This window comes from Balaenoptera borealis (genome assembly GCF_965194805.1).
Source record: "Balaenoptera borealis genome assembly, chromosome: 11".
NCBI classification, from domain to species: Eukaryota; Metazoa; Chordata; class Mammalia; order Artiodactyla; family Balaenopteridae; genus Balaenoptera; species Balaenoptera borealis.
Genome location: NC_138868.1, coordinates 86843855 through 86986977, shown reverse-complemented (window position 1 = coordinate 86986977; position 143123 = coordinate 86843855). Strand labels below are relative to the sequence as shown.

Here is a 143123-nt window from a genome sequence, read left to right as displayed (position 1 = left end):
GGAGTTCCTGCCCTGGGAGAATGGTGAGTCCATCCGGGTGAAGAAGATGCTGTAGCACAGACTTCCCCAGTGGTCACAGAGCTCCCTGGGCCCTCTCTGACTCCTGGGATTAAAAAGCACACAGGGGAATCCTTTGCTTTCTTCTCTCTGAAGCCAGGGGCCTGGGAAGTGATCCCCTTGCCTCTTCCCGGAAGTAGAAAGCCTGTCTCATCTTCCTCGTGCAGGAATTGCTTCTTTCTGGATTTGAAGTAATTTGATAATTTGAGTTTCCAGCTCCGTGTGTTCTGCGGATCCTATTCATTTCTTTCACATCTTATTTTTTTTTCTTGGGTCTGTCTCTTGTCTTTTCTTTTCGTCTGTGTTCCATCCATGGGATATGCAGATAGCCCTCTTCCACGTAAGTGCCTCTTCATACCTCATTACCTGTTTCTATAGTGTTAACATCTGCTAGTTCTAGTTTTTAATTTAGTTCTGGTCCCTTTTGTCCCCTAGAGGCTGAAGTAGATGATATCGTCTGGGCCCTAACCACACTGACCTTAGTCTAGTTGTGCCCTTGTTAATGTCCGTAGGTTACTCCAAGAGGCTAACACTCGTCCTGTTTTAGAGCATGCAATTTTTGTGTCTTTTGAAATTGTGTTTATTTATTAATTTCTGTGTGTGACAATTACCCTGTGGCAACATTTTGCTGAGCCAAGCATGGCGGAGGTGTGCAGAGGGTCTCTGAATAACAGGCTATAGCACCGTCTCACCTTTAGCTGGGTTGCCAGAAAAGTGTGGCTGGGTTGCCACAGCCTCGCCAGGCCTCTGTTCAAAATCCCTTCATGGGCACAAGAACCCGGAAGGATTTTCACATTTGCTTTTAGGAGGTGAAAGAACTGAGCTCACTGCGTCTCCCTTTTCTGTCTGGCAGGATGGTAGCTGGAAGGTTCTAAGGAGAATGGGTAGGGGAACCTCATGCAGCAGTAGCTACAGTTGTAAAGAACAGCATGAACTTGGGTTCAAATCACAGGTACATCCTGCAGGGGAGTCAAACCCCCAGTTCTGGTCAACTCTGTTCTCTAGCACTAGGTTACTTGCAACGTGGATTTCCATGTTTGGGAAAACTGACCAGCTACTTAGTAGCTCTACTGCCAAGAATGCAGAGAGAGGGTGATTCTCCCCAGGAAGGACACTTTAATCGTGTAAGCTGTAAATAGTGGAGCTGGGAGCAGGGGTAACAGGAAGCACACCTGCTGTTCCAGGAACAGAACTGTGCTCTGGTCTCAGCCTGCATAGATGCCCCCCAAACTTTGTGTCCACTGAGGCTCAGCTTCTTCCCAGGCTGAGCTCAGAATGGTGGAGGGAAGTCTTAAGCTGCACACTCTTTTCATAAAAAGCTCCTAGCTCCTGAAAGGCACTCAGGGAAGCTTATCTTTTTGAAATTTATTCAGAAATACTGCAGCAACAGCAGAAACTAAGTAGCTCAGTGTAGGCATTCTGAGATTTCGAGCAAGTGCTCAATCTACTCTCTCAGCAGAGTTGGTTCGTGAATGAACCAGTTCTGGAAGGATTCAGAATCGTGTGTGGGGTGGAGCTGACAGCTAGGACTGACAGCTGTGTGCTCTGGGCTGGCAGCTCAGCTCTGCCCTGAGTGCATTCAGAAGGCACGAGGGCACCTTCCTCCTGGATCTTTAACCTGGTCTTCGGGTGTCCTCTCCTCTGGATTTAGCAGTGAACGAAGGCCGGCTTAGTTATATGACAGAGAGGAAGGCTAGGGTCAGGCCTCCTTCTGAGTGTCTAACCAGTAATGGGGTTTTGAGTACTGAATCGGAGGAACTGGGTCTTGAACTTCAAAGGTCATAAGCGGTTTTAATTCACTGCCAGCCCAGCCTTTGTTAAGGTGAGAATTTTTTTTTTGTTTTAAAAGCCAACATTTAATTCTTTTAGAAAAGGAGACCTCTAGATTTTATTGTTTGTTGTCTGCCAGTATGAAGATGGATAATTAACCAAGATTCCAAGAAGTCCTTTGGAAAATGGTGGGGTCAGTTCTCTATTCCAAGTCAATCGTGAGGGATACAGCAGCAGGCATTGCTAGTGTCATGAAAGGTCAGTTTTCTCAATCACCTAATAAAGGTATGGTTTAAAGAATTAAAAAGCAAACTTCTTTTAGATAAAGAGAATGTGGCACAGTTTTAGAGTTGAACGTGCCTTTTTCAAGGGCTTGAGCGGGGTGAGAGACTATCATGCTCTCACTAAAGTTGGTTCTTATGGACTTTCCTTGCACACTTATAGCCTTCCAAGAGTTGCTGAAGTGAGGATATTCGCCCCAGGGGTATCCTGTCATGCCTAGAGCCATCCTGAGAAAAGGTTACAGTTGGAAGGAAGATGCCAATGCTTGCCACTGCCAGAACAAAACCCAGTTATTGCTGCTAGAAAATGAGGATAAGTTTTAGGAAGGACCTTCTCTGAGTTCTCACTCCCATTCCTTGAAAGACACAAAGGCTGTCTGAACTTGAACAAGATCAGCCATCAGTTTAGCTGTGGGCTTACACCGAGCCCAGGAACCAGGGGTGTTGGTTTCTGAAGCTGGCTTATCTTGCCCACGGACAGTGCATGCCCCTGCTGTGATGTCGGGGTGCAGGTGCACAGCCTGCTCCTGTAGCACTGGAGGTAGGCGCTGGGTACACCCCACCTCCAAGGAGGAGACGGTATAGGGTCAGCAGGGGCTTGCACCCCGGGCAGAGTCAATGCTGCCGGCCCCTCCGGGTTGGGAGGCATAGGGGAGAGCCATTCCTCAGCACTTGAAGTTTGTTGAAATGTCTCAATATTAGTGTTGCTCTCATGGTTCCTTAATAGACCACTCCACATTTGGGGGCATGAATATGTCAAAACAGGGATGAGAAGGTGAAACTAGCCAATATCTCAAGGACTCCTGCTTCGGAGCGGCCTGATTTGAAAGCCGGGCTTGCCTGTTGGGAGGTCCCTTTGTTTCTGTGAAGGCAAAGGAAGCTGTGGCTCCAATGGGACAAACGGAATTCCAACCTGGGAAAAAGTCCCTGTTTCATGTATTTTTAGGCCAGGTGTCTGCGTGCTGTCAAGAAACTCTTAGGTGGAAAGCTCACAACCTCTGTTTGCCCTGAGAGGGGCTGCTTCCCTCTCAGAGCTGCTAAAGCCCTAAAGAAATGATGTGACAATTTATTACGACTCTTTCCTACACGAATGAACCACACACCTTCAGAATCTCATTGCCTGAATGTTACCTCTTCATTTGCTTCTGTACCATGAAGCGACATAGACAATTTCTTTCCAGGTGTAAATGTTATAATTGGGTCTCTACTTTTTAAAAGAGGCATCTTGAGACTTTTGTGTTTTCAGTTTGCCCCCTAGATGGCACATGGCAAGTATAAGTTAAAGCATTGTGATATATTGTGGTTAAAGCACATAAACCCCTATCCCTTTGCCAGAATGATATGGACAATCATGCAAACAATTCAAGCCAAAAAATAAAGAAATAAAAAGGAAAAAAGGAGAGAGAGATACACTTTTACCAGAATTAACCAGGTTATCAAGTCATGATGAGTTAGTAGCCTGTCTTGCTCTGATTCCAGTGACATTGTACTCGATGGTTTAATGAGGTACCCTCATCTGGAAGGTACGAGAAAGACAGAACCATGAGTGTCAACGCAATGTTGGAGATACAGTGAAGTTTTTCCAAATTTTTATACAGCTCTCAAAGGGGACTATGTTTTGTGATTGCTGATGGGACAACTTCTGAATATTTGCCAGTGAAAAACTAAAGATCCATTCAGTGTCCAAAATGTCTCGGACGCACCATTTTAAAGGTTCTCCATGCAGAAAGTTGGTTAGCATTAACTTGGTTAGTCCCGGTCCCTCGAACATTCCCTTTCTCTCGAGGGCAAGAATAACACTCGATGTTAATTTGCTTTGCCCTCTGTGCACACAGCAACAGCCAGAGCATCACATTTCATAGGGTTTGGAGGGCAGCAGTGGCTGTCATACCATCCAGATGCCAAACCATCCCGACCTCACCCAGTCACAAACATTAAGGAGGATGGTCGTTTCTGTTTCATTGGGACCTTGAAATCAGAGAGTGAGACACACCGGTTTTGCTATAAATACGTGCCATCCATGTGGGTATATGCCTATATATACACATATGAAGAGGTAGGTAATGGCAAAACCAAAGTGCATTCCCCTTTTCTGCTGGTTCGCCTTAAGCTGGGGTCCAGGTTCCCTTCCCTCCTGACACCTGATCCTATGGAGACAGCTGGTCCTGCTGAACTGGCTCTTTGTTTCCAGGCAGGGTTGGAGGCCTCTGCAGCTGTTCCTGGCCCAGTCCCTTACCTGAACGGCAGGGCCTGGCAGGCGCACAGGCTCAGGGTTTGAAGTCAGAGAGGCCCTGCTCTCTGCTGGGCCGCCAGCCACCTGTTCTCACGCATGAGGTTCTCCTTCCCGCTTATAACTCGCTTCAGCTTCTCTTACTGACACCCCCGGGTTGCCTCTTCCATTTTTCCCTTCAGTATCTGTGTGCCTCGATGACCTTTTTTTTCCCTTTTTTTTCACCTTCATTTTTCTTTCCTCAGCGGCTCCTGCTAGCTCTTCCACCCCTGTTCCATTGTCTCATCCAGATAGTGAGTATCATTTTCTTCATCCATCTCTCTGCAGGTTGCTTGCTCTCTGCCAGCCACAGTGGGTCTGCCTCACGTTACCTCCCTTACCAGGTGATAATTCCACTCTGTTAGTGGAGAGCAGCACCGGGTTTTAGAGAAGCAGATGAGAAGTAGGCACAGGTCCGCTCAGATTCACGGGGGACAGCTCTGCCCGCAAGAGGAGGCGAGTGGAAAGCATGGCTCTGGACAGAAAACCCCGCAGACAGGCTCCCTGAGGCTGTGGCAGCCCCAGCCCTGTCCTCGAGATTCATAGTGGGCTGATTATTTGGAGAAGCCAAAGGAATTTCCCAAGAAAAATGTCTATTCTGCAGGGTCATAAGAAATGTTTGGGTCGTTGTGTTTTCACCCTCCATTTTAATTGGCATAGTTGGATTCAGACATTGAAATTAGAGAGCGAGGTCTGTAGCTTTTGCTTTCTCCATAAATGCATATATTTCTCGTAAATATTTGTGGGAAAAGAAGCAGTGTGTCTGCTTGCAGATGTGCCTGGCCGTAGACACATTATTTAACCCTTTACGAGGGAGCCTTGTTTTTTCTCCTCTGTAAAACACAAGAAGTAATGGTACCCCCGCCCCCGGCACCTACCAACAAACCTGGCGTTTATCAAGCTGTTTGCCCACCTAGGAGCAGTGCCAGTAAGCCGGCCGCTGTGTCGCCTGGTCAGTCTCAGGCTTTGTCACCCTGCCTGAGCCTCACTCGTTTACCACCTTATTTTCTTCGGCTGCCCTGCCCTGAGTCCCCGGGCGCGGGGAGAGCTCCGGGCCTCCCACTGTCCGGAGTGACGAACCGAGCACTCCAAAGGGAAAGAGCAGAGCGGGACAGCTGCTGAGTGAGACCCGGGTATCACGCCCGCATGTGCTCAGAGCAACGACAGTGCAGCCGGTGGGGCTGCCCAGCTGACCCTCACCCCTTGGTGCCTCAGAAGCCCTGCCCCTTGGGAGGAACCTCGGGAGTGATTCAAGCCCCAAGCTCAGAGCCCTCTGTGGCACCTGCTTGACTTGGAGACAAGCCCGCCTATCCCACGCACTGCTTTCCAGGCAGTGGACTGTAGCAGCAGGAATTCAGGTTTAGGGTCCAGGTTCAAATACCAGCTCCACTACTTCTGTATATAACTCCATGACCTTGAATGAGTCATCCCACCTCTCCGAACCTCACACTTCTTATCTCCCAAAGGAAGGATAGATTCTACTTACTCTATAGGTATTTATGATAATTTACGATTAAGTACGAAAAAACACAAAACAGTGTGCAGCACGTAGTAGCTGGAATTCATAGTAAGACTAAATGAGGGTTATGTTACTTCTTGCTGCGTGAGAGTAATTTGTCAGCAAAATCACTGATAATCTCTTTAAAATACCTACATTCATATTGATAAATCAGGGAAGAAGGAAATGAGAATACCTGCTTCACCATCTCTTTTTTTCTTTATAATAATGCCTTAATATGTATACACACACATAGATATGTATTTATAAATTTAATTTATCTCCGTTCCCTCTTTCACCTTTCTGTGCCCTTTCCATCCTTCATATTTCCATAGCAACCTGGCCTCTTCCTGCCCTTGCCACCACCAAACCATCTAGTGAGTACAGAGCTTAGCTGCCCTGGGCCAGACTGCTGCTTGTGGCAGAGCCGACTCGTGGGTCATAGTGCTGTCCCTGGTTCCCTGCCCCCCTCCCCCCCCACAGAGTGCTGAAAGCAACAGTTGTGCATGCACGGAGGCTCCTTGCCTGGTGTGGGTCCCTAAGCATGCTGTCTGCCTGGCCAAGAGAGCAGACCCAGTGTCACCAAAAGAACTGGGGTGATTCTTGAAGAAAACTCTGTGCACAAGGAGACTTTTCCAAATTTACCCACAAGTTAAAAAAACAGAAAATGATTAGAGAAATGCTGAGGAGACAAAAGGAGAGCATCTCGTCCCAGCTTTCATTGTCTCTCCCCCTCCGACACACACACACACACACACACACACACACACACACACACACAGAGGCTAAAATAGAATAGCTAAAAGACTGAGAACAAGGAGGGAAGGAATAGAAGCTGGCTGCCCGGGGAAAGGGAGAGGATGAGGAAGGAGGGAGCCTCTGCTACCTGACAGCGTGCCCTCCTTTGCCTCCTGCAGAGTGTGGAAGTGTGTGCCCCGAACACACGGGGAAGGAGAGAGGCTTCTAGCCTCCCTTGTGCTAGAAAAATTATGGCCTCAAAAAGCATAACCAGGCTCTGTCAAGTTTGTGTGCTGAAAGTCTATATGAAAGTTCTGGAATTCATCTCCTGATGGCCAAACTGTACCATCTTTTCCATCACGGAAAACGTTACACTTCATCACAATCTGTAACATGTTCCAAGCTAGTCTTTATAACGCTCTGATGAAGTGGGCTTGTGTATTAGGCCTTAAACTCCCTGACAAGTCAACTGGAATGTGTGTGTGTGTGTCCACAGCTGTGTGCGAGTTTTAGATTTTATAATACTTCTGAGTGCACAGGAAAAATGACGTGCGTCCCATTAAGGGTAGTCAGAGCAGAAGGCAGAAAGCAAGAATGCAAAGTACAGCTCCCGCTCCACTCCCTGGGCTAGGGTTTCTGATACATAATTGAACAGAGAAGAAAAGAGTTTCTGCGTGTTGCATGAAGTGGTTCTCTTTTCTACTGCAGAACATAGCTGAGGGTCTGCTTTCTTGGTGTTCTCACTGTGTGCGTGCTGCAGTGAATTTTAATTCCTGATGCTTTTGAGGTTACATTTTGTGAGCAGAGCAGGCGACAATGAGCTGTGCTCACATGGGTTTAATTCAGGTGATGGGTTTCTCTGCATTTGGAAAAGGAATGAACTTAACAGCACCCTTTCATCTGCTAACAGCCATGCTCCAGTCCTTTGCAGCTTGAGTGCAGTGTGTGTGCCGTGCAGAGCATAGCGGGAAAAGGCTACACAATGCATTTGCACAACTTGGGTCATATCTAAGGTGTCTCACTGTAGGTTGGTCTTCTCTGGAAGGAAAACAGAATCTTGGATCCAGATTTTTCCTTAAGGAGGAATTAGGTGTCTCTCCCCTGACATAGGTTTAATTTTTAAACATCAGGCATTTCTGCCCACAGGTAAAATGATTAGCAGTGACATCCAAAGAGAAGAAAGTTTGAGTCTTCTTTATTTTGAACCACTTGACTACTGACCCAAATTGTAGGTCCCAGTGGATACTGAGATAAAGGAAAGACAGTCACGATTGGGCAGCAGCCCGTATTTAGCATGAACATATTTCTCAACTGTAAGGCAGAATGAGTGTGAATTGCAGTGAAACTAACAGCAGAGTAGCTGGAAGCATCCAAAAATCCATCAATCATCAGTCAGTCAGTAGGGTTGAATATAAATAATGTCTTTTATTTTTGCTTCTGTGTGTGTGTATTGATTCATTTATAATTATGAATGAATGAGGGTAGCCTAAGTAAAATCAAAGGAGAAACTGCTCAGTTGTCTATAATCCCTGCAGGCACCCTTGGTTGGACTGTTCCAGACCCTGTGCAGTGTCAGACAGTGAGAAGCAAACACTCTTATCAGCTCACAGTGGCAAGGGACTGTGTCACTTGGTTGAAGCATTTCTCTCGAATCATTTTTAAACATTGGTGTGCTTTGGGCAGAAAGGTATCTTCACCTTCCTTCTTTGCCCTCCTTCTCTCTTGGCTCCAACTGGTAATAGCCAAAACGCCCCTTGGCCTGTGCAAGTTAAGGTGGGAAACCCAAAAGGCCTTTTGATGAAGCAGAATCACTCAGTAACAAATCAGATGTAAATATAACATAGGACAGAAAGGAATATAGGCAAATCCAAACAAGAAAGCTGTTTTTTTCATTGTAAAAATCAAACTCGTGTCTTATCCATTCACTGCAAGTCTAAAGAGATAACTGTATCCACAAATGCCCGAGCATGTGTTTAATGTCAAATTCTTAGCTCATTGAGCCAGGGGTTCAGTTTCTGCTGTTTAGTGTTGACAGAGCTATGGTCTCAACCTCCAGAAGGAAACCTATTCCCTTTCTGCACTGGCCTCTTTTTTTTTTTTATTATTTTGTTAGAATCTTTATTATACTACTTCATGGTTCTTTACTTAACTGTTTTTTTCATTGAAGTATAGTTGCTGTGCAATATTATATAAGTTACAGGTGTACAATATGGTGATTCACAATTTTTAAAGGTTATACTCCATTTATAGTTATTATAAAATATTGGCTATATTCCCTGTGTTGTATAATATATCCTTGTGGCTTATTTTAAACCAAATAGTTTGTACCTCTTCCCCACTGGTACCCATTGTGCTAAGTGAAATAAGTCAGACAGAGAAAGACAAATACTGTATGATGTCACTTATATGTGGAGTCTAAAAAATACAACAAACTAGTGAATCTAACAAAAAAGAAGCAGACTCACAGATGTAGAGAACAAAATAGTGGCCTCTTCTTTTATATGTGTCTTGATTGGGGTTATCTCATGGTGGCCCCTAGGATAACATGGGTAGACGAATACGGCAGTGAGATGAGATCCCTGGCCACCTTCTCTGCCTGCATCCTCCAACCCTCGCTCATCCCACACCCGCCTCCTCATTGTGCCAAATGAAACATGAAATGACTTCTTAATGTAATGTAATATTTTGTTCTTCCAGGGCACACGGTCTGCGCCTTAAAAATCATGGGACTCTTCCTTCATGACCATGCTCTGTTTCATTGCCCTTGTTTTCCAAGGATGCCGAGACATTTCTGGAATCTGTGAAGAATAACTTGCCTTGTTCTTCTCCTTCAACAGTCTCCTGGATTGACTTTGACATCTGGGTCCTGACAGAGACACCTCCCCATTTCAAAACAAGTTTCCATGCTCCTTGATGTGGTATTAATATGCAGTGTTGCAGCTGTAGCTAATGCTTATTGGTGTTGTTAACCAAATGCTCTTTATGATTTGTTAGTCTTCTATTTCCGGGCAGTTTTACTGCCCTTCCAATGTTTCCTATATATGCTGCTAATTTAAGTTAATTTCTCCTTTTATTTAGTCTGTGATTTTGTTGTTGATTTTTCTCCCTGCCCATTGTTTACATCAGTTTTTAATTTTTTTGTATTTTCCATGTGATCTCCTCCACTTTCCTTTCAACCAATCATGTGCGTGCGTATCATGTGACTTTGTCATGTGGCTTGCATGGTGCTGATGATGTCGTCCACGCTGGTGAACAGAAGGTAAAACTCTTTGTTCTGATTAGTGAAATAAATCTGGGACCACAGCCTGGCACGTAGGGCCCACTCATTTCTTCCTGTCTCGGATTTCCTAAGCAAAGCCATTTGAGAGATTTCCTCTTGTTCTCAATCAATGCACATCCAGAATTCATCATCCTTCGTAGCCTTTACATGACAATTTGATACCATGACAGCCTTTGGTTTAATGGTTTGCTTCAAGAAATTTGGCTACGGTAAAAATCACTTTAGTCATGGCAGAATTTGCACCTTTGAATTTTCACCAGATAGCTCGTAAACATTATTTCCCAGAAATCAATGTTGCAAATGAGCTTTATAGCATTGTTGTTTAACTTTTGTAGTTCTACAAACCACAGTTGCTCTAAAATGTCCCACTTCCATGAAAACATAACATTGCTACAGAGAGAAACGTATCATTCCCAAAGGTTGTATTTGCTCAAAACCAATGAGAGAGTTTCATAAAATTCATGCAGATTGAGGACTTTCTGAAATGAGAGATTTAAGAATTTGGAATTAGAGCAGTTTGGCTGTGATGGCCGAGGTGTCACTTTTCAAGTGGCCCACCTCCCACTCTGGGCAGGAGGGAAGAAAACTCAAAGCAAAAGTCACTTGACAATTACCATGACTGGAGATCCATGTAATCCAGAAGAACACAATTGACCCTTGCAGCAAAGGCAAAAAAAATTATAACCTAATTAAGCGCACAGGAGTGACAAAATAATTAGTTAATATTGTGACTGTCACAACCTTGTAAAAACATTTCTTATTTACCATGAAGAGTAAAGGAAGCCTCTGCTCACCACTTCCCCCAGTAAAATCAAACACCCATTCAAACCTACCCTGGGAGTCACATGCGTGACTAACTGAAAATTTGTACTTCATGTCACAACCTGAGACACACACGGGCTAAACTGATCACAAAAGGGAAACTAACACCAGTAACCCCCCAGGGCGCCCGTGCATGCAAGGGGTCCCCGGCGACCTCGCTTCTCTGAGAGCTGATTGGGCGACATCCACACGAACAAAACCATCGGCCGTTCGTCTCGCATGTGCTCTGTCCCTGGTCTGTCCTGTGTCCCGTGCACCCCATGTGTGTGAGCCCTGTACGTGCCACCCCTCGCCCTCCGCATTGACCCCCTCTGAGGACTTCAGCTCTCTGGGCATGGCCACCGTGCCCCAGTTTAGTCCCATTTACAACCAGACTCCTGGACAGGGTCTTGGATGGGCGGCATCCTCGTTTCCAAAAAAGGAGATGTTTAACATTTACATCGTATGAAATAAAGGAGGGATGTCCCCAAAGCAGGGAACCTCTATAGTTCTAAAAACTTGGACCTAGCTTAAAAAATTATCTTAATCTGTGAGTCTTAGGGGAAGAGGAAAGAACATTGGGAACCTATGATTATATAAACTCCAAGTCCCACACACAAAAAAATGTGGTTTCATTATTTCCCTGAGGGAGACAGGCTCTTTTCAGACTTGGGGTGACTGCTCAGAGGCTGAACCTTTCCCCTGAAAGCTGAAGTGTAAGCAGATATTGGGTTGAAACCCCTTAGTTTCTTCTGTAAAACCAAGTTGGGTCATTTCTGTGCAATGCTGTGATTCAGAATGAAGCGCAAGGTAGAAGCTAATTCACACCTCTGAGGAGAGATCTCTTGCAGACATTTTAAGCAAGGCTAGAAGTGTTTGAAGGTGTTTCCCACAGTTGCCCTAGAAACACACCTTAGCAGTGGTCTTGGCTGTCAGTAGAAAATTTGGCCAGCACTAAAAAATCACCTCGGGAGCCTGCGGAATTCCAAAACGTGATCACTCCCTCATCAAACCACCCCTCTCCTGCCATTTGCAAGGGGGCAGACAGAGGATGGTTACGCAGATGAGCAACAAGCAGCAGGAAATGGCCTTTAATAATAAAATTGAAGGGAATGGAGAAGCTGGAGCAAATAAAATTTACAGAGGAGAAAAATCTTAGTTAGGGATGGTTCCTCTGGGCATTAGTTACTAGGTTTCAGGTGAGTTAAGCCTAATGAAGAGGGTTTAAGTGAACAGTGGGTTGGTTGTATGCCCACAATAGATTACATCCAGTGTCCACTACCCTCCGCCCCCCCAGCCCCCCCCACAAAATTGCCTACGATGTGATTAACATATGCCAGGTGTCCGTGCACCTTTGGTTTCCATCCAGAAGGAGATGAACACAGGCATTGAGCACAGCCCAGGGCCACTTGGCCCCTGAGCCCACAGAGCTCTGCAGGGAGCGGTCCAGGGCAGGGACGCTCAGACATCTGGCCCAAGGGCACAGGCATGGGTTTGTTGAGAGTGTAGATTTGAGCCCCTGATGCCAAAGTTTATTTCTGGTGTCATGACAACACATAACTGCGGGTCCCGCTTCCTCCATGCCTCCATCAGCTACCGAGGACTCTGCATAAATGGGACACCCTTCCCACCAGCATGTATGTGATGAGATGCCCCCTGCACCCCCCTGTTCGTGTGCTGCATGTTTGAGCATGGATCCCTCCCCACTCATTTGTAATGATCTTTTTTTCTTTAGCTACTGACACTGACTTGTACTAGGAAATGCTGATTCTGATGAACTAAACCCTTTAACACCCACTCTTCCTTCTTAGATTGAAAACTTCACTAACCATCCCTTCCACCCCCCTCCTTTATTTTTTACAGCTGTGTGTCTGGATTGCCACGGTCTTTGGCAGGTCGACATAGACTTTTCACCAGGGGTTCTGCTCTAATTGCCTTTATTCCTAAGGATTCCCAGCACTGGTGGTTACCAGGATAGAAAGCTAGCATGAAGGGGCCAAGGCAGTGATGTATATCAGCCCGAATCCTGTGGGCATGGACCACGGGGTTCAGAAAGTGCCCGTTTCCCTAGGGTTTACCAGTATGAGGGCTGAAACCTCCCAGGAGCCTCATACTTCTTAATAACGAATCTCACGTCCATGAAATAGTATTGGAGATGTTCACGCACCCACCTTGTGACCTCGGAGGCAGGAGCCAAGTTAATTGTTGGTGATGGCAGTTATTTCTGTCTTAACTTCCTCAGCCTGGATCAGCCCCCATAACCACAAGCCATACCTTTGTGGTTGTATTTTCTTTTTAGGATGATGAAACAGAGATAATTGATCAATGAATCTGTTGGTGTTTTCATGACACCCACGAGAAGGGAGTTGGTACTTTTGTGGTTCGGTCTGTCAGAGTTCATTTGTTGCTGTTTAATTCGTCCTCGGTGCTGCCAGGCCTCCCCCCCATCCCCCGCCAGCACGCACTCCCATTCACAATTCCCAAGATAACTCGCGCTGGGAAGATTTGTGGACTGGATGCCTCCATGAGCCTGGCCACAGAGAGCCAAGCATCCTTACTCTGTAGAAGTGGGGGACATGGCCACACCCATACCCGCTCGTTCTGTACCCCAGCACTCCCCAGAGCTAGGGACTAGGATGGCATAGAGTCAGGTCATGCTAGCACAGCAGATCCTTAACAATTAAGAGACAAGCACTCAGGAGAAAAAGAACACTTTACTCCAAAGGCCTGATCTGGGGGGAGCGATGCTCGAGACAAATGGATGCCAGTCCAAGCACTGCAGGCTGCTCTTTGGGAGTATTGGAAAACCACCTTAGACTAGAATAGCCAGGTAGGCTGCCAAAGAGGCATCAGGGAGATGTTGAGGGTCCAGGGGTGTATGTGGCATAGATCACATTCGTCTGTTTGACATTAGGGCTAAGAGGTTGGTCTGAGGAAGGAGAGTTGGTGGTCTAATAACTGAGTCCTGATTCCCTTTGGTAATTTGCTGATCCCATAAGGACCAATCAAACTTCGAACTTCTTGATGTAATTTTAAATGTTCTTGAATTGGAAACATCAAGCAAGCGTCATATCAGAACAGCTTAATCATACATTTTGGACTTTTTAAAACAGTTTCAAATTGCTTATAATAAATAATCAGTAAAGGGGAACAGGCATTAGGAGAAACAGAACGAACAGTATTTTTAATGCCAGACAATCCTTTTTGGTAGTAAAAGATTCTAATGCAGGCCCTATAACCATCATTGGGTTCTTCTCAGATGCACCAAACCCTGTGTGGGTCCTGATGGGAGAGAAAACAAAGTGGGTAAAGGCAGAACCCAGGTCCAGCCTGTCTCAGCCTATTGGCCCCTCAGCATTTCATTCAGAACATACAACTCTTGGTCCTTGGGCTTTTTGAGTGAGAAGTAGAATATTGTTTTCCTTCCAAAATTCATAGTTGCTGTTCAAAGGCCCTGGGTTTGTTAGAATTTTTGTTGTGGAATTCAGATATCCAGCAGTAGTTTTCTGGTCCCAGGGCTTCTGCTGACGAGGAGAAAGACATGAAGCTGACTCTGATTTTAGGGCCAGTAGCACCATAATTACAAAGAAGAACCTGCAATCTACATGGCCAGAAATACACATTTCAATTACGGTTTCTAAGGGGAATTTATAGGACCTGCCAGTAATATTTTTGACTGTATGCGGTTTCTCTGGTACATTCTTTTTTTTTTTCTTGCATACACGATTCACATTCTTCTAGAAAATACCAGAACTGCCTGATATTTCATATTTGTTATTGACAAGGTTTATTTTTACGAACACCACTGTTTTAGTCTTTACATAAAATATTTAGGGAAAAAAATTTGACTCATGGCTGAAGCTAAACTCAGAGGGTATAATTAACCCCAGGGGTTTTCTTGGAGCCACCTGCCGATTGCTGCTGAATTGCAAACCAACATTTACAAATAATTACAATATTGGTTTTGCTGAAATTACCCATAATGATTTCAATCAGAGCAGCCATCTCAGAACAGAGTGTATGCTGGGACCCTCTAAATAATTTCCTCTCTTAATGTGTTCAATAAAGCAGCAAGCCTCCTGAATGCCAGGCCCGTTTCTTTGGTGTCAGCCCCCTCCCTCCTCAGGCGTGGCTGGAACATTATTTTTTCAGAGAGCTTAGGAAATCGTTTCTTTAACCCCATTTCTAATCTTTAAAAAAATTGGCTGCCAGTAAACATTTGAAGATGAGTAAGACAACTGATGAAACAAATATTGCTCTTTCCACATCTGTATGTACTTACAACAAGTTGCATGGCCATATAGTTGGTCCAAATCTCTATGATATTAGTTGAATAGGATCATCCTTTAGAAATACTGTCATAGGAAGGGTTAGAGTTCTGTACAAGGGCCCCACCATGCAAAGAATTGAATAATAATTGAATAACTAAGTTTTTTCATTTGGCAAACAAAACCTTGTCTTAATCACCTTTGAAACTCGAAAGCCTAATGGACTACCCAGTACTTAGTATGTACTGAATGTGCACTTGATGAATAAATTATCTTTAAAGTACTCTAAATGATATGATATAAAATACTCTAAATTCTATGAGAAAGCAATACACATCAGAGTTACGTGGTAGTCACTCAGCTAAAATGGTGGCAAATTATAGTGTTCTAACTTCTATAAATGTTAGAACTATGTTCTAACTGTGGTATAATTTTTAGTGGTTGCTCTGTGATTCCCACTATATTTTTTCTGAAACAAATCCAAAAATAGGACAGCACCTTCATCAGGGCTCTTGGTTTTTGCAGGGATTCCTTGGCTAGATTTTTGTTCATATGACTTTGAAGACTCTTGGGGTTTTTTTTTCAAAGACAGGAATTTTTTGAGATAACTTTTTTAAAATTGTAGAAAAAATGGGCATCTCTGTGCCTAAGTGATATGGAATTGTTGAACTTGCGGTGCATCTCCCTAAAATTGACTGAACATCCTAGATTTGGGGTTCTGTGTTTTACAGCATCATGAAAATAGCCAAGGTGTTCTTGATAACTCATCCTAGCACAGTGACTGTCACAGTGTCACGGTGATATCAGAGTGAGGAGGAGCCCTCGGGAGCATCTGGTATTTTGCAAATGTGGAGACTGAGGCAGTGACCTAGCCAAGGCACTAGACACCCTGAGCTCCACTGTGGCATCCTTAGCATTCAGTTCTAAAGGGAGCTTCACAACATCAGAGAAAGCCCCTTCTAAGTAGACACTCCCCCCAAAGCAGGGTTCACTGTTTTGTGGTATTGATTCAGACTTGGAAAGCCATACAGCTCAAATCTGAGAGAAAATAGGAAGGAAGGTACAGACAGAGCAGCCCCAGTGCAATAATCTCTATTTCCCTTCCTAGGAGGCCTCGGGGGAAGGACTAGGTCCTTGCCTGGTGGGTGTGTTGGAAGGACCGCTGATGCCACCTCCTTCCCTCCTTCTTAAGGCAAAGAGACCATTAATCCCAGAGTCAGTGTTGCAGTTCTGAATACAGAAAGTTATAATGATTAATGTAAGTCTTCATTCAGTCCAGGGTCACCAACATCCCGTTTCACCTGGGACTAAGGGTTTGTCCATGGTAAAGGACTTGCAGTGCTAATGCCTGGAAAGTCACAGGCTAACCAGGACGAGGTGGTCACTCTAACTGAGCAAGAGAGTAGAATTTGTAAAGTTCTACTGCATCTCCTATTCCATTGTTCAGCATTGTTGAATCTACACAGACCTCATTCCCTGCTCTAAAATATACTCCACTTTGAATTTCTTTTTGGCACTGCATATCTCTAATGGTATAAGACATAATTGAAATATTATCTAAGACTTAGAATGGTCCAAAAGAATTTGAGAAGCATACGCACCTTGACATTATCTAAACCAAATCTCTAAGTATTTTCCACTGAGTAGTTGGTGCTGGTGGCTAGATAGTGGCGTAAAAGCAGGACAGGTCTTTGCCTGAAGCCCATTTATCTTTTAGTTTTTCTTTTTCTTTTTCCTTAATTACTGATTGAAGAAAACACATAATAAACACAAATTTTCCTAAATACTTTATCCCTCAGACATTAAGATTACACAGCCTCCCTGTTGTTGCTTTTATGTGTCCCCATGACTAGTACATGTGCACCAAGATCGCCTTGCCATCCTGTTAATTGAGCTTCCAGGTGGTGTGTGTGCTGCCGGCCCAGGCCAAGTAGCAGGGCTCTCGTTAGCTTTGTCTCTGGTTCCTCCTTGCCTCAAAAGGAAAAGTAGGACACTCAGCCACTGTAGGTTCTCAGAGTAGCTGGGTGAGGAGGGTGGGCTGGACTGACCTTACCAGCAACCTTCTCATTAAATTACGAAAGGTACACTGTGGGTGATGAGGCCCAAAGCCTGGTGACAAGCCTCCCCTGGCTCTCGTATCCCATGTCTGTGATTCTATCTTCCAGAGAACAAGCGAGGACCACCCACCCAGAAGGTAACTGTTTTATAGGCTCTCCAAATTTTCTGTCTGAGGTCATGAAATAGATACAGAGATGCTTTCCACAGGAAGTACAGGGTTCCCAAGTGTTTTAAATCTTCATTTTAACTTTTTATAACAGACGTTCTCTCATCTCATTGCTTTCAACATATACTAATGAAATAGCTTCTCTTTAAGTAAATCGGCATCTTCCTGAAGAACCGTCCCAGCCCTGGTAGTTTGTCACATACAAGCTTATCTTTCTTCTCGACCTTGGATTCAGAGTTCTACTGCAAGGAAAAGAGAAACATTGACTTTTTTCTGTTGAGAAATGCTAAAGACATATTTCCCTCTCTCTTCTCACAAATAAAAAGACTTTAATGATCGTTCCATTAATACAAGGTACCAAGGATTATCACTCAGGCTGTTGAGCCACAAATGCAGGATACTTACAAGAAACTTGCCTACAGCAACTCGTGCTTTACTTAATCACAACTGGAAACTCGTTATTTTTTTTAATGAATCTAAGTAATAAAATTTAATTCATACAAAGATGGTCACAAGAATGCAGCATCATTCCACCCCAGTTAGGGATTAGACCACTGGGATGAATCATATATCCAGGGGAAAAAAACTGGGCTGCTTTGAAAAATTATTTGATGGGTGTAAGTTTTCTCCTTAAATGCTTACATTTTCCCCTATTTCAGGCTGTTCCTCAAAATGTACCAGGTTCATAAAAGTTAAATCTGCAGTTGTAAGAGCAGCTAAAAGAAAATACAAGCACATGACAGAAAAAAAAAAAAACAACACTTCTCTCTAAAATGGTGAAAGGACTATGCTAGTAGGGAGGCAGTTTCCCAGAACATTCCCAAAAGGCGTTCTCAGTTTGGGCTAAGTCTGAGGAATCCAACTGGAATTCAAAGTTTTATATGCATTGCTTTTTAACCATTTGAATTGCTGAGAAAGCAAGAGGCCAGCCCCACCCCATCACTACATCCCATTCTGATGGATTGGATTTTCATTTTGTGGATGAAAATGTCATGCGAATTACGTGACTGTTTCAGGGGAACCCAGTGCACCTAAGCTCGAAGGGCAGATGGGAGAGGATGGAAACTCTATTAAGGTGAACCTGATCAAGCAGGATGACGGCGGCTCCCCGATCCGACACTACCTGGTCAAGTACCGAGCGGTGAGTGGCCTCCTTCCCGGGCTTCACACCACCCCGCAACCCTGACACCTGCCTTCTTGGAGCAGCAGCGTGCAAAGCCCAGGGGGGCAGGGGCGGCCTCTGTGCCTGGCAGGTGGCTCCTGGGTCCAGGTTAGGGTTTTACATTCCAGGATTGACTTGCAGCCTTTAGATCATGTCTACACTGAGACCACTTTTTTTTCAGTCCCCTATTTTATATTTTTTAATTGAAATACAGTTGATTTACAGCACTGTGTTAATTACTTCTGTACAGCAAAGTGACTCCATTATACATATATATATATATATATATATATATATATATATATATATATATATATATATATATATATATATACATTCTTTTTCTAATACTCTTTTCCATTATGGTTTATCATAAGATATTGAATATGGTCCTCTGTGCTACGTATAGCATGGATAAACACACTGAGACCATTTTAAAACCTCTAAAATGATTTTGGTGACGACAAATCCATACCATGATTGATTTTTCTGCTTCCTAAATTATTCTATGAAGTTATCTTGCCATCACCCAGTACTTTTGCAAATAACATACTGATATCTGATAATCACACTTGGATAAAGTGTGTATCATAGGCCAGGCATGCAGGCCCATGATCACATGCATTTTCTTCTCCCCAGGAACCCTACGAAGTTGGTCTTAATGATTATCCCCACTTTACAGAGGAAGTAAGTGAGGCTTATGCAGTCAGTGACCGCGTGACTCATATAGCCAGGCAGCCAGGGATTGAATCCAGGTCTGTGTGCCTGAAGAGATGGGGTCCTTAGCCCCCGGCCTGGACTGCCTCAGGTCCTAAACCAGCTCCTTCCCTCGCCCCCCCCCCCAGTGCTCGTGCAGCCCACCTGAGCTGTTGTCACCCTGCTGTCCGGCTACCAGTGAGCCTGGCCTTAAGCCTTTTCTTCTGGGTTTGCCCACCACCCATCTAAGATTTCTGACATTCCACCTGTCATCCCCGACCCCCAAACTGAAAATCATCCCATTGTGGTTTTTTGGGGTTTTTTTGGTTTTAGAATGACCCTTGGCCATTGCCTTCCACAACCAATTTCTGAGAGGTTTAGAGGCAGCCTCTGAGCATTGGAAATAGCCTCTTGCTAGGATTTCTTGCCCGTAGAAAATAATGAACTTGAGAGGAGTTTTCTTTCTTCAGATAGCCCCCCAAATAGGCTTTTCCCAGGAAGTTTGACTTACTCCCTCTCTGCCTTTTGATCAGCCCTGCTTGAAGTGCCGTGGGAGCCCTAACCCGGTTAGGTTTACGGAGAGTCCGTACAGCACAGAGCGCTCCCGGGCACACGTCTCAGCCGCTGGGCCGCCTGTCAGCCCACTCAGCCCTCTCCTACTTAACTGTGAAGTCCGGTGTGAGCCTGATGTTGGAGGAGGAGCCTCAGTTGACTTTCCTAAGGCCCAGCCCAGAGGCACCACCATCTGAGAGGTCCCTGTGGTTTCCTTGCCGTGGAGTAAGATGCAGGGACTGGGCAGGTGGTCCCATGGAGCCCACTGGAAGTGGGCAGTGTGGGGGGAGGATGTTATTATGTGTTGTTATGCTGATGCGGCCCAACAGACATGGGACCCAATTCCAGCTTTGGGACCTGAATAGGTCACCCAGTCTTCCATAATCTCCATTTCTCCATCAATAAAATGGGGAGAGCTTATCGAGCTGTTGTAAAGATTAGTTATAAAATAAGCAAAGAACCTGAAATGTGCCTGACACTTGGAAAACTCTGTACATGGTAACTGTGATAATCACTGCTATGATGCAGGCTGGGGCTGGAAATATCTCCCTTATGAGGCCACATCAGGTGTCAGTGTTCCAGAAGAGCCGTCCCAGCTGTGCCAGGCCGGCCTGCCTTAAAAAGACAATTGGGGCAAAACACTGGGATATGTCAGACTTCGACAACCTTAGCTGTCCTCTCTCTTCCACCTCAAAATCCTAATATTTGCTGAACATTACTATTATTATATATTATTAATATGTATTATGTAACGTAATGTTTGCTTTATATTCTGGCTCTCTCTTTTGTAATGTTGTTTGCCAAGGAAAGAAGCCTTTCAGAGAAAGAGTACAAAAACTGCTGAATTTCTTCGTTTTAAATTAAAATGGGGCACATGCTGACACTCTCAGGAGCCAACTTAGAGCCATAGCCCGGCTTCCAGTTAGACTCTGAGGTCACGAGTGCCCCCTTCCAGCATTTCCCCACACTGGTCATGGCCATGACACGAGTGCTATCCCATTCCTAAAGGTATCTCTTTGGCTGGTACAAAGCATTTTTCTGGGAAGATGGCTGGCTCTCCTGGAATGTAACTCTTCCTCCAGCCTCAGCCACGGGCTAGACCACCTTCCAGGTGACACTGCTAGCATGTTCTGCTCTTCCAGGGAGCAGCCCAATATCCAGTAGACATGGGTCAACGTCTCCCACCCAGAACAAACTCACTGGCAAATGTGTAGCATAGAACTGGAAAGAACATTCGAGAAAAGAGGGGCACCTATAACTCCAGTTTCGTGCCTGAAATCATGCCCTGGGCAGTGCTCTGCTAATCTGAGTGTACCTTGTAGGCATTCTGGGCACCTCAGCCTTGGACCTGACAGAAGAATTCACACCTGTGACACCTCCAGCTCCAGTCTCAGAGACCAGGTCACACTGCATGGAAAAGGACCATCCAGTTCAGTGCAGCAGATGTGTGTTGAGCTCCCTTCTACGAGAGGCTTTGGGCCCAGAGGCTCTTGGCCACAGCTCGACTGCCCATGTGGCTTGGGGAAGTCACCTGACCTCTCCCTCCCTTCCCAGTCATCAGCTTTAGTAAGGGCCTGGCAAAAGCGCTGGCAGGCTTGTTGTAGGGATGCAGTGAGAAAATGTGCAGAAAGCCTTTAGTCCAATGCCTGGCATGTAGTGGGTGCTCCATAAATGATAGTTTTTATTTTTAATAAAAGTGGAATCTGTGCAGTGTTCCCATGTCAGGGAGGTGAGTCACACACCTGAGTGTGACCAACATTCTGAAACAGGACAAGAAACACAGTTGTTGGATTACTCTTCTAGGTCATCCTTAGGCCATGGGCCAGCATTCCAGAGTGTAGCTTGGGTCCCTGCATGCTCTCAAGGTGATGCACAGGACATTGAAGAGTTGGCCCCATGCCACACTGGCAGTCTGCCGCTGTTTGTATTTGCAGGCACGCACGGTTGACCTCCTGACCTGCGTGATCATTTACCTTTGGGTTTTTCAGGCTGGTTAAAAATAAAGACCATGTCCTATCTTTGGTTTTTATTTCTGTTTTGCACAATCCCTTATGTTCCTCCTGTTAGCTGGTCTTAGCAGCTATTTCATCTAAAGCTTTCTGGTGTCTTGTATCTTTCTTGCCGGTTTCTCCCAGAAGCTCTCCTCCGAATGGAAACCAGAGATCAGGCTCCCATCTGGCAGTGACCACGTCATGCTCAAGTCCCTGGACTGGAATGCCGAGTACGAGGTCTATGTGGTGGCTGAGAACCAGCAGGGAAAGTCCAAAGCAGCTCACTTTGTGTTCAGGACCTCGGCCCAGCCCACAGCCATCCCAGGTATGACGGCTTTGCTTTCTGTGAGTTTCCCGCTTTGAATTAATGCACAAGTGCCGCACCTCCTAATGTGCCTGAACAGCCCCTGACAACTCGCTTGCTTACAGCCATCCTCATGATCGGTTGCCCATGCAAAGCTTAGTTTTGCTTTGTACCTAGCTGTGCAGTAGGTTGAGATGGACTGGACCCCCAGGAAGGCTTGGCCAAGCCTCCTGAGTGAAGGTCCTGTGTCATTCAGCCTGGGAGGACTGATGATAAGCCAGTCCGTGGGACCCCTCAGATGGGAAAGACCCCAGCTCCAGCCAAGCTTTGGATGCTGGTTGAGGAAGGATCCTTTTTCGAGACCTTATCTGCTATCTACCATTTCATACAAGGACCACGTAACTGTTTTTAAGCACTTTCTATCTGATGCTTGCTTACCTGCACAACTGTGGTCCAAATCTCTTCTCTGTGGGAATCCCGAGAGAAGGAACATATGGTGCCCAGTTAGTTAGTTAAAAATCCTCTCTGCCAAGGGCCTCTCAATTGAAACAAAGATTAAATTGAGCCACTTGAAACAGAACAAGTGGAGAAAGTAGACGCTGGAAACCCCCATCCATGAAAGGCAGTCCAGTCTGCTAGAGGCCGGGATGGGAGCAGCTCTCCCAGGAGATGCAGATCTGTCTCTAGGGATCCAGGACCAACTCAAGTGTGGGAATAAAGTGAGAGTTCTGCTTTCCGGCCCAGCTGGCTTGCTGCTGATGGCCAGTCTCCTCAATGACCTAATTCCTCGGAGCAGAAGGAGATCTTCATCGTCCCTCTCTGCTTTTCCAGAGCAGCCAGATGCCAACCACAGGCAGGAGAGGTGGGCATAGAACATACAGCTGCAGCCTAGTGGAGGGGTCCCCATAAACGCTCTGCAGTGTCCAAGTGTGGTAGGAAGATGCTCCAACCTCCCGGTGGCCTTCGTCTGGCCTCCATTATGCCTGTCCTGTCTAGAGTGCTTGCCCCCAGCTCTCAGTTCAGTGATCACGATTGCTCTTTCCAGAGGGAGAGAGGCCAGAAAGGACATGGGCTACTATGACACAGGGCTGTGTGTGTGGAAGTGGGTTAGTCGAGCAGCAACAAAGTAAGATCAGTATGTGCTTCCCAATGGTTGTTTGTGCATGAGTGTGTGTGTCTGATAGATGTGTGCGGGCCCCCAGGGAATTGGCGGCCATAGCTGAGAAGTGTCCGTGGTCCTCCCCTCTGCATTGACAGGGAGACCCCTTAGCATAGTCTAGGGTGGGTGTCTCTCTGCAGGCACTGGTCACGTGGTCAGTGATGAAGCCAAGGCATCTGGTTGTGACTGTAAACAATGTTCTCCTGACTGCTTCATAGGCTGTCCAAATAGAGGTGGCCCTCTCTATTCTCTGCCCCTTCTTTCTCTGCGTTCTTGGGTCAGTTTTTCCCTGAAATTGACAGTCTGGTGGGAGTGTCCAGATCTGCTCGGCTTTTATGGGGCACTTAGGAGATGGGGGAGTGAGAAGCCTTGAGTGATTCCTTTGCAGTGAGAGAGATTTCTCCTGGCATCTATTTCCTCGGGTAAGACTTCGTAGGTGGTGATTCCGACACACTGCATTCCCAGGCTGGGTACTGCCAGTGGCATCAGCTTCTGGGGTTGGAGAAGTTGGGGCCACTGTATGTCAGATACAGAAATTCTGGGAAGACCAGTCCCCCGGGTCCTGCCCACCGGAGTTGTCACAGTCCTTCTGGCTAATCTCCCAGGCTTCCAGTTAAAGGGGAGGGTTGGAGGGGCTACTCACCTCCCCAAGAGGGCTTCGGTCTCTACTGCATAGGTTTTAGAAGGAGGTTGCTTGGTTGGACTTCTCTGGGACCTGCGAATAAAACCTCTGAATTACGAGATGTACGTTCACGATGGAATTCTCTGGTCAGTGGGTGGTGGAGGTGAGAGGTGCAGAACTAGATTCTCTTTAAGAGCGCTATGGGTGGGGGGATTGTACAATAGGAAGAAGAGTCCGATTTATTGCTGAAAAGGTGGCCCCCATCCTTGCATACAGTTTGCTGCACATACTACAGTGATCAGATGCATCTCTACCCCAATGTGTAAAAAGCTCTAGAGACTAGAAGGCCGTGGGGAGACTCCTGACTGCATCTTAGAGACCTCCCCTTATCAAAGGTAACACTTTCCTAATCAGACTCTTGTATTTGCCTGTGGAGGCTTCTGTTCTCTCACTTTAGTTTCATTTGCTCGCTGACCCCTAACCCCTGAATTCACCCTGCTGTGCTGCTTCTGGCCTTGCTGAGCTTCGGAACTGGCCTTATGGTGATAATACCGCACTGAACTCTTCTCTAACCTTTGTCAGTTTAATTTACAAAGTTGAATTAACCTTTGATTCTTGCATTTTCTATATTTGACCTATTCTTTTTTTCTTTTTATCTATTTTTTTTTCTCTGTTTCTGTCTCTTCCTTCTCTTTCCTCCTCCCCCCTCCCCTTCCTGTGTCTGTCGTCACACATATCACCTTGGACGTCACTGGGACATCCCCACTGCCACATTTGTTTTTAAACAACCACATTCTCTCTGGGGACCCATTGCTTGGCACCTGCAGCGACCTTGGGAGGCTCCTCCGCGTCCTACACCTTTGTCTCATTGCTTTTCTCTGCAGTGACTCTTCTCTTGCTCTGTTAGGAACTTGAATGCCAAAAAACTAAATTTGCCTAAAAGCCCAGTTCCTATGACAATGATCAGTGCCCCCTTTGGAAGAATCTGTCAGGACTGCCATGGCCACACCACCAAGCTCTCTGTGGAAGAGGAAGGTTTGGCAATTGGAAAAAGCTGGACCTCCAGACTTATTACCCTTCACAGATACTTTTGTGCCACTTCATAAGGAGTTTGCCCCCTTTTTCATAGCAGTATAAAAATGTTTGGGAGCTCTTCTCTTTAAACTCTCTCTATATAATATATATTAAAAAAAACAACAAAAAACCATTACACTAGGTTTACAGAAAAGTTTCTGCACATCTGCTACTGGTTGCATTTTTGATTCTTACCTGAAAATGATGTAGCAGAGAAGGATTTCTAAGTACTCTCTAAAGCTTGCATCAGATTGTTAAAATCACCCCGTGTCCCCATTGTAACCCTGTGCTCCTCTGCTGCCCTTCAATAAGTAGTTGGCTTCGCTCGCATTTAAGTGCCCCTGGTAAGCCTGCTGCGATTTGCCAGAGCATTTTGCTGGCATGATGGGCAAAGTAAGTCACCCTGTTGCCCATGCAGCGGAAGAACTCGGATTTGTTGAGTATTTTCTGGGGCTGATCCAGCATCCTGGGAGGCGCTTTGGTCCTGGTAGTATAACCAGCACCCGACGCTGGCTCTGTGAACAGGGCCACCCTAGGACGTGCCCAGCACCTATGGGCTCTGGAAGGTGCATGTCTCCCAGTCAGGGTGATACCTGCTGCATGGCTACAGATCAGCCACAGACCTCGTGTCTTGGCGGATGTGGCCCAACTGTGACCCACATTATCGCGTAAGCATCAGTCCCCCAGGTTGGAAGCATCCACTGTGAGCCTGGCGTGAGTCGCGCCCCCCTCCCCACATGTGCTCAGTAGAGCGCAAGGCAGAGCCAGCCCAGAGTGCCCATAAATTGGAACCCAGCCAACCTGTCATACTGCCCGAGTGCCCCGACCCCCTGTCGGTCAGTGGCTTCAGTGACATTTTAAAAATTCTGGTGGAAGCCAGCTGCCCCTCTGCTGTTGGGGGTACCCCACGACATGCCCAGGAGAGGAGGTGAGGTGCATTTGTTAAAGTTCCCCGTAGAGACTCGGGTGAATCCTGCTCAGGGGCGTCAGTGTCTGAGCTCGGGGGTACCTTCTCCTGAATAAAAACTGCCCCCTCCGTTGTGGTCACATATCATTCCACATATCTCATCTCTGAGCATTTCCACAGAAGTTTGATCTTTGTTCTTTTTGGTTTCTTTACTTTTTGGTTCTGTTGTTATTTTTTAATGTTCAAAGACGAGCCTTTCTCTTTGGGAATCCAAATGATCCTATGGTCTGCAGGGCAGAGCTGCCCGTGTCAGTGGGCACAGGCCCGTGTCCCCAGCGCTGGCAGTTTAGAGGGTCAGGTACACACACCGGAGGCCACAGGCTACAGCTGTCCCAACAGCTCAGCCAGGCAGCGCCTGTCGCCCCAGCCCCGTTGGCCTCCAGCCCCGCCATGAACCTCTCCCCCGGGATCCCCGATCTCCCGTCCCACCACAGCAGCAGGAGCAGACACGGTTCTTAGGCACAAGGCAGAGTATCAAGAAGAGGCCCATGGTGCCTCTGGGCCCGGCGTAGAATCCCAGGGCCATTAGGAGGGCAAAGGAGGGAGAGGTGGTCCTCACGCAGGTCACCCGTCACTGTCCCCTGACTCCCGGCAGGCTCTTGGTATCGTCTTCGGCAGAAGTTGCATATTCACCCAGGAGTGCCCATCTCAGAGGTCTGCCCCACCCTGGTCCCAGTCCCATAGGCAAAGGCCTATGTCTGTGTTTCTGAAGACCTGGCCCGAAGTGTGGGGAGGCCTGACATCCATGACTCTGTCCCCTCAGCTCATTCTGGGCCAAGCAGGCCTCAGCTGAAGCAACTTTGGGGTCATTGCATTGGCCCCATTCAGACAGGCCCATGTTTTGTAAGGGATGCCCTTCGGGAGACAGCATTCAGGCACGCCCGCTCCCACCGGACACTGAGTTCTCTCATGGTGGCTGCAGCCCTCAGCCCTGCCGGGAACCCCTAAGACAGGCCCTGAAGGAGGGAACGCTCGCTGCCCCGCTCAGCCGCCCTGCCCCTGCGCCCTGTCTCAGTGCTGCCCAGTCTCGACACGCCACAGGGCTTCTCTGCTCGTTTTTTGGAATATTTATACGGCAGGTGTGGATCACGTTTTTCTACTAATAAGAATGCTAACATTGTTGTGTAGATAATCAGCGAGGCCTTGATGAAGTTTACACCTTCGCATTATTAAAGGAAATAACAGTTCATGTGAACTCACCAGCGTGTTTGGATTTTATTTGATAGTTGTGTATCCTACAAAGTGCCAAAATCCCTTTGCCTCCACCTCACAGGTACCTGGATTACTTTGATTGCCCCAGAGAGCCCTTTAAATTGGACCCCAAACTCGTAGCTTGCTGAGTGGAGTTCTAGCCAAAGGAATTGCTTTCCCTTCCTCATGAGGAGTGATGCAGTTTTCTCAGCTCTCCTAAGAGCTGCTGTGGGTCACCGCCTCCTTGGACTTTCCCCAGCAGACAGGGCGAGGGGCAAGTGCCTTTGCAGAGCCAGAAGGTGGTCACCTTGGGATCAGGGGCACACTCTGGGCCACCAGAACCACAACTCTGTTGCAAGTTCTCCCGATTGCACGGCTCCCTTCACGACTTCATATCAGAGGCTTCACAGAGTGACGTGGTGACAGAGAGAATCTAAGAGAAGGGTCTCATTGGCAAGCCCTATTCTGTTCAAAATCACACTTAATTGGATGCCTCCTGAAAGCCCCAAGACCAGCCATCTATTCAGCAGATTCCAGGAAGGAACAAGCACACGAGTGAACCAGAACCTCAGCTTAATGGTTCCGAGAGTCGGAGGCAGGAGGGGACACTTCTGCACTGATGTCCCGCGACACAGTGACTCGGGCCCCCTCAACTGTAAGGTGGGAGATATCTTCCCATTTTGAGGCATTTATGAGCATAGGCACTTGTAGGTCTCAGTCTTGGGCAAGCCAGGTGTTCAGTGCCGACACCTCCCGGACCAGGAACCACAGAGGATGGGCAGCCCCAGCTTCATAACCCCACCGTTCAGCGCAGCTCGAAGCCCAGAGGTTGTGGAGGAGCTGCTCCCAAGAAGCACTCTAGGTATGCAGGTGTGCAGATGGGGTAGCCAGGAGAGGTCAGGGGAAGGTCATGCAAAGATAGACCCCGAAGTTGTTTTCTTTTCCTTTTGTAAAATGTTAAGCAGGATGCAGGAGATAACCTTTGTCCTTCTAGTTTCCTGGACTAAACAATTCTGTAACAGCCGCCAAGAGGTAATGAATGTTGACTTGACTTGGATACCCTTTCATTTGCATCCGGTGTTTCCTTTATTTACAGTTTTTTGTAAAAGCTCCGCACATCCTTTCTCCAGCTTGAGGGGTACCTCACTTCCTCTGGAAGTCTAGACTCTTAATGGTGAACTGGGTGGTCCCTTGGGGATAAGTCTTTGCTCTCTCTCCATCCATCCAGTACATCAGTTAGGTCAGGGCCACCAGGTAAGACTGCACAACTCATCCTTGGGTGGGGAGTCATAGGAACAGCTGTTATTCATTGTAATGCAGGCAGAAAACTTAGAAACAGTGGTCCTCAAAGTCTGGGGTGCATAAGAATCACTGGGGTGCTCCATCAAATCCTGAGCCTGAGCCTCACCCCCAGAGATTCTGACTTGGTGGAATGGGGGATCCCCAGAATCTGAATTCTTAACAGAGCACCCCAGGAATTCTGCTGCAGGTGGAGAAACATTATGCTAAAAAGTATTTATTTTTCAACTAAAGATAAAATTGTAAGAATCAATGAATAAAGATGGGACCTACCAATTGTCTTGCAGGAAAAAGTCCTGCTCAGTACACACTGTGGAGGACATGGACATTAGGGAATCTGTACCCTGTGCTGGGGACTGTAGGACATCTCACATGCAATGACAGGTTCTTAGAGTTGAAGAGGACCTGAAGACATCCTCTATCCTAGGCTCTTCCCAGTGCAGGAAACTCATCCAGAGCATTACGGTATCCCGGCCAAGGGATTTTCCAGTCTCTGCTTGAATGCCTCTGGCAACAGGGAGCTCTTCCAAGGCAGCTCACACCACACTTAAATAGCTCTTGTGTGTTAGTTCTGTCTCATGTGAGCTCAAGTTTGCCTCCTACCCCCATAGTTGCCATCCACTAGGGACACTGAATAAGACTACTTCCTTCTCGTGACACACCTTTAAATATTTGGAGACAGTGTTCTTATCTCCAAGGCTAAACACTGTTCCTTTGTTCAACAAATATTCTTTGAACGTTTCTTGTAAGTTGGGTTGTCCTAGATGCTGGGGAGACAAGAGACAGACAGGGTACCTGCCAGGATATTCTAGAGGGCGGGGCAGCCAGATAAAAAGCATGTCAATGAACAGAAAATGGCAGATAGTGGTAAGAAGAGAATAAAACAGAGTAATGTGGTAGGTACTGGCTAGAGGTGCCTGAGTAGATAAGAGATCGGGGCAGGGGAGGGGGGAACCTCTGCAAGAAGGTGACATTTGAGCTGAACCTGCAGGATAACAAAGAGCCACCACAAGGTGACGGGGCTGGAGGGTTCCAGGCAAGGCATCAGCCAGGCACTCTGACAGGAACGGGCTGGGCGTGGTGAGCAGGTAGAATGGAGGCGCTCCCGGCTGGAGCACAGGGGTGGGGGGCGGGGCTCAGTGCCCTGAGTTATGATGCTCAGAGGAGTGGGAGAGCCCACAGCACGTGTAGCACCTTTTAGACTAAGGGAAAGAATTTGAATTTTCTATCAAATGAGAGAGAAGACCATTGCCCTACCTTCTGTTTTCTATCAGTCTCGTTGCCCTCCTGGCCCTTGGAGGTGTTGGCCTTGGCCTTCAGAGCAGTGCAGCCCTCTGATGGGTCTGCTGAGCCCAGAGCACAGGTGGATAACGGCTGCTTCTCCCACACGGAGCAGCTTTGCAGTGGTTTATTTTTCTTCCTTAGAGACATGACTAGTTCCCTAAAACCGTATTTATGTATAAACCTCAGAACATGGTGTTAGTGCCTTTGAGTCCAAAAATACAGACATTCTTTCCCCACAGACATACCTTAGGCTCCTTCTGCAGGAAGTAGACAATTAACACCTATTGGGTACGGGTGTCAGGTGGCCTCCAGCCCTGAGTCATGGGATGGGGAGGAAGCCCAAGGCCGTATTTCTTCCCTGTTCAGGGAAGCAGCTTTGGTATTCTGAAGACCAGGAAGGCCTGCATGTCTTTCTTTGCTTTTGTGTGTGGATGTGTGAGCACCACGGGGAAGCAGAGTGGATGGTGTGCTACTGGGGAGAAGACCGGCTCTAGCTGACCGCAGGGACCCGTGGCCGGTTTCCTGCTGCCAAAGCCCAGAGACAGAGTGACCAGAGCTGGGTCCTCTGAGCATGGAGCCCGTTGCCAGACTCGGGCCTTCCTGGGGAACAGGCTGTGTCTTCAGTGTGGGGTTGAAAGGGACCAGTGGGGGAGCCTGAGGAGGGGCTGGGAAGCAAGAACAAGGTCCCAAGGAGCCAAAAATGAATATTCAAGATCCTAGGAGGCTCCTGCGGCGCAGGCCCAGCTGAGCCCTGGGTGCCAGGAGTTAGGTTGTGAGTGGTCGTCTCTTATGTGCTGGCCGGTGGCCTATACCCTGAATTGAAGTTAGAAATAAGGGCCATCAGAATAGGACAGCAGTTGAAGGAGCCCCGCCATGCCTGAGCAGGGCCCCTGGGACACACAGAGGGCCTCCCAGGAGCACAAACCACAGGGAGACAGAGTGTGTGGCCCATCTCTGTCACCTTGAGTTACCTGTTCTTTCCATCATTTGGCACGTGATGTGGCCAGAGGCCCCTGAGCCTGGCCCAGATTCAGCAAAGGCCCAGTGAGACCCAGGTTGTGTTGGCCACAGTTCCTGCCTCCAGTCAATAGGCCTGGGTGACCCCAGTGGGTCCAGAGGACACAGGAAGCTTCAGACAAGGTCTGGTGGTACGATGGGGCTGCCCCTTCTGGAACCCTGTCCTTCCAGAAGAAGAAAAATGAAGCAGCGTACCCACTTTTCAGCCTGGGGTCATGGTTTCCACACTGGCTTCCACAGAGCTCCGCATGGGTCCTTGCTTCCCCCAGCGCAGCCTTCCGCCTCCCAGATGCTGGTGGGAATCACCAAGCGGTCAGGGGTCCACCACAGGCACCTAGCACCCATCACGAGGGGGTCCGATGGAGCCGAGCCTGGGGTCCTTCTGTGATACCATCAATAGCCCAGGGCCCCCAGGGGATTCTAGATGGACACCAGGGAGTAAGACACAGAGGTTGAGTCATTCAAGTGAGTCCAGCTAGAGCGGGGATGCTGGGTGCTGCTCAGAGGTGAGAATGTGTGTCCGTCTGTGGTGGGCACGTGTCCTGTGTGAGTGAGCCTGTCGTGCGTGCATGCGTGCATCTCTGGGTGAGTCGGCTGGGTTTCCTGAAATCTGATCCAAGCGTGCCTGGCTCCCAGATGGTGAGTATTCCCAGACCGTCCACCTTGCCCTCTGGGCCTGGCGAGGCCCCTATATCTCCAGAGTAAGTGAGCTTCATTCGTCTTCCTGGTGCAATGAAGAAGGATGTGGTCCAAAGTCGGGATCCTCTGGAGCGGCTCCTAAAGAGGGGGAAGGAAGCGCGGAGGTGCACGGGGCATCTTGTTGTGCCTGACGTCACCACAAGCCCAAAGGAAGCCCTGGGAACCCTCTGTCGCCCCATCTGGGACCCTGTCCCTGGCAGCTCCCAGGGCTCACGGGGAGACCAGCTGAGTGTGGGTTGAGAGCAGGGATGGAGACACAGTGCCCAGTCTCCTCCTGACTTGTGGGTGCCTTGTGCCCTTGTCCCCTGGTCTATAAGAGGAGGCTGCCATCCCTCCCTCTTGAAGATAGAAAGAGACCCTGTTGTCTCAACACCTGGGGGTAAAAAGGCCCCAGGGAAAGTGTCACTCTGAACACAGATGCCACAGCCGTCCTGTGGGCTCTACCCCACCCCCAGGGCTGTTGCTCGGCAGGTCCAGGTCTGCATCTCAGCGTACTAACCAACACCATCCCTCTCTCCCTCCCCACCAAGCCAACGGCAGCCCCACCTCAGGCCTGAGCACGGGCGCCATCGTGGGCATCCTTGTCGTCACCTTCGTTCTGCTCCTGGTGGCCGTGGACGTCACCTGCTACTTCCTGAACAAGTGTGGCCTGCTCATGTGCATCGCCGTCAACCTGTGCGGAAAAGCCGGGCCTGGAGCCAAGGGCAAGGACATGGAGGAGGGCAAAGCCGCCTTCTCGTGAGTGCAGACCCACCCGCTGCTGCGGAGTGCTAGACTCTGCCCCGGCCTGGGGCCCAGCAAGGGAGCCACCTCAGCTTCCCCATTGGAAACCCCGAGGGGAGCAGAGCATTAGAGAACTGTCTCTCAAAGCAGGGTCTTCAGGGGTACCTGTTTAAAAAGCAGACACCTGGACCCAACCCCACAACTAGAATCGCATAGACGTTTGAAATCCCTACGTAGGTCAAAATGAGGGGAATTGTCAGAGCTAAGCCTGGAGGGGAGCTACCAGGGAGGGGTCAGCATTTGAGAGACACACTTGCCTTGCTGCCGTTCATACATCCATCATTCAACAAATATTTATGGCGCAGCCACTACGGGCACGGCACCATCCCCAGGCGTTAGGGGACAGCAGTGAACAAAGCAGATGAAAATACCTGTCCTCCTGGAGGACGATCCAGCATCCTCCTGGAGGATGTGCTCCAGCATCTGTGGAGAAACAGATCCTGAGCCAAATAGCAGGAACCTTCACAAACTGTCACTGGGTGGGGCTGAGGTGGAGCAAGGCGAGAAGGGACGGAGCAAGGAAATAAGTTGTTAGCACCACCCCATGCCAGGCACTGTATATACATATACATATATCATATACTTATACATGTATGTACATGCATATACACATACGTATACATGTTTTACTTACATATACGTATAGCTATACTTATACACGTATGTACTTACATATACGTATACACTTATACGTATACATACATCATATACTTACACGTATACATACGTACATATACGTACACGTATACTTATATATACATCATATACTTATCCGTGTTCGTACTTACGTATACACATACACATACGCGTACATACTTACGTGTATACGAATATAGATGACTTGAGCACTGAACTGTGCCAGGCACTGTGCTAAGCACTTTATATCCATTATCTCAGTTAATGTTCATAACGTCTAGGCAAGGTAGAAACTGTTATTTGCCCCATTTTCCAGGTGAGGAAACGGAGGTATGGGTGAGCAGGTCACACAGCTAGCGAGAGCGGGGGCTGAGATGCCGCACTTGACTCTGGTTCTGGATCCCACTGCCCCCCCACCCCCCAGCCTCGGGCCAGGCACAGGTGCCTGAGCTGTAGCTGGCTTCCCCGGGAGCCCCCTGCATCCCCCAGCTCCCTGGGATGGAGCCAGCAGAGCTGTCTCCACAGGAAAGATGAGTCCAAGGAACCCATCGTGGAGGTGCGAACTGAGGAGGAGCGGACCCCAAACCACGACGGAGGGAAACACACAGAGCCCAACGAGACCACGCCGCTGACGGAGCCCGAGTACGTGGGCGGGTCGGGCTGCCACCTCCTCAACAGAGCCTCACACCCACCGCATCACCCTACGCACAGCTCCATGCTTCCCACCCACGGCTCCCCGCCGAGCATGGCAGGCCAGAATTCTGGAGTGCTGGGCCAGGAGCGCCTGACCCCACTCTCTCCCTAGACACGAGGCATTCTTGATTCTACCTGGGTGGCTGTGGATGCCTTAAAGCCTCCGTGCGTACGTGGGATCCCTAGACCCTGTGCCCAGGTCACACACACATTCTGGAAATGGCTTAAGGAGACAAAACTTCATTGAGAGAGGCTGAGCTTAGCAGATTCTGTTTAGGATTTCCAAGAATTCTAGGGTTTTCTGCATTCTTCCTAAAAGGGCAAGGGAAGCTGGGGCCCTGGTAAAAGCTCCCTGGTTCTCCTGGTCTCAGAAGCCTTGGGGACCCTCGGTCAGAAGCCACATCCAGCTGTGATGGTAATGACCACGTGGGTATCATGGGTCCTGTGGGTTTGAAGGAAATGGAGTTTCATGGAAGCACAAAATCTCTGGCTGGACCACCCACAGCCCTGAGGGACCACGTGGAGCCCTCTTCGTCTCCGGGGCAGGTGGGCCCAATTCCCCAGGGACCTATGATGCCTGCGGTGGTGGACGCTGAGCTCCAGCTGGCCTCTCCCTGAGTCGAGATGCAGGCAGGGGTCCGAAAGGGCCGCCAGGGCCGTAGGGAAGGGAGCCCCGTGCAGATCGGGAGGGGAGTCAGCAGGGAGGAAGGTGACAGGCCCTGTTAGACTGCCGAGTTCTCTGTTGTCTCCTGTGTCCTCTTCTGCCCGCCTGGGCGTGTGCTTCCTCTCGCGTCCTCCTCTCTCTGTGGGCCTGTGTCCATGCCTGTGCGTCCCCCGCATGCCAGCCCCCGGCCCCCGCCTTGGCCTCCGCCCTTCCCGGCTTCTCTGTCCGTCTCAGCTTCATCGTCTATCTCTTCTACTTCCTGTCCTCCCCACAGGCTGCCTGCTGACACCACAGCCACTGTTGAGGACATGCTGCCTTCTGTCACCACCGTCACCGCTAACTCTGACACTATCACCGAAACCTTTGCCACTGCTCAGAACAGCCCCACCAGTGAGACCACCACCCTCACCTCCAGTATCGCCCCCGTGGCCACGGCCACCCCTGATTCAAACTCTGTGCCCGCCGGCCAGGCCACCCCTTCCAAGGGGCCCGGTGCCGCCGCCACCTCCCCGCCCCCAGCCTCAGCCCCCAAGGTCGCCCCCCTCGTTGACCTGAGCGACCCCCCAACCTCAGCCCCCGCCGCCAGCAACCTGTCCTCTAGCGTCCTGGCAAACCAGGGGGCCGTGCTCAGCCCCAGCGCCCCTGCCAGTGCAGGCGAGGCCCCCAAGGCCCCTCCGGCCAGCAAGCCGGTACCCCCCCCGGCAGGGGCAGCCGGTCCCCTAGCGGTGGCACCGACGACCCCCACCCCAGAAGTCCCCCAGGCCAAGCAGGAGGCTCCCGGCACCAAAGGTCCGGACCCTGAGCCCACCCAGCCCGGCACTGCGAAGAGCCCAGCCGAGGCAGCCAGGGCCCTCGCCAGCCCGAAGAGCGAGGCGGCCTCCATCAGCACCACAAACCCTGCCCAGGGCGAGGACTTTAAAATGGATGAAGGGAACTTCAAGACCCCAGATATTGACCTTGCAAAGGATGTTTTTGCAGCCCTGGGCTCTCCTGCTCCCGCCGCCGGGGCCAGTGGACAAGCCCCTGAGCTTGCTCCTTCCACGGCCGACGGCGCTGTTCCTCCTGCGCCAGCCAAGACCGAGTACGGCCTCTCTCTGTCCACTGTCGTCGGGGGGTGTCCCGTGGTGGTGTGCGTTTGTGCTGTGTCCTCCCTGTTAGATGTGTCTTCAGCCTACTCCAGAGCTTCTCCGAGGCGACTGTCAGCCAGGGGCTGGGCCGAGGCAGAGCGTGGGCACAGGCAGCAGGCCCGGCAGGCAGCCGCCTGCTGACTAATTAGGCCACGTTAATTAGGTTTTATCCTTATCGTCCTAGCAGTGGCGTCTGTCGTCCCTGCAGGAGCCTTTGCATTCGGGCCACGGATGAGCGTAGCTTGGGAAGTGAGCTAAAGGAGGTCAAGGTGCCCTGATCGGCCACCCTGGGGCCCGCAGGCAGTGTGTCATCCAGGGCAAGGCCGAGTCCCCAGCAGAATGGCACGGGTATTCGGGAAGTAAGGAGGCAGACCCTGAGGCTCGTGTGGGGAGAGGCTCTGTGTGGTCCAGAAGGCCCCGTCACACTCCAACCGACACACCCACCCTTGCTTCTCCTGCCCTTGAGTGACTGGGAAGACGCAGAGCTCCCAAGCACTGAGTGACCGCTGGGTCTTCCAAGTTCGAGGCCAGGTCCTTCAGCTTACAGGTTTCTTCAGTGTGAGGCCAAAATGCAGGGGCACCAGCTGGGGCTGGGGTCTGAGTCTGCTCTGGTGCGTCCTTAAACCAGATTCTCACTCTTGGGACTGATAGAGGCAGAGTCAGACAGAGGCTTTTATAGAGGCTCCTGTGGCTGCTCCCAGATAAGCAGAGGTGCTGCCACCAAGAGCAGCAAGGGGACCCTCACCAGGAGCCCTGAATCTGTCAGAAAATAAAAGGACAGCCCCGCCCACTCCACCCCACTCAGCTCCCCTGCAGGCCGGCAGCCCACTCTGGCCTCTCACCCGACTCCCATGGAAAGCTGCCTCAGTAACAGAGCATTTTCTTACCCTGCCCGGGCAAGCCATAGAGGCATCACCAGGAAAGGCAGAGCACAGAGGTGGGGGGGCGAGGACAGGCAAGAACAGGTGGTTTGCAGAGGGCCCTCCGGAATCAGTACCAGGGAGCCCAACATACATGATTCATACCAAGCTGGGCCGCTGCAGCCATGCAGGGTGAGGAAAAGGCTGCACCTGCTGCACTTGCACCACCCCAGGTAAAGCTGAAGGCCCTGCATCAGATTAGGGCCGGAAGGGCTCCTTCCGCTGATTCAGAGGTTCTCCACTTTGGCTGCAAGTTAGAACCACTTGGGTGCTTTTAAAAGTCACCACGTTCAGACCAATTAAATCAGGATTTCTGGGGACACAGCCCAGGCATCAGTGATTTTTAGAGATGCCAGGTGATCCTGACGTGCAGCTGAGTTTGGAGACCAGTGCTCTAACTGGAGCCCCCTTTGAGGAACTGGCCAGAGGGTGCGTTACTGCAGACCGTGGTCTCAGTGCTGTTTTCCTGATTCTCCGCAGGAAGGGTCCTGTAGAAGCAAAGCCGGAGTGCCAGGAGACAGAAACGAAGCCAGCGCCAGCCGAAGTCAAGACGGTCCCCAACGATGCCACACAAACAAAGGAGAACGAGAGCAAAGCATGATGGGTGACGAGATACCAGCAAAGATCAAAATAAAAAGTGACACAACAGCTTCACCAGAGCATCTCCAATATCTCATACACACACACACACACACACACACACACACACACACACACAAACACACATCTCATTCCTTTAGTGTCTTTTGCCTTTAAAAAAAAAAAAAACTAAGCAGATCAACGTGGGATCTCCTTTTTATAGATTTATAGAAAGGGTTCCTTTGTTGTGCACTCACTTGTAAGAAAATGAGACAAAAAGGTGAAACCCACAGCCAAACTAGGACTCTCTGTTCCCTGAAACCATTTAAAAATCAAACAAAAGGACCCCAAATTAAGAATCTAGGAAGCTCAGAAAAAAAAAAAAATCTAGGTTCAGGAAGACCGCACTTGGTGTTGCCCAACTGGCACAGACCAGGTTCAGAGAAATACTTCCAGACACTAAGACTAACCGAATGAACAAAGTCCAAGTTTATTTTTATACTTTCAGTCGAGTTTGAACTCTGTAAAACCTCATAAATAAGTTATAATTTCTGTTCACTTTGTATTTGTTCAGTATGCAAAGTGTGTCACCCTTTCTAGCTGAATTCAATTCCCACATAGACTCTTGTTTTGTAGGAAGAATGCCAAATTGCAGCTTCTGGGGGTAGATCTCAATTTGCAGTATTCGGATTTCTTTTCCTTTCCTTTTCTTTTTCCTTCTTTTTTTTACCTTTCTGCCAACTTTGCTTTCCAGTGTTTACAAGTTGACAAATGTTTGACTTCAGTTGTGTTTCAATGTCCATGTAAAATAGCTGCCTTTTTTTTAAGTTACAAGTACTGCCTAGGGGTGTAGGATCATCACAGGACAGCTTCACGAAATCTGATTGTTTACAGTGGCTCTTCCCCCCTTTCTGATTTGAAATTTTTGCCTGTGTGCGACTCAGGTGAAAATCCATCTCGTTCTGGAATGGTTTTGCTTTCGGGTTTTCAGTTCTTTTTTGTCTCCTAGGGGGTTAGACCACTTCTGATTAGCTACCACCTGCCTGTATCTGTGAAAAGGATCTGCTCCCCAGGCATCCCTGTCCTTCCTTTTGAAGGACTCTTAGGCTTTGTTGAATGAAGCAGAGAAGATTGTATAGTTGGGGCTGGTCTTGGTGAACACACATTTTTACCCCAAACATCCCCTTTTTTGTAGAAAGCCAAATAAAATATATACGTACAATTTCCTTTTGAGCCCAGAATCTAGATTTGAGCGGAAGAGCATGTGTGCTTCAGGGAATTAGTGTCTTTTTTTGGAAGTCTGTTGAAGTAAAATAACATCGGCCTTCTGTTCACTTAGGCAGCATTTGTAGAAACAAAAGAGAAAAAAAAAAAAACAACCTGCTGTCTGGAGTCATAACACAACTTTCCTGGATTGGAAACCAAGTGGGGGGAAAAAAAAAATACAGAAACTCTAAGGGGGATGGGAGGGGGGAGAAGGGAAAAGCCAGCCCTTTGTATAGAAATTTTGATTTTTTTTCCTCATTCTACTTTAGAACTGCAAGCTTGTGCACTGTGGATGCGTGAATATTTTAGTGTGAAACGTGTTTTTGTCATAGTATTGAAATAAAATTTCAACATAGTTTGGTTGTGGAAGGTATAGCAGATAGTTCAGAAAAAAATATTCAGGAAACAAAAATAAATCTTAAAAGGAACTGAAGCCTTTAAACAAAGAAAATGAAGTAAAAGCGATTGTGATAATGAAGATGATGCTAAGTCAACAGAAATCAGCATTCTGCAGGTACCTTTCCCAAGGTACAAAACAGCAGGAGGTTAGGGTAGCAAGGCTTCCCCTGAGTCTGTTCTGTGGGCCACAGTCCCCAGTGTTCTGACACTTCTGCAGACTAATCAGTGGCGCTATGCTAGATAATCATATCAAACTGTGAAAAATAATAGTCTTGTCATTTGCTCAATGTGGGGTTATTTTGCATTTTCTCAGCTCCTGGGGATGGAAATGGAGGATCCCGGTCTACACAGCTGTGGCCCTTTGATGTTAGGGCTTGCACAAATCTATGGTTCGAATGCACAGGCCCTCAGGAACAAGTCAGGTGAAGACAGTTGTTAGAGCACACAGAGCACACAGCAGATGGGAGCTCCTGGGCGTCTGAGACAGACGGAGAGGACCCAGCGGGGAGTGGTAGGCTCTTCCGGTTCCCCAGGTTGTCAGTGGAATCAGTTCCTCATCTTGTGATGTTAATGGCTTTGACTACCTAGGCCAAGCCCACACTATACCTCGTCAAGACTGTGCATCTCACTCCAAGGGGTTGTGGTCAAGTAAACTGATTTTGGTTCCGGTGGTTAGGAAGAGAAAGAGGTATGGTCAACCCTCAGATAACCTGGCCCAGGGCAGCTGACTTCCCTGCCCCCCTCCCTAAACCCTGGCTCTGCCATTGGCTGGAACCCAAAACTTTGTCAACCTTTTGTTTTGCCTCTCTCCCATCATACATAGATTTGTCTCTGCATGCGTGAGCTTTCTTTTCTTTAAAAAAAAAAAAAAAGAAAGAAACAGAGCAGTGCTTTCTTTAAAATCAAAGAGGGAGTCACTTTATTTTCAAGACGTTCTATCTTTTATGTTAAAGGATAAAAGCTTATAGTTTTCCTTTTTTTAATTTTTTTGAAGGAGGGATCACTCTACCGGTTTCCAGTGTCTATGTGTCTATATGTGTATGTGCCATACATATGTAGTCACATAAATACCGGCACGGCCAGGTTCTGCTGGAGGGGCACTCAAGTGCCATGCACGGAGCCTCGGAACCCTGAAGGGCTGTAGTATATATAGTGCAGCTTTGAAGTGGAACGCTATTTTCACACTTTTCTATGGAGCCTTCCAAGTCCCAGGTTTTCACTGTAGGCTGTCTGTCTGGATGGTGGTTATCAGATCTCCATTAACATCTCTACCCAGCATTCCCGACTTCGGGGGCCTTCTCTCTTGTTACAAACTTTTTACCAAGTGAAACATCGATACCACCTTTGTTTCCATTCTCACTGGTGTAAATACTGAGTACTAACTGAGAATTTTGACTTTGCATTCTGTCAGAATACTTGTGTTCAATAAAAATTGAAAGAAAAAAAAAGCTATTATGGTCCAACTGGGATTTATTTCAAATCCGTGGAAGTCTGGCATGTGAATCAAATGTGGAAATGCCTCTGGTATTTTTTTTTACCTCATTTAAACCCAGGGTCTTGAGTTCCTGTTGCCTGAATGATAGTTTTTAGTCTTTTCTCTCAGGCTGATAGAGGAGTCCTCATCGAGAAGGGCCAGATGTCAGATTCAGAAAGACTGCATTCAAATCCTCGTTCTGCCACTTCCCTGTTGACCTTGGAAGAGTTACCTAATCTCCTCCAGACCCAGTTTCCTCTTTTGACAAACAGGAAATACCAAGCTATTAGAGTTGGGGTGCTGGGTAATGAATGAAGCAGCGTATAGGAAAGCCTTGGCACATAGTAGGTGCTCAACGAATGGGAGTAGAGCTGTTGCCTCCCTGGTGTGTGATAACATCAAACCCACGTGGAATAACAGTGTACACCTGAGCTCCAAGGTGCCAACGCCGAGGTAGATGCATGAGGCTATTCTAGAATACGTTATCCCTCTCCTTATTACTTTGTCATCCTGCTCAGCACGTGGAGCCTTAATTCAACCCCTGGGATTTACTGAAACCTCTGATCTAGACAGAGAGTGAAGAAAACTTCGCCTCAGCTCAGAATTCTCTTGCATACGCTGCTGTCTGGCTGTGTTGGGAAGAAGCAGCCAGTAGAGTTGGGATCATCTATTAAACTATGGAATCAGGAGTTCCTGGAGAAGAGGCCAGGACGAGGGTGAGGCAAGCAAGGAGCCCAGGGAGCAAAATGTAACTCCTTCTCAGGGCCAACCCTGCACCTGCACGAATCTGAGTGACACCATCTTTTGGGTCTATGGCCCTCAGCCTGGTTTCAGCCTGGGTCAGTGGAGCCTTCTCCTGGGGTGGTGTCTGCAGCCACTCCCAGAGTTTGTCCCTTCACTGGCCCTAGGGCCTGTTTAAATGGCACAGAACCACATGCATCTATGTGACTTCCTGTGCCACGGATTTCCAGCTGCATATGGTGGGGTGAGGGGCTCTAAGAGAACAAGATTTGGATAACCCTCTCCATTGATCCATGAGGGCTTGCTTCCAGAGCCTTCCTCCTTCAGGCTAGTCTCCTCTCTGACTCACTAAGTATTTCTTGAGTGTCTCAAGGTGCTCCAAGAGACAGCAGTAAACAGAACACTCTCCAGTGGAATGTTTGTTCAGTGTGGGGCTGAGGATTCTACACAAGAACCTAGTACATTGTGGAGTCATTGGGCTGTTCACCTGCATTCCAGTTCTCCCCCCTCCTTCCCAGCACGTGACAGGATTACACTTCTCTGTTCACTTACAGTAGATGTGGCCATGTGGCTTGCTTCCCACAATGAAATAGGAGCAGGGGAGTGCATGTCCCTTCTAGGTGGAGCCTTTGAAAGCCAGGGGGTCTCTTCCCCTGCCACAGCAGTCAGCAACACTGCACGTGGTAGAAGTGCCATCACCTGGGCCCAGAGTGAGGGGTGTGAACAGAGGACCCATGATGGGCATGGCGTGTGCATGTGGGATCAACCCAGTGAATGTTTAACAACCAGCTCTCCAAAGCAGGAGGGGAGGGGTGGGTATGTAAGTACGGGGTGCGTGTGGTGTGTGTGTATGTTTATTAGAAACTTTGCTGATATAAAGAATGCAGTTTACAAATAGTAAAACAAACTACTCTACACTGAAATGCCATGTACCCAATTGATACAGATGCTTTGGTTCATTTTTGCTGAAGTCTTGTATCCATAATCAACCTATGGCTGCAATTGATGGATGAGCGTACTTCCAACATGAATGTTGCCTGATATATTCATTTATGTTAATAAGTAAGACGAAAGTGACACGATGAAGACCTATGGGTCAGAACTTCACTCATTCATCAGTGGTGAGAAACCTCTTTGCCAAATCAGGTGTAAGTTTTTGAATACTGCTTCAGTTTTTGCTATTCACAGTGTAATGGCTGTAGACGTGACACACTTTGAAGTTTAATCTGCATCATAAGTATTTTCCCCATCACTTTTTTAAGTCTAGATAAACACACACAGAGAGACACAAAAACAATCAAACCCTGATTTGTAGCTTTACTGATTTCAGGGGTATGTAAATATTCCCAATATGGCTGATTTCTACATGTCATCACTGCATGAGGAGTTAGGTAGAAATGCACAGTAGCACATATTATATATTAGTATTTCCACAATACAAATAAAAAAGACATAGATAACCTCAAGCACAGAGGTCATAATAATATGGGGTAATAATAATAAACTTCATATACATTAATAATAATAGTAAAATGTTGTAAAACAATGGAGATCTGATGTGTTTTGAGTACGTACTACCCTCATTTTTAATGTTTGTTAATTGGAAGGTTATGTAATTTAACTTTTAATAATGACCGTGCTTAACACTGACAAATTTCCTGAAAATTTAACAATTGGTTCTTCTGATCCAGTACAAGCTGGCTTCAGCATACCACTGGATAACCCTTTATGTTATAAGCCACTTCACCTTGGGATCTGTTACCATAACGTTATTTAGCCTATCGTGGCTAAATCAGGGAGTGGTCAGTCCTATGGACAACAATAAGCCCAGGTGAGGGGGGAGGTCAGAGTAGTCTTCTCTGAAATGATGACATTGGGCAGTGACCTGAAAGAAGTGAGCTACTGAATTATGCAAGTATCTGAACGAAGATATCGCAGGCAGCGAGAACAGCAAGTGCAAAGGTCCTGAGGTAAGGACTTGCCTAGTGTGTTTGATAAAGAGCAAGGAGGGCAGTGTGGCCAGAGCAAAGAGCAAGGGATGGTGTAGGACAGAGGCTGAAGAGGTAGGAGATAAGTCAGTGGTATCCACAGCTAGATCACATAGGGTCTGTAGACTATGGTTAGAATTTTGGCTTTTTCTTCAACTAAGATGGAAAGCCAAAGGAAAATTTTTAGCAGAAGACTGACATGACTTTTAAGTTTTAAAATTGTCACTCCGGCTGCTGGGTAGAGAATAGACCAGAGCAGGGCAAGAGAGGAAGTAAGGGTACCAGTTAGGAGGCAATAATGTAGATGAGACAAGATGGAGAGTGTGGAGCAAGCTGGATCCAGTGGAAGCAGACAGTGGCCAGATTCTGGCTCTGCTGAACATCAAACCGTCAAAAATAGATAATAGATTGGATGTGGGTTTGAGAGTGGCGTCAAGGATGACTTCCAGATTTGGGGGCCAAAACAATTGAAAAGATGGAATTGCCATTTACTCTCTAAAAGGAGTAAAGAAGAAGCAGAGTTTGGGGATGCAGACTCTGGTTCTGGACACTTTAAGTCTGAGATCCATGTGAACATCCTAGCGAAGATTTTGAATAGACTGAAGCTCAAGAGTCTGGAGACACAGGTAGGAGCTGGCAGCACAGAGCTTGGGTTTAAAACCCTGGCACTTGGTGAGGTCACCCAGGAATGAATATAGATGAAGAGGAGGAGAGAACCAAGCACGGAACCCAGAAAAGAAAATTCAGAGGCAGCTCTATGTCAAGGAAGAAACTGAATGACTCTTTATCTGGCACTTAGAACAATGGCACTTACACAGGGGGTCGGGGGAGGAACAAGCTTGCACTGACAAGATGAAAGACCATCTGATTCCATCTGATTCCAGGCTGTCCCTGCCATGTGCAGTCTCCTAACTATGCCTCTGATCTGTCAAAGCCTTGACTTTTGCTCATGATCTTCCGCTCTCCTGAAGCTCCTCCATCACCCTACATGACTTGAGTGCTTTATGCAGACAACCCTTCCAACACACAGCTTGAACGCCTCGTCTCCAGCGACCTTGAACAACCTAATCCCTTGACCAAACCCCAGACCTGATCATCACCTCAGCCATCCAGCCTGAATCAGACATTCAGACGCATATTCCCTGCCCTCCAACACTGCCGTGGCCATCCAGCTCTCTCACTCAGCTACTCCCAATAAACCAGCGCTTTGTCCTTGTTGAGTCTGCTACTCACTGACTCCCAGATTTTTCCCTACTTGCTACATTCTCCCTCCCCCTCCCTCCGTATCCAGCTTCCATTCCCTGGTCCAGCACGTCAACCACTCATTCCCAAAAATCCAACACTCCTTTGCCTCAATGTTCTCACTTTGCGTCTCTCTTGTAAAACTTCAGCCCTGGAAAATCATCTGGCTGCCGGCTCTTTGCTCACCCCTGGACAGCTGGCCACCTTTGGAGAGAAACCAGGTAATCAGTCACAATAGTACCAATACATAAGTCCCTCTCAACTAGACTCTGACACTAGCACTGCTTGACAATCTTACGGATATTTCTCAACAACTCGTGCATAGGCTACACACGTCTTCACTTTCCCCAAACCAACCCTTCCCTCAGCCATGCCTTCCATCTCAGCTTATGGTCTTGCTTCCTTCCTCTAAAGTACAGTTGGCAGGAAGGAACAACCTCAAGCACCCACACAAAACCTACAACCCCTCTGCCCCCTTCCCCTCCCCCCCCACCATCTCTTGGCTCCCGTATAAGGAAGCAGCATTTCCCCTTCCTAAAGGCTATCTCCATCCCTGGGTGCTGGCCCTTCTCTCCGCCTTTCATGGGGTCTTTCTTCATCCATTCAAGATCCATTCAACAAACATCATTGAGCACTGGCCCCAAGGCCATGACTGTTCCAGATGCTGGGGAAACAATGACCCCCCTCTCATGGAGCTTACACCTAAATAAACATATATCATGAGTCCAGGCTGAGTGCGGTGAGAAATATGCAGTGAGAAATATGCAGTGAGGAAAGGATGCTAGCAGGTCCCGAAGGAGGAATGGCTGTTTGATAAGGAGGAATCAGCAAAGACCTCTCCAAGGATCTGGCATTAAGCAGAGACCTAAAAACATGAAGGAGCACGTGTTCCATGCACCCAGAGCCTTTCTCGGCTGGCAGGGTTGCGTGGTGGGTCAAACTCTCGAATGAATATGAAATGAAATTTTTTTTCTAACGTTGAACTTAATTTCTCCTTCAATCTGCCATGCCATGGGGTGGTAGAAATGTAATCTCCAACAAACTAAGCCCTCAGCCCTCTCAGTGTTGCTGACATGACCCCTAATCGTGTTACTCTCCAAGCCCATCACAGTGATTTTCCCTTCATACTCCATGTGCCAGAGTTAGTGGAAAAAATTGTATTTCCTTAATTATGCCAGGCTCTTTCTCACTTACGGGTCCTGGCATGTCCAAGCGTTTCTTACTTTCTCTGGAATCCTCTCCAGCACCCGCAGTGCCCACTAATCCTTTTTTCTTACTTCATCCTCAGGTCTCGGCTTAAATATCTCCTGACACCTGATCCAGGTTGCATACTCCCCTGTTCAATGTTCTCTCCAGGGCCAGTATACAGCTGGCACGCGCAAGTACAGTTGTATCAGGTTGTTAAAATATTGAAATGCTTCTTCACTGTTGTAAGCAGCTGCTGTCACCCAGCCCCTCACACAGGATCTTTCAGATGCCCCCAAGATCTCACAACCCAGGGGGTTGCACCTGACCCTGAAGAAGGTCCTCAGGGTTCTATTCTCGTGCTTTAGCTGGTGTCCACAGCTAACATAACCCCACACTTTTTTTAATGTCTAATTTAATGCTTCTCTTTCCCTATGATTCTAAACTTCTCCAGGCAAGGTTCTGTGTCTATCTTATTCACTACTTTATCTTGGTGCCTCATAAAGCACCTGCCACGAAGTAGAAGGTTGGTATTTGCCTGCTTCATGAATCATGGAGTGAATGAATGCATGAATGAAGTGAACATATCTATATGGACACCAGCCATGGTTACCTGCCCATGTTCATGTGTATGTGTGTGTGTGTGTGTGTGTTTATGTGAGTGTGTCTGTGTGTGTATGTGTGTGTGTGTATAAGTGCAAACAGGGTCTGTACCTGGCCAGGGAAGATGCCTTTGAACTTGAATCACACAGCAGTGCCACTCAGTCTTAAAGAAGTCCACCCTAGGGACCAGGGAAGTGTCTGGTCACAGGGCTCACATGTGGCTGGAAAGGGTCTGCTCTGCCTGTCCCAGTCCCTGATCACCTTCCTCCAGGCTGGTAACAAAGTCCAGCCAGTGAGCAGCCCCTCCACGATGGAGGCAGGCTGGGAAGACTCGGGTTAGGGGATCATGAAAGGCAAGAACATTGCAGCTGGATCGACCCCATCCTGTTACTCAAACCCATGGTTATCTGATGGGCAGAACTGACCAAGCTAGCCCAGGGAACCTCCTTCTGTGGAGTTTTCTCTAAGGGGAAAATCTCCGGGCTGGGAGGCTGGGAAGAGCAAACAGAAGGCAGGAGAACAGGCTGGTGTGGTCTGTGGAGGCCTCCCGGTCCCCAGGTCCAGGTGTCGGTGTGTTGGCCTGCCGGGGACAGCACCGTGCGGTTGCCTCTTCCTGAGCAGGTGAGCCCAGGCGCATGGCTGTCAAGCCCAGCCCAGAACAAGGAAACCCACAGGGTCTGTCTGTCTAGAGTGCTTCTTGTCATGATGGCCATCAGCAGCCTGCTGGAAACGCGACAGTGAATATGAGGAAGAAGCTCTGACGAGCTCTTGGGCTGAGAGAGGGTGAAACTTCTCAGGGATCCGCACTTCGGAGCCCAGGGATCCAGCCCACAAGTCCTGCCATACTCCGTGTCCTAACGCTGCAGGAGGAAAGAAAGCGGGTCCTTAGAGACAAGGAGAGGGTCTCCCACGGGCAGCCACATCTGCCCCACCCCGCCCAGGCTGGGAGGTCAGTGGCGGCACTTATCTGCAGCCACATTTGGTCGAGCTCCTCCATCATCCCCTCGGCCAGCCTTCTGGGTCTCCTGAGACACTGTATAAATTGCACATTCCTGGATCCCAGATCCTGAGGCTGCAGGTCTGGGGTGGCGGGATTCCATTGTAGCTGGCCCGGAGACCGCAGGTGGAGGAAGGCTGGAAGGCGGGTGTCTGGGGACCATCTCGCTTCAACATCAGGCACCTGGCCTGAGGGCCCAGCCCGTCCAGCTAAGGGCAGGGAAAGGCTTCTTCAGGAGGCTCTGTGGTAGTGCAGGGACAGACAGGAAGGGCTGCAGACACAGTCGGGTGTCTGGAGTCAGCAAGATACTGCCCACGGCTCAGCACACTTCATCACACACGCTGGAAGGCAGAGTTGGCATCCCAGCAAGACAGCCGTTTGAGACAAGGAGCAACCAAGATGATGTCGTGTCCGAGGAATAGATGTGAACTCCTGTACACTCCCTGAAATCCAACTACTGAAGCATGTGCTGACAGGATGGGGCTTAGCAGCAGAGCCTGTTTTTTGAAAAAGAAAGAAAAAGGAAAAAAAGACAATGGATTTTTAATTGGCTATAAAGTCAGCATGAGAGGTGATGCAGTGTAGACATTCAATAATACTTGTGATATTGACACTGACTGTTGTATTTATTTTTGCTTCACACTTCTCGAATACTATGTCAGCCGCTGTTCTAATTAACTTAAATATTTACTCTGTTAGTCTTTATAATAATTCTATGAAGTAGATATTATTGTAATACACCCATTTTACAAATGGAGAAACTGAGGCACAGAGAGGTTTCCTAACTTGCCCGAAGTCACACAGCCAGTAAAAAGCAGAGCCAGAATTTGAACCCAGTCATAAGGTACCCAGAGCGAGGAACACGTGAGCCAACACTCCACCCGGCCCTGGGCAGACCACACTTGTGGTACAGCTTTCATACCACAAGATCCCGCATCACATCCAAGAAGCACAGGCCAGTGGGGTGTGTCTAGGGCAGAACCACTGGAGGGGGAAGGAACACAAATCCACATCTGAGGAGGAGCATGGGGAGGAAGTATATATGTTTCACTTGAGGAAGAAAACCTGAGAGCAAGTGGGAGGGCGTGGGACTGAATACAGGAGACTTCAAGTGGCTGCCTTCACACACCTGAAGGCTTATCAATTAAAAAAGAGAATGGGTCCTGGGCATATATCCACAGACGACTCTAATTTGAAAAGATACATGCACCCCAATGTTCACTGCAGCACTATTTACAATAGCCAGGACATGGAAGCAACCTATATGCCCATCAACAGATGAATGGATAAAGAAGATGTGGTATATATATATATACATATATATATATATAATGGAATATTACTAAGCCATAAAAAAGAATGGAATAATGCCATTTGTAACAAAATGGATGGATCTAGAGCTTATCATACTGAGTGAAGTAAGTCAGACAGAGAAAGACAAATATCATATGATATCTCTTATATGTGGAATCTAAAAAAGTGATACAAATGAACTTATTTACAAAACAGAAATAGGCTCACAGATATAGAAAACAAACTTATGGTTACCAAAGGGGATATCTGCCATGGGGAGAGATAAATTAGGAGTTTGGGATTAACATATACATACTATTATATGCAAAATAGGTAAACAAGTACCTACTGTATAGCATAGGGAACTATACTCAATATCTTGTAATAAACTGTAATGGAAAAGAACCTGAAAAAGAATATACGTGTGTGTGTGTACGTGTGTGTGTGTATAACTGAATCACTTCGCTATACACTTGAAACTAACACCACATTGGAAATTAGCTATACTTGAATTAAAATTTTTTTTTTTAATTAATTAATTTATTTATTTTTGGCTGTGTTGGGTCTTCGTTTCTGTGCGAGGGCTCTCTCTAGTTGTGGCAAGTGGGGGCCACTCTTCATCGCGGTGCGCGGGCCTCTCACTATCGCGGCCTCTCTTGCTGCGGAGCACAGGCTCCAGACGCGCAGGCTCAGTAGTTGTGGCTCACGGGCCTAGTTGCTCCGCGGCATGTGGGATCTTCCCAGACCAGGGCTCGAACCCGTGTCCCCTGCATTAGCAGGCAGATTCTCAACCACTGCGCCACCAGGGAAGCCCGAATTAAAATTTTTTAATTAAATTCTTTAAAAAACCTAACAAGTAAAAGAAAGGGGAGTGGAGTGGGCGTCCCATGTGATACTCTTGTGGGCTCAAGCAGAACCAGAATTATAGGGAACCTGGCTTTACAAACCAGAGGAACACTATTGTCTCAGAGCAGCCCTAGAAGTGGACAGTCAGGTCCTTAATAGAGGCTGGGCAGCCACTCCTCAGGCACGAGGAAAGGAGATTGATGCATCAGATGCACAGATGATTCTGTTCAAATTCTCAATTCCTTTGATAGCAGTGACTCTGCGCTCCTGCCACCACTAAATGTGGAGGAAGCAAATTGTCAACGTGATCACAGCCATCGTTCAAATTCACCTTTGGGGATAGACAGTTAAGTTCCAGATGGAGCAGAGGGGCTGGAGCCAGGAGGAGACAGGGCTCTCAGGAGGGTTGAGACTTTCCAAGACAAGTTTCACCTGACATTTTACCGGGACATGTCTCCACCCCAAAGACACTCCAAACTCAACTACACTCCAAGAAAAAAGACTGTGGCATTTCATTTACTTATTTGTTCAGTATTTATTAAGGTCGGATATTTATTGAGCACCTACTATGTGTCAGGCACTGAGCTGGGTACTGGAGGTACCGATAATGTCCCTGACCTGATGGCAAAGAGCCTGGCACAGTGGAAAGATCTGGACTCCAGAGACCAACATACCTTACATTGGACTTGAGGCTCTGGTATGTCCATGCTGTGTGACCATGGGCAAAGCACTTAACCTCTCTGAGTATGTTTTGCTTATATCTATAAAATGAGAATTCCTACCTCATAGAACTATTTGAAATTTAAAAGAGGCCTTGCAGTTGGCATGTGATAAATCAGTGTTAGCACCTACATTAGTCTGGGCTCTTAGCTACAAGCAACTAAAGCTGATTCTGGTGGATTAACCCCAAACATGATTTTACAAAAGGAGACTGAATGGCTCACACCATTGTGGGAGGCCTGGAGAACAGGGCTTTAGACCAAGCTTCCAAAAGCAATGCCCGTAACGAAACTGCAGAGCTGGCCTGATGAGAAATCTGCCACTACCCACTCTCCCCTAAGCAATGCCACATCCAGGTCAGGCACCTGGCCTTCAGCTGCTACCATCTGCCCCCCCCCCCCCCGCCACCTCCAAGAGAAAGCTGACGCCTCTGTACTCTCTGCCAGAAAAATGGCAGAACTTCTCTCCTCATGCTGTTCTCATCTCCAGGCTGGGTCTCACGTCCGTGAGTCTGGTCACAGGGCTCTGGGTCTCACCTAGGACCAGTTGGTAGCGACAAAGAAGCCTGGGGGATGAGTTCTCAGGCTTCAACTTTTGGGGGGGGGGTTAGGACTCAGAAGGCTAGACCTTCCTCCAATAGAGCAAGGATGCTTCACAAGTGCTTGGCAACCTGAACATGATAAATGTCCACTGGAGTCCCCTACCCAGGCTATTCACCAAATACACACCCAGCCTCTTGGCAGTCCTGCAAACTCCTGGTGGAGATGCCCCCAACTCCCAAAGCTTCCCTGCCCTCACACTGCAACCCCGACACACCAAGGAACTGTGGAGATCCTTTGTGTGCATCGCATCTGTGTACACGTGGCCCCCATCTCCAGCACAAGGGAGAGTCTCAAGCAGCAGGTCTGAGAAGGGCTGGGGACCCTGAGGTTCCTGGGAAAGCCCAGATGAGCAGGCTAGTCAAACTGGGACGGTGCTGGGACGGGAGCAGTATGGGCTAAGGCTGCCACCAAGTGGCCATCCTGAGAACCACAGGAGGACCAGACTTCCCTCCAACCCCGCTGCCCAGACAGAAAACCCCACCTCCCCTGGGGCATGGGAAAGGAGCCCTTCTCCTCTCCTCCCTCTTGAACTGTCTAAACCCACGAACTCCGAAGAAGGTAATGACATCCAACATTGGTTTGGTACCCTGAAGTGTACAACATTCTTTCACGCAGCAATAATTACATGACAATATTATTGTTGTAGTAGCCATCGTAACTGAGGGCTTACTATATGTCATAAATTTTAAAATATCATCTCTTGACCCTCACAACAAATCTGTAGTGAACAAATGTATCTGCCCAGCTGGCTTTCATTTTCCTTCCTTCTCTCAACGGCACCTTTTTTGGGATGGGGGCAGGGGTCAGAGGGAGGAGTCCCCTTCTGCTCTCAGAACTTTCATTGAAACTACTGGCAAAAAGAAACTCTATTCTCACTGAACCCATGAGAAAAGGTGCCACCTGAGTGGAAAGCTTGCCCGAGGTGGAAACCAAAGCATAAGAAGCAGAGCAAATCTCAGTGACATGGGAGCACCCTGGATCCAGCCGTACCTGAAAAAGTCCTGGACTTTTCCATTCCACGAACCAATATATTCCCCTTTATTTAAGTCTAAGTAAACATTCTTTTTACTCTAAACCAAAAGAATTCTATTAATTCCTATTTAATAAAAGAAATCAGCATGTGGAAGTAGGGTGTTGGAACAGATCCAAAAATAAGGAATTGTCGAAGGCAAGGTAGTGAGGGACATTTATTCAACTCCATGTGCTACTCTGTTCTAGGCCCTGGATATCAAGTAGGCACCAGGACAGATAAGATCCATGCTCTCCTGAGCTAACTTTCTAGTGGGGAACTCCACAATAAACAAATTAGACAACAGCAGCTGGCAATACATGCCACCCAGAGAATTATAATGGGGTGATGTGACAGAGTAGGACCAGGTGAGAACTTTAGATTGGATGGGCAGAGAATGTCGTGATGGAAATGCTTTCTGTCCACTTGGCTACTGTTTCCCAGAACTCCCTTCTATGTATAGTTCCAATTAGAGTTGGCCAAAAGAAGAACTTGTATGAGATTTGAAGGCAGAAGTGATGCAGTGCTCATTGCTTTATTGAGGACTTTTTGCCGTCAGCTGCAGGGATGGACAGACAAATGCAGAGAGGCTGGGCGAGTTCATCACGTCTTTGCTCTCCTGCACTCAAGTCCAGCTGACCGTCGGTGTCCTTCTGATCAACCACAGCCTCAAGCCGATTGCCAGACACTTGGCTGTAGAATACACAAAGGTAATAGCCTCCCATTGACCTCTCTATGAACACCTCCTTCACAGACCCACAGACGTGGTGGCTTGTATTAGAGAGGTGGTAGTAGTAATGGAAAGTGCACGGGTTTAACATCTGCTCCGGAGGTGGACTTGCTAGGACTTGCTGGTGGAGAGAAAGAGAGGAATCAGGATGACTCCTAGGCTTTTGCCTTAAGCAAGAGGGTGGATGTTTGGTGCCATTTTCTGAGATAGGAGGTAGCATATCTAAGGAAATAAGAGTTCTATTTTGGACATTGTGGTACACTGAAAAAAAAAAAACAGCCATGATATTTTATTTGATTGAAAAAAATGGCCACAAAAAAATGGCTGCAGATTCTCCCAATCATAATCACAAACTTGCATAGAAGTTACAAAGAACTTTCTTTTTACTGTACCATTTGAAGATAAGTTTCTGACCCATGCCCCATTATCTGCACATATTTTACTATTTCTTACAATCAAGGACTTTCCCTCCCTTACTTTACCACAATCAAAACAGAAATCAAGAAATGAATGTTTATACTACTATTTAATCTGCAGTCTTTATTCAAATTTTCCCAGTTGTTTCAATAATGATCTTTATAGCAAAAAATAATAATAATTTTGGTGTGTCTACCATTCACTCCAGAAACACACATCTCATTTAGTTTCCTGCTTCCCTAGTCTCTTTCAATCTGGAATATTCAATCTTTATTGTTTGCCATGATCTTGACTTTTTTTTTTAATATAAATTTATGTATTTATTTATGGCTGCGTTGGGACTTCGTTGCTGTACGTAGGCTTTCTCTAGTTGCGATGAGCGGGGGCTAGTCTTTGTTGCGGTGCGCGGGCTTCTCATTGCGGTGGCTTCTCTTGTTGCGGAGCACAGGCTCTGGGCACACGGGCTTCAGTAGTTGCAGCACGCAGGCTCAGTAGTTGTGGCTTGCGGGCTTTAGAGTGCAGGCTCAGTAGTTGTGGCGCATGGGCTTAACTGCTCTGCGGCACGTGGGATCTTCCCGGACCAGGGCTCAAACCCATGTCCCCTGCATTGGCAGGTGGATTCTTAACCACTGCACCACCAGGGAAGTCCGATCTTTCATTTTTGAAGGGTACAGTCCATTTCTCTTGAAGAATGTCTCCTGATTTTAGTTTGTCTGAAATTTTCTCACAATTAAATTCAGGCAGTCCCTCTGACAGGAACATCACCGAGGTGGTAATTGGTTTTCTCGTTGCACACTATAAGGTGACACACAATTTCCATTCTCCTGTATCTGATGGTATCCACTATGATCACTGGATTAAGAGGGTGTCTGCCAGCCTTCTCCACCGCAAAGTTCCTCTTCTCCCCTTTGTAATTGATAAGCCTCTGTTCATTCTTGTGGTAAATATCATTAATTGAGGGCTTAATATGTGGACAGGTACTTTAAAAATTTGTAAATATACCATGCCCCATCAAACTTTCTATAGGTTTATCCTTTATCTGTATCTATGTAGACTAACGGTTTTCTTTTTTTTTTTTTTTCAGCAAATTGTTGCTCTCATTATTTATTCTGATGCTCCCTTGTCTGGGAGCGGATTCAAGCTAGCTTCTGTATCATTTTTTACAAGATCCCATCATTTTTTGAGTACTTCATTGCTTTCTGGAAAAAAACGTTCCAGGATCATCTTGTACTTTCTCCACCTGAGAATGGGAAGCAGCCATTTCTCCAAGGAACCCTGGTTCCAAGGTCTGTAGGCAAGGGGTGCTGTTGTTCCCAGGCCTTCTCAGTGGACACACATGCACGCGCACGTACACACACGCACACAGATGCCTTCCTCTCAATTCTCCAGCGCCACCTCCCCATGTGGACATCCTCCCCATCCTGCCTGGAATGTTAACGTCCCACACCAGGCCAGGCTGCTCCCCACCACACCCTCTTCACTCGGCACAAGCTCTGATACCCTGCACTGGCCCATTCCTTTGCCAGATGCCCTTGACCTCACTTAGGCTCTGACACCCCAGGCCAAGCCACTTCCCCCAAGCAGCAGCGACCCTACTTCTCCATCTGACTTCTGCTCTCACACTGTGTCAGGTCACCCCCCCGACCTGGGGTGGATGCCCTTTGCGTGCCACTGGTGCTCGGATTCCCCAGGCCAGGCTGTCCTCCATCCCGCGCACCTCACCCATACGTTCTTCATTCGAAGACTGATTCCCTACTTCTGGCTGCTTCTTCCCAGGAATGCCTTCCTCACAACTGCTGGGGCTCAGACACCTTTCTCTGAGCCACTGCAATGGGTCTACCTCTAATGGCTTCAGCACTGAAGTGTTCAGGAAGGGAAGGGAAAGGGTAAAAGCCCTTTTGAAGTTTCCAGAATGTTGCTTTGCTGGAGAAATTTCAAGTCCAGAAAAAATAAAGGCTTGTGATTGCTGAAGCCCTAGGCCAATTCTAAATTCCCCGGCCCCACCTCCATCCCTGTCCCGCCGTACAAGTGGCAAATGAGCTTTTAATGTGCACAGACCCCAGGAAGGAAAAGTCCTCTGATGCCCTTCCCAGATGAGGTCAAGGAGCAGAGTTGACAAGGGATAGCTTTCCAGGGGGTATGACTGGGGGCTTGTTGAGGAATGTACTCCATTCCCCAGGAAGGGATGACGTCACATTCCCGAACTGCAAGGTGGGATATAGTGTATGGACCAGTGACCACAGTGGGGTCACACATCATCAATGAGGATTTTCAGTTGCAGTTATCCGATGACTTTCGGATCATTGTGACACACGAGGCACACAGGGTTGATGACATTTATTATTTAGCTACAGGTTGTGGGACCATGAAGACTCACACCTGGACCTGACCAAAGGGCGCACACATCACTCAGAGAGCCCTGACCTGGGGCTAAACCCAGAAGTAGATGGCTTTGGACCATCTTCCTTTGGGCAGAAGTGAATGAGTTGGTGTCTAGTGGTATAAGGGGGAGCATTTTTCAAATTACTACTTGGGAGGAAAGACGTGTAGAGTGCTGGGTAGACAAATGATGAACTCTAGTGGAGTTGTTTTTCCTGCTCAGCATCTGTTTCCCTTTCTTATCGTAACAACACCCTGGTTTCCTTTGGGGGAATTCACCCTTCCTCACTTTCTGTCTGTATGGATTGGGTAGGGTGGACCATGGCTCTGGGGATGGCCATGTAACCCTGGCCTGGCCAGTCAGCATATTCCATTCCTGACCTCATGATTATTCAGGTGTGGACAAGTTACCCAATCAAGCCACTGAGAGACAATTCTGGGTTTTGTGGGTTGTTTTGTTTTGTTTTTCTGGAATGATGCCAACAGAGAAAAGCAGGGCCGAAATGGGAACATAACCTAAGCCTTAATGATGTCATTTGAGACCTAGAATCTTACCATGACCAAAGACAGAGTTTTCATTTATGAGCCAGTAAATTCCTTATTTAATTTGAGTTCTAAATGGATTTCTGTTACTTTCATTAAAAGAGTCCTAAGGCAAATTCTTTGGGGAGCAATTTTTACAGTATTTTACAGATGAGGAAACTGACACCCAAAGAAGCTGAGTACTTGCCACAGGTCACATAGATGATGTGATGGTTAGTCTTATGTGTCAACTTGGCTGGGCCACAGTGTCCAGTTAACCTAATGCTAATCTAGGTGTGGCTGTGAAGGTATTTTGTAGATGTGGTTAATATCTATATTCAGTTGGCTTTTAGTAAAGGAGAGTCCCTTCATCTCATCAGTTGAAAGCCCTTTGAGCAAAAACAGAAGTTTCCTGAAGAAGAAAAAATTCTGCCCCAAAATGGCAGCATCCACTTCTACATGAATTTGCAGCCTGCCGGCCTGGACTTGGACTTGCAAACCCCAAGTTGTGTGAATCAATTCCTTAAAGCAATATCTATCTATCTATCTATCTATCATCTATCTATCTATCTATTATCTCTCGTCTATCTAATCTATAATCATATCTATATTTATATCTATATCTATCTCCTATTGGTTCTGTTTCTCTGGAGAGTCCTGATACAGAGTGGTAAGTGGCAGAACTGGAACTTGAATCCAGATCCATCTGACTAATTCCAGTGCTCTTTACTTCTCACAATTAAAGCTGCTTAAGAAAAACAGTCATGTGGGAATGTAAATTGATACAGCCACTATGGAGAACAGTATGGAGGTTCTTTAAAAAACTAAAAATAGAATTACCATATGACCCAGCAATCCCACTACTGGGCATATATCCAGAGAAAACCATAATTCAAAAAGACACATGCACCCCAATGTTCACTGCAGCGCTATTTACAAGAGCCAGGGCATGGAAGCAACCTAAATGCCCATCGACAGACGAATGGATAAAGAAGTTGTGGTACATATATACAATGGAATATTACTCAGCCATAAAAAGGAACAAAATTGAGTCATTTGTTGAGACGTGGATGGATCTAGAGACTGTCATACAGAGTGAAGTAAGTCAGAAAGAGAAAAACAAATATCGTATATTCATGCATGTATGTGGAACCTAGAAAAATGGTACAGATGAACCGGTTTGCAGGGCAGAAGTTGAGACACAGATGTAGAGAACAAACGTATGGACACCAAGGAGGGAAAACCACGGTGGAATGGGGATGGTGGTGTGCTGAATTGGGCGATTGGGATTGACATGTATACACTGATGTGTATAAAACTGATGACTAATAAGAACCTGCAGTATAAAAAAAAAAAAAAAAAGAAAAGTCTTAAAAATATGTCACACTTAGTCATTCCACTTCTAGGACCTTATTCTACAGAAGTAATCCCAGTGGACACAGAGACATATATACAACGTATTCACATTGTTTCTGACAGGGAAAAGTAAACTGTGTAAATCTAATTGCAAAGAATTGATTAAACTATGGGACATCAATACGATGGAATACTACATGATACATCATTAAGTGAAAAAAGCAGGAATATGAAATAGCAAGTATACTACAATTCTATTTTTGTAATCACTAAATGTACAAATATATCTATAGAAAAATAAAAGACTGAAAGTGTATGCACCAAAATGAACAATAATTATGTCTGAGTATTAAGATTATAGGTAATTGTTCTCTTGTTACTCTGTATTTTCTATAAAGAATATATGCAACTCTTAGAGACAGATCAAAAGTAAAATAAAAGTTATCAGTAAAATGAAGCTTTAAAAAAATCCTATCATAACAGTATCATGCCAAAAGCTAAGCATATATCATATTAAAAATTCAATATTTTCAATTTTAAATTTACCTCTAAGCCACAAATCCTCACTAAGAGATTCTGCCAAAGTACTTGCACCCAGGTCACCAATGAACGTGTTGCAGTTCAGAGTGATGCGCCTCAAACCAGGCATACAGTCAAGATCAGGTCTCCTGGAGTGAAGACTCTCAGCCCAGGTTTCTTCATGCCTTCTGGTAGTCTAATACTTCAAAGATTTAATGGGATGAAATTAAGATGCTTGAAGAAGGAAACAGGGTGTGCCTACTGAGTATGGCTTATTATGTCAGAGATTTACACACACACATATCAAGCATATATGCCAGGAGAATCAACCTGAGAAATTAAACAGTCACTGCTGCTTTACGAGTCCAGTGACCCAGATTCTAGTTGGTCAGTGATTAGATTCCAGCCACTGGATGACCTGCTTTTGAACAGTTAAGTAAAGTTGGACAACTCAATTACAGTCTATGAATTCTTTTCCTTATCTTCTAAGTCAGGGAATTGGTTCTAAATTCTATCATTGCTGAGGCTCTAAATGTCATCATTCTGTCCTCCAATGGTCTCCAAACACCTGACTGGGCAACCCATAAGAAAACTTTTTAATATGCATCTTATTTTTTAACAAATTATATACACGAAGTTCTATACATATAATGTATGTACATTATAAACTACACAGATGGTGTTTAAGTGATACAAAGCTAAACAGGTTCTAATATGTTCTTTTCCTAACTCCTAAGGCATTATTTTATTTATTTTAAAAAAATATTTATTTATTTGTTTGTTTGTTTGTTTGGCTGTGCCGGGTCTTTAGTTGCAGCATGCCGGATATTTTAGTTGTGGCATGTGGGCTCTTAGTTACGACAGGCATGTGGGATCTAGTTCCTTGAGCAGGGATCGAACCCAGGCCCCCTGCATTGGGAGCACAGAGCCTTAACTGCTGGACCGCCAGGGAAGTCCCAGGCATTATTTTTAAAACTATATTTACAAAATGGATCTCACATGCTCCCTAGGGTATGCACACCAACTTTAGAGGTCTGGACTATGCACAGCCAGTTGGATGCGCCTTGGGAAAATAATGGTATGACATTTAACCACAAGTATTGTCTTAAAGACATTCAATTCTTTATATTCATAAAATAAAGTTTGGTAATAGGGAACATTGACTTTAAATGAAAAAAGTCTTATTACATTCTTGAAAAAATAAAAGACTCAAAGTGCCTTTGACACGCTAAAACGAAAATCACTAGTGTCATTTTTCTATTAACAATAACTTATAAAAGCTCCAAGCAGAAATAACAGCAATCACTTACACAGTGCTTAGTATGTGCCAGGCACTATTTATACAAATTAGTTCATTTAAACCTCATAATGAGGCACAGAGGTTAAGTGATTTGTCCATGGTCACTTGCTATGAAATGGGAGAAAGGGAATTTGAACCTAGGCCATTTGGCTTAGGCACCCAAGTTCTTGACTGTTTTCAACCCCAGGGATCAATGGACTTGCCCTGTATAGGCTCAAAGAATTTTTCAATTTTTAAAATCTAAATTTAAACATTTCCAGCTTTGTGGGCTATACAGTTTCTGTTGCAACTACTCAACCCCACTGGCGTAGGCTAAAAGTAGCCATAGCTATCATGTAAACAATGGGTGCGACTATGTTCCAAAAAAACTTTCTTTACCAGGCGACGGGCTGGATCTGGCCCACCAGCCATAGTTTACCTACCCTTGATCTGAACCATCAAACTCTTCAGAAGGCTTCATGTCAAATTATTAAATAACTTTAGGCCTAAATACAGTAATTATAACCACTGTAAAGTTGTTAAGGCATTATTTTAAAAACTGTATTTACAAATTGCTGATGTAGTGATTTTTATTAATTTATAAACTACAGCAGCTAGTAAATACTTGATTCATTTAAGTCTTGAAGACTATAATGGCATAGTTTTTTCACAGTATCACAATCAATGTTTTCAGTAACTAAAAATACATTAAAATATTATTATATATTAAATCTCTTATTTCTAAAATTAAGTGGACTATCTTTACTAAATGGCAGAATCCCAAACTGAAAACTGGTCATATTCTTTCAACAAAACGAAAGCTGCACTCACACGTATCAAAAGACAAAAATGAACTGCCATCTGTATCAATATATTATGTGCTTCAATCACGTATGTTTTCATGAAACTTCAAACATAAAAAAATCACCTTTAAGATCTTGGCCATGTGATCTGCTCCCTGCCATGTCAGATTACACCCCGAGAAGTTTACTGTCTTAAGAGTGGTAGAGTTCTTTACACCTTGAAAAATAACTAAAAGGAAAAAAAAAAAACCACACACACAATAAGATGAAGAGTCTATACATTTGTCAATCTTGACTTACTTGCTTTTCTTGAGTCAATTGGAGGTTTATAGCCACATTCTTAAAATCATTAACTACAGTCTTCCCAAACAGGTAATTGACGAACAGATGCATTCGAAAACTTGTCAGTAACAAAGTGTTATTCCAGTTTACAGCAGCAGTTTAATTCTATTTAGATACTAAAATTGAATACACTGAATACTGCAAACTTTATTCCCAACCACTCAGTAAAATACTACATACCTTTTGAGACATAGGAAAAAAAAGAAAAACCTAAAAATCTTAAGACTCTTCCTATTTTCATTTCCAAGGATACTTCCCAATCTTGATGATCAATCAGTGATTTAAATGTCAACTATAAACCCAGTATTTTATTAGGTGCTATGCAGTATACTAGAGCAATAGAAGAGAGAGGACCTCAAACCCTCTGCTCCCTCAAATTGAAAGGCAGGCTTCCTTACCCCTCCAGACCACTACTGGACACAGGGAACACACACTAATGTTTCAGGACCCCAACTAACAGTCACCTGCTTTGTGATTACTTCCATGACACACCCCCACTAACACCACTGAGTTTGCTGCTCTTACGGGACGTGACATATATTTCCTATTTTAACACATACCACAGTGCATTATAATTATGATTGCAGATACATGTTCTAACAATTTAAAGAGAATGATGACTTTTTTGCTCTTTACATCTTGCTATTTCCCTTCCCATAATATTTCTTGAAGAGAAACATTAAAATATAGACAAACACAAAAAAACAGAAAATATACAAAATGTGTGGTTTGTGGCTTAACACAAACTTAAGTAAAATTAGTTCTGACAGTATCCAGCATGACAAACTTCCACGGTACAAATGAGAATGGACCAAGGTTTGAGCAGGCACAGGAGACAACCCAGGCATGAACAACACCAAGAAAAGGTAGACAGGAAGTAACATGGTGTGTAGGAAATCACGAGACCAGTCTGATGAGAAGAGACTTAACCAAGACTGAAACTCACTTTCTAAACCTCCATCTCCAAGTGGACAATTCGCAAGACACAGGTGCACCAAAGTGGCCGATTTATTCAATCCCTTTAATGGGGAGAACAAGTTTAAAATTTTATTGCTTTAGTCTGCTCCAAAAGCAACTATCTATCAAACGTTGGCAGGACACAATGAAGGCTTACCTTTGTTAACATAGTTAAGTGGCTCTCTCTAAGAACTAGCCCATTTAGCTCGTTTCCTTAGCGCGCCTGACACACTTACACAGCATTTAAGAGCTTTACACAACTGCAAGGTCACATCTTTATTTCTTATCGCAGGAACACGACTTCTGTAAACTTTATTTCTGTCACAACCTAAACCAAAATTATTGTAAAATGAGTGACTTAAACCATATATTTTATCATCACTAAAAAGCATCCAAATAAAAAAAAAAAAGCATCTGCTCTGTGCTAAGGATTAGAAACGACTCCTGCCCTTAAAGCCTTCATTAAGGAGGGAGATGTATAAACTCAAAATTTCAATCACATGAGATAAAGAACCATAACCTTTGTGCACAGAGGTTCCTATGGAGGCAAAAAGTTATATCTAAGTGACGGCTTCATGATAACCCTGAAGTAGAATCTAGAAAAGATGAGAGTATGCAGAGTTGGAGTAGGAGGTGCATTAACTGCACAGGGAGCACCTGTGCAAAGACGCTCAAGCCCGACACCTGCTGGGCACTTTAAATACTGCAGGTGGGGATGACTAAAGGCCAGGGGGCCAAGTGTGAGAAGAGACAGAAATGAAAATAGAGATGCTGGCCGAAGCAAGCCTGGGAGAGAGCCTGGCTTGTATCCCACAGGTGATGAGGCCTGGGACTACCACTGGCTGAGTAAGGGTGCCTCCGCTGATTAGAAAAAGGTGCCCCGCTGCTGAAGGACCGATTAGATAAAGGGAGTGATCACAAAAAGATCCCCTTCCTCAGGGTCAAAGAGCCCCATGAGGCTTGGCCGAGCACAGTTCAGACTACACGCCTCTGTGCAGAGCACACGCTGGGCGGCTAGTATGCACTAACTCTGTGTGGGCAAGCCATTAGCAGCATTATTTTAAGCATATCTTTTTATGTTAGAAGATCACTCAACCCGAGTAGGCAGATGAATTTAGAGGAACTGATGAGCCCAGGGGCCGCAAAACCACCCAGGAGCTTCTGCCATAGTCCGGGCAAACTGTAATATATAATATGGATGTAGAAGCAAATTTAGGAGGAGGCCAAAATCTACAAGCTAGACCCACTGGATGAAAAACATAAAGAAAGTTCAGTGAAGGAACTCTGAAGAGAATGGGCTCTGCAATAAACTTTTCTTACATTCAATGTCAAATATTAGGCAAAATTAAGTACCGTGGCCTCTCAGGTCCCTTCCAGCTCTCATTTCTTTTGATTTCTAACTTATTACTCTGGTTAAGTAAAGTCCCTTCAGAGGTACAGAACAGTTCTTACACCTGAATGGGATGCAAAGAATAATCTGACTTCTCTTCACCAGGGGATGAGTTGAACTGTCCTTGCAGAAGAGATAACACATGGTGTGAACCCCAGATCCAAGAAAAGGGCCAGGCACACAATAAGTATTCAGCTTTTTGAAAACAAATGAACAATCATTTCCTCTCCTAAATCTTCACACCCTTCCTCTGCTGGCTACTTTCTCTCAGCTTATAAACATCCTCAAATATACTCACTTAAAAAACTCTCAGACATATGATTCTTTGTATCGTCTTGTGGGTAACCTAAGTCTCTCCCATGCCTTCAAACACCTGTCCTCCCAAAAAGCCCAGATCTGAACCTTGGGCCCAGACCCGTCTACCAGGCCCCTCGAAAGCACTGAAGATGAAGTAAGATCCTCTCCCCACCCCCAATCCCTTCCAACTGTGCTCTGTATCTCCCAAAAAGATGCAGCTGTAAACTGTCACCCACGCTTGCTGCCCTCCCTTTTCTAACTGGTCACCAGGCCCCACCCATTCCCTCTCGGATCTCCAAAATCCAGTCCAACCTTTTATAACTTAAGTGGGACCTTTAGATTAAAATTCACCCTGCACCCAATCAACTGCCTTCCACATGGAGGTCCGAGTGAGCTTCTAAACCAGAAGTCCATCTCACTGTTCTTTAGGGTTTCCCACAGCCTTCAGGATAAACATCCAAACTTCTGACAGGACAAACAAGGCCCCTTTCTGTTGGGCCCCACTAGGTTTCCAGTATCAACTCTCATTTCTTTCCCAAACCCTGAGGTCCAGTCCTGTACATTAGTTTTGCCATATTTTCTTATATTTCTCAAACTTTGACACACTGCTCCCTCCTGCCACCCCAGGAGGTTCTACTATCCTTAGAAAGGATGGCACCTCCTCCAAGAAGCCTGCCCTGAACTTTCCCTTCCAAGACTCTGTGCTCTGCAAAGGGGAAAGGTGGAGGGGAGGGATAAATTAGGAGTTTGGGATTAACATATACACACGGCTATATATAAAACAGGTAATCAACAAGGACCTACTGCATAGCACAGGGAACTCTACTCCATATCCTGTAATAACGTGCACGGGAAAAGAATCTGAAAAAGAATGGATATATGTATAACTGAATAATTTTGCTGTACACCTAAAACTAACACAATATTGTAAATCAACCATACTCCAATATAAAATAAAAATTAAATTAAAAAAAAAAAAGATTCTGTGCTCTGCAGCACCAGAACTCACTTCTTCCAGAGCACTGACTACTGTGCTTGTGTTTACCTGCCACCCAGTAGAAGGGGAGCTTACCTAGGGCAGAAGCATCGTCTCCAGCAGCCCTTGGTTCTGACAACTCATTCAAGTGCCAGGATACTTTTTACACATATAACGTGCTTAATTAATTGTAAGAACCCACAGAAAGAGTGGTTTTTAATGTCATTTTACAAGTGTGGGGATTGCAGTTCAAAAGTAACCTGCGCAGGCCACAGAGAGCATAAGCCCTGGAATTCAAACCCTAAGCTGCCTTCACACTGGTGCTCTTTCCACTACATGATATGACTATTGAAAAAAAGATTTTTTTTTTCCTGAACCCTGTTTTAATGGAAAGGAAATGAAACTGGGACATATCAATTTCCTAATCGCTTTGGTCTGTACCAGGCAAAGTCATTCAACAGACCAGGTAACATCTATGGAACAATTAAAGATGCTCCAAACTCTGCTAAGTGTTCTACACTGTAGAGTCTACAAGCATTAACAGAGTGAGTCCTTGTAACCGCCAGAGAGTGGGTCCTGTTAAGCCCATGCTCCAGATGAGAACACTGAGACCTAGAAGCGTTAAGGCACTCGGCCGGGGTCACTGAGCTGGCAGGAGTCCTAGGCCGCACGCCCCACCTAGTGCACTCACACCTGGGCACTGGGCACCGGTTCTAGTGCCCACCCTCCACCTTGCACCATCTAAAACCCCACTTCGCAGCGCCCACACGAGAGCCCCTGGAAGCGGGAACTACAAACCTGTCTCACCAAGCCGTGACTGGAAGAAGCTCAGGATACAGATCAGGGGCAGAGGGTGCTCAGGAGCGGCGCCCATTCCACCCCGCGGAGGCGGTCGGCGTTAAGTCCAGCAGGCCCTCCTGCAGGAAAGCGCGCAAGGCGGGCGGAGGCACCGAGTCCTGCAGCGCACACAGGTCCTCACAGCGCGGTAAGAAGTCGGCCGCGCTGTCGCAGCGCAGCTTCACCGGTCATCATGGCCCGAGCGCGGCCTCGGGGACGCTGGCTGTGGACACGGTGCCCACACCCGCCTGGGGGCCCCGGCTCGCCTCCCGGCCCCTCGGGCGCCCGCCGCCCGGCGGCTGCGGCCCCGCAGCGTGCGCAGAACCCCCGTCGCTGCCAGAAGACGCAGGACCACGGGTCCCAGTTAGGCAGGCCCTTCCATGCCGCGCTCACCTTGGTGCCAGCCTCATCGCCCTCCGCGCCGGGGTGGGGGGGGAGGTGGGGGGGTGGGGCTCGAGGACGTCAGTGCACTCGCCGTGCGTCCAGACGCAGCCCCGCCTCCCATGGGGACCCGGCCTGAGGAGCAGGGCGGCCGGAAAGGTAGGAGGTGTGGAGAATTAGGGGTTTCCAAAAAGCGTTTGCTGACTGATCCAAGCAAAAGTGAGACATGGTTGTATCAACGCATTTTTTTAAATATTTAATTGCAGTGGTTGATTTTTTTTATTATTATTAATTAATTAATTTTTAAAATTTAATTTAATGTTATATATTTATATATAAATTTATTTACATATATATATAAATATATATTTGTATATATTTTATATATTTATATTTAATTAATTTTATATAATTTATTTTTATTTATTTATTTATTTATTTATTTATTTATTTTTGGCTGTGTTGGGTCTTCGTTTCTGTGTGAGGGCTTTCTCTTGTTGTGGCAAGTGGGGGGGGGCCCCTCTTCATCGCGGTGCGCGGGCCTCTCACCGTCGCAGCCTCTCTTGTTGTGGAGCACAGGCTCCAGACTCAACGCATTTTAAAAGTAGTAAAACTCCCGATAAGTGTCTGTGCTCGCCCCGCCCAGGAGAGAGCATGCCCTCCGTGAGGGACACGTGAAAGGCTGAGTGAATGTCTGCCTGTGGTCTGTTACCTGGTGCACGGGTGTGTGAATTTCTGCGGAGAGCTCTCAGTTTCTGTAATTTCTGCTGACTTGACACGGTGGTTGGCAAATGGTGACGTGTTCCACGCATTCAGGACATGATCGTGGTTACTAATAATCACTTTGTTCTCTCTGTTTATGTCTGTGTCCTGATATTTTCTTTTTATAAGGACCCCAGTCATATTGGACTAGAGCCCACCCATTTGACCTCATTTGACCTGAGTTACCTATTTAAGGGCCTTATCTCCAAATACAGTCATATTACGAGGTATTGGGGGTTAAGACTTCCACATATTAACTTGAGCAGGACACAATTCAGCTGATAATAGAAGGTAAGAGTAATTTAAGCAAGTAAGTAACTATTTTTTAAAGTGAGTTGCTTAAAGATATGAATTGACTCAAGAAGAACAAGAAGAAATTACATAACACTGTACGTTATACAAAGGTATTAAATTAATCATCATAACATCCTGTGAGATCCGCATGAAATTAGACTAAACAAGATTAAGCAACTTATCCAGAGTTGTATAGTTAGTGCTTTCCAGAATTTAAACCAGGTATTTTTCCCAGTTCCATTCTACATTATATTTTCATTTCATTATTTGAAATGAATTTTGAGTCTTCATTTTGCTTAGTTTCTGAAGTTCTATGGGGATAGAATGGAGTTGGATATTTTCAGTGACATTCACACATGGGGAAGGAGATTGAGTGCAGAAGCTTCCGCGATGTTTCCATGGAGAACGCCAACAACAGAACCAGAAACACCGTTATCCTTTTGGTTCAGTCATCTTTCGTAACACTACAAGAATTAATTTTAAGAAGCCCAATGTTTTCCAAAGTTTCACCAATGGGCTCTGTAGGGTCCTCTAATAATATCTAAGAGACTCATTAGCTTCACATTCCAAGCCACTTAAGACCAGGAGTTCTGATTGTTCTTTGTGAGAAAATCAAGTGACAAACATAGCTCGTAATTTAGGATGGTTTCTTCAGGGCCCAGGCAAAACCTAATACACAGTAATAATCATTGTTAATTGCATCTTTGACAATGATTAATCGGGTATCAAAGAGATGTATAAATTGGGAGAAATTATGATCAAAGAGAAACATAGGCCACAGATGTTTAATTAATGCTCAATTATTTGTGAGTTTAACTTTGGTTAAGCTAATTTTCCTTCTTCTAGACAATTTCCAATTCATCTCTACCAAGAGACCAGAATAATCACCTTCCAATACAAGATTTATTGTGTTCCTTTAATTAAGAGCCTACAGTGACTTGTATATTCACTCCACGAAGTTTTGCTATGAGAGAAAAGGAGCCATTATATTTTGACTTGAATTAGATATGCCACCATACTTGACTTAGCTCATCTTACTGGAAGCACTTTGAGGGAAGATCCTACAGTCTTGTCTTACATCCTCTACAGAATCAAGCCAAGGGAATCACACATAGTTACAGCTGGAAAAACACTTGTTCTGGGTTGATATTTTTAGCCTTTACCACCAAGACTTTATCACCAAGACCTATCTTTACAGTCTCTAAACAGAAGATCTTCTTGCCTTCCGTTTTCATATTGACTAGGAATGTAAAGCGAAGAACTGAGAAGTAGCCATAGTCGGCTAGCAGCCAGCCCAGATAAATCATCTGTGGAGATATTGTTTCTTTCAAAAGATGTAAACATAAGAGGAAGTCCTAGAGTTTGTAACAATTGTGCATAATAAAATTCCATGAAAACCTAGAAATCCAGATGCAGATCAGTAACATATTGGTTAAATCAGCTGTTATGTTCATGCAATGGACAAGTGTACAGACATTAAGAAGAACGAGATACTCTTTTCTATGAGATTCTCTTTTCACTGAACTCATCAGTGCTGCAAAGACAATGTTACATAATAGTTTTTCTTTAACATTATATCAGGCATCGTCATCTTGTCCTGTATTTATTGCCAGTGTTACTAAAGGTTATCATTTACCTCTTTCTCTTTTAGATATATAATTTCTTCTTACTGTGGAAGCATTCATCAATCCCTATTTTAATATTTCTTTTAAATTAGAAATGAATGTTGAATTTTATAAAATATCTTTGGGGGATATTTCAACTGATTATATAGTTTTGTTCTCTTTTGACCTTGTTATATGGTAAATTATATTTTGTTATTTTATATTATGCTATTTATTATATATGGTATTATGTTTACTAATTGCATTTATTATATTATAATTACATTATAATTAAGGTAGCATTTTGTTTCAGATAGACAAAACAACCAGTGGAATAGGAAGCATCTTAAAATTAGATGCAAGAGCGTAAGGGATTTGAGATTAAAATAAAATTGACATTTTGGATCAGCAGCCAAACTTATTCAACAAAAGTGGGAAAATATGGCTATCATTAATAAATTCTAGATACAGCAACTAGTTAAAAGTAAAAAAATCATGAAACTGTAAAGGTATCAGAAACCTGGGAGACTTGAAATAAATTATTCATGAGGAACACCTTTCTAAGATACAAAGAAAAAAGGATACATTTAATTATATAAGAATTAAAATTTTCCTCATGGTAAAATGCACTACAAAGGTCAGAAAACAAGCAAAAGAAATTGGGAAATATATTTAGAAATAGATATGCTCTCTTTACAGCTTTTGAGAGAAACACATGTTTCTTTTTCCTTTAACCTGTTATGTGGGTATTAACCTATAATGTAAGTGCACGGTTCCTTCCCTTTAACCTGTAATATGAGATTTCATCTGTATGGTAAGTGCATGGTTCCTTTCCTTTCATCTGTAATGTGAGTGTCAACATGGGGCACTGTTTCCAAGCACAGACTTTGGATGTTCCTGTACTGGTCCCATCACTGACCATCCACAAAAACTTGCAAATGTTGCTTTACTTTCCTGGGGGTTAGAGTCTTAGCTAAGAAATGGAAGCAAAATAGAACCTTCCCCCAGGGATAATAGAAGGTTTAAAGGAGTAAATATGTAAATGACTTAGGACAGTGCTTAGTACAAGAGAGATCAATAGAAGTACTTATCAATTTTTTAAAGAGACAGACGAAAGAAATAAAGTGTGGTGATTTCAATCTATTGATATATATTCTTGACATCTTGACATTCTTAAACTACCTTTTCATTCATTGGATGACCTAACTTGCTCATGCTTTTTCTTACTCTAGTGAACCTGAGTAGCTAATATCATAGCTTAAAATGTTTGCTTTTATATTTACAAGTAAATTTGACCTGTAAATTTCTTTTTCCTTACAGTCCTAATCTATTTTCAGTATTAGGATTATATAGACTTCCTAAGATGAATAAAGGAGCATTCTTCCTTTGCTACTCTCTAGAAGTTTTTCTTTATTAATACTGATGTTATCTGTTTAATAGAAGTTTGATAGAATTCCCCACCCAAACGTTCTGGGTGGGTCTGGTATTTTCTTGGTGAAAGATTGTAAACTATTGACTTAATTCCTTTACTGGTGAAAGAACTCCAGCTATACATTTCCTCTTGTGTCAGTTTTGGTAAACTTTAGGAGCTAGGAAATTGTCCACTTTACATAAATGTTCAAATTTACTGGCATTTCACATATTCTCTGTTTGTACTCTTTGCTATAACATTGTCCTGATTCTTTCTGTGTATTATTTACTTATGTTTTTGTTTTGCTTAATCAAAGTGTGTTTTTAAAATCTTTTCAAAGAATATTCTTTTGGCTTACTAAATCACCTCAATTTTATACCTTTTTCTGTTTTATTAAGTTCCGCTCATATCTTTATTATCTATTTTTTTCTATGTTCTCCGGGTTTATTGTTTTGCTCTTCTGATGTCAATTAAAACACTTGGTTATTAATTTTAATAAATCTTTTTAGTTATAAATAGTTGAACTTTTTGAAGATGCCAGCTTAGTTGTAAGTAGCTAAGGGTCAGCACCTCCACATTGTTGCTGGCCTAAGCCTTAGTGCACCTTATAGCAATGTATATATTGACATTTTTTCCCCTCGACTTTCTGTGTTTTGCGACTTCTCACTTTTCTTTGGAGAGAAGCCCTCTGAAATATCCTTTAGTAATTTTACAGCCAATAAGTCTTTAAAATATGTGTACTTTTGTAAGATTAATCTACTTATATAATTAGGCAGAAAACCTGATTTGCCCTATTTTTAAAAACAGCATAATTTCACTCTTCTCCATGATTAATCTGCTGTTTTACACAACCTTTGAGTTTTTAGCTTTATCAATGACATGTACTTTAGAAATTTTTTAAAGAGCCCACCCACTCTTTTAAAACATCCTGTTCCTTGTTTCAGTTCTAGTTTTATGTCTATTTTCTGCCTTGCACCTGATAATTCCAACATTCAATGGATGGCCTTGGGAATCTAATTCTGGTATTGATTGTTTTTGCTGATTCTCTCCCATTGTAGCTGATTTCTTCATTATTGTGTACATTTAGATCATGAGCTCATGTTTAGCTAAACTTTATCTGTGGGAACGCTATAGGCCTGGGTTGAAGGTCTACCTCTCCAGAGAGTGTTTAGTTCTGTGTTTGGAATACCACCCATCTGGGAACATTTTAAGGTAATTTCTTACCTTCTGTTTGCAAGACCGCAAATAAATTTGCAACCCAAACACTGTGAACACAGATCTGGGGTTCAGAATTCTCAAGATTTCCTACCTGTTTCCTACCCAGAGCAGAGGCCACGAGAATTTGGTCTTAGTCTCCCTTTGCCAGCAGATATTTTTTTTACTGGCACACCCTTTCGTTAAAGGTGAACCTAGGGATAGATAGGTTTAGTTCTAACTTCCCATCTAGGAGGGATGGAGTCTTATCTCCTGCCTCCCATGTGGTCATGGCCATTTTAACCACAAGTCTCTGTGTCAGGTCAGGTGTGTCATTAAACTATGGCCTGTATTCCAAATCCAGACAGCTGCCTATTTTTTATGGCCTATGAATAATGTTCACATTTTAACTGGTAATATTTTAAATGGTTACTTAAGTACCTAAATAATATCCTCAATTTTGCCTCTTTGGTCCACAAAGCCTAAAATATTTGCTATTTCACTCCATAAAAACAGGATTGCCAGCTTCTGTTCTAAGCTATCAAGGTCTTCAATCCACTCTTAATATAGCTATAACTCTCACACATGTACCCCCCTTCTTTCAGGGGTCCTGGAAACTTCTACTGCACACTTCAAAAATCAGACATGCACTTAAAAATAAGTTGTTTACATTTAACCTAGCATACCGAACTCTTTTCTTTTAGGAGAGTTTTTCAAGTAATCTTGCCCACCATATTCTTCAGAGCTTCATTAATAATGGCAAAAATTAAAACAACTTAACATTCTTTTTTTTTTTTAACATCTTTATTGAAGTATAATTGCTTTACAATGGTGTGTTAGTTTCTGCTTTAAAACAAAGTGAATCAGTTATACATATACATATGTTCCCATATCTCTTCCCTCTTGCATCTCCCTCCCTCCCACCCTCCCTATCCCACCCCTCTAGGTGGTCACAAAGCACCGAGCTGATCTCCTGTGCTATGCGACTGCTTCCCACTAGCTATCTATTTTACATTTGGTAGTGTATATATGTCCATGACATTCAACATTCAACAAATGCGAATTGTTCATAACAATTATAGAAGCACATACAGTAGAAAACTATAAACTGTTATTGAAACGGTGAGACATAACTAGTTTTATTCTTTGAGAACTATGTTTATTTAGGTCTCTTCTGTTTAAATAAGTATATTTCTGTGTATATATGTATATAATCATGTATTTATGTACACATACATTATTTATATGATATATTTATATAAATATGTGAAATACATACCTATACACATACCTTTGATTTATATTTGTCTACATACACAGGAATATAATTATATATATCATATATTTATATACATTGAACTGAAAAGTGGTAGTATACATATATATTGTGTATAAATGTGTGTATATGTGCATGTGTAGAAAAACAGGTTGAGAGATATGTGAGCGTGATTTAGACAGGGTTCAAGATTTTAAAAGTAGTTATGTGTAGGTAGTGAGATTATGGCCCATTTGATTTAAAATATTGCATATTTTTACATCAATTGTTATGAACAGATTCCTACGTAAATAAAATTACAAATAGTTATACATACTTGTATGTGTAGTGTATAATTAAAATATATATACTTTTATGTAAGTATTATATTTATATTATATAATATACTTGTCTTATAATAATACATTATGTATTGTGTTATATAGAATACATTAAATATAATGTATTATATCAGATAATAATAATGATATATTTCTATATTATAATTGTTTTATAATCAATATTACATGATATATCATATTAATACTGTGAACATATTAAACATATAAATACATTGCATTAGTCATATAGTTTGTGTACAATATATGCTTTGCAAAAATACATGTTAATATAATACATAATTGTTATACATTCATATAAACAGTAATATATTACATTTATACACCAATATAATATCTAATATTGGTATATGTATATTATATTTAATATATACATAGCTAATGCTCTTTAAAGCCATCTGCTACAAGAAGTAGAATGAGACCAGGAGTATGGCCAAAGCAAATTCTAAAAATATTAGATTATTTATATGCACTTATATGTCATTTTCCTGGAATCTGCATCTGGCTGTTAGAGAGCACACACAGCAAAATCCCGATAAAGTGCCCAGGAGGACATGGGATCCTTTATTTACTGGGACCTCAAAGGAAACATAGTGCTATTCAGTCCCCCATTAAAGAGCTAAGAGCAAATCTTGAAGCACCCAGTAAAAGCCAATTCAAACAGAAAAGCTTTTCCACTTCAACTTGAAAAAGTTAAGTTCCCAAGAGACCCCCTACATCAACCACCGAAGCTCATTTGGCAGTAAAAACAATAACACTCAGCGAACAACAAGAAATCTAAAACGATAGTTGTTTTAAAAAAAAAAAATCCAGCAGCTAATCAGTGTCTTTCCTGTTTGAAAGAAGGCAGTGGGAAGTGGACAGAAGACCTGATAGGAAAGATAAAAAGAAGAGGAAAAGGAAAATAAAAGATTCCAGTTTGGGGCTTCCCTGGTGGTGCAGTGGTTGAGAATCTGCCTGGGAACATCCCACATGCCGCGGAGCAACTAGGCCCGTGAGCCACAATTACTGAGCCTGCGGGTCTGGAGTCTGTGCTCCGCAACAAGAGAGGCCCCGATAATGAGAGGCCCGCGCACCGAGATGAAGAGTGGCCCCCACTTGCCGCAACAAGAGAAAGTCCTTGTACAGAAACGAAGACCCAACACAGCCAAAAATAAATAAATAAATAAATAAATAAATAAATAAATAAAAAGTTTCCAGTTTGACAATCAAGCTGTCTTCTGCATCCATTTCATCCCAAGACCACCAAGCCAGTGTGGAGGCTTTTTCCTCCTTTCCTTTTCGTGAGACTGATCACAACCAGCACTGCAGAGTCCATTAAATTAAGAAATGCTGTTGCATACATGTGTGAATGAGCTGTGAGTAAAGTACTGGAGTAGAGGACACCTAACTTGAAACGTCCTCATGAATGTCCATGTGGCTGAGCAGGAAGTTAACCTGTCACAGATGTGCTAAATCAGAAGAGTTGGGCTTTATTTTATTTACTTTTCCCTGGACTCTGTTGAATGACTGTCATCTACAAGTTCAGGCTACTTTTTGCTGACGATTAATGCACTGGGAGAGCTGAGAGAAAACTGAATAGTAGAGCTATCTTTTTCTTGACCAGTTCACCTTACTTTCCCAAACTCAAAGTCTTTCCCTATTTCTTTCTCCTTTTTATTGTAGTAAAATGAACATAACATAAAATTCACCATTTTGATCACTTTACAATTCACTGTACAATTCAGTGGAATTTAGTACTGTCACAATGCTGTGCAACTGTCACCACTGCCTAGTTGCAAAACATTTTCATCACCCCAAAAGGAAACCTACACCCATTTTAAGCAGTCATTCCCTATTTCCCTCTCTTCCAAACCCCTGGCAACCACTAATGTATAATATTTTCCGTGTGTATGGATTTGCCACTGCTGGACATTTCGTATAAATGGAACCATACAATATGTGGCCTTTCGTGCCTGATTTCTTTCACTTAGTTGCATCCATGATGCAACTAAGTATCAGTAATCCATTCACTTTTATGGCTGAATTCCCTGATCCTGTTTTCTTCATACTGTTTGAATACAAACTTTAAAATATGTTGAGGGTGAAGCTCTGTTTTAATGGCACATCTATTAGGCCAATTCATTTAAAGAAGGTGAAAATGGAGATATTGTTGTGAAATGATAATCGTTGAGAAGCCTCAGCTAATTTGATAATGAAATGTTTGGGAAATGTTGCAAAAAATTATTTGCTTTATATTAAAAGCCTTTTAAACAAGGATTCAGGAGATTGTCTTTTTCTTGCAGGTAACTTAAATGAGGCAGAAGAAACTAACTGCCCTTTAAAACAGATTTTGAAAGGATTTTATTTATTCTTAATAGACGAATGGGGGTACAGGTTGTTCATATCCAATATGGACTCCCTGTCCAAACACTGTTTATCATTCGAGCCACCACTATCGAATTATATTTCTTGAGACTAACACTGTTTATCATTCTAGCCACCACTATCGAATTATATTTCTTGAGACTAATGAAAATTCATCTATCAAATCCATTAATACAGTATAAACAAGAGATGTTCATGTTTCAGTGCAGTTCAAATATCAGGTGTAAAGAGCCCTCAGTAAGAAAAGGAATCCTATATCTCTTGCCAGAATGTGGTCAGCTCTGGGGTGCTTTGCTAGCTGAAAGACACTTTTATTGTTAAGAGGATAGAGGTTATTTAGGAGGGATGAGAGGCCAAAAATTTTAAGTACTTGTTTGTGTTAAAAACAGTGCTAGGCTATCTCATACTCTATATCAGTCAAGGCTCACCATTTTACATATGTGAAAAGCGAAGTTAAAAGTGTTTTAGTAACTTACTAAAAGGCACGCAACCACTAAATTCAAGCAAGAATTCAATCCCAAATCTGTCACACTGAAGTTTGAGCTAATATTGAGATTAATAAAAATAGCACTAAATTAAAAGTTCAGAGATATTTTTTATCTCGTACTCTTTCACTAACCCTCTTTGGAGATAAATCATTTCATTTATATGGGCCTTAGTTTTCACAACTATAATAGTTGGAAGTTTGACTAGGTGACCTCTATGTAGTCTTCCAATTCTAAAATGTTCCATTAATTTGGCTTCCTACAGTAATTGCCATTGCAATATATGCGTGCTGCCACCAAGTAGCAGTAGAGAGTACTAGTTCCTTTTTTAACCCTAGTGGGGAGTGCATTTTGACATCAGACTTATCCGTCAATAGTACAGCCTGTTAATATAACTATAAAAGAACAAAATAATCTGGTATTATTTCCTGTAAAGCAGAAGCTTTACATTGTGTCTATGAATCGTATCAGAGTCACCTGTAGGTTTTTAAACATAGAGGAAATCCAGAACCCATCGAATGAGGATTTTCAGAGATGGGACTTGGGCATCTGGATTTTTGGGCTCCCATCATTTGTATATTTTATTTTATTTTATTTTTTGCCTATGTACAACATTTGTCACATCCTCTTGAATCTTTAACAATTCCTGTTTGTTTTGAAAGTTTAGAATATTCCATAATCTTCACCTACTTTCCATAAGGCGTTATCTGTTGTGTTTATTCACTCTTGTGCTTCTCCTGGTTAAAACTTCATTTTTTCTGTTTTTTGAGGGGGCCCTGCCTCATGGCTTGCAGGATCTTAGTTCCCTGACCAGGGATTGAACCCCAGGCCCCCAGCAGTGAAAGCGCCAAGTCCTAACCACTGGACCACCAGGGAATTCCCAAGACTTCCGTTTTAAATGACTTTTTTTCCCACTCTGATTCATTCCCGGGGTCAGTTTCATGTGGGAACATTAAATCAACCTTGCATTACTAGAATAAAGCCACTTTGATTGTGATATATTACTGTTTTACGTACCATGGATACAGTTTGTGCTTTTATTTACAAATTTTGCATGCATGTTCAAAAGAGAAACTGGCCTATGATTCTATTCCTGTAATATTCTTTTTACTTTTGATCTGAAGCTTATGTTGGGCTTATAAAAATTTTGAGCAATATATTATTTTCTGTTTCCTGGAAGGGTTTTATGTAAGATTACCAATCTTTCTTCCCTAAATATTTGGAAGAATTTACTTGGAAAGCCATTTATCCCTGGAAATCATTTTCTGTAAAGGTACTTAATTATACAAACAACTTTTTGAGTAGATATCGATTTTTTAGATATTTCTTTTCTTGGGTTAGTCTTGTTAGGTTGCATGTGTTAAGAATTTGTAATTTTGGATGAATTTTCAAATTTATAAATATAAAATTATAATTTTAACAGCTTTATCGGGATGTGATTTACATACCATAATTTAACCCTTTAATTATACAATTCAGTGGTTCTTAGTGTAACCACTAAAAGACGTGTGTAACCATCACAACCATCCAATTTTAGATTTCTGTCCTCCCACAAAGAAACCCATTACACATTAACAATGTTTTTTCATTCTCTCAACCCTCTCAGCTCTAGGCAAGCACTAATCTCCTTTCTGTCTCTACAGATTTGCTATTCTGGGCATTTCATATAAATGGGACCATACAATATGTGATCTTTTGAGAGTGGCTGCTTTTCTTTACAGAATGCTTTCATGGTTCATCCATGTTGTAACATGGATCAATATTTCATTCCTTTTTATAGCTGAATGCTATTCTATCGTACGGATATTCCACATTTTGTTTATTCATTTCTCAGATTGACATTTGAATTTTTTCCACGTTTTGTTTTTAGAAATATGCTTCTATGAACATCCACGTACAAGCTTTTGTGCAGACATAAGTTTCTATTTCTCTTAGGTATATATTTAGTAGTGGAACTGCTGGGTCATAGGGTAACTCTATGTTTAACACTTGCAGGGAACTGTCAAGCTGTTTTGTAAAATGGCCGCACATTTTGTAAAATGGCTCAGACTGTACTTTCTATCCAAAGGTATCCAAAGCCACTTTAGATGCAAAATGTTTAAAGTTGACCTTTGCTGCTGCCCAAATCGTAACCACTGTGGGCAGTCTGCAAGATGGCATCTTAGGTTTCTCAGGAAGAAATTAGAATACACAAAGGGGGAACTAAGTGTACAATTACATAATGTAGATTTCATATTTAATTTTATGGGAAAAGCAATAATTAGGTGGCTTTTGGTTTTAACTGGAAATAGCCACTCATTGGGAAATAATTACTCGCTAATGGCCTTAGCGAGTCACTCTGGAGCTTCTCCTAGAACAAGAAAACCTAAGTTCTGCTCACAGCAGAACCTGGAGCCGGTGCCCAGTGCTGGCGAGGCAGCACAGAACAGGGGCGTCGTCGCTGGAGGGAGCGGAAGACGGTGCAGCCCCTCTGGAAAGGAGTTGGCCAGCTTCCTAGAAAGCGAAACGCCATTGCCCACTTTTCCCCAGTGTCACCTCTTGTGCAAGTCAAGTCCGCGTCCCAGCAGGATCCTGACGTTGACACGACTGCCCCTGTCATCCGTTGCCCTGGGAAGGCCCCCGGCGGCTTTCGGTCTGGGGCTCTTCCCAGTCAGGCGAGCGTTTGTGTACAGCTTCTGTGTGGACTTCAGCCTCCATTTCCCCGGGGTAAGTGCCCATGACTGCGGTTGCCGAGTCCTGCGATGGCTGCTTTTTTAGGAAGTTTCGCAGTAGGGGAGCGCCTGGCCGGAGCCCCGAGTGCCGGCCTCTGCCCATCTCTCTGTCGCCTCAACCCCAGGAGGGAAGGTCCACGTGGACCAGCGCTCCCTCTGCATCTGCTCTGCCCTCGGTCCTCAGGGTCACAGGGCTTCCCCAGAGCATGGGCGGCGTGGGCCCCTCGCTGCGTCCCGCCCCACCCCCACCTCTTCCGGGCCCCCCGTCCCCCGTGGGTTTGGTGGGAGGGTCTCGAGGAAGGACCCCCTCCTCCGAGCCTACTCCACCCCCAGCTCCCGCTCCCACAGAGCTTCCGTCCCGACGCCAGGCCCGTGGGGCTCCCGCAGCAGCAGCGCTGGGACTGCCAGGTTTCTGCAGTTCTTCAGTTCGGACTCCATCTACCCGGAGTCAGAGCCCGCAGGTCAGGGCTCGGCCCACGCCAGCCACAGGTCCACGTCGTCCTCTGCGCTTGTGGCCGACAGGCTGTGTCAGGAGTTCCCACGCCCCCAGCCCGAGTTCCGTTCGTTGGCTAGCGCGGGCCCCCAGAACACAGGCACCCAGTCCACGGACTAGAGCACCGGGCTATTAGAAAGGAACAGCCAGGTGGAAGGAGGAGGTGGGGAGGCGTGGGGCGGGGCGCGGGCCTTCCAGGCCGCCTGCAGGCACCCACCCCACAGCTCTCTGAACCCCGTGTTTACCAAGATTTTGTTCCATGAGCACGATTACAGCGGGGGCCATGGGCAACGGATTCACGTTGCAACCCCTGGCCCTCTCCCCTCGCAGGAGGTGGGCAGGCAGGGGGGCTGTATGATGCAACCCGGCCTGTGGCTTTAGGTTTAGGAGCTGTGTGCCAGGACTGGGGGCCAAGACCCGACCCCTTTCTCCCGTAATTCACAGCGCGGCTCCTGCTGGGCACGGAGGCTGGGGGACAACGGGAGGCTGAAGAGCATGGCGTCCGCCTTCACCCCCTCCCTCCTCTCTTGGCTGAGCCCTGCGGCCGTGCGGGTTCCCAGTGGGCCCCCCCCCGGGGGGCCTGTCCCTTCAGGTCCTCCCAGCTGCCTGACACCCCTCTGCCCCCAGCGTGGACCTCAGAGCCCTCAGACCTTCCCACTCCTGGTCCAGCAGGACGGGTCCCTGCGGCACCCTGGACAGGAGGGCGATGGGCAGCCCGGCCCCTCCCGGGAGGCAGCCCCGTGGGGTGGGGAGGGGGGCGGGCACGGCGAGCCACCCATGGTCGAGCGCGTCAACTCGGTGCGTGGCGTGGGGCGCCGTGGCTACACGCATCTTGATGGCCGGGATCAGACCCAGCTCTGCCACCAACTGGCTGTGTCCCCGGAGGCCGGTCACTGGACCCCATTGTCCCTGTTCACCATCTGCAACGTGCGTGACCCGAGGACCCCCTCACAGGTGGTCGTGAGGGCTGACCGAGTCGGTTTGTGTGGAGGACAGAGAACAGTGAGGCCAGCAGATGAGGAAAGAGCTTGTCACTCATGGTGCTGGGCAGGGGCACGCCTTGTCACCTAGGGCCTCCCAGGAGCACGAGGGTTCGGCAGGAATGAGGGGAGGGGTGGCTGGGGACTGGAGCCTGAGGTGTGGGTCCCCGGGAAGGAGCAGGCTCAGGATTGGCTAGAATGACCCTGGGGCTCCGGGCCTCTCCGGGGTGATGAGGGCAGGGGGACGGTGGCCCCGAGTGTGGGAGCCCCGTACAGAAGGGGCTGGGGTGCAGCCCTGCGCTGGCTGGTTTGCGTCAGAAAGTGACAGACGCGGTGAACACGGGTACCAGGCCCGACCCAGGGCTCAGCGACAGTTCTTGTTCCTCAACACAAACGCTGTCCCGCTTCGGCCGGTGCTGTGCCTTGCGGTGGAGGAAAGCGGGACTCAGAGGACTGTGGGACTCCGTCATCCAGGGTGGGGCCCGGGCACGTGGGCCCCGGAGTCCACCGGAGCGGCGGGCACATGGAGCTTCGAGGCTGGGGAAGGTGAGGGTGTGGACAGTGGGGCTGCGCAGACTGCCTTGACACTTGAGAACCGCTGGCCCGAGGGACCACGGGGACGCCCGTGGAGGGGGGCGCCCAGGAGAGGCGGCCTGCTGGCGCGGGGCGGGGTCCTGAGTGCCGCCCCGCCCTGCCAGGGCGCCCTGTGCTCCTGCCCAGTCGTGGCCGGTGGGGCCGTGAGGCTGCAGGGAGGCCAGTGCCCGGCACGGCGCCTGCTGCCCGCAGAGGCCCGGCGTCCCTTGGGCTGCTTCTGAGCCAGGCGTGCCCGACGAGCCCGTGCGCCTGGCAGAGCCAGCGGGCACGCTCCCCCAGCGCCCCTCCTGTCCTCCGACAGGCACGTCTGCTCAGCCGGGGAGCGGGGCCGGGCGCGCTGAGTCCTGGGCTGGGCAGGGGGCGCAGCCTGGGCAGGTCCTCGAGGCGCCCCGCCTGCTGCTGGCTCGGCAGGGGCCCCGGGGAACCGGCACCTTCCTCTGCGCCCCACGTCGCTCCCTCCCCCAGGCTGGTCCATTTCTACCTGTTTCTGCAAACCAGATAGACCCTGAAGGGACAGAAACTTAGCTCCGTTGAAACGGCTGAAGCTTAGGCTGTCACCCTGGGGTAACTCCTGAGGAGGGTCCTAACAGTTAGGACCCGAGGCCCTTTCTTTCCCATCTCCCTCCTCTCGTCCGCCTCATCCGCCTCTTCTCCTTGAACCCCCCTCCGTGCCCCCGCCCCCCGATTTTACGGCCGTCTTCTTCCTTCAGAAAATCAGGAGCATCAAGAAGAAGCCGAGGACTTCCCTGTTAGCGCAGTGGTTAAGAATCCGCCTGCCAATGCAGGAGACATGGGTTTGAGCCCTGGTCCGGGAAGATCCCACATGCCACAGAGCAGCTAAGCCCGTGCGCCACAACTATTGATCCAGTGCTCTAGAGCCCGTGAGCCACAATTACTGAGCCTGTTTGCCACAACTGCTGAAGCCCGTGCGCCTAGAGCCCATGCTCCGCAACAAGAGAAGCCACTACAATGAGAAACCTGCTCACCGCAACGAAGAGTGTCCCCCGCTCGCCGCAACTGGAGAAAGCCCGTGTGCAGCAACGAAGACCCAATGCAGCCACAAATAAATTAATTAATAAATTAATTTTTAAAAAATATTTAAAAAATAAAGAAAAAGAAGCTGAGTCTCCTGTGCATCGACTTCAACAAGAACCTGAACAGGGACGTGACCTTCCTGCCATTCACGCACGAGGAGCTGGGTGCGTGCGGGCCCCGCGGGGTGGTCGAGAGGCGTCCGTGTGCCCTGCCCCCAGGAGGGCCTTCTTCTCCTGAGGCGCTCAGAGTGTTTGGGTCCCAAGGTTCTGGATCCTTCCTAGGGGAAGGTGGCGGTCTGTCTACGGAGATTCTGCCCCGAAGGAGGTTGTCCCTCGAGACCCCGCCCCGCCCCTGCTCTCTGTGATGTTTCTTTAATCTCACAGGGTCCTCCCGCACCTGAACCGGCGTGGGGTCTTGAAGGGATGGGGCCTGGGCGGCTTTTTCAGCTTCTGCCCTCTTCTCCGAAGGCTTTATTTTGAAAACTTCACACCTGTAGGGAAGTGGCAAGAATAGTACCAGGGAGACCCCGTGTGCTCCCCGGGCCCGGCCTCCCTGAGTGGATGCCATGTGTGCTTTTCCTGCGCTGGGGCCTCTGGACGCATCGCCAGGAGCAAGGGCGCCTCCTGAGTCCCCGGGTGCAGGCCCCCCTCAGGAAGCAGAGTGTGGAGCTGTCCCCCAGCCGTCCCAATGGCGATCTTCTTTTAAAAATTAATTAATTTTTGGCTGCGTTGGGTCTTCGTTGCTGCACGCGGGCTTTCTCTAGTTGCGGCGAGCGGGGGCCCCTCTTCGTTGCGGGCGGGCACATGCCTCTCATTACGGTGCCTTCTTTCGTTTCGGAGCACGGGCTCTAGACGTGCCGGGTTCTGTAGTTGTGGCACGGGGGCTCAGTAGTTGTGGCTCCCAGGATCTAGAGCGCAGGCTCACTAGTTGTGCCCCACGGGCTTAGTTGATCTGCGGCACGTGGGATCTTCCCGGACCAGGGCTCGAACCCGCGTCCCCCGCATTGGCAGGCGGATTCTTTTTATTTTTCTTTTGGAACCAAAACTTTAATCCCAAGGATTCTCACAAAACATATTACAAATGACAGCATGAAAAAAAAACTGCACAGTAACTCAAAGTTCAGCTCTACAATATACTCTTAATCTGGCAGGACACTGGTGTCTTGAATACTCTCAAATTCCCAAGTAATATTACAAAGAGCTTTGTATTCATGTACAGCAATCACACAGGGGACTTATGACCTAAATCAAAGGTAAACTAACTTTCTTGAAACTTCTTCGATTCTAAAGTCACTGGACAACCTCTTGTCCGGTGTGAAGACTAGTGGAATTTTTAAACCTCTAATCTAGGGTAAGGGTGCAGCTTTAATTTTTACCTGCTGCCTTGTGTTCACAGTACCTTTTAAAGACTGCTTGCTTAACTACAGCTGCATACCATATCCCAGCTACAGAAAGCCTTTTCAATGTTTGCCAGTGTTGTTTCCATAATAGTAAACATCACACTTTAGCTGGGCAGGAGTCAGAGTTTTATTATCAGTCTAGGCAAGACCAAAAATTCAAAGCAAATTCAATTTTGCTTAAGGGAACATTGTAAGGTAACAATTCTTCATATTAAATGCCTCATATGACCCATTTCAAACCATAGAGAATGACACCTTTATGTGTCACTGTCCCAAGAGACAAACAAATGTGAACAGCTAAAACATTTAAAAAGTGCACCAAGCTTCGGAAGTCTCAAACAGAGCTTGAATTTTCTGTACATACTCCTGTCAAATGAAGTTATTGCCTGTACACCACTCCTCTTGCAAAGTGGTCTTCTATTTCCTTTCATTTGACCTAGATCGGCTAGGAGACCTAGAGAAAGATCGGGACGGCTTGTGATTCCTCTCCTGGGACAGGGATCTCTCTCTTCTCCTATATCTAGAAAGGGACCTGCTCTGGCTGAGGGAGAAGCTTCTCCGTCTCGGAGATGTGTGGCGAGGTGAAGGACTCCTCCTCCGGTAATCATCTCGAGGGCGACGACCCCAAGAAGGAGGCGGTCACGATTTCGACTTCTCTTTTCCCCATTCGACAGGTGCACTCTTACTCGGCAGCCACATAGTGTTCTCCCATCTAGTTCTCGGACAGCATCGGCTGCATCTCGGGGATCTTCACGTTCAACAGGAGCGAAGCCGGGAGGGTTTTTAGCAACCCACACACTTCAGAGTGGTCCATAATAGCCTAAAGCTCGTTCCAATTCAGTCTTGTTACCACTGTTTCCAAGATTCCCTACATAAACTTGACAGTCCAACGGACAGGAATCACGATGCAAGACCCTCATGGCTCCTGAGTTTCACGGGCCACAGGGTGATCCCGGGCCTCTAGAATCTGGCAGCTGAATCTGCTCGCACAAGCTGTCCTGTGGGGATGCTCTTCCCCCTATGTGTCCAGCCCGGGGCCCTACTGGCTTGGCCCGGCCTCCTGGGTGAGAGGGTGAACCCCAGCTCCCTGGAGCAGACACTCAGAGCCCTGTTGACCGGACTCACGGGACTGGGGCAGCGGCTGGACATGTGTGGCCAGCCTCGTGGTATTTGGCCCCGTCTGCAGTTCCAGTTCCAGCTGAGAAAGAGCCTCTCTCTGTAATTTTCTCCTGGTTATGTAAGGATCCCCGCTGTCATTTGACAGAAATGTAGATGGTATGTTCTTTCTCTGTTTTCTCCCTGCTTCCTCTCCTCTCTCTCTGTCTCTGTCTGTCTGTCTCTCTCTGTCCCTCTCCCTCTCTGCCTCTCCTTCCCTCCTGCTCCCACTCCTTCCTGAGAGAGGATAGACAGAGTGTGAGAGAGGGAGACTCAGAGGGAGAGGGAGGGAGAGGGAGGGAGGGAGAGGGAAGAGGGAGAGGGAAGAGGGAGAGGAAAGAGGGAGAGGGAAGAGGGAGAGGGAAGAGGGAGAGGAAAGAGGGAGAGAGAAGAGGGAAAGAGGGAGAGGAAAGAGGGAGAGGGGGAGAGGGAGAGGAAAGAGGGAGGGGGGAGAGGGAGAGGGAGAGAGGGAGAGGGAGGGAGCGAGAAGGAGGGAGCGAGAAGGAGGGAGGGAGAGGAGACCGAGAGAGGGAGAGGGAGGGAAGTCTCTTCCTCCCTCCCTCTCCCTCTCTCCTCCTTCTCTCCCTCTCTCCCTCACCCTCTCTCCCTCTCCCTCCCTCCATCACCCTCCCTCCTTCTCCCTCTCCCTCTCTCCATCACCCTCCCTCTTCCCTCTCCCTCCCTCCCTCTCTCCCCCCTCTCCCTCTTCCTCGTCTCTGCCTCTCCCTCTGTCTCTCCCTCTCTGGGAGGGAGTGAGGAGATGGAGAGATGGAGGGAGAGGGAGAGTTGGAGGGAGAGGGAGAGAGGGAGGGAGGGAGGGATAGAGGGAGGGAGGGAGAGACGTCTCTCCCTCCCTCCCTCTATCCCTCTCCCTCTCCTTCTCCCACCTCCCTCTCCCTCTCCCTCTCCCACCCTCTCTCTCCCTCTCCCTCCACCTCCTTCCCTCTCTGGAGAGGGAAGGAGGTGGAGGGAGAGGGAGAGAGAGGGAGGGAGAGGGAGAGAGGGAGAGGGAGAGAGGGAGAGGGAGAGAGGGAGGGAGAGAGGGAGAGGGAGAGGGAGACAGGGAAAGTGGGACAGGGAAAGTGGGAGGGAGAGAGGGAGAGAGGGAGAGGGAGAGAGGGAGAGGGAAAGGGGGAGAGGGAAGCAGGGACAGGGAAAGAGGGACAGGGAGAGAGGGAGGGAGAGAGAGAGAGGAAGGGACAGAGAGAGGCAGAGGGAGAGATGGAGGGAGAGGGAGAGTGAGAGGCAGGGAGGGAGAGGGAGGGAGGAAGAGAGGGAGAAGGGCTGAGGAGGGGGGCTCCCTCCCCCTCCCATGCTCTCCCCACTGCTTTCTCTTTTTTCTGCTTCAACAGACACCAGGCACCTTTTAGATCAGCCCTGAAGTCAACGTTGATGCTTGGACAGCCTGACCTCCCAGCTGACTTCCAGCCCTGGACCACAGCTGGGAGATGAAGTCTACGGGGCCCTGGGCGGCGGGCTGCACAGGCCCCTTCTCTGACGCCCAATCTCTCCTCGTTTATGAGGCAGCCGCCAGCTCCCCTCCCTGCCTTCCCAAGATTTTGGGCCTTTTTAATATGTGTCCATAATGCCATGAGCTACTATTTAACTTTTCTATGAGGACCCATTTCCCGAAATGCAGTGGTTTTTGGCCTTGCCTGCACTAGAGAACCCCCAGGGAAGGGAGAGAAGTCTCTCCCTCCCTCTCGCTCCCTCTCCCTCCGTATCTCCTTCTGGCTCTCTCCCTCTCCCTCTGGGGTGATGCCCGATGAGCTCAGATTCGCAGATGTTCCCCCCATCCCCTCTCTGTGCCTTGCGTGGGGTCTGGGCCTTCTCATTGTGGCCCGGGTACAGCCTTGACATTCAGACATCGGTTCCTGCAAGGACACTTGCGTTTGGTCCATACCGCGTGTGGCTGCAGTCTGTGCTTCTCCCGTTTAGCATCTTCAGTAGATGGGGGCTGTGTACGAGCCCTTCATCTTCCCCGCAGACACCACTGGTGCTTGCCGGGCCTCGCGGGTGATGCGGGGGGCACGGGGAACAGTCCTGTGTTCCCACCTTCTTGGGCTGCAGACAGGCCACGTTGGTCCTGTGGTGACTGCGGGCTCCCAGGAGAACCCCACCGCAGAACCGGAGAGGTTGCCCCAGAGAAGGTGGCGTACGCCTGGGGCTGGGCCTCGCCAGTGAGCCACGGGCCACCTGCAGCAACAGGCATCTCGCTGTCCAGCGGCTGGGTGTTCGGGCGCCGTGGGGATGAGCTGCTGTCTGCACGGCAGCCGAGTTTGTATTGTTGAGCCCGGGGAGGCCCCTGGGTGGCTCCTGGAGAGCCTGGCCGCATTTCTTCCTGCCCTTGGCCTTAGAGCCCATCACGGTTCACGCCGTTTCTGGTTCCAAAAGGACCTGTGTTAATAAAGACCACGTGTTAGGACAGCACCAAAGTGTCTAGAAATCCGGGCCAGGAGGAGGAGGGAGGGGGATTGGCTGTGCCCGCCAGTGGCCTGAGAGCCCTGCCCGCCCGCAGAGACCTGGCCCGGGGCCCCACGGGGAGGGCATGGCCCATGGTCCCCAGCGCCGGCCGTCTCTGGGTTCCAGGAGAACTGCACGATCCTCGGGGAGCTGGTGAGGCTGCAGGCCCAGAAGTCCTGCCTGCTGGGGTTCAGCACGCGTGCCGACTCCGTGCTGGAGATGAACATGGCCAAGACCAGCCAGGTGGTGGCCACTTTCCTAGGTAACCCCGCCTCCACCTGAGTCCCAGTGGGGAGGGCGTCAGGCGGACCTTAACTGGATGTGGTGCTGCCTGAGAACCCACTGTGTCAGCCCTTGGGGGTCACCTTCCCGGACCCTTCATTCTGCCTCGAGGGGCGCAGGGTGGGGGGCGGATGGGGGGCCACCACAGGGACGTAGCCGAGCCTCTCCGCTCTGCCGGCAGATGAGCTGGCCCAGAAGCTGAAGCCCCTCGGAGAGCAGGAGCGGCCGTGATCCTGGAGCTAAGGAAGGCCGAGTGCCAGAGGCGGGGCCTGCACTTTGACGGGCCCATCAACACCTGGGACCCGCGCTACTACATGAACCAGGGGGAGGAGACGCGCTACCACGAGGACCAGTACCTGCTCAATGAGTCCTTCCCCATGCAGGTGGTCACGCGCGGGCTGCTGGGCTGACCTTCGACCTGGAGGAGGGCACCAACGTGTGTCACGAAGACATGAGGCTCTACACGGTCCGGGACGCAGCCTCAGGCAAGGTCATCCATCGGCAAGTTCTACCTGGACCTCTACCCTCGGTGCGTGCGTGCGGGAACCTGTCGGCCGTGGGCCGGAGCTCCTCTGCGGAAGCTGGGCCTCACCCCACGTCCCTCCCCAGGGAAGGGAAGTCCGGGCACGCGGCCTGCTTCGGCCTGCAGCCGGGCTGCCTGCAGCAGGATGGGAGCCGCCAGATCGCCATCGTGGCCATGGTGGCCAACTTCACCAAGCCCACGCCCGACACGCCCTCCCTGCTGCAGCACGATGAGCTGGAGACCTACTTCCACGAGTTCTGGCAAGCGATGCACCAGCTCCGCTCCCAGGCGGGTGCGGGCGCGGGGCTGCGGGCAGGGGCCGGGGAGGGCCTGGGAGCGCGTGGTCCTCAGGCAGGCCCTCGCCACGGGATTCTTCCGCTGATGTCACCCCGCACGTGGCGACGCCCTCGGTGTCATCTTCCATCGTCAAAGCCTACACACTGGATGCGTAAACAACAGAAATGGATGTCCTCGAGACTCTGGAGGCTGGAAGCCCCAGATCAAGGAGTCAGGACTGGTTCCCTGCATGTTAAGTACATGTACTCAAGAGTTGCCTTTAAAAAAGACAAAAGAAAAGAAAGGCACGTTGCATGCAAGTCTGGTGACAGGCGGCGATGAGAACCAGAGGGAAGGCTCTGGGGCCGGGAGCGCTGCGCTCTGTGAGGCCCTGGGGCTGCTGCCAGTCTCCGTGGAGGCTCAGCAAGTCCCAGTGACTTCCCCACGGTGGGAGGGGGCCCCCAGCTCAGCGTCTGGGCCCAGGACCCACTGCTCGTTCAGTCTTCCTGCGGTCAGCCCTTCGTCCTGAGAGCGATGCTCTCACAGGCTGCACCGGAGCGCGTGGGGACACTTTACTGAGCTGTGCAGCCGTCACTACTGCCCTGTTTTGGAACATTTCCATCACTCCAAAAATGTCCCTCACGTCCTTAGTTATCATTCCCTCCCTTCCCCAGCCCCTGACAACCAGGAACCCACTCTCTGACTCTGTGGATCTACCTGTTCTGGACGTTTCCCCTCAGTAGGGTCACACCCTGTGTGTCCTTCTGTGTCTGACTTCTCTCGCTGAGCATCGTGTTCTCAGGGTGCATCCACGTGGCAGCGAGTGTCAGGGCTTCACCCCTTTGCGTGGCTGAGGGCCGGAAAAAAGAAAAAAGAAAAGAAAGGCACGTTGCCTGCGAGTCTGGTGACAGCCGGTGATGAGAACCAGAGGGAAGGCTCTGGGGCCGGGGGCACCGCACCCTGTGAGGCCTTGGCGCTGCTGCCAGTCTCGGTGGGGCACGGGCAGCACTGTCCCCCAGGGGCTGCGGGACAAGCTCATCAAGTCCCGGCAGGCCAACCCAGGTTCGGCCGGGCCGAGGGAAGGGAAGGGGGCGCCTGGACCGCCTGGCTGGAAAGCGCGGCCTGGACACAGTGCGATCCCCCCATCTCCTTCCTCCCGCCCCCCAGGCCTCTTCAACCTGCGCCAGATCGTCCTGGCCGAGGTGGACCAGGCCCTGCACACGCAGACGCCCGCGGACCCGGCGAAGGAGAATGCCCGCCTCTGCCAGGAGATCCTCGGGGTCCCAGCCACGCCAGGTAGCCAAGCGCGCGCCGGGCCCACCTTAGCGGTCGGTTGGCGGCTATTGCCCAGGTCAAGAGGATCGTCTGGTGGTGTGTGAAAGGGGACCGACTGACAGGCTCTGGCCGAGGCCCGGTGACCTCTGGCCTCTTCCTGCCTCGGTTCCTTGGCTGGTCCCTCCAGCTGTGGCCCGCGGAGTCCGAGGGTGGGGTGGGCGTATCTGCACGTGCTTTCTGGAGAGCCTGGAAGAGGCAGGAGAGGGCTTCATAGCCCGGACGGAACGCGTCGACGAGGTTTGCCCGTGCGTGTCGGTGCGGACACGCGGTTCACTCCCTCGTGAGCGCTTTAACCCGCACTCTCCCTGTGCTGGAGGGCAAGCCCTGACTCATCCCTCGGAGCCTCGGCAGCTGACCTTGTAAGAGGCTTAGGGGTGAACCCTCGTGAGCTTCAGTAGAAAGCCGGTAAAGATTGATTTGTGTCCCTCCACTGAGTTGCCCGCAAGCTCCCCGTTTTCTAGAAGTGTTGGGCCAATACTCCCTCTAGTGGCAGGGGACTCAGACAGGGCTGTTTGAGGCCCTCCGATCTGGGGAAGGGGCACGGAGCGGACAAGGGGCCGGGCAGGAGCCTTTCCGCGTGTGTCCCAGGGACCCACCTGCCTGCGACCTTCGGCCGCCTGGCAGGAAGATACAATGCCCAGTCCTATGGCTACCTGTGCAGCGAGGTGTACTCCGTGGACACGTTCCACACACGCTTCAAGCAGGAGGGCGTCCTGAGTGGCAAGGTGAGAGGCCGTCCTGCCGCGCAGACCAACACGGAGGTCCTTGGCCTGGGCCTAGATGCTTGTGCCGCCCGCCTGGGCCTGCCAGGCTCTGAGGGCCCTGCCCTGGACCTCCTGCTCCCCTGTCCTTTGTTCAGTCACAGCAGAGGTGGCCACACCCACACCCTCAGTGAAGGCGGAGCTCCACCCTCCTGCAGCCCCGCCCCCTCTCGGCAGGTTGCCATGGACTACAGAAGCTGCATTCTGAGGCCAGGCGGCTCCAAGGATGCCAAGGGCATGGTGAAGCTCTTCCTGGTTTGTGACCCCACGCAGGATGCCTTCCTCCTGAGCAAAGGGCTGCAGGTTGAGGGCTGCAAGCCGCCGGCCTGCTGAAGGCACGGGGTTCTGCCCACCTAGGCGGGCCCGGTGCCTTAGTGCCCCGCTGGGGCGGGGGAGGGGCAGCGTGTCCTCCCAGCCCCTGAGTCCCTGGCGGGCCGGCCTCGGCCAAAAGTCTCCACCTGGACGTGACTGGAGAGCCTGGCGTCAAGGCTCCCCCTTGTTGCACTAATGCAATCCCTTCCTGGGGAGCTTTCCTGCTAACAAAACGGTTCTTTGAAAACGCAGCCATTAATAAAAAGACTCCACTCCTGGTCTCTGCCTGCGGTCCCTTCCACCACAGGAGCGGCATGGGGGCCGTCACACTGGGGGGAGTTCTGACCTTGGTCGGGGATCAGCCCTGCGGCCGTTGCAGGCTGCTCTCTGCTGGTGTAGCGTCTGGGTCACTGGGAGATGGCTGAGCTGTGGGGTGAGTTCAGACGGGGATGGCTCCCCCCACCCCGGCCGGCCGGCTCTCCAGTGAGGGGGTGTCAGGTTCCTGCCGGCCTCTCGCCTGCCCGGCACTGTTTGGCATGTCGGGGGCTGTGATTGGCTGCAGCTGGTTCTGGCGGTGGGCACAGCTGCGGGAAGCCCGGCTGTGGCTGTCCCTGTCGCCGTGTCCTGTCCTCCTGCTCACGGCCGGCCGGCTGGCTCCCTCCGTTCATCGGCAGCTGGTGAAGTCTGGACCACAGCAAGGGGCCGCCTTCCTGGGTCCTAGCAATTCTTCCCAAAGGCCTTAGGGATGTGTTTTGGTGGCAGTAGGAATTCAGAGAGGGTGCTGCCCCACTGGAGCGCTAGGGTGGGTCTGGACCGTCCCGTGTGTCCTTCCCTGGCCTTTGAGCTCCTCGGGAGCCCTGCCTCCGGCCCTTCGCCCCCACAAAGGACGCCAGGCAGCGGAGCGAGGGCGCGGGCAGCGCCCCGACCTTCTCCCCGGGGCCCAGGCGGGCAGGCTGTGCCACGTTCTGTCCTTCCCTCAGCCTGCCCGCCCGTTCTCACCCGCCCTGGGCCAGTCGGCTGTGGACCAGGCTGTGGTGTCTGCCCTTCTGCAGACCCGGCTCAGCTCCCTGCACCCACTTCTGTGCCTTCTGTGTTCTGGGCTGGTCGCAGGCCCAGAGCCGGTGGGCAGGCACCCCGTGGCCGGGAGGGCTGTTCCTGCGAATTCCCTGGGGCTCGAAAAGGAGCACAGCCGGCCTTCCATCCGGCACTTCTCCATGGACATGGAAGGGGCGTGTCAGGGCCTAGGGGCTGCTCCTCTTCCCGCGCACCGAGCCCCCCGATGGTCCCCGTGCAAAATCCAGGTGTGGCGTTGGCACCCCAGCCGTGCGCCGGGCAGTCTGTGGCGGGCGCCACAGGCCTCGGGCTGGTGGGCCACAGGGTTCCCGAGTGGCAGGTCACGACTGAGAGGGTGAGGCCTTTCCCCGGGTCCAGGGCCCAGACTGACGCCGGCTGGAGGCCCCTCCGCTCACCGCCCGCACCCCCCAGCCCCTGCCCTCACGTGAGCCCCCAGGGCTGAGCTCAGGTGTTGCATGCCCAGGCTCTCTGGCAGCCCAGCCCGTTCCCACTCCTCCATGGTCACTGAAGGACTTGGAAGCAGGTTGCCCCACAGAGACTGCTGTTCCCCGAGCCCTGGGCAGGGGGCGGGGAGGACGGGCACAGGGCCCTGCAGGGGTGTGGGCGCCGGGGCAGCAGCCGGAGCAGCTCCACACAGTAAGTAAGAGCATCTCACCTAAACCAGTGTGTTTCTCCAGCCGCCCCGGGACCTGGGCTCAGGTCCTGGGGCAGGAAGGGGCAGCAGTGCAGCTGTTAGCTGTCACTGGGGGTCGACTGTGGCCCGGTGCCACCTCTTAGATCCTCCCCCGTCCCCTTCCAGGGTTGCGACCGGACCCCTGCCAATCGGGTTCTCACTCCTCCCCGTCCCCTACGCCTGCTCCATGAAGGTGGAAGGAACACATTTTTAAAAAGGTTAGAGCTCGGGCTTCCCTGGTGGCGCAGTGGTTAAGAATCCGCCTCCCAATTCAGGGGACAAGGGTTCAAGCCCTGGTTTGGGAAGTTCTCACACGCTGCGGAGTAACAAAGCCCGTGCGCCACAACTACTGAGCCTGCAATCTAGAGCCCGCGAGCCACAACTACAGGTGCCCGCGTGCCTAGAGCCCGTGCTCCGCAACAAGAGAAGCCACCGCAATGAGAAGCCCACGCACCGCAAGCAATGAGAAGCCCACGCACCGCAACCAAGAGTAGCCCCTGCTCGCCGCAACTGGAGAAAGCACGCACGCAGCAAGGAAGAGCCAACGCAGCCAAAAATAAATAAAATAAATGAATAAAATAAATAAATAAAATTTAAAAAATCATATTAAAAACCTATTAATGAGATTTTAAAAAATAGTCAGTTAGTTACTTAGTTAATTATGCCGGGTCTTAGTTGCCACAGGCCGGCTCCTTAGTTGTGGTAATCAGATATTTTATATTCTTTTTTGTTCCTGAACAAAGGCCTCAGAATCCAGTATCTATTTGATAACGCTCACAGCATAGCTCAGCACGGAATAGCCACATTGTTTTTCTTTGGCTGCTATGTACCAAACAGCCTTTTGTACTGTTTTACCAAATGCATGTATTTAATACCTGTTTTACAAAACATAGTGAGATCTCAAAACTTTAAATTGACTAAAGTAAGATTCTCTCTGTAGTACTACTTATTTGACCAACAAACACTACCTGATGACACCGGTGTGGTGCACTGAGCCTTACTCTAGCATATCGGGATAAACCCTGTTGCGACAAGTGTTCATCCTCCAAGTCCCCAAGGCCTCTCACACACTGCCAGCGAAACTGCTTCCTGCTTGGGAAAGAGTGCCCCAGTTCGTTTCTTCAGAAGCTTGAAGGCTATGGAAGCCCTCCAAAAAGTTAGAGGGCAAAGAACAACTCTAAAACTGGCACATTTGTTTAAAAAAAACACTTGTCAATATTACAAGAGCCAGCTTGCTTTCCCTTGTGACACGTTTTCTTAGGAGGCAAGGGATGGGACCATGTGACTTGGACAAGCTGTTTCCCTCTGTCTCAGTGTCCCACCTGTGAGTGGGTAGTCTGACTCAACTTCATTACAGACATCTGAATAAGGATCATGAACAGTGGCATCTAATTTCCAAAATAAAAACAGGAGAATGAGTATGTCTTTCACAACAGGACGTCAAGTCTACCTCAATGATATTGCTAGCCTTGAGTCCAGTGCTTCTCGCTCAGTGCAATTGTGCCCCCAGGGGACATCTGGGAAAGTCTGAAGGTGATTTTGGTTGTCACAACTGGGAGGAGAGAGAGGGAATGTTACGGGCATCTAGTGAGTAGAGGTCGGGACCTTGCTAAACACTCTACGATGCACAGGACTCACACCTACAGCAAAGGTTTATCTGGCCCCAAAAGTCAATGCCTTGGTTGAGAAACCCTGCCTTAGAGCAAACCACGGATACTCATCTTTAGCAGGTAACAGGGCATTTACTACCCACCTGTAAACCTACAGACTTCCCGACTTACACAGTTAATCCTGTGGCAGGAATGAAATAGATAGCGTGTGACCATCTAGTAGTATCTAGGTTTGCGCCTCAAGTCACATGGGACAGTGCTAGAGACTGACCTTTTCTATATTGGAGGCCTTTGGCAAGCCACCAGTTTTCTAACCTAAAAAGTCTAAGCAGCATTATTACAATACACATAATAACACGACAACTCTGCTTTTATAGAGAGATTAGATGTGGGAAAGGAGCTTATCTGACATCAGAAGGAAATGCTTTAAACGCATCACATCTGCTGGTTTGACTGTCAAATCTTGACAGCTGGAGAGGTAGGAAGGTAGACAGGAGAGAACACACCAAAGTTACCGGCCTGCTGAGTCCTCGGGTCTAACCATAATACACTTCGTACTGCCCTGGGTCCAGGGATATGTTCTAACACCCACTCAGTCACTTACGGTCCATAGACAGACCAAATATAAATTCACAATTACCAGCAAGTCTACCAAAAGAAGGCAGAGTTAAGAAACTGAAACGCGAGCCCTACCTGCTCTTTTTCTTCTTCATCGACAGAATCACCTGATTTTGCTTCTTCAGGGTCTTCCTCAGGTTTCTGTTTGGCAGGGCTGTCACACACAGTAAGGCCAACTGGTAGCTCAGCCAGACCCTAGACTTCCAGTGGGCACAAAACAGCTTATATTCCTCCCTACCAAGAATACCCTCTGTTTGGAAAGATTCAGGGCATGGACACCCTCTTCCCTCCAAGGAGAAGCCCTTTTTGCCAGGACATTAAAACAAGCTTCGAGCTTAATGTTTCTTTGGATGACAGGTTTAGAATACCACCGTTTTGCAGACCCTAAGAAATAATGGATCTAGACTTTGATCAACGGCTGCTAGAATCACCGAAGAGACATTACATGCCTCTGATGGACAGCCCCATACCGTCAATGAAGTCGCACAAAATAAAGCTGGAATCTGATCAGGACTCTAGACCTAACTACCGGTTGACAGAAAACTGGAGACAAGGGAACACATTCACCACCAAAACGATGCCGTCAGCCAGACCTAGAAGCTATTAGACAAAAGACCTATTTTCTTTACATAAATGGCAAGAAAATAAGGAATCTATCACTTGAAAGGCTTAAGGAACAAATCAACCAAACTCTGTTACACAAGGGGAGGTATGAACACTGCTATATATTTGTTAGTAAGGAACTGTTACACTTTATAAGGCATGTTTTGTCTTCTTCAAAAGACTGTTTGCTAGATGTTAGCAATTATAGCAAAATATGAATTAAAAACTTGTCAGAGAAGGAGACCTTGTCATCTAGAAATATCGTATTTGTGGATAAGATGACATGTCCGACTTGTTTCAAAGTAATCCAACTGGGGGGACATGGGTATGTATGGAGTTGTAATCCATTTGGAATAATTTTCACTTGGAGCATATGGGGGTATAGACGAAACAACAGCCAGGAGCTGTTAACTGTTGATACTGGGTGATAGGTACACAGGGGTTCATTTTACTATCCTTGGTATTTTGTGTATGTACATTTGCAGTTTCCCATGCTAAGAGTAAAAATGGATGAGGTCTTCAGAAATGCTGTTCCATGAATGTCTAAAAACAGAATATCAAAAGGAAAACCTAAGCAATGTGGAAGTCAGAATTACTAAGTTACATCCTACTAATTCTATATGTGTTTTACCAAAAACAGTTGGCCCCTAAAATCGGGGCTGTCCATTCATTATATACTGACCCCCTTGTGAAATGAGATGTGATGGTGGTCTGCCTGGTAGTTTGCCTTGTAATCCTGGGGCTCCATGAGACTTCAGCTGCTTACAGAAAAGAAACAAAAAAGCCACTATGAATAAAGAGTTCACAGCCAAGGTACAGTTCTTCAGCATTAGCAAGCTGGTGCACAGACCAGGTTCTGAGGATTAAGTATCCTTCTCTTCTTATTCTAAGCAACCACCGTCTTCATAAAGTCATCAAATTAGCACCTGCCAGTTTGCTAGGCCATTTTAACACAAGCTCTTGTATGAAGGGCCCAACCCTGAGACGGACAAGGAAACAGAGCCTCTGCTTATTTCGTCAAACGATGAAGTGGCCAAGCACCTGACCTGAGCTCCTCGAGTCCCAGGCTCTTATTTTTAAAAATTCCAGAGGAGTTACTCTGACTACAAGCGGGGAAGGGGTCTAAGAAGAAATGTTTAGCTTCAACAGGCATGTCACTTACAAGTCATAAATATCAGCAGCTCCTGTTTTCTTATACCTCATCAATTCAACCACATTTGGGGATCTAATGCTCTATAACTTGGTCGAAGACAAAAATTTAAAGTATATATCTAAGCTAGTTAGAAGTATACACAAGAGGGAATTCCACGGCGGTCCAGTGGTTAAGACTCGGCACTCTCACTGCCGAGGGCCCGGGTTCGATCCCTGGTTGGAGAGCTAAGATCGTACAAGCCGAGCAACACAGCCACCCCCCACCCCCACCCCCCAAAAAATAAAAATAAAAAAAGATACACAAAAAACAAGTACTGCCGGTGGAGGGGTTGTGTGTGGGGGGAACAGACAGACCCTATGGCACCAAGTCTGTCCTCCCCTTAGGCGGTACCAGACTCCAACGTGCTCAAACGAGTCAAGTGCTCTTACATTTTGTTTCTCCATCGGACTTGCTTCTCCTGGGCATGCAAAGTTTGGAAACAGGTTTGGGGGACTTCTTTTTCTCTGCTATTTCCACTCTGCGCTCCTCACCACTTGTCTGCCTCCCGTTTTCTAGACATCCATTCACTTCCCGACTGAAAGCATGAGCTCCGTTCTCCAAGGACAAATCTGTATTTAAAAGGGATTTGACTTTAGCCAGGTAGCCCTCCTACAGCAGGAAAGGATAATTTAAGTAGCAGTGAATGTAAACAAGTGGCCATGAGAGAATAAGGAAACACATGCGCTTCCTTTATAACTATCAGGTAACAGGGAGAGGTGGGATGATCCTGCCTCCCTGGTCACAGACAAGTTACATGGGAGGAAACGTTTTCTAGCCGCCGGGATGCTGACGACTTAACCTCCGATAATTCTTCTTTATGTCATTTGGTTTCCAAGTCACATAACTGATTCTTTATTTCTGTCTGCAGAAATTCAGGCAAGAGATTCCATTTCTCCTTCACACATTCCTAAGGGAAGGATATAGGTTTAGAAGTCTCCACATTCCCAAGCCATGAACCAATGGACTAATACACAAATAGTTACACTGCCTGGTCACATAACAATGACTGAATGGCAGGCAATGCTGAGTCGGCCAAAAAGGAAACTAAATATTCACAAGACATGTTCCTGCTGTTTTCGTTAAGATCATATCACACCATCTCCAGAGTGGTGAAAAATGGAAAGATTAAAGGTGAAACAGACACCTAATAGCATACTAGAACAAACCTGATTTTGAAAAACAGTGTGACCAGGACAAATTATAATCCAGACTCGATGGTACGGAACCCAGACTGGGAAACTCGATGAGTTACCAAAAGCTAACCAATAATAGCCTATTAGTCCAGCACGTTAGACAAAAACATCCACGTTATCCTCAACTTCAGGGAAAAGAGAGCCAATTCCACTTAAATTTGTTTTTAGGAACTACACAGTGTCTGTCAAATGGTCACATTTGACCACACATTTTGTTCAGGTGGAGATTACCTTACCTTTTCTGTTAAACTCTCTCTTTCCAAATCTGAGCCTGGGGGAAGAAAAGGGAAGATACAAACGCTTGTTCAGCAACATTGTCTATCTGTAAGAATACCACAGTTTAAAGAACTTTGGAAAGAAGTTTAACATGAATGTTAGAAAAAAATACAATGGCCCTTCCCTCCCCCAGTGTCTAGAATGCCCTAAGGTAATGCCTACACGTTAAGAAGTTATTTTCAATATGAATGAGGTCCCCCTTTTGGGGGGTGGTTTTCTGTTGGTGGTAAGAGATGGTATAGGAGCTCTAGAACAACATTTTTTCTTTTTTTTTTTTTTTAACGTTATTTTAAAGACACTGGGAAAGGGGAAGCAGGTCACACAGTTGGGTTCCTTCCCAAGCTAATTGACCTATAGGTGGTCTTCCTCCAGTTGGACCTGACAAGATTTCATAGAAGGGCATACAGCGGTTAGAAAGAGTGGACCAGGGTGACAGGATGCTGTGGGGAACAGCCAGCTAACATTCCCAAAGGCCAGGATGGGGTGGTGGCAGCATTCGGAGAAGGAATATATGAAAGTGGAGGAGTCAAGGCATCTGGGGCAGCAGGGGGTGCCCACACCCAAGCAAGAGAGATGAAGCTAGAAAAGTTGGCTGGCGCCTCACCCAAGAGCTCATCCTTGCAAATGTTTGTACCCAGTCATTCAGAAGTGCAGAACTGTCACGAGTTTAGCTGGAAAATCATGGCCTGATTTGGTTCTTGAAGATTAGTATCTTGCCTCTCTGGGGAGGAAGGCAGCGAAAAGAAGAAAGGAACAAAACTAGAAGACACCGAGGAAATGGGGAGGCTGCTGTTCCTAGCCTGGGCGCTGACTGTGGGCAGTTGGGTGCGAACAGGTCTAACCAGCTGGGCAAGCGTCCCTCAGCAGAGGGGCAGCACCCTGGGCAGGCACTGGGCCTCCACCATCTATGGATCCTCCCCTCCGGCACCCAGGCTAGGTACTCAGTTACCAGCAGCCCAAAGGGCAGGAACAGAGCTCTGCCAGGCTGGCCTTCCCAGAGGGCACGTGTAAGCAGCACAGCCAGGAAGGTGAGCGACAGGCTTTGCTGGCTTGTCGGGAAGGAGGGCGACGTCTGGCTCGGCACGGCTGGAGTCAGCGCTAGCCTCCCCTCGGACACGGGCACTGGGCCCCCGGCCTCAGGCGCACACAGGCCTCCAAAGCCCTTCCCTCAGGATGGCGCTCAGACCCTCCACCCAGCCCACCCTCCCGCCCCAAACACCAGCAGGTCAAGCACCACTCAGAGAAGGGGGCCTTTAAAGGGCTTTGGAAAATCTTAGAATCCGGATATGGAAGCTACTATGTTTCACTTGTAGCTGAGAGCTCTGCTCCCAGAGCACAGGATGGCCGAGGGGGGCGAGATGGGAGGGTCTCGCTGTGACCCCCAGGCACCGCTGGCCTTTTCAGCCACATGCCTGCCTTCCTTGGAAATACATTTCATTAACAGCCAAACGGAACACCCTGAGAAACAGGAGGAATTATTGGTTCGTTTCAACCCTTAGCAACAGTGAATTTTCACCACCGGCTATTTCGTCTGCTCTCTGCAATGCGCTGGAACTTTCCTTTGGGCTAAACGTGCCTCAGCTGTCCACGGCACCCGACACACATGGTGACTCCGCCTGACCCAGGAGCGCCCTGGGCCCCAGGCACAGGGTCCCTCCTTCCTGACCACCCCCTCGTGGGAGTGCTGAGGCCAGCCAGCCCCCAGCTCTGGGGGCTCAGCGTCCCCTTGGAAGTGACTGCGCGTCAAGCTCCCCACCGACCCCCTCCCCCCTGGTCTCCCTCCCGCCAGGGCCGCTTCGTGCGCGGTGCCGGTCGGGCCCTCCTCAGGGGGAAGGAGACCCCGGCCGACTCCGCTCCACTGACCTGCCGCTGCCCATCCGGGACGTGGCCGGCGAACGACCGGTAGGTGTCGGGGAAGGCCCGAGGGCGGGCGCCCTCCCGCACCCTCACGACGCGGTGCTGCTCCGGGTGGAGCCCGCGACCTGGGGGGCAAGAGGCGCGACGGGGGTGGGAACGAGACGGGGCCACGAGAAACCCACCCCGGGCCGGGGCGCAGAGGCAGGAGGCGGCGAGGAGGGCCGGCCCAGCCGCGAAGCCCGTGCCTCCGCCCCGCCCAGACCCGAGCGGCCCTCAGACCTCCCTGCCGGCCGCTGGGCTCGGGGTGGGCGACGGACGCGTCGAAGAAGCCGTCCCGCTCGAGCCGTCCAGAGAGGCCGGCCCAGGGGTTGTGCCTGTTCCCGGCGTGGGGCGAGCACCAGGGCCTGAGGGTGTGGAGCCGTCCGGTTGCAGGTCACAGGCTTTGCCTGTCGGAAAGGAGGGCTGCGATGGGGCTGTGCCGACGGAAGGGGAGGATGGAGCCGCTCACAGTCCCCGTTTCCCAGGCAGAGCTTCATCGCGGACCCTGTTCTCAGCAGCCATGCGCAGCAGGGACACCCAGGCCTGGCGAGTCTGCGCCCCACCCAGGGCCGCTGGGTTCCTGCGCGGCAGCCCGGCATCTCCTGCTGAGAAACCCCAGAGACCGTGCTCTGTCCCCCGAGCCCACCGCAGCGCTGCAGAGCCCAGGGGGGCTGGGGGCTTCACCCCAAACTTGAGGAAGCCACACCTGGGGGCCGGGCCACAAGCGGGGGTCCCACCTTCCCCGCAGGAGCAGACCCCACGGAGGGTCTATCTTTTGGAAATAAAGTTAGACTAACAGGTTTTACACACAGAATCTCATAGCTGGGAAAAGTCCTTTGTGTCATCCATGTAGCTTCGTAAGATTTTTTTTTAATGAGAGGATGGATTTCCTTGAGCAAGAGTCAATTTCCAGGAATGGGTCCCTGGATACCAAGGACTGTTTTGGGGAAGAAAGACGAATCTATTCTGTGAACGCCTTATAGAACTTATTCTATATTGTAGTTCTCTCTGGAAACACATGTACCGTTGATCTTTGTAGCAGCCCTTAACATCCTCAATAGAAGCTCTCATTTCCCCATTAGTACTTGTTATAGACTGAATATTTGGGTCTCCCCAGCATTCACATGTTGACACCCTACCTCCAATGTGATGGTATTAGAAGGTGGGTCTTTTGGGAGGTGATTAGGATTTGATGAGGTCATCGGGATGGAGCCCTCATGATGAGATTCTTACCCTTGTGAGTCATGAGAGAGCTGGCTTTTTCTCTCTGCTCTCTGCCCTGTGAGGACACAATGAGAAGTGGACAGTCTGCAACCCGGAAGAGAGTCCTCACCAGAAGGCGATGATCCTGGCACCTAGATCTCAGACTTCCAGCCTCCAGGACTGAGAAGGCATTTTTGTTGTTTACAAGCCCCCACCCCGCCCCGTTTGTGGTACTTTGTGACAGCAGCCCAAACTGACTGAGCGCTCTTTTCTTCAACTAAATGGAAGAATTTGTGAAGCCCATCCATTTTATGATACAATTTCCCAAATAACCAATATTCTGTCTACACACTCTGATTTCTCAACTTTTTTATTTATCAAAACTGTTATAAAAAAAGCTTCCAGGGCTTCCCTGGTGGCGCAGTGGTTGAGAATCTGCCTGCCAATGCAGGGGGCACGGGTTCGAGCACTGGTCTGGGAAGATCCCACATGCCGCGGAGCAACTGGGCCCGTGAGCCACAACTATTGAGCCTGCGCGTCTGGAGCTTGTGCTCCACAACAAGAGAGGCCGCAACGGTGAGAGGCCCGCGCACTGCGATGAAGAGTGGCCCCTGCTCGCCGCAACTAGAGAAAGCTCTTGCACGGAAACGAAGACACAACACAGCCAAAAATAAATAAATAAATAAATTTAAAAAGGAAAAAAAAAACCTTCCATATTTTTTCCTAATAAATTGTTTCCAATCCAAGTTGTCACTATAATGGTTCTATGATATTAATAATTTGAGCCCTAAAACCCTGCTTAAAATAATCATTTATTTGTCTTATGAATAAGTTCAGGGTTCAAATGCAAAAGTTTTAAAAGGATATACTGGGTAAAACATCTATGTCATCCCTCTGAAGGAAACAAGGAGGGAAGAAAGGAAGGAAGGAAAAAACATTGAATTCGCCCTCAGTTTAGCTGCCACTTCCTAAGGGAAGCCCTTCCCAATTCCAGACCCCCAGGCATCACAAATAAGCTCTCATGGGACACTGTCCATACTGTTGCAGGTCATGTTCCCTGAAAAGCTGATTCTGAGACAGGGACAGACTTTCAGGAAGTTTCTTGGGGTGTGTTTTTTGGGATAAACATAGAATTACCGTATGACTCAGCAATTCCACTCCTAAATCATTGAAAACAAACACTGAAACAAACCTACGTACACACATGTTTATAGCAGCACTATTCACGGTAGAAAAATCATGGAAATAACCCAAATGTCCATCAATAGATGAATGAATAAACAAATTGTGGTATATACCTACAGTGGAATAGTAACTCAGTCATAAAAAGGAATGGAGCAATTAAATATCAAACAATTACACGGCCAAAACATTTTTTTAAGGAATGAAATACTAATACATATTACAGTGTGGATGACTCTCACAAACATCATGCTAAGTGAAAGATGCCAGACACAAAGGTCACACACTGTATGATTCCATTTATCTGAAATATCCAGAATAAGTAAATCCATAGAGAAAGAAAGCAGATTAGTGGTCTCCAGGGCCTGACAGAGAGAGAGAAGTAGTATCTTCTCAATGGGTACAGAGTTTCCTTTTGGGGTGATAAAAATGTCTGTGGGAAGCAAAATTTTTTTAATTGGAAAATGATTGATTAAAAACAAAAGTCTGTGGGGTATTTCTTGGTACTGCCTTTCCCAATTTTCACAGTAAATGGTCAAGTACACAGTAAATGGTCAAGTACAGCAGCCATGGTTTGAGAAAGAAATGATGACCAGGGCTCAGAACACTCACTCAGGGACGAGGGTGAGGGTCACCCCACCAAGTAAGCCATCCATTTTAGCAGAGATATTACCCAAGGATGAAGGGAATTGAGAATGGATAGCACAGGAAGGAGACAATGACTATCAGTTGTGGCCTTGAGGCCACCTACAGTAACAGAGGCTATATTTCGACACACTGACCCTCCTTTCACTAGTAGTTCATCTCACTCACCCTCTCCCCTAAAAACGATCCATGGAAACTATGAAAGACTTGTTTCCAGAACTTATGCAAAGACGTTGATCCGAGTAAAGGCAACAAAAGCAAAAATAAACAAGTGGGGCTACATCCAACTAAAAAGCACAACAAGGGAAACCACCAACAAAATGAAAAGGCAACGTACCGAATGAGAGAAAATTTTTGCAAATCATATATCTTATAAGGGGTTAGTATTCAAATTATACGAAGAACTCATACCAAAACAATAGAAAAAAAATCCAACTAGGGCTTCCCTGGTGGTGCAGTGGTTGAGAATCTGCCTGCCAATGCAGGGACACGGGTTCGAGCCCTGGTCTGGAAAGATCCCACATGCCACGGAGCAACTAGGCCCGTGAGCCACAATTGCTGAGCCTGCGCGTCTGGAGCCTGTGCTCCGCAACAAGAGAGGCCGCGATAGTGAGAGGCCCGCGCACCGCGATGAAGAGTGGCCCCCACTTGCTGCAACTAGAGAATGCCCTCGCACAGAAATGAAGACCCAACACAGGCATAAATAAATAAATAAATAAAATTACACACAAAAAAATCCAACTAAAAAATGGGCAGAGGATCTGAATAGACATTTTTACAAAGAAGATACAGAGATGGCCAGCAGGTAATTAAAAAGGCACCTAAAATCACTAATCAGCAGAGAAATGCAAATCAAACCACAAAGAGATATCACCTCATACAGGTTAGAATGGCTAATATCAAAAAGACAGGAACTAACAAGTGTTGGCAAGGGTGTGGAGAAAAGGGAAGCCTTGTGCACTGTTGGTAGGAACGTAAATTGGTGCAGCCACTATGGAAAACAGTATGGAGGTCCTCAAAAAATTAAAAATAGAACTATCATATGATCCAGCAATTCCACTATTTGGTATTTGTATGAAGGAAACAGAAACTCTAATTCAAAATGAAATCTGTACCCCCGTATTCACTGCAGCATTATTTACAATAGCCAAGACTTGGAAACCCCTGTGTTCATCTATGGATAAATGGATAAAGGACATTTGGCATAATATGCCAAATTATTTATTTATATATGTATATAATTTTATATATATGTATATAATTATATATATGTATATAATTTTATATATATATATATATATATATATATATATATATATATATATATATAATTCAGCCATGAGAAAGAAGCAAATCCTGCCATTTGTGACAGCATGAATGGACCGTGAGGGCGTTATGCTAGGTAAAATATGTCAGACAGAGAAAGAAAAATCCTGTATGATCTCACTTTATATGGAATTTTAAAAAAGCTCATAGATACATAGACTGGTGGTTACCAGAGGCAGGGGGTGGAGGGTGGGTGAAATGGGTAAAGATGGTCAGTATGTACAAACTGCCAGTTATAAAATAAATAAGTCCTGGGGATGTGACTATAGTTAATAATACCGTACTGCATATTTAAAAATTGCTAAGAGAGTAGATCCTCAAAGTCCTCATCACAAGAAAAAAAGATTTCTACCATGTATGGTAATGGATGTTAACTAGACATACTGTGGTGATCATTTTTTAAATTGAAGTATAGTTGATTTACAGTATTATATTATAATAACAATATATTAGAACACAGTGATTCAATATTTTTATAGATTATACTCCATTTAAAGTTATTATAAAACATTGGCTATATTCCTTATAGCTTATTTATTTTATGCATAGTAGTTTGTGCCTCTGAATCCCCTCCCCTACCCCTATCTTGCCCGTCCCCTCTTTCCTCTACCCACTGGTAACCACTGCTTTGATGTCTAGATCTGTGAGTTCATTTCCTTTGTTACATTTATTCCTTATTTTTTAGGTTCTACATATAAGTGATAACATACCGTATTTGTCTTTCTCCGTTTGACTTATTTCACTAAGCATAATAGTGTTGCAGCAGAATGACCTGTAACTTCCTACATTTCTTACGTTTCAACTTCAAGTTTCATTTCTCGGGATGCCTACAGCTTTTCACCTGGCTAGATGGAAGCCAAGGTTTTACTTTTCTCTTGGGGGCTATTCTGCTAGGCTTGAGTCATTAGAAGCAACTTTAACTTTAGGTTGTTATAGATATATCACATCTTTCAAAGCATAATCAGGCTCTGTGGTTCATGATCTGGTTGTTAGATTAAAGGTCTGTGTGGCCAAAGGGCTGTACTTCTACAACTATTGAGAAATAAACAACCTTGACTAGACAGGGAAGGAAAAGTCTACAAGTTGGTCCCTATATCCTGATCAGGGGATTCTTCTCCTCCTTCCCTGGTTCACCAAAAAGCACACTTGCCCATACTGTTCACATTCTCAAAATATGTTTGTTACTCTCAGAGCTCCTGGAATCTATATCTTCCAACGGTTGACTTTTGACTTCTCAATGAACTGTTCTGCACACCTGTGCTTATACTTTAGGATTTTTTTTTCCTTTGGGAGAGAGAAGAGTGGCTTGTAAAAACACTAGTGGAAAGTAAGCATTAAGAATCACTTCACCTTCTCCATCAAATAAATCCACCTGAATTACCGGCTCTATGAACCAGATAAGTAATTCAAAAGTTTGATGAAGAACAGAATACTTTGAGTCTCAAAATATCTCTCCATAAATTACTTATTAACTACAAAGTGACAAATAATAACTTGACAGTGGAGAAACTTCGTGGGCACCACCTTAACCAAGATGCTAATGAGACAGATGACCATCAGGTGGCTCCTGTAAGGATGCACAGAGAGACACACTGTCACCTCTGTGGAACTCCCATCCAAAGCACATAACATGAAACAACCATGAGGAAACAGAGCACAAACCCAGACCGAGGATCATTCTACACAACAACCAGCCTGTACTTGTCACAAACTCTCAATAATATGAAGAACAAAGAGGCTGAAGAATTATTTCATACTTAGACCAAAGTGACATGAGAACTAAGTGCAACGCATGATTGTAGACTGGTTCCTGGGCTGAAAAAATTAGCCATTAAGGATGTTACTGGAATAAGTGGCAAAATTTGAATATGGTCGATCAGTCAACAGTATCAATGTTAAATTTCTGACTTAGACCACTGTGCTGTGGTTTGGTAGAAAATGTTGTTTCACTTAGGAAGTAATCACTATTTACAGGGAAAAGGGCACAATGTCTCCTTACCCTTAAGGGGTTCAGGAGAAAAAAACCATGTATATATGGAGAGACAGTGAATGCCAAAGCAAATAAAGCTAAATATTAACAATTGGTGAATCTAGGTAAAGCATATACAAGAGTTCTTTGTACTAATCTTGCAACTTTTCTTTAAGTTTGAAATTATATCTATAACTATATATCTACATCTATATAGATATATAAAATCAACACACACCATTCAAAATAAGTGCATCAACCTAAAATCCAGCCTATTCTTCAGGTATTGTTAGGTAATCTGAAGAGAGACAAAGGCTAGGATACCAACAGGGATTGGGTTAGTAGATTCATTCATTAGGGCCCTGAGTACATTTCTACTAACTTAAATTATGCTTTCATTTGAATAAAACATTTTGGACTTCCTTAAACTTAGTGCCAATTACTTATACATTTAAACACTCAAAGTATGAATTCCATAGTTTTCCCCAAGTGAGGCCCAAGGCTGTCAGTATTCCCGTGTGCTAACAAGTAAGCAAGGCCAATTTCCATAACCTAACTATAGGACTTCTGGCTACATAAATTTTTCTAATATGCCCAGTTCCCTATTTTCTTAGAAAATCCAATTTGCTCTGGGATTTCAAATACCACAGGCTCTGGTTTTTGTCACAACAAATGAACTATTTTATTCTTTACATTCTTAAAAAGAAATTCAAGAAATCATTGCTCACTGATAGCTTTTCTAGCTCTCGTCCAATATCTCTTTGACCAAGCTTTTCCACCCACTCTGGAATAATCCAGGGGTAATTAGAACTTCTTACCTTCTTTAGCCCAAAAGGAGCCAATTCATCACAAACTATCATGGATCATGATTCTAAATTACCAAGAGCCCAATTACTAACCGAGGCGGGGAATCTTCTTTGCAATTAAAGTGATTGATTTCTTTGCAGATGCAGTAGCATTTCACTTTTTAATTATGTTCAGTCTGATCAAATGTGAGAAAATTCTTCCTCATTTTATTTTCCTTCCAAAGAACACGATACAACAAACATTAATTCCAGAATGATACAAGGCCAGACCTGCAAGGGCCTTTGGCAGAGCTGGACATCTATCAATGGGTCTTGTCCATTTTACAGGGTTTTACTGGCTCCTGAAGCTCTATAGGGGAAAAAAGGGACTAATTATTTGTTTACATCACATAGTTCACCTAAGGGCTTGCCAAACCTTCCAGCATCTGCTAAGTTGTGATGAGACAGCATTAGATATTTAGATAAACACAGACTAGCGCGGAACAGAACAATTTTGTTTCTTGTGCAGGCAAAGAACAGAGCCGCAGTGCTGGGGATGAAGCAGTGTGTGGAGGTAAACATAAGCAACGTGGGAACAAATCTGTTTTTTCTCACGTAGGTGGTATTAACATGATTAGATGTTGTCAAATTTTGAAAGAGAAAAATAGACAAAAACAGTTTGGGAGAAGAAGGAGGACACTCCAGAGGATATAAAGGGACATGAGGCCGCCAAGGCTTACACAGATTTCCCAAGGCCTGAAAGACACCTGTCTGTCCACTTTGCTTTTAATTTTAAGGACTGGCCAGTTGTGCCTCCCGCAGCCTGTTGACCCGGGGCCTGCATCCTTATTTCCCCTTCCCCTCTCTCCACGTGGTCAGCAGACTGGCATCCGTTCACTCACTTGAGACATACAAAGGTCAAGGTTTTCGCTCAATGAGTATCTTCCAGCGATCTGTGCTCCAGACAACAGTGACTACCCTTTGTCCTGGTATGAATGCAGTTGCTGAACGTTTTCCAAACACTTTCACACATCTGTAAAGAAGAATCTAGGAGCCCTCCAAGATTTTAAATTTTAGTAAAAAATGAAATTACATAGTAAGCTTTTGAAAAATTAAAACATCCACGTATGTGAGATTGTACCTCTGCCTTTACTGCAGGCTGTTTGTGAAATTCAGGAAGCCCTGCCTTTCCATTCATTAAACAGACAGTCACTGAGCACCTCCTAAGGGCAAGGCAGGATGCCAGGTGATGCAGGTGGAGAAAAAGGGCTTGTTCCTTGCTCTGATGGGGAAGGCACGTAAGCAGACATCCTCGGCACAGGAAAACACAGAATGGAGGTGCTGTGATGCGATAAAGGGTCACGCTTACAAGAACAAAGGAAAAGCGCATCCTTCCAATGCAGGAGACACAAACAAGGTCAGGAGGTTGGCAAGTGTCTTGAAGGAATATCAGTCTTGCTGAGCGGGGGCAGGAACTCCAGGCTTACCCGACATAGCATGGGCATATATGCACGCCACATTCCAAGAACCAGAAACACAAGAAAGAAGAAGCCAGACCAGACACCACAAAGCTGTGACCGTTGGGCTCAGAAGTCTGGGCTTTTTTTTATGAACCAAGGAGGAGCATGAAGGGGAAGTGATGGTCCAACTGGCTGTGCTGGTAGGGGCAGATGGGGGCAGATGAGGCTGCTGAAATGATCCGCTGAAGGCTGACAGAGCTGCCTGTGGCAATGGGACTGGAAATAACTGGAGATTCAAGAGATTTGGGGCCGGTACAAACCACAGGGACTTGTAACCATCATATGAATGGATGAGGAAGGAGGCAAAATAGACTCTGAACACTATTATATGTGAACACTTGGATGGCGTCCATGGACTGGCTAGCTTTTGCTATTTAAACATTTACTGTGGTTATTAGTCACATCCTGCATGGAGCCCTCGTTTTAAGCTCTTTAAATATCCCTGAGATAAGTGGGGGAGTTATTTCAATCCTCCTTTTTACAGATGAGAGAACCAAGACTGGCAAGGCTTAGCCCTAAGCAGGAAACCCAACTAACCCAACTAATTGGTGCAGAGCTGGGACAAAATATCAGTATAGTCCTCATTACACAATCCAACGAAACATGAAGATAGCTCAAAACTGTCCTAGCGGCATGTTTCCAGCCTAAGTGGGACAAAGTTCATAGAACTTTATACCGTCAGCTGTGTTGTAAGGTGGTTTGTTGGTAATGTCCATTCCAAAAGCCAACGGAAAGCTACCAGTATGCTGAATCATTAAAAACATGGATGTACAGGACTCAAGTCTTATACCTTTTTGAACAAAATACTCTTCACAGATGCTATGTTTAGACTCAAGTTTTCCCAACATAAAGTTTTTAAAAGAACAATCTGTCTAAAAAGCATGTAGAGAAATTCATTGATGTTTTAGACTTTAATGTCCTTCATACGGTCAACATAAAACACTGACAATGGATGAACAATAGGGGAAAAGACTCTTCAGCACAGATCTTCCTGAACTCACGGCATCACTGGTCAAACACCATAAAGAGAACAGTCACATGAACAACCAGTAAGGGAGTTTAACAGAGATTTTTAGCTTAACAACATAACTGAAAAACGAAGAACCAACCAACCAACCAACCGTTCTTCTACCCACTGAAAGGAAAGTAAAGGTGAATCAGGGAGCTTCCAAATCTTGTGAAGCAGCTTAAAAAGGGAGAGGGGAGGGGGAAGGGAAGATACACAACTGTTGAGAACGTAACACTCTAATGCACAAGGTCAAGGATCCTAACATTCTCAAAGTCTCAACATATACCAACAAGAACCATATTCTTAGAAATATAAAGGCACAGAGATATAAATGCATAGAGATATAAACTATTTGGTATTAAGAACAGACCTTGCTAGATAAACATATAGGATGTCACTCTTATTGCTTTATGAGAATAACTGTATAAAGAAAGAATCCAGAAGACCCCACTGCTGTCATCTTGCAAAGGATCAAAATTCAGCACCTAGAGGACCCCACCCACCCTCCATGCTGTGTGTCTGTGTGTCTCTAAAAATAATAACCTGCAATTTGCATATAATTAAACCCATAGGCAGCTTTGAATGTGAGATCTAGGCAGAAAAAGTAGCAGCAAAGACAACAGTAGCTAGAATTTGGTAGAAAAGCAAGAGAAGATTTTTTAAAAGCTTCCAGTTCAAGTCAGAATTAAGGTTAAGTTTCAACAGCTTGGGATAGCTGTGGATGTTTTGCTGTTCTTTGAAAAAAGAAGAAAAACTATCATAAGCATGTTCATTCGAGAAAAATACTGAGTTTGTTTAGTTTTTTTAGCCATGCCCAAGTGACTTTCAATTTTGTACACTGTTCAAGGGCAGAGTGTATATTGGTTAGGATGTGCTTATAGCTGGTGCATCTCCAAAAAATGCTTCATGAAGGCTGCCAGCTTCTGGACATCTTCGATGGTGACAGCATTATGCAGAGAGGCCCGAATGCCTCCCACGGACCCAGAAGAACCACCGTTGCAGCCGTTAAGAACAGGAGCATCTGGCTTAGCATCAAGACGACCCTCCTTCCCATCACCAGCTCCTGCGAGAGTCACAGCACCTGAGACCATCGTGTCCAACCTGCCACCTGAAAGCCCCCGCAGGTGGCCAGGAGCTTCACACATCTCAGTCATTAGAAAATTCCTTTCCAACGCAGTGAAGGACCGTCACGCTCACATGGAACCTAGGTTAGCTCAACTCTTCGATGAGCCTGCCGTACAGGGGGCAGGGAGCGGGCAGCTATTCTCATGCGTGAGAATTTTTCATGGAGCTTACAGAATTAACTACTCTCTCTGATGTTCAGGGGAGCAACAGTGATCTGTTCTTACACTGAACAGGCTTGTGCCAGCAGCACCAGAGATGGGATGGCACCTTTGTGCTGTCAGAGCAGAGATTTTCAAAGGTAATTTTGACCAAAGCTCCTAGAAGGTGTGGCCCCCCCCATGCTCTCGGCCGTGGAATCGTGCTAAGGGGTCTGTAAGCAGCAGCAGGAGAACCCCCGTAACAAATGGTCTTTCCCAACTAGTTACAATAACTGCTACTCCAGGTTGGGCAGGCTCCTAGATGTGTTTCATTCAGCGTCTGAAAACTAAACCAATTCTCTGACAAGCTTCTGGATGGGACATGTACTCACCACCTAGGCCCTTTCAGCGAGATCATATTGAGTTCAAGAGCTTTGTCGAGAAATCTTTTTTCTAAAGCATCATCTCCTTTGGTGTTGCCAACGTGGAATGGAATATTCATTTTGCTTCTATTCTGGGACTCCACTGGACATCTGAAAAACATGTTTTTTGTTCCAGCTATTTTTCTGCAATGTGCAATTGCCATTAACAAAGCAACAGAAAGGTTTTAAAAACCATTTTCCAGATGCAAACAAGAGATTAAAAAAAAAGATCTGTGCCAGGACATTTATAATTTACTTAGGGAGACCACTCTTGCATATGGAACAGTGAGCTAACATTTTCTTATACGACTCATACTTAATTTCCAAGAGCCTCAGTTTCCTCATCTGAATATTAGGAATAATAATAATATCTCCATTTCATACTAATTATGACAGTTCAGTGGTACAACATATATGAAGCTTCCAACCCATGGCAGCCACACAGCAATGTGGATGACCCTTTCTCTACAAGGCTGCAGAGAAAAAAAAAAAAGTTGGTCCAAATAGTGGCTGTAAGATTTAAAAATAATGAGCAGCAGTTTTCAAAGCACTTAAAACACTGTATTGTCCTAAGCTGTGTGACCTTGAACAAGTTACTAAATCTCTCTGTTGTGCCTCTCTGATGTGAGGACAAAATGGCCACAAATTCTCTGCAGCCCTCCCAGCAAGAGGTGGGGTCTAGTGCTCCACACCTTTTGAATCCGGGCTGGCCTTGTGGACTTGCTTTGACCAAGAGACTGCAACAGGAGTGATGCTGTGCAACTTCCAAGCCGAGGCCTCAAGGGGCATGCAGCTTCTCTACCTGCCCTCTCAAAACATCACTGCCATGTAAGCAAGCCCGAGCTAGCCTGCTGGAAATAACAGGCCCAGCCAACAGCCAGCACCAGCTGCCAGACAGATGAGGGGAGCCATTGAGACTCTAGGTGAATCACCAGATGACTTTGGTTGAATAAGTGATCTCAGATGAGACCAGCAGAAGAAACCACCCCACTGAGCCCAGCCCCACTTGCTGACTGAAAAGAATCCTGAGCAAAAGAAATGGCTGTGGTTTTAAGTCACTGTCTTGAAGTATTCTATGATGCAAAAGTAGATAACTGATAGAATTTAGAACAGTGTCTGGAACACATTCAATACTATGTAAATATCTATTGAAGACAATAAATCTGTCTTTTTATTCTCAGCACCTTGCACAGGGCTCATACAGACTCTCAAAAATGAATGGGTCAAGTTTCATCTAGGATACATTAGTATTTGACTTCAGTTTCTCATTTGGAAAGTAAGCAAGCCAAAATTATCTTCCACTGACAACCAAAGGAGACAAACAGAAGAGCTGACATGCTATTCTGGATTACAAGGAAAATATGTAATAACTCTCTCTATTTTCTCAAACACATCCTGTCTTATTCTTCCACTTCTAGAGGGTGGGTGGAATTCATTAAAAGTAAGCAACAAAGAAAAGCAGTGTGAGGAAGCCCCCATTAAAAGCTATGCTCGCCCCTCAGGGCACACACACAATTCCTGTTAAAGTTAATAGGAGTCAAGTGCACCATCGACGGACAGAAGAGACGCAAGCAGGGAAACCAAGTATCTGGTAATAGGCTTTGAGCCTGAATTCTGGGCCCCTCTTTGCACAGGTAGTAGGTATCCTGGTTGACACTTACATTAAAAATTTAGTGTCTACTCTCTTTGATATTCTGCTGCCTCAGGCTCCCCAGGTGACAGTCCAATTATAGAGCTGGAGCAGCAAAAAGGACACATGCTTTCAGGGGAAAAAATATTAAAAGGGGGAAGAATTAAGAACCTGGATTTACAAAGAATCTGTATTGACAGTCGTCCCCCACACATTTACCCATCCTACTGTGAACATAGGTGGTATCATGACAGCAACAATGTCATAACTAGAAACTGAAGATTAAATTTGCACGGTGCCCGAGAGTGTCCCTGGCGTGGGGCTGAGGGAAGGAAGAAAAAGATGAAGCGGAATTAGCTGCTCCCAACCTAGCAAGATGGCTGTGGAGGGAATTCAAATTCCACAGGACAAGCGCTGTGGAAGCACAGAGCTGAGCAAGTAACTCTGCCCGAGAGAAGGTTGAAGGTTTCAGAGGAAGGGAAGTGGGAGGGGTCAGGACGGGGGAGACGAAGGAAGGGCATCTGGCAGAGAGCTGTGTCTGCCAAGGCACGGGGGATACCAGCAAGTTCTCTGCAGCACCTGGGGTGCTGGGTGCCTGGCTCGGGGCAGGACTGCAGACCGCAGAAGGCCCAGCAGACACGCTCTCCTGGGAACTGGATCGATCGGATCCTGGAGCAACGAGGAGCAATCAGGTCTGCACAACAAGGAGTTCTGCGTTTTAGAAAAAGCACTACGACATAGGGGCTGGAGGGTGGGGACACTGGTGGAGAGGCCTGCTAGAAAGCTCCCACAAAGAACTTTCTAGGTCAACAGAATTCGGGCTCGTGACCAAGACAGGGACACTGGGGAGTTTCAAGCATGGGCAGTAAATGCAAATGCCAACAGGGACCCAACGGTCATATAAATGAGTATAACAGACCCAACATGACAGACTCAGCAAACTCCCTACGTTACCTGTTAACTGTGAGGGCCCGTTCTTTACTCCCACAGAGAAACAGAGTCTCCCTTTTGCTTGAAACATACGGCCCTCCCAGTCTGTTTCTCCCACTTTCAGAGACACGGGGATTATGAAATGAGACATCTGGATTTAAATCATCTTCCCATGTTCCAATAAGGGCTCAAATTGTGTGTTTTAAACCCTGTGAGCCACACCGAGCACTGCCGTGGGCTGTGCTGGACCACCGCTCCCAGGCGTTATCACTAAATCCCAGAGCGGGGGCAGGGACTGTGGCCTGGATGAGTTGGGGGGCAGGGAGAAGGTGCCACGCTGACAGAGCGCTCCATGGGGCCGGGTGGGAGTGGAAGCAGCGGGTAATCCTGGGACTACAAAGCTTCCAGGACAGAGTCTGAGCAGCGCTCCCCAGGGAGTCTATGACGGAAGCTGATAAGGATGGTTGTGACTGGAAAAGCGGTGCCACAGTCAGTCATAGACATTTAGGAAATCCTGAATTAACAGGGTTACAAGGGTTTCTTGACTCAACTTCCTAGAGCGTCTCAAGAGCTCCGGTGAATCGTGAACTCCCAAGAGGATAATTCATATAGGAACACAGTTTTCCCCAAATGCATGTGGCTGAAAAACCCACTGCATCTCTGGGATGAGTATTCTAGAATGCCCACTGAGAAACCCCGGGACTTCCCAAGGTACCAGAGGGGTATGTGTGAGGGGAAAGGCACCACCTCAGCGCAAAACAGCATCTCACAAAGGTGGTGAGGGTTAGGAGGGCGCCAAGAAAATCACAGGCAGTTAGCAAGCGATGACAAGACACTCGTTTCAGTGGTGTCTGCTCCAAAAGACAAACCAGAAACAAGAAGGGCGTGAAGAGTGCATTCTGAGGTGAGAGAAGCCCACAAAATAGTCACTAGGCCTCTCCTGACTGCCTAACTTGTAAATAAAAAATTAACTCTAAATTTGCACACGATTAGGAAAACTAGAGTAAACATATAAAGATCTATTCCCTTCCATAGAGGTGGTTGCCATTAACAGTCTTTTGTGCATTTTCAGGATCAGATACACAAATGTGTATACGTGTATATATGCATGTTTCCATATGTACATATATACATATATAGTATTTACAAATACAAACATTGTGGGTTTCTAAGTGGAATAATAGACATGTCCTTTTCTACACCTGCTTTTTTTCCTTTTAACCTGATGATGTATCAGGTCATCTTCCCAGTTTGCTCACAGACCTTCCCCGTTCTCCACACACACGTTACTCCATATCACGGAGGGATCCTAATTTCCTTCATCAGACCCCTACTGAAGGACATCCGGTTGTCTCTAGATTTTCCCCATTATGTAAGTATCCCTCATTGGACTTGTGGGGGCCTGATTTTATGCACACTTCTGTGCAAGACAGAGTACTGGCAGAGGGCAGGTGCCTAGAAGTAAAAGTCTTTCATCAAAGAGCAAGAGAGTTTTGAACTTTCATGGATGCTGCAAACCTCGCTCCAAAATGGAACACATTTATTATACTTAACATATGCAAAGTGTGTTTGTTCCCTTGTCTACACCAGATGTTAACAGTCTTTAGAATTTCTGCCCATCAGAGGGGAAGAAAATCCCATGGTTTTAATCTGCATTTCCTAAAGAAGTTGGCCCCTCTTCACTTGTCTGTTAGCCAGCTGTGTTTCTTCTGAGTTGTTTGCTCATACAGTTAGAAACCACCCCCTGCCTTTTTAAAATCTGATTATCCTTTTTCATTAATTTGTGGGTTCTTCTCTATATCAACAGTAACCTTTCTATGTTAATACACTACCAAACTTTGGTGCCTGTCATTTTGTTTTGTTTATGTCTTGAACTGTAGAAAAGTTTTAAATTTTCATGTAATTAAATATCTTTTACTTTATGGCTTCTGAGTTTTATGGCTTACTTAGGAAGGCTTCTGTACTCCCTACACTTACACAGAAATTCTCTCCTGTATTTTATATTTGCTTCTTGCATTTAGTTGCATTTGCATCTTTTCAACTGACTAGAATTTGTGTATGCTGTGAGGCAAATATCGAATTTCTGTTTAAATGAATTATCAATGCTTCAATCAGTCAATTAGACAAAAAGTCAAGTTAGACTTTAAAATTGTCTAAGTTAAAATACAATTCTCAAGTAAAAGGGACCAGTTTCTGGACTTTTCCACTGATCTGTCTTTCCCTCTGCCAGTGGCTTTATATGTTAATAGATCATATGTTAACATTACATTTTATTAATGTTAACATATATGTTTAAAATGTTTCATCTATCCTTTTGCACTAGCTTCTTCAGGTGAACACTGAATTGACTTCTAGATATTTACTAATTTTTGTGACTATTGCGAATGGGATCTTTCCTTGTTTTTTATTGTTATTTCTGGCTTATGGGAAAGTAACTTACTTTTACATATTTAGACACAACTGATCACAATTCTGAACATGATCATTTCTAGTTTTTCCACTGATTCCTGTTTTGAAAAAACAGTCATTTTCATCTGTGATTTTTGTTGTTTCCTTAGTAAAGGCTCTGGAACCAGCCGCCCCAACTCTCCCCATGTTCTTATCCTGCTTGATCCCACTTCCCCGCTGCACCTGACCCTAACCTGTCTGCGCTGCTCTAAAACACTGTCTGTTCACAGGGTTGTGATGACAATAAAATGTATTAATATCTGTAAAGCGCCAAGGGCTCTGCCTACTTTATTTTATTTTGGGGTTGTCACTAAACACATCACATGCTTCCCTCTCTTTCCTAAGGCCTGGACCCCACATGAAAGGGAGAAAAGGTGACCTCGTATCTGGATATGGATTTTGTCACTTCAAGAGCTTTATCATATTAAAATTAATATCTAATACATATTAAACACTATGTGTCAGGTACATCCTAGGCGCGTTCCATAAGAACCACAAATAATATTGACAGCTAACCGTTAAGGAATAACCATTAAGGCTGTTTTAATTTTAGCACACCGGAAAATATAAGGGGTAAAAGTTCTAGTAGCATTAAAAAAAAGAAAGAGTTACCAATTCTAATAGTAGCTTTTCCTTTTTGACCACTTCCCAAATTTATAGTTCTCTTTTTCTGTCTAGCAGCTTTGGCTGGTTCCTTCACCGATGGAGAAGTTATCCACTGGTACTGAGAAATGATAAATATGCCATTTAAGTTACAGGTAATTTAGGAGGGTTTGATCTTCATTGGAAATTAAGATATTTTAAGTTAATAAAAGTCTTCAATCTGCATTTCTGGGAAGCTAAATTAAAGCATTACACAACATTTTCAAAAACAGAAAAGCTGTTTCATTTGACTAAAAGCTTAGTTTTAAGATGGCAGAAAGTACCTTGATAATTTTCTTTTAAGAAGGAAAGAAAAACAAGCCATTAAAGAGAAATTCTTCAGAGAGAATTAAAACACGTTGTATACCTCTGACTTGGCTCTCCTTCCATTCTGGAGACCTTTCTTGATAACTGCTTTCATCACAGAATGATTTAAAGTAAAATAAATTGAAATTAGAGTAATTATTTCCCAATGAGTGGCTATTTCCATTTAAAACCAAAAGCCAACTAATATTGCTTTTCCCATAAAATTAAATATGAAATCTACATTATGTAATTGTACACTTATTTCCCCCTTTGTGTATTCTAATTTCTTCCTCAGAAACCTAAGATGCCATCTGGCAGACTGCCCCCAGTGGCTACTATTTTGGCAGCAGCAAAGGTCAACTTTAAACATTTTGCATCTAAAGTGACTTTGGATACCTTTGGATAGAAAGTACAGTCTGAGCACTGTCCAGACACTTAGATACCTAAAGGGCATCTAAGATATCAAACCAAAGTCCTGATATTCCCTCAAAACCTGCTCCTCCCATCAGCCCCCTTCTTCTAAGTGATACCACCCAGTTGCACACATAATCCTCAACGACTTGTCTCCTTGTTACTATTTCTTTCATACCCCACATCTAATCTATCGGGAAGCCTTGTTAGCTACACCCTCAAAACACAACCTGAATTCAACCACTTTTCACTTGCTCCAAACTTCCAACCTAAGCTAAGCCATAAACATCTCTTATTTGGACCACTGTGATAGTCTCCTAACTGGTCTCCCTGTTTCTCTTCTTTATCTCCCCAAGTCTATTCTCCATACCAGGTCACCTTATTCAGATACTATTTGGATCATGCCTTTTTCCAGTTCAAAACCCTCTACCCATTTAGAATCATCCAAATCTCTACTCTGGCCTTCAAGACTTTACAAGATCAGACCCCTGGCTAGCTCCTTGACCTCACGTCATACCACACTCTTCTTCACTCAGTACTCTGGTCATGTTGGCCTCCTTGCTTTCCCTTAAATACTCCACCCACCTACATGCCTGCATACTCATTGCCTCCTTGTCCTGGAGTGTGCTTACCCCAGATCTTCCATGGCTTGCTCCTCTCTTCATTCAGGTCTCCGTTCAAATGCCACTTCTCCAGTGAAGCTGTCCCCTAACAAACCTATCCAATGGAGTCCTAACTGCCCCCGCTCACTCTCCTTACATTACTATATTTCTGCACTTCCTACTATCTAAAATTATATTATTTATCTGTTTACTCATTTCTATCTGAACTCCTTCACTAGAATGTAAGCTCCATGAGGACAAGACTTTTGTCTGTCTGGTTCAGTGCTTTATCAGTAGTGCCTAAACCCGTATCTGGCACACAGTAGGTATTAAAAAAATTACTTGTGAAACTGACAAATGAATAAAGTACTCCTTGCAAGAATTCAGAGGTTGCACAAGAAGGAAATAATGCTCTTGGTGGAAGCAGGCTTAGAATCTAGGTTCACCTCTATTCTGAGTAGGGATAAGAACAATTTACAAGTATAACTCACTTTAATTAGTAAATTATCTTCTAAAAACATAAGGGACATACAACATTAGAAAAGTACCATTTTCTAGGACACAAATAATAACAAATTCAAACAATGTGTGAATAGAGAATACATACTAAAAACCTATCATGAAAGTATGATGGTCAAGAACTCTCACAGTAAAAGGTCAGACAAAAACCAGAACAAATGATCATGAATTCTAGGAGTTCTGGGGCTGAACAACCTACTCATTTAAACCAAAGGGATCATCACCAAAGCACAGGTATTAAAAAATATTACATGAAAGGAAACTGTCATGAGTCTTTTTTTTAAGTGTTGTGTGGACCATCACATTAAAATAACTGGAGTCTTTCAACACCCCATGACACACAGAAATAGCAAGTCAGACATATGGATCTGACAGGATATGGTACAACCCTTACAAACTCTCACTACAGAAGAATGGACCCAGGGTATAATTAACCAACTAGCCAAATTAATACAAACAGCCAGTAAACCTCACCAGTAAATCAAATGAATACAAAATAAAACAAAATGTGGTTATTCTCCTATCAGATTAAGCCAAGATTCTGTAAGAAAAGTCTTTAAAATGTTTATACCCTTTTGATCCAACAACTCTCTTTCAAAGAATTTAACCAAAAGAAATAGTCAGAGATATAGGTAAGGATATATATCGGAGTACTATTTGTAACTGAAAAACTGGACATACATTTTATACAAGATTGGATAAGCTATGTGTACTGTGGCATATTCATATAATGGAACATTGAACAGTCACAAAAATATGATGCAGTAGATGCAAATTACTGACTTGCTAAGATGGTCATACTAAATTAACCAAAAAAAGTTATAAAATTTGGAGTAATCCCACTTGCATAAAAAAGGGAGAGGTACTCATTTTTGTAGTCTTACAGTTTTTTTAAAGTGCTACCAGCCAATGTTTGTGAGAGGTAGGCTTCACATCCACTGTTAGGGTGGACTACAGATTGGCATATCCTTTCTGGGTGGTAATTTGGCAATGTGTATCAAAAGTCTTAAAAATATGTCACACTTAGTCATTCCACTTCTAGGACCTTATTCTACAGAAGTAATCCCGATGGACACAGAGATGTATATACAACATATTCACATTGTTTGTGACAGGGAAAAGCAAACTGTCTAAAGGTAATTGCAAAGAATTGATTAAACTATGGGACATCAATACGATGGAATACTACATGATACATCATTAAGTGAAAAAAGCAGGAATATGAAATAGCAAGTACACTACAATTCTATTTTAGTAATCCCTAAGTATACAAATATATTTATAGAAAAAAAAAAAGACTGAAAATATATACACCAAAATGAACAGTGATTATGTCTGGGTATTAAGTTTATAGGTAATTACTCTCTTGTTACTCTGTATTTTCTGTAAAGAATATATGCAACTCTTAGAGAAAGTTTAAAAGCAACATAAAAGCTATCAGCAAAATGAGGCTTTAAAAAAAATCCTATCACAACAGTATCATGCCAAAAGCTAAGCATATAGCATATTAAAAATTCAATATTTTCAATTTTAGAATTTACCTCCAAGCCATAAATCCTCGCTAAGAGAGTCTGCAAAATCACCAGCACCCAGGTCACCAATGAGCTTGTTGCAGTTCAGAGTGATGCGCCTCAAACCAGGCATACAGTCAAGATCAGGTCTCCTGGAACGAAGACTCTCAGCCCAGATTTCTTCATGCCTTCTGGTAGTCTGATACTTCAAAGATTTAATGGGATGAAATTAAGATGCTTGAATAAGGAAACAGGGTGTGCCTACTGAGTATGGCTTATTATGTCAGAGATTTACACACACACATATCAAGCATATATGCCAGGAGAATCAACCTGAGAAATTAAACAGTCAATTCTGCTTTACGAGTCCAGTGACCCAGATTCTAGTTGGTCAGTGATTAGATTCCAGCCACTGGATGACCTGTTTTTGAACAGTTAAGTAAAGTTGGACACTCAATTACAGTCTAAGAATTATTTTCCTTATCTTCTAAGTCAGGGAATTGGTTCTAAATTCTATCAATGCTGAGGCTCTAAATGTCATCATTCTGTCCTCCAGTGGTCTCCAAACACCTGACTGGGCAACCCATAAGAAAACTTTTTAATATGCATCTTATTTTTTAACAAATTGTATACACGAAATTCTATACATATAATGTATGTACATTATAAACTACACAGATATTTTTTAAATGATACAAAGCTAAATAGGTTCTAATATGTTCTTTTCCTAACTCCTAAGGCATTATTTTATTTTATTTATTTAAAAAAAATTTGTTTGTTTGTTTGTTTGTTTGGCTGTGCCGGGTCTTTAGCTGCGGCCTGCCGGATCTTTTACTTATTGCATGTGGGATCTAGTTCCTTGAGCAGGGATCGAACCCGGGCCCCCTGCATTGGGAGCTCAGAGTGTTAACTGCTGGACTGCCAGGGAAGTACAAGGCATTATTTTAAAAACTATATTTACAAAATGGATCTCACAGGCTACCTAGGGTATGCACACAAACTTTAGAGGCCTGGACTATGCACAGCCAGTTGGATGTGCCTTGGGAAAATAATGGTTTGACATTTAACCACAAGTCTTGTCTAAAAGACATTCAATTCTTGATATTCATAAAATAAATTCTGGTAACAGGGAACACTGACTTTAAATGAAAAAAAGTCTTGTTACATTCTTGAAAAAATAAAAAACTCAAAGCGCCTTTGACACTCTAAAAGGAAAATCATTAGTGTCATTTTTCTATTAACAATTGCTTATAAAAGCTCCAAGCAGAAATAACAGCAATCACTTACACAGTGCTTAGTATGCGCCAGGCACTATTTATACAAATGAGTTCATTTAAACCTCATAATGAGGCATAGATGTTAAGTGATTTGCCCATGGTCAAATGTTATGAAAAGGGAGAAAGGGAATTTGAACCTAGGCCATTTGGCTTCGGCACCTAAGTTCTTGACTGTTTTCTCCCCTAGGGGTCAATGGACTTGCCCTGTATAGGCTTAAAGAATTCTTCAATTTTTAATATCTAAATTTAAACATTTCCAGCTTTGTGGGCTATACAGTTTCTGTTGCAACTACTCAACCCCACTGGTGTAGGTTGAAAGTAGCCATAGCTATCATGTAAACAATGGGTGCGACTATGTTCCAAAAAAACTTTCTTTACAAAATCAGGCGGCGGGCTGGATCTGGCCGACCAGCCATAATTTACCTATCCCTGATCTGCACCATCAAACTATTCAAAAGGCTTCATGTCAAATTATTAAATAACTTTAGGCCTAAATACAGTAATTATAACCACTGTAAAGTTGTTAAGGCATTAGTTTAAAGACTGTATTTACAAGTTGCTGATGTAGTAATTTTTATTAGTTTATAAACTACAGCAGCTAATAGACACTTAATTCATTTAAATCTTGAAGATTATAATGGCATAGTTTCTTCACAGCATCACAATAAATGTTTTCAGTAACTAAAAGTACATAAAAGTATTATTATGTATTATATATTAAATCTCTTATTTCTAAAATTAAGTGGACTATCTTTACTAAATGGTAGAATCCCAAACTGAAAACTGGTCATATTCTTTCAACAAAACGAAAGGTGCACTCACAGGTATCAAAAGACAAAAATTAATGGCCATCTGTGTCAATGTATTAATGTGCTTCAATCACATATGTTTTCATGAAAGTTTAAACATAAAATCACCTTTAAAACCTTGGCCATGTGATCTGCTCCCTGCCATGTCAGATTACACCCCGTGAAGTTTACTGTCTTAAGAGTGGTAGAGTTCTTTATACCTTGACAAATAACTAAAAGGAAAAAAAAAAAACCACACACACCATAAGATGAAGAGCCTATTCATTTGTCAATCTTGACTTATTTGATTTTCTTGAGTCAATTGGAGGTTTATAGCCACATTCTTAAAATCATTAACTACAATCTTCCCAAACAGGTAATTGATGAACTGATGCATTCGAAAACTTGTCAGTAACAAAGTGTTATTTCAGTTTACAGCAACAGTTTAATTCTATTTAGGTACTAAAGCTGAATGCACTGAATACTGCAAACTTTATTCCCAACCACTCAGTAAAGTACTACATACTTTTGAGACAAAGGAAAAAAAAGAAAAACCTAAAAAGCATAAGACTCTTCCTATTTTCATTTCCAATGATACTTCCCAATCTTGATGATCAATCAGCGATTTAAATGTCAACTATAAACCCAGTATTTTATTAGCTGCTATGCAGTATATTAGAGCAATAGAAGAGAGAGGACCTCAAACCCTCTGTTCCCTCAAATTGAAAGGCAGGCTTCCTTACCCCTCCAGACCACTACTGGACATAGGGAACGCACACTAATGTTTCAGGACCCCAATGAAGAGTCACCTGCTTTGTGATTACTTCCATGACACACCCTCATCAACACAACTGAATTTGCTGCTCCTACGGGACATTACATATATTTCGTATTTTAAAACATACCACAGTGCATTATAATTATGATTGCAGATACATGTTCTAACAATTTAAAGAGAATGATGACTTTTTTGCTCTTTACGTCTTGCTATTTCCCTTCCCATAATATTTCTTGAAGAGAAACCATAAAAATATAAAGAAACACAAAAAACAGAAAATATACAAAATGTGTGGTTTGCGGCTTAACACAAACTTAAATGAGATTAATTCTGACAGTATGCAGCATGACAAACTTCCATGGTACAAATGAGAATGGACCAAGGTTTGAGCAGGTACAGGAGACAATCCAGGCATGAAAAACACCAAGAAAAGGTAGACAGGAAAAGGTAGACACACATGGTGTGTAGGAAATCAAGAGACCAGTCTGATGGGAAGAGACTTAAACAAGACTGAAATTCACTTGCTAAACCTCCATCTCCAACTGGACAATTCGCAAGACACAGGTGCACCAAAGAAGCCAATTATTCAATCCCTTTAATGGGGAGGAACAGTTTAAAATTTTATTGGTTTAGTTTGCCCCAAAAGCAACTATCAAATGTTGGCAGGACACAATGAAGGCTTACCTTTGTTAACATAGTTAAGTCTCTCTCTCACAGAATTAGCCCATTTAGCTCCAGGTTCCTTAGCGCACCCGACGCACTTACACAGCATTCATGAGCTTTACACAACTGGAAGGTCACATCTTTATTTCTTATCGCAGGAACATGACTTCTGTAAACTTTATTTCTGTCACAATCTAAACCAAAATTATTGTAAAATGAGTGATTTAAACCATACATTTTATCATCATTAAAATCATCTAAATAAAAAAAAAAAAGCATCTGCTCTGTGCTAAGGATTAGAAACGACTCCTGCCCTTAAAACCTTCATTAAGGAGGAAGATGTATAAACTCAAAATTTCAATCACATGAGATAAATAAACATAACCTTTATGCACAGAGGTTCCTATGGAGGCAAAAAGTTATATCTAAGTGACGGCTTCATGATAACCCTGAAGTAGAATCTAGAAAGATGAGGCTATGCAGAGTTGGAGTAGGAGGTACATTAACTGCAGAGGGAATATCTGTGAAAAGACACTCAAGCCTGATTCCTGCTAGGCACTATAAATACTGCAGGTGGGGATGACTAAAGGCCCAGGGTCCAAGTGTGAGAAGAGACAGAAAGGAAAATAGAGATGCTGGCCGAAGCAAGCCTGGGAGAGAGCCTGGCTTGTATCCCACAGGTGATGAGGCCTGGGGCTACCACTGGCTGAGTAAGGGTGCCTCCGCTGATTAGAAAAAGGCGCCCCGCTGCTGAAGGACCGATTAGATAAAGGGAGTGATCACAAAAAGCTCCCCTTCCTCAGGGCCAAAGAGCCCCACGAGGCTTGGCCGAGCACAGTTCAGACTACACGCCTCTGGGCAGGGCACACGCTGGGCGGCTAGTATGCACTAACTCTGTGTGGGCAAGCCATTAGCAGCATTATTTTAAGCATATCTTTTTATGTTAGAAGATCACTTAACCCGAGTAGGCAGATGAACTTAGAGGAACTGAGCCCAGGGGCCGCGAAACCACCCAGGAGTTTCTGCCATAGTCCGGGCAAAATGTAATATGGATGAAGAAGCAAATTTAAGAAGAGGCCAAAATTTACAAGCTAGACCCACTGGATGCAAGACATTAAGAAAGTTCAGTGAAGGAACTCTGAAGAGAATGGGCTCTACAATAAATTTTTCTTACATTCAATGCAAAATATTAGGCAAAATTAAGTACAGTGGCTTTTCAGGTTCCTTCCAGCTCTAATTTCTTTTGATTTCTAACTTATTACTCTGGTTAAGTAAAGTCCCTTCAGAGGTACAGAACAGTTCTTACACCTGAATGGGATGCAAAGAATAATCTGAGTTCTCTTCACCAGGGGATGAGTTGAACTGTCCTTGCAGGAGAGATAACAGATGGTGTGAACCCCAGATCCCCAGAAAAGGGCCAGGCACACGATAAGTATTCAGCTTTTTTTTTTTTTTTTTTTTTTTATTATTTCCGATTTTAATAGAATTCATTAGGTTCAGGATAAACTAGTATGATCTCAAAATTCATAGCAATTTCTATTCTTTACGCATTCTTACCTAGTGGCCTTTTCTTTTCTTTTTTTTTTTCAGACATTACATGAAATTTCTAAAAATCTTATATTTGTATTTGTATGGAAATATGTTAATATAAATGTTTCAGACATTACATGAAATTTCTAAAAATCTTATATTTGTATTTGTATGGAAATATGTATGGAAATATGTTAATATAAATGTTTCAGACATTGCATGAAATTTCTAAAAATCTTATATGTTCTGGTATAATGTTATAAGTAATAATCCTAGTTATTACTTTAAAATGTATATCTCAGAAATAACTAATTTTCTTGTCAACTGCATTATTATGAACTTTCATCAAATCTTTAACCGTGGTCATTTTTAAGTCTTTTGTCATTTACAGACAGTTCTGGGTGTACTCTGATGATTTTGCAAATATGTTCCTATAAAAGGGTTTCATCTTCAAGAAATTCATGGAAAAGACTCTGACAGGTACAGGTTTCTGGTAACTGACTGTACTGCTGAACTGAATGAATAAGCATTTTCAGAACTCTAATGAAAAACTGATGAACTCATAAAAGTGCTAACAAAAGACCAAGATGAAAAAAAAAAAATTAATTACATGGGACTGAGTGAACTGATGAGGATGAGTATAATTTGTGTGACTTTCTGAATTTAAAAAAAAAAAAAAAATCCCACAAAGACTCAGAGGCAAAGAATATACAAATCAATTTTCACTGCAAAGTAAAGGAGCTGTTACAGTGAAGGATTACTGGACTGAATGTCAATATTATGACATAGTATGAGTGTGTTTCATGTTTGGTAATTGCAATCATTGTTGCTTTTGTTGTGGTCATCCATGTACAATGCTTGGTGTCAGTCTATTTATCTCTTGTAAAAATAAAATACAGTGTGTGTGTGTGAAAAAAAAGTATTCAGCTTTTTGAAAACAAATGAACAATCATTTCCTCTCCTAAATCTTCACACCCTTCCTCTGCTGGCTACTTTCTCTCAGCTTATAAACATCCTCAAATATACCCACTTAAAATACTCTCAGACCTATGATTCTTTGGATCTTCTTGTGGATAACCTAAGTCTCTCCCATGCCTTCAAACACCTGTCCTCCCAAAAAGCCCAGATCTGAACCTTGGGCCCAGACCCGTCTACCAGGCCCCTCGAAAGCACTGAAGATGAAGTAAGATCCTCTCGCCACCCCCAAGCCCTTCCTACTGTGCTCTGTATCTCCCAAAAAGATGCAGCTGTAAACTGTCACCCACGCTTGCTGCCCTCCCTTTTCTAACTGGTCACCAGGCCTCACCCATTCTCTCTCAGATCTCCAAATTCCAGTCCCACCTTTCATAACTTAAGTGGGACCCTTAGATTACAATTCACCCTGCACCCAATCAACTGCCTTCCACATGGAGGTCTGAGTGAGCTTCTAAACCAGAAGTCCATTTCATTGCTCTTTGGTGTTTCCCACAGCCTTCAGGATAAAGATCCAAACTTCTGACAGGACAAACAAGGCCCCTGTCTGTTGGGCCCCACTAGGTTTCCAGTATCAACTCTCATTTCTTTCCCAAACCCTGAGGTCCAGTCCTGTACATTAGTTTTGCCATATTTTCTTATATTTCTCAAACTTTAACACACACTGCTCCCTTCTGCCACCCGAGGAGCTTCTACATATCCTTAGAAAGGATGGCACCTCCTCCAAGAAGCCTACCCTGAACTTTCCCTTCCAAGATTCTGTGCTCTGCAAAGGGGAAAGGTGGGGGGGAGGGATAAATCAGGAGTTTGGGATTAACATGTACACATGACTGTATATAAAATAGATAATCAACAAGGACCTACTGCATAGCACAGGGAACTCTACTCCATATCCTGTAACAAACTGTACGGGAAAAGAATCTGAAAAGGAATGGATATATGTATAACTGAATCACTTTGCTGTACACCTGAAACTAACACAATATTGTAAATCAAGTATACTCCAATATAAAATAAAAATTAAATTAAAGAAAAGAGAGATTCTGTGCTCTGCAGCATCAGAACTCACTTCTTCCAGAGCACTGACTACTGTGCTTGTGTTTACTTGCCACCCAGTAGAAGGGGAGCTTACCTAGGGCAGAAGCATCGTCTCCCGCAGCGCTTGGTTCTGACAACTCATTCAAGTGCCAGGATACTTTACATACATAACGTGCTTAATTAATTGTAAGAACCCACAGAAAGAGTTGTTTTTAATGTCATTTTACAAGTGTGGGGATTGCAGTTCAAAAGTAACCTGCGCAGGCCACAGAGAGCATAAGCCCTGGAATTCAAACCCTAAGCTGCCTTCACACCGGTGCTCTTTCCACTACATGATACGACTATTGAAAAAAAGATTTTTTGTCCTGACCCCTGTTTTAATGGAAAGGAAATGAAGCTGGGATATATCAATTTCCTAATCGCTTTGGTCTGTACCAGGCAAAGTCATTCAACAGACCAGGTAACATCTGTGCAACAATTAACGATGCTCCAAACTGTGCTAAGTGTTCTACACTGTAGCATCTACAAGCATTAACAGAGTGAGACCTTGTAACCTCCACAGAGAGTGGCTCCTGTTAAGCCCATGCTCCAGATGAGAACACTGAGACCTTAAAGCACTCGGCCGGGGTCACCGAGCTGGCAGGGGTCCTAAGCCGCATGCACCGTCTAGTGCACGCACACCTGGACACTGGGCACCGGTTCTAGTGCCCACCCTCCACCTTGCACCATCTAAAACCCCGCTTCTCAGCGCCCACACGAGGGCCCCTGGAAGCGGGAAGTACAAACCTGTCTCGCCAAGCCGTGGCTGGAAGAAACTCTGGATACAGATCAGGGGCAGAGGGTGCTCAGGAGCGGCGCGCATTCCACCCCACGGAGGCGGTCGGCGTTGAAGTCCAGCAGGCCGTCCCGCAGGGAAGCAGGCACGGCGGGCAGAGGCAGCGAGTCCTGCAGCGCACACAGGTCCTCACAGCGCGGTAAGAAGTCGGCCGCGCTGTCGCAGCGCAGCTTCACCAAGTGGTCATGGCCAGAGCGTGGCCTTGGGGACGCTGGCTGCGGACACAATGCCCACACCCGCCTGGGGGCCCCGGCTCGCCTCCCAGCCCCTAGGGCGCCCACCGCCTGGCGGCTGCGGCCCCAAAGCATGCGCAGGACCCGCGTCGCAGGCAGAAGACGCAGGGCCACGGGCCCCAGTTAGGCAGGCCCCTCCATGCTGCGCTCCGTGCCCCCACATCGCCGGCTGTTGGCGCCGGCCTCAACGGCCTCCGCGCCGCGGGGCTGCGGTTTAAGCCTGCGTGCGGCCCCGTGGGGCCAGGGCTCGAAGACGTTAGCCCGCTCGCCGTGCGTCCGCACGAAACCCCGCCTCCCATGGGGACCCGGCCTGAGGAGCAGGGGCGAGAGCTTCGAGACCAGGGCGGCGCGTAAGGTAGGAGGTGTGGAGAATTTGGGGTTTCCAGAAAGCGTTTGCTGACTGATCCAAACAAAAGTGAGACATGGTTGTATCAACGCATTTTAAAAGTAGTAAAACTCCCGATAAGTGTCTGTGCTCGCCCCGCCCAGGAGAGAGCGTGCACTCCGTGAGGGACCCATGAAAGGCTGAGTGAACGTCTGCCTGTGGTCCGTTACCTGGTGCACGGGTGTGTGAATTTCTGTGGAGAGCTCTTAATTTCTGTAGTTTCTGCTGACTTGACACGGTGGTTGGCAAATGGTGACGTGTTCCATGCATTCAGGACATGATCGTGGTTACTAATAATCACTTTGTTTTGTACTGACACCTCCACAGATAATTTACTACTGAATATCCACTTTACAGAAGAGAAACTGAGGCGTAGGAAGTGAAGTGACTGAGTAAGAGGAAGGACTCAGACCATTGGTGTTAGTAAATTAACCCTGCAAGGAGGCCGTTAGCCTGCGGTGGCTCTAGTGATGCGGCCGCCTACGTAAACCAATCAAAATCTAAGCCTGTCAACACCTCAGGGTGACGAACACCGCTGAGGACAACCAGTCACAAACCACCAACTAGGCTTCAAAGCTATAGCAAGTCAGTCATTTCCTTACTTTGCTTCTGCCCTTTTAAAATAAAAATCTATGCAGCTCCTGTGGCTGGAGTTCTCCTCACCACTTCCCCTTTGTAGTGCCTGAATTGAATCTATTTTTGCTCACATAAAGTGTTAAAATTTTAAATATGCCTCAGTTTGTCTTTTAACATTGGCTGTAGAAGTTGGATTTGTGTACAGTTTCTAGAACAGTGGTCGTCCTCTGGTCAGGCTTTAGGCGTTACGTGTACAACGTTCCTCTTCTACCACCACATTCTGGATGCCTCCACCCACTACCAGCTCCCGCGCATCAGATCCCCTAGATGTGGTCAGCAATGGCTTTCACATGCAGCGTGCTCACATTATAACATCGCAGACACTCCTCCGTCCTCCAGCCAGTGTGTGAAGTGAACAATTACCATTCCTGTTGAAGAACCTGCTGTAACCACTTTCCCAAACACAGCCACTCCCCAGCTGACCCTGGGTAACCACTCCTCTGAACTTGGTCTCCGTCACTGCCATGGATGTCTTTCTATTTAGGCTACATTTTTAAGTATTCTTAAACAGCATATATAGTATTCTACTATGTTTTCTCTTGTTATTTGCTTTATTTAGTGTTATCTTTGCTTGGTTCATCCATGCTGACACGTAAAGATGTGTCTAGTTCATGTACTTTCCTCACTATGTAGGATTCCCATGTAGGGAAATACAATAATTTATATGTGCATTCTCCTGTTGATGGACATTTAAATTGTTTCCAATTTTCAGTATGATTTCTTTTTTTAAAAAATTTTATATACTTTTTAAAGGTTACTTTACATTTACATTTATTACAAAATATTGGCTATATTCCCTGTGTTGTACAATACATCCTTGAGCCTATCGTACACCCAGTAGTTTATATCTCTCACTTCCCCACCCCTGTATTGCCCCCTCCTCCCCCTCTGTGCTGGCAACCATTAGTTTGTTCTCTATATGTGTGACTCTCCTTCTTTTTCGTTATATTCAGTAGTCTGTTGTATTTTTTAGATTCCATATATAGGTGATATCCTACAGTATTTGTTTTTGTTTGACTTATTTTACTTACCAAAATGCCCTCCGAGTCCATCTATGTTGCTGCAAATGGCAAAATTTTGTTCTTTTTTAAGGCTGAGTAGTATGCCATTGGTTATATGTACCACATCTTCTTTATCCATTCATCTCTTGATGACACATAGGTTGTTTCCATATCTTGGTAATTGTAAATAATGATGCTGCGAACACTGGGGTGCATGTATCTCTTCCAATACATGTTTTTGAAAACACGTGTTTTTGGTTTTTTCGGATTTATACCCAGCAGTGGAGTTGCGAGGTCATATGGTAGTTATATTTTTAGTTTTTTGAGAACCTTCCATACTGTTTTCCACAGTGGCTGCACCAGTTAACGTTCCTGCCAACAGTGTACCAGGATTCCCTTTTCTCTAAAAATTGTAAATTTTCTTCCTAGTGGTAATTGAGATGATAGTTCAATAATAACATAAGATCAGGTGAAGTCTAAAGAAATTTTAGAAAACCTGCATAAAGTAAGAAAACATCTGTTCGCTGGCATCTGAATGTTAGAGAGACACCAATACATGTGGGCCAAGTTCTGGAGAGAAGGGAAACACAAACGCAAGCTTGACATTTGGTGCAGCTTTTCTCCTTGGGGCATTTGCTGATTCAAATCTTACAGCCTAGGAGCTGAAAAGCCAAAGAGTTCAAAAGACTCTAACCACAGAAGCCAAACAGCAAGAGCCATTTTACATTGATAAAAAGCATTTTAACTATGTAGAAACAGAAAATGAAAAGAAAGAACTTTGCATTACATTTAATAAAAGTTTAGGGAGATCTTTGTGGTATATTAGTGAACTTATTTGTGGAAATTTAGCCATGTACATTGTGTTGGAGAGACACCAAGAGTTCAAGAATTCTCACAATTTGAGTACACAATTGCCTTAATGTAAGCATGGTGGCAGCCATTTACATAACAATGATTTGGAGGATGCTGTGTTAGTCAGCTCTTGCTGTGATAATGCTTTGGAACAAATCACCCCAAAACTCAGTTACATAGACAAGAATTTATTTTTCTTGGACCAATGGGCTAGCTGCAGTGGTTCTCTTTTAGAACTCTAGATGGCTGGTTTTGCTCCATGTTTTGTGTCAGTTTGAGGTCTGTCCCACACATCTTCCTCTGGAGCCCAGCTGTGAGGCCGCAGCTCCCAGGCCTTGTCTTCTCACAAAGTTCACTGAAACATAAGAGGTAAGCCCAACTGCACAAGCCCATTTAAGGCCTCTGCTGCTCATTTAAGGTCATCATGTCTGCTTACACTTCATTGGCCAAAACATGTCACAGATCTAACTTGTATTTAGAATATGTGTATTTGTTTGAAGTTGGGTGCTCTCACAGAAGAATATTGCATTTTGGACAGTGTTACCTTAGCATTTTCATTGGCATTTGCAAATGTGATAAATGTCATGTGCACTTTTTCACCTTTGAGAACTTTCTGAAATTGTGGGACCATTTCTATGGGAAAAGAGGAAGGTACACTTTAGAACTCAACTCTAGTTATGGCATTGTTGGGAGAAGAATTAATGAGAAAAGGTCAATACAAATGAAAGATTTGGGATTCACATATTCATCATTAACATCAGCATTCTACAGAACATTCCTGGAGAATTGTGATACTTGCTTTAGGTAATTTCTATCATAAATCATTATAATTTGACCAAGCCACTTCAGTAAAACATACATCATACAGTACATCGCATTTTAGTTTTTCCTACTACTCCACAACTTATCATCAATACTGTACCATAACCCAGAAACAGAAACAGAAACTGAGTGAATTCATTGTTAGCAGACGGACTTCACAAGAAATACTAGTGGAAGTTCTTCAAATGATAGCAGACAGTAACTCAAGCCATAAATCAAAACAAAGAATGCTGACTAGAGCAGCTGTGTAGGGAATTATAAAAGATAATGTAATTTCAAATTTCTTCTCCTTTCTTCTCTTAACTAATTTAAAAAGTAAGTGCATAGGCAATATAACTATATTTGGATTGTTCTGTATATAACATAAAGAAATACCATATATTTGATGATATGGCACAAAGAAGGCGATGAGAACAAAGCTGTATTAGAATAAAAATGACAGTAGATCATAAGCTGAATCCACAGGAAGAAAGGAAGAGAACCAGAAATGGTAAATAGATTAACCCAACAAACTCAAAAATATTTATTTGCTCTACTTTCTTCTCTAAGCTCCTTTAAAAGATAAGCTTGTGAGAAGTAATAATTATAATAATATATTGTTAAGTATGTAACATATAGAAACGTAACAAAAACAAAAAAGAGGGGAAGGAATATAGCTCTATAAAAGTACAGTTTCTGTTTCTCACTGGAATGAAGCTAGTATACATCTGAAGAGATTCTGAGAAGATGTATTACATAAGCCCTAGAGCAGCCATTACTCAAAAAATGTTAAAAATCATTAAAGAAATTAAATGTTACAGTAGAAAATATCCACTTAATATAAAAGGAAAATGGAGGAACAATAACAATAACAAAAAAACAAAAACATGAGACATGTAGAAAACCAAAGGTAAAATAGACAGAAATAAATAAATCTTACCATATCAATAATAAAAACTAAATGTAAATGAATTAAACAGTATAATCAAAAGGCAGATATTGTCAAACTGGGTTTAAAAACATGTTTTCTACAGGAGACACTCCTTGGATTCAAAAGTCTAATGTGTACAAAGTAAAAGGATGAAAAAATATACATCATGCAAATAGCAACCATAAGCATGCTGAAGTGGCTATATTAATACCAGAAAATATAGACTTTAAAACAAACAAAAAAGTTACTAGATATGAAAAGGGACATTTTATGATAAAAAAAGGGAAGATACAAAAATTTTTAACATATTTGCCCTGAATAAGATAAAACCAAAATACATGAAGAAGAAAATACCAAAATCCATGAAGAATTGAAGGAAGAAGTAGATAATTGCACAACATTAGGTAGAGGCTTCAGTACTCCACAGTCAATAATGGATAGAACAATTAGGCAGAAGATCAACAACGATACAGAAGACTTGGACAAGACTATGAATTAACAAGACCTAATAAATGTCTAGAGAACACTCAACTGAACGGTAAAATACTCATCCTGCTCAACTACATGTGAAACGTTTTCCAGCATAGATGACATGCTAAGCTATAAGACAAGAGATTGAAACCCACATACATTGCTGGTGGGAATGTAAAATGGTGTGGCCATTTTACAAAACAGCTTGAGAGTTCCTGCAAGTGTTAAACATCGAGTTACTCTATGACCCAGCAGTTCCAGTACTAAATATATACCTAAGAGGAATAAAAACTTATGTCTGCACAAAAGCTTGTACGTGAATGTTCAGAGAAGCATATTTCTAAAAACAAAAGGTGGAAATAATTCAAATGTCAATCTGATAAATGAATAAACAAAATGTGGAATATCCGTACAATAGAATAGCATTCAGCTATAAAAAGGAATGAAATATTGATCCATGTTACAACATGGATGAACCATGAAAGCATTCTGTAAAGTAAAAGCAGCCACTCACAAAAGATCACATATTGTATGGTCCCATTTATATGAAATGCCCAGAATAGCAAATCTGTAGAGGCAGGAAGTAGATTACTGGTTGCCTAAGGCTGAGAGGGTTGAGGAGAATGAAAAAAAACATTGTTAATGTGTAATGGGTTTTTTGTGGGGGGACAAAAATCTAAAATTGGATTGTTGTGATGGTTACACAAGTCTGTTAGTGGTTACCCTAAGAACCACTGAATTGTATACATTAAAAATTATGGTACGTAATTGAAATTATGGTATGTAAATTATGGTACGTAAATTACATCCCAATAAAGCTGTTAAAATTATGATAATTTTATATTTATAAATTTGAAAATTCATCCAAAATTACACATTCTTAAAAAATGCAACCTAACAAGACCAACCCAAGAAAGAAAAAAATATCTAAAAAACCTGTATCTACTCCAAAAGTTGTTTGTATAATTAAGTACCTTTACAGAAAATGATTTCCAGGGATAAATGGCTTTCCAAGTAAATTCTTCCAAATATTTAGGGAAGAAATATTGGTAATCTTACATAAAAATCTTCCAGGAAACAGAAAAGTATATATTGCTCAAAATCTTTATAAGGCCAACATAAGCTTCAGATCAAAAGTAAAAAGAATATTACAAGAATAGAATCACAGGCCAGTTTCTCTCTTGAACATGCATGCAAAATGTGTAAACAGAAGCACAAACTGTATCCATGGTATGTAAAACAATCATATATCACAATCAAAGTAGCTTTATTCTAGTAATGCAAGGTTGCTTTAACGTTCAAACATGAAACTGATCCCAGGAATGAATTAGAGTGGGAAAAAAAGTCATTTAAAACAGAAGTCTTGGGAATTCCCTGGTGGTCCAGTGGTTAGAACTTGGCGCTTTCACTGCTGGGGCTCTGGGGTCCAATCCCAGGTCAGGGAACTAAGATCCTGCAAGCCATGAGGCAGGGGCCCGAAAAAAATAAAGAAAAAAAAGAAGTCTTAACCAGGAGAAGCACAAGATCGAATAAACATAACAGATAACACCTTATGAAAAGTAGGTGAAGATTATGGAATATTCTAAAATTTAAAACAAAAAGAAACTTTTAAAGATTCAAGAGGATGTGACAAATATTGTACATAGGCAAAAAATAAAATGAAATAAAATATGCAAATTATGGGAGCCCAAAAATCCAGATGCCCAAGTCCTGTCTCTGAAGATTCTCATTCAATGGGTTCTGGATTTCCTCTATGTTTAAAAACCTACAGGTGGAGAAGGGGGCAAGATGGCAGAAGAGTAAGACGCGGAGATCACCTTCCTTCCCACAGATACAGTAGAAATACATCTACACGTGGAACTGCTCCTACAGAACACCCACTGAACGCTGGCAGAAGACGTCAGACCTCCCAAAAGGCAAGAAAATCCCCACGTACTTGGGTAGGGCAAAAGAAAAAAGAAATAACAGAGACAAAAGAATAGGGACGGGACCTGCACCAATGGGAGGGAGCTGTGAAGGAGGAAAGGTTTCCACACACTAGGAAGCCCCTTCGTGGGCAGAGACTGCGGGTGGCAGAGGGGGGAAGCTTCGGAGCCACGGAGGAGAGCGCAGCCACAGGGGTGCGGAGGGCAAAGCAGAGAGATTCCTGCACGGAGGATCGGTGCTGAGTAGCACTCATCAGCCCGAGAGGCTTGTCTGCTCAGCCGCCAGGGCGGGCGGGGCTGGGAGCTGAGGCTCGGGCTTCGGTGCTAGCCGGGAGGGAGTCCGGGAAAAAGTCTGCAGCTGCCGAAGAGGCAAGAGACTTTTTCTTGCCTCTTTGTTTCGCGGCGCGCAAGGAGAGGGGATTCAGAGCGCCACCTAAACGAACTCCAGAGACGGGTGCGAGCCGTGGCTATCAGCGTGGACCCCAGAGGCGGGCGCGAGCCGCGGCTAACAGCATGGACCCCAGAGACGGGTGCAAGCCGCGGTTATCAGCGTGGACCCCAGAGATGGGCAGGAGACGCTAAGGCTGCTGCTGCCGCCACCAAGAAGCCTGTGTGCGAGCACAGGTCACTCTCCACACCGCCCCTCCCGGAGGCCGGTGCAGCTCGCTAGTGCCAGGGTCCCATGATCCAGGGACAACTTCCCCGGGAGAACGCACGGCGCGCCTCAGACTGCTGCAACGTCACGCCGGCCTCTGCTGCCGCAGGCTCGCCCCATATCCGTACCCCTCCCTCCCCCCACCTGAGTGAGCCAGAGCCCCCGAAGCAGCTGCTCCTTTAACCCCGTTCTGTCTGGGCTGGGAACAGACGCCCTCAGGCGACCTACATGCAGAGGCGGGTCCAAATCCGAAGCTGAACCCCGGGAGCTGTACGAACAAAGAAGAGAAAGGGAAATCTCTCCCAGCAGCCTCAGAAGCAGCGGATTAAAGCTTCACGAACAACTTGATGTGCCTGCATCTGTTGAATACCTGAATAGACAATGAATCATCCCAAATTCAAGAGGTGGACTTTGGGAGCAGGGTATATTAATTTTTCCACTTTTCCTTTTTTTGTGAGTGTATATGTGTATGCTTCTGGGTGAGATTTTGTCTGTATAGCTTTGCTTTCACCATTAGTCCTAGGGTTAGGTCCGTCCGTTTTTTTTTTTGTTTTTTTTTAATTAAAAAAATTTTTTTCCTAATAAATGTTTTAATAATTTTTTCCTTATTTTCTATTTTATAGAAATTAAAAAAAAATTTTAATAAGTTTTTTCATATCTTTTATTTTAAAAAATTAAATTTTTTCTCTTCTTAATAAATTTTTTTCTTAATAATTTTTTACTTATTTTTTCTTATAAAAAATTAATAAATCTATTTTTTAAAATTAAAAAAAAATTTTTCTGAATACATTTACTCTTAATAATTTTTTCTTATTTTTTATTATAATAGCTTTATTTTATTTTCTTTTATCCTCTTTCTTTCTTTCTTTCTATTTTTTTCTCCCTTTTATTCTGAGCCGTGTGGACCAAAGGCTCTTGGTGCTTCAGCCAGGCATCAGGGCTGTGCCTCTGAGGTGGGAGAGCCAACTTCAGGACACTGGTCCACAAGAGACCTCCCAGCTCCACGTAATACCAAACGGCGAAAATCTCTCAGAGATCTCCATCTCAACATCAAGACCCAGCTTCACTCAATGACCAGCAAGCTACAGGGCTGGACACCCTATGCCAAACAACTAGCAAGACAGGAACACAGCCCCATCCATTAGCAGAGAGGCTGCCTAAAATCATAGTAAGGCCACAGACACCCCAAAATACACCACCAGACATGGACGTGCCCAACAGAAAGACAAGATCCAGCCTCATCCACCAGAACACAGGCACTAGTTCCCTCCACCAGGAAGCCTACACAACCCACTGAACCAACCTTAGCCACTGGGGACAGATACCAAAAACAACGGGAACTACGAACCTGCAGCCAGTGAAAAGGAGACCCCAACACAGTAAGATAAGCAAAATGAGATGGCAGAAAAACACACAGCAGATGAAGGAGCAGGGTCAAAACACACCAGATCTAACATATGAAGAGGAAATAGGTAGCCTACCTGAAAAAGAATTCAGAATAATGATAGTAAGGATGATCCAAAATCTTGGAAATAGAATAGACAAAATGCAAGAAACATTTAACAATGACGTAGAAGAACTAAAGAGGAACCAAGCAACGATGAAAAACACAATAAATGAAATTAAAAATACTATAGTTGGGATCAATAGCAGAATAACTGAGGCAGAAGAACGGATAAGTGACCTGGAAGATAAAATGGTGGAAATAACTACTACAGAGCAGGATAAAGAAAAAAGAATGAAAAGAACTGAGGACAGTCTCAGAGACCTCTGGGACAACATTAAATGTACCAACATTCGAATTATAGGGGTTCCAGAAGAAGAATATTTGAAGAGATTATAGTTGAAAACTTCCCTAATATGGGAAAGGAAATAGTTAATCAAGTCCTGGAAGCACAGAGAGTCCCATACAGGATAAATCCAAGGAGAAACATGCCAAGACACATATTAATCAAACTGTCAAAAATTAAATATAAAGAAAACATATTAAAAGCAGCAAGGGAAAAACAACAAATAACACACAAGGGAATCCTCATAAGGTTAACAGCTGATCTTTCAGCAGAAACTCTGCAAGCCAGAAGGGAGTGGCAGGATATACTTAAAGTCATGAAGGAGAAAAACCTACAACCAAGGTTACTCTACCCAGCAAGGATCTCATTCAGATTTGATGGAGGAATTAAAACCTTTACAGACAAGCAAAAGCTGAGAGAGTTCAGCACCACCAAACCAGCTTTACAACAAATGCTAAAGGAACTTCTCTAGGCAAGAAACACAAGAGAAGGAAAACACCTACAATAACAAACACAAAATATTTAAGAAAATGGGAATAGGAACATACATTTCGATAATTACCTTAAATGTAAATGGATTAAATGCTCCCACCAAAAGACACAGACTGGCTGAATGGATACAAAAACAAGACCCATATATATGCTGTCTACAAGAGACCCACTTCAGACCTAGAGACACATACAGACTGAAAGTGAGGGGATGGAAAAAGATATTCCATGCAAATGAAAATCAAAAGAAAGCTGGAGTAGCAATTCTCATATCAGACAAAATAGACTTTAAAATAAAGACTATTACAAGAGACAAAGAGGTACACTATATAATGATCAGGGATCGATCCAAGAGGAAGGTATAACAATTGTAAATATTTATGCACCTAACATAGGAGCACCTCAATACATAAGGCAAATACTAACAGCCATAAAAGGGGAAATTGACAGCAACACAATCATAGTAGGGGACTTTAACACCCCACTTTCACCAATGGACAGATCATCCAAAATGAAAATAAATAAGGAAACAAGCTTTAAATGATACATTAAACAAGATGGACTTAATTGATATTTATAGGACATTCCACCCAAAAACAACAGAATACACATTTTTCTCAAGTGCTCATGGAACATTCTCCAGGATAGATCATATCTTGGGTCACAAATCAAGCCTTGGTAAATTTAAGAAAATTGAAATCGTATCAAGTATCTTTTCTGACCACAACGCTATGAGACTAGATATCAATTACAGGAAAAGATCTGTAAAAAATACAAACACATGGAGGCTACACAATACACTACTTAATAATGAAGTGATCACTGAAGAAATCAAAGGAGAAATCAAAAAATACCTAGAAACAAATGACAATGGAGATACGACGACCCAAAACCTATGGGATGCAGCAAAAGCAGTTCTAAGAGGGAAGTTTATAGCAATACAAGCCTACCTCAAGAAACAGGAAACATCTCAAATAAACAACCTAACCTTGTACCTAAAGAAATTAGAGAAAGAAGAGCAAAAAAACCCCAAAGCTAGCAGAAGGAAAGAAATCATAAAGATCAGATCAGAAATAAATGAAAAAGAAATGAAGGAAACAATAGCAAAAATCAATGAAACTAAAAGCTGGTTCTTCGAGAAGATAAACAAAATTGATAAACCATTAGCCAGACTCATCAAGACAAAAAGGGAAAAGACTCAAATCAATAGAATTAGAAATGAAAAAGGAGAAGTAACCACTGACACTGCAGAAATACAAACGATCATGAGAGATTACTACAAGCAACTCTATGCCAATAAAATGGACAACCTGGAAGAAATGGACAGATTCTTAGAAATGCAAAACCTACCGAGACTGAACCAGGAAGAAATAGAAAATATGAACAGACCAGTCACAAGCACTGAAATTGAAACTGTGATTAAAAGCCTTCCAACAAACAAAAGCCCAGGACCAGATGGCTTCACAGGCGAATTCTATCAAACATTTAGAGAAGAGTTAACACCTATCCTTCTCAAAGTCTTCCAAAATATTGCAGAGGGAGGAGCACTCCCCAACTCATTCTACGAGGCCACCATCACCCTGATACCAAAACCAGACAAAGATGTCACAAAGAAAGAAAACTACAGGCCAATATCACTGATGAACATAGATGCAAAAATCCTCAACAAAATACTAGCAAACAGAATCCAACAACACATTAAAAGGATCATACACCGTGATCAAGTGGGGTTTATTCCAGGAATGCAAGGTTTCTTCAATATATGCAAATCAATCAACGTGATACATCATATTAACAAATTGAAGGAGAAAAACCATATGATCATCTCAATAGATGCAGAGAAAGCTTTCGACAAAATTCAACACCCATTTATGATAAAAGACCTGCAGAAAGTAGGCATAGAGTGAACTTTCCTCAACATAATAAAGGCCATATATGACAAACCCACAGCCAACATTGTCCTCAATGGTGAAAAACTGAAACCATTTCCACTAAGATCAGGAACAAGACAAGGTTGCCCACTCTCACCACTATTATTCAACATAGTTTTGGAAGTGATAGCCACAGCAATCAGAGAAGAAAAAGAAATAAAAGGAATCCAAATCGGAAAAGAAGAAGTAAAGCTGTCACTGTTTGCAGATGACATGATACTATACATAGAGAATCCTAAAACTGCCACCAGAAAACTACTAGAGCTAATCAATGAATTTGGTAAAGTAGCAGGATACAAAATTAATGCACAGAAATCTCTTGCATTCCTATATACTAATGGTGAAAAATCTGAAAGTGAAATTAAGAAAACACTCCCGTTTACCATTGCAACAAAAAGAATAAAATATCTAGGAATAAACCTACCTAAGGAGACAAAAGACCTGTATGCAGAAAATTATAAGACACTGATGGGGCTTCCCTGGTGGCGCAGTAGTTGAGAATCTGCCTGCCAATGCAGGGGGCACGGGTTTGAGCCCTGGTCTGGGAAGATCCCACATGCCGCGGAGCAACTAGGCCCGTGAGCCACAACTACTGAGCCTGCGCATCTGGAGCCTGTGCTCCAGAACAAGAGAGGCCGCGATAGTGAGAGGCCCGTGCACCGCGATGAAGAGTGGCCCCCACTTGCCGCAACTGGAGAAAGCCCTCACACAGAAATGAAGACCCAACACAACCAAAAATAAAAAAAATAATAAATTAATTAATTAATCAATTAATTTAAAAAAAAGACACTGATGAAAGAAATTAAAGATGATACAAATAGATGGAGAGATATACCATGTTCCTGGATTGGAAGAATCAACATTGTGAAAATGACTCTACTACCCAAAGCAATCTACAGATTCAATGCAATCCCTATCAAACTACCACTGGCATTTTTCACAGAACTAGAACAAAAAATTTCACAATTTGTATAGAGACACAAAAGACCCCGAATAGCCAAAGCAATCTTGAGAACGAAAAATGGACCTGGAGGAATCAGGCTCCCTGACTTCAGACTATATTACAAAGCTACAGTAATCAAGACAGTTTGGTACTGGCACAAAAACAGAAACATAGATCAATGGAACAGGATAGAAAGCCCAGAGATAAACCCATGCACATATGGTTACCTTATCTTTGATAAAGGAGGCAAGCATATACAGTGGAGAAAAGACTGACTCTTCAATAAGTGGTGCTGGGAAAATTGGACAGGTACATGTAAAAGTATGAAATTAGAACACTCCCTGACACCATACACAAATATAAACTCAAAATGGATTAAAGACCTAAGTGTTAAGCCAGACACTATCAAACTCTTAGAGGAAAACATAGGCAGAACACTCTATGACATATATCACAGCAAGATCCTTTTTGACCCAGTTCCTAGAGAAATGGAAATAAAAACACAAATAAACAAATGGGACCTAATGAAACTTAAAAGCTTTTGCACAGTAAAGGAATCCATAAACAAGACCAAAAGACAACCCTCAGAATGGGAGAAAATATTTGCAAATGAAGCAACTGACAAAGGATTAATCTCCAAGATTTACAAGCAGCTCATGCAGCTCAATAACAAAAAAACAAACAACCCAATCCAAAAATGGGCAGAAGACCTAAACAGACATTTCTCCAAAGAAGATGTACACATGGCCAACAGACCGATGAAAGAATGCTCAACATCATTAATCATTAGAGAAATGCAAATCAAAACTACAATGAGGTATCATCTCACACCGGTCAGAATGGCCATCATCAAAAAATCTAGAAACAATAAATGCTGGAGAGGGTGTGGAGAAAATGGAACACTCTTGCACTGTTGGTGGGAATGTAAATTGATACAGCCACTATGGAGAACAGTATGGAGGTTCCTTATAAAACTAAAAATAGAACTACCATACGACCCAGCAATCCCACTACTCGGCATATACCCTGAGAAAACCATAGTTCAAAAAGAGTCAGGTACCAAAATGTTCATTGCAGCTCTATTTACAATAGCCAGGACATGGAAGCAACCTAAGTGTCCATCATCGGATGAATGGATAAAGAAGATGTGGCACATATATACAATGGAATATTACTCAGCCATAAAAAGAAATGAAATGGAGGTATTTGTAATGAGGTGGATGGAGTTAGAGTCTGTCATACAGAGTGAAGTAAGTCAGAAAGAGAAAAACAAATACAGTATGCTAACACATATATATGGAATCTAAGGGAAAAAAAAAAAGGTCATGAAGAACCTAGTGGCAAGATGGGAATAAAGACACAAACCTACTAAAGAATGGACTTGAGGATATGGGGAGGGGGAGGGGTGAGATGTGACATGGTGAGAGAGTGTCATGGACATATATACACTACCAAATGTAAAATAGATAGCTAGTGGGAAGCAGCCGCATAGCACAGGGAGAACCGCTCAGTGCTTTGTGACCACCTAGAGGGGTGGGATAGGGAGGGTGGGAGGGAGGGAGATGCAAGAGGGAAGAGATATGGGAACATATGTATATGTATAACTGATTCACTTTGTTATAAAGCAGAAACTAACACACCATTGTAAAGCAATTATACTTCAATAAAGATGTTAAAAAAAAAAAAGGAAAAAAAAACCTACAGGTGATTCTGATACGATTCATAGACACAATGTAAAGCTTCTGCTTTACAGGACATAATACCAGATTATTTTGTTATTTTATAGTTATATTAACAGGTTGTACTATTGACGGATAAGTCTGATGTCAAAATGCACTCCCCACTAGGGATAAAAAAGGAACTAGTACTCTCTACTGCTACTTGGTGGCAGCATGCATGTATTGCAAGGGCAATTATCGTAGGAATCCAAATTAGGGGAACATTTTAGAATTGGAAGACTACATACAGATCATCTAGTCAAGCTTCCACCTATTACAGTTGTGAAAAGTAAGGCCCATATAAATGAAATGATTTATCTCCAAAGAGCGTTAGTGAAAGAGTATGAAATAAAAAATATCTTTGAACTTTTAATTTAGTGCTGTTTTTATTAATCTCAAGTATTAGCTTAAACTTCAGTGTGACAGATTTGGGATTGAATTCTTGCTCAAATTTACTGATTGCGTGCCTTTTAGTAAGTTACTAAAACACTTTTTTTTATTTTAAATAGATTTATTTATTTGTTTATGTATTTTTGGCTGCGTTGGCTCTTCGTTGCTGTGCGCGGGCTTTCTCTAGTTGCGGTGAGCAGGGGCTACTCTTTGTTGCGGTCCGGGGGTTTCTCATTGTGGTGGCTTCTCTTTGTTGCTGAGCACGGGATCTAGGTGCGTGGGCTTCAGTAGTTGTGGTTCACGGGCTCTAGAGCGCAGGCTCAGTAGTTGTGGCGCATGGTCTTAGTTGCTCCGTGGCATGTGGGATCTTCCCGGACCAGGGCTCAAACCCGTGTCCCCTGCACTGGCAGGCGGATTCTTAACCACTGCTCCACCAGGGAAGCCCTACTACAACACTTTTAACTTCGCTTTTCAGATATATAAAATGGTAAGCCTTGACTGATATAGAATATGAGGTAACCTAGCACTGTTTTTAACACATACATGTAGTTAAAATTTTTTGGCTTTCATCCCTCTTAAACAGCCTCTATCCTTTTAACAGTGAATGTGTCTTTCAGCTAACAAAGCACCCCAGAGCTGACCACATTCTGGCAAGAGATATAGGATTCTTTTTCTTACTGGGGGTTCTTTATAGCTGATATTTGAACTGCACTTAAACATGAACATCTCTTGTTTATACTGTATTAATGGATTTGATAGATGAATTTTAAAAAGTGATACGCAGGAATTGAGCTGCCTTACTCTCAAGAAATATAAATCGATAGTGGTGGCTAGAACGATAAACAGTGTTTGGACAGGGAGTCCATATTGGATGTGAACTAACTGTACTCCCATTCGTCTATTAAGAATAAATAGAATCCTTTCAAAATCTGTTTTAAAGGGCAGTTATTTCCTTCTGCCTCATTTAAGTTGCCTGCAAGAAAAAGACAATCTCCTGAATCCTTGTTTAAAAGGCTTTTAATATAAAGCAGATAATTTTTTGCAACATTTCCCAAACTTTTCATTATCAAATTGGCTGAGGCTTCTCAACGATTATCATTTCACAACATCTCCATTTTCACCTTCTTTAAATGAATTGGCCTAATAGATGTGCCATTAAAACAGAGCTTCACTCTCAATATATTTTTAATTTTGTATTCAAATAGTATGAAGAAAACAGGATCAGGGAATTCAGCCATAAAAGTGAATGGATTACTGATACATGCTACATCATGGATGCAACTAAGTGAAAGTCAGGCACGAAAGGCTACATATTGTATGGTTCCATTTATATGAAATGTCCAGCAGTGGCAAATCCATACACATGGAAAATATTATACATTAGTGGTTGCCAGGGGTTTGGAAGAGAGGGAAATAGGGAATGACTGCTTAAAATGGGTGTAGGTTTCCTCTTGGGGTGATGAAAATGTTTTGCAGCTAGGCAGTGTTGATAGTTGCACAACATTGTGACAGTACTGAATTCCACTGAATGGTACAGTGAATTGTAAAATGATCAAAATGGTGAATTTTGTGTTATGTTCATTTTACTACAATAAAAAGGAGAAAGAAATAGGGAAAGACTTAGAGTTTGGGAAAGTAAGGTGAACTGGTCAAGAAAAAGACAGCTCTACTGTTCAGTTTTCTCTCAGCTCTCCCAGTGCATTAATCGTCAGCAAAAAAGTAGCCTGAACTTGTAGATGATAGTCATTCAACACAGTCCAGGGAAAAGTAAATAAAATAAAAACCAACTCTTCTTCTTTAGCACATCTATGACAGGTTAACTTGCTGTTCAGCCACATGGACATTCATGAAGACGTTTCACTTTAGGTCTCCTCTACTTCAGTACTTTACTCACAGCTCATTCACACATGTAGGCAACAGCATTCCTTAATTCGATGGAATCTGCAGTGCTGGTTGTGATCAGTCTCACGAAAAGAAAAGAAAAGGTGGCGCAGAAGCCAAGGGAAGAGATTTTCAAGACAGAGACGTTGTTTAAGATATAACTCGGCTTGGCGGTCACATAGATAAGGATTGAGAAGTAGTCCCCTGGACTTGTCAACGGAGAAATCATTGGGGGCTTCAAGGAGATCAGTTTCATGAGAGTAGTGGGGCAGAAACCAGATCGCAGTGTAGATGGGAGGGGAGCAATGGGGGGCAAGTCAAGAAATTGATGGCAAAGGGAAAGAAGGGAGGGGTGGATAGAAGGACAGGAGAATAGAGTGGAGGAGGGCATTTCCTTGTGGCTCTTTAACTCTGGCTGGGAGGGGCCAACAGAAAAGGAGAGCGTAAAGATGTAGGAAGAGAGGGTGGCATCCCGAGCCCAAGGAGGACTGGCCCCTGTCTTCAGCTCCCACCAGCTGGATGTTCCCTTTCTCTAGCTTTCCACGTAG

The 143123-nt window shown here is 45.3% G+C and overlaps 5 protein-coding genes, 2 long non-coding RNA genes and 1 pseudogene across 45 annotated transcripts in view; 4 read left to right on the top strand and 4 right to left on the bottom strand.

The window, feature by feature from the left end:
* LOC309606410 (neural cell adhesion molecule 1) overlaps nt 1-37831 on the top strand; it is a 309239-nt gene extending 271408 nt beyond the window's left edge. For 2 of the 28 annotated variants that reach the window (XM_082343472.1, XM_082343450.1), the window contains 9 exons: nt 383-397; nt 4584-4631; nt 6211-6252; nt 18203-18327; nt 21732-21912; nt 31734-31941; nt 33148-33264; nt 34254-35060; nt 36507-37831. In XM_082343472.1, coding sequence (XP_082199598.1) covers nt 383-397; nt 4584-4631; nt 6211-6252; nt 18203-18327; nt 21732-21912; nt 31734-31941; nt 33148-33264; nt 34254-35060; nt 36507-36627 — 1664 coding nt within the window. In that variant the 3' untranslated portion in view covers nt 36628-37831. Of the gene's footprint in view, nt 1-382; nt 398-4583; nt 4632-6210; nt 6253-18202; nt 18328-21731; nt 21913-24499; nt 26913-31733; nt 31942-33147; nt 33265-34253; nt 35061-36506 lie in introns of those variants that run through there. The other 26 variants (XM_082343456.1, XM_082343455.1, XM_082343453.1 and 23 more) reach the window with 17 other exon arrangements.
* LOC309606498 lies at nt 25834-31717 on the bottom strand. Its single transcript, XR_014231892.1, has 2 exons — nt 29733-31717; nt 25834-29644 (listed from the first exon to the last, which is right to left on the bottom strand). It is a non-coding gene; the product is annotated as an uncharacterized lncRNA (long non-coding RNA).
* Nucleotides 37832-41777: 3946 nt separating the features above from the next.
* On the bottom strand, nt 41778-64161 carry LOC309606477 (centrosomal protein of 78 kDa-like). Of its 8 annotated transcripts, XR_014231866.1 has the most exons (6): nt 63736-64161; nt 60432-60602; nt 60264-60336; nt 59101-59204; nt 56921-57095; nt 41778-46997 (listed from the first exon to the last, which is right to left on the bottom strand). XR_014231866.1 is itself a non-coding variant. In XM_082343641.1 (5 exons), the coding sequence occupies exons 2-5, from the start codon at nt 60441-60443 to the stop codon at nt 46833-46835; spliced, it is 354 nt and encodes a 117-aa protein (XP_082199767.1). In that variant the 5' UTR covers nt 60444-60602; nt 63736-64161; the 3' UTR covers nt 41778-46832. The 8 variants fall into 8 exon arrangements, 1 of the variants encoding a protein (XP_082199767.1); XR_014231867.1 differs by lacking the exon at nt 60264-60336; XM_082343641.1 differs by lacking the exon at nt 56921-57095.
* Nucleotides 64162-64257: 96 nt separating this feature from the next.
* LOC309606632 (uncharacterized protein) lies at nt 64258-86139 on the top strand (the record flags this gene model as incomplete). The annotated part of the gene is made up of 3 exons (XM_082343929.1): nt 64258-64314; nt 85382-85499; nt 85608-86139. Exons 1-3 carry the CDS (start codon nt 64278-64280, stop codon nt 86137-86139), a joined length of 687 nt encoding a protein of 228 aa, XP_082200055.1. The 5' UTR covers nt 64258-64277.
* LOC309606492 lies at nt 64321-72224 on the top strand. 2 transcript variants are annotated; one of them, XR_014231884.1, is made up of 2 exons: nt 64321-70542; nt 71881-72224. It is a non-coding gene; the product is annotated as an uncharacterized lncRNA (long non-coding RNA). The 2 variants fall into 2 exon arrangements; XR_014231885.1 differs by having other exon boundaries at nt 71878-72224.
* On the bottom strand, nt 79758-82695 carry LOC309606468 (serine/arginine-rich splicing factor 3 pseudogene; annotated as a pseudogene). Its single transcript has one exon. The product of its transcript is annotated as a serine/arginine-rich splicing factor 3 pseudogene (transcript).
* Nucleotides 85832-125707, bottom strand: LOC309606438 (uncharacterized protein). Its single transcript, XM_082343543.1, has 9 exons — nt 125495-125707; nt 119857-119960; nt 117693-117867; nt 94365-94544; nt 93466-93544; nt 92256-92334; nt 87119-87318; nt 86515-86647; nt 85832-85961 (listed from the first exon to the last, which is right to left on the bottom strand). Exons 1-8 carry the CDS (start codon nt 125568-125570, stop codon nt 86632-86634), a joined length of 909 nt encoding a protein of 302 aa, XP_082199669.1. The 5' UTR covers nt 125571-125707; the 3' UTR covers nt 85832-85961; nt 86515-86631.
* LOC309606439 (thimet oligopeptidase-like) lies at nt 86654-88484 on the top strand. Of its 3 annotated transcripts, none has more exons than XM_082343545.1 (3): nt 86654-86859; nt 86965-87093; nt 87721-88484. In XM_082343545.1, the coding sequence occupies exons 1-3, from the start codon at nt 86715-86717 to the stop codon at nt 88224-88226; spliced, it is 780 nt and encodes a 259-aa protein (XP_082199671.1). In that variant the 5' UTR covers nt 86654-86714; the 3' UTR covers nt 88227-88484. The 3 variants fall into 3 exon arrangements, with proteins under 3 accessions (XP_082199671.1, XP_082199672.1, XP_082199670.1); XM_082343546.1 differs by having other exon boundaries at nt 86654-87093; nt 87721-87857; nt 88071-88484; XM_082343544.1 differs by having other exon boundaries at nt 86654-87093.
* Nucleotides 125708-143123: the final 17416 nt, after the last annotated feature.

Bases quoted from the DNA above. Each gene is read 5' to 3' on its own strand.
- LOC309606439 (XM_082343544.1), top strand. From the start codon at position 86,715: ATGAGAACCAGAGGGAAGGCTCTGGGGCCGGGGGCACCGCACCCTGTG. The intron at 87,094-87,720 runs GTAGCCAAGCGC...CGTGTGTCCCAG, and splicing joins CGGGGTCCCAGCCACGCCAG to GGACCCACCTGCCTGCGACC.
- LOC309606438 (XM_082343543.1), bottom strand. From the start codon at position 125,570: ATGCGCGCCGCTCCTGAGCACCCTCTGCCCCTGATCTGTATCCAGAGT. The intron at 119,961-125,494 runs GTTTGTACTTCC...TTTTCCTTTTAG, and splicing joins GCCACGGCTTGGCGAGACAG to TTATTTGTCAAGGTATAAAG. The intron at 93,545-94,364 runs GTAAGAGCACTT...CTTTTCTGTAAG, and splicing joins GTCCGATGGAGAAACAAAAT to CAGCTGAAGTCTCATGGAGC.
- LOC309606477 (XM_082343641.1), bottom strand. The intron at 59,205-60,263 runs GTGAGTTTCAGT...TTTTCCTTTTAG, and splicing joins TGGAGATGGAGGTTTAGAAA to TTATTTTTCAAGGTGTAAAG. The intron at 46,998-59,100 runs GTGATTTTTTTA...TTCAAAAAACAG, and splicing joins ACATGGCCAAGATCTTAAAG to GCTCTGCTGCTAAGCCCCAT.